General features: G+C 38.3%; 1 protein-coding gene, 1 long non-coding RNA gene and 1 pseudogene across 4 annotated transcripts; 2 read left to right on the top strand and 1 right to left on the bottom strand.

Annotated features, from left to right (window-relative positions):
- Positions 1-26091: 26091 nt before the first annotated feature.
- On the bottom strand, positions 26092-100490 carry FAR1 (fatty acyl-CoA reductase 1). Of its 3 annotated transcripts, none has more exons than XM_060104261.1 (13): positions 100342-100433; positions 98531-98627; positions 65867-66062; positions 55473-55648; positions 48425-48604; positions 45313-45490; positions 43987-44031; positions 43745-43863; positions 42749-42816; positions 41081-41252; positions 33867-33996; positions 31358-31485; positions 26092-29001 (listed from the first exon to the last, which is right to left on the bottom strand). In XM_060104261.1, the coding sequence occupies exons 3-13, from the start codon at positions 66053-66055 to the stop codon at positions 28839-28841; spliced, it is 1548 nt and encodes a 515-aa protein (XP_059960244.1). In that variant the 5' UTR covers positions 66056-66062; positions 98531-98627; positions 100342-100433; the 3' UTR covers positions 26092-28838. The 3 variants fall into 3 exon arrangements, with proteins under 3 accessions (XP_059960244.1, XP_059960243.1, XP_059960245.1); XM_060104260.1 differs by lacking the exon at positions 100342-100433 and adding an exon at positions 100001-100109; XM_060104262.1 differs by lacking the exon at positions 98531-98627 and having other exon boundaries at positions 100342-100490.
- LOC132494195 (small ribosomal subunit protein eS24-like) lies at positions 82608-89155 on the top strand (annotated as a pseudogene).
- A 364-nt stretch (positions 100491-100854) lies between the features above and the next one.
- LOC132493806 (uncharacterized) lies at positions 100855-105386 on the top strand. The gene is made up of 3 exons (XR_009533022.1): positions 100855-101172; positions 103456-103574; positions 105262-105386. It is a non-coding gene; the product is annotated as an uncharacterized LOC132493806 (long non-coding RNA).
- The last annotated feature ends 38793 nt before the right edge of the window (positions 105387-144179 follow it).

The raw sequence follows: 144179 nt of genomic DNA, 5'->3' as shown, positions 1-144179 counted from the left end.
GGAGAAGTGGGGGTGGGAGGGACATTCCAGGCAGAGGCTCAGGCAAGTGCAAAGAGCACCTGGTGCATTTGGAAAAGGGGGAAGGCATTTGGAAATGAATGGTAAAGGGGTGGGTGCAACGGACATTTAGTGAGTGGAGGCCAGTGAAGTCAAATGTCCTGAACCATGCAGGACAGTCCTGTATTATGAAGACATGTCCCGCCTGAAATGGCAGTAGCAGCCCCACTGAGAAACTGAGAGTCTGGGTGGGGAAGGACAGCTTGAGTGTGAGATGTAAGTGAAAAGATAAATTAGGGCCAAATCGTAAACGGCCTCATGGCTACATGATGGGCTTTGGGCCCTCCTGCAGGTGACACAGAGCCACTGAATTCCTTCTCGTCTGCAGGGAACGGCTCCCACCATTTCTAAAAGCCAGCAGGCATCCCTGCAGGCCTCTGTGGGGAGGTGCTGTGATGGATGTGCTCACAAGGTGCCCAGGTATGCTCCCTAGGCTCCTCCCCTCCCCCACGGCTCTTGCTCAGATTCCCAGTCGTCCTGTCCCTGGCCCCAGAATGATGCCATCCTCCCTTTGAAACTCCAGACTAAGTGTGGATATAAACAGGCAATTAAAAAACATTTGCCAAATTGAATTCACTTCCAAGACCTGGTGCACCAGCTCAGTGAAAGTAAACCCTTGTTCCATGTTGCTCGTGTATATTTCCATTGGCTAAAGTGACACCACTGGATTGTCAGCATGTTTGCTCTTAGCCTGTACAAGGGCTTTCATCCCAGGAGGAGGCCAAAAAACTTGCTCTGCCAGCTTGCCTGTAATGATGATAAGAGCTAGCATGTATTAAGCAAGCTACTCTGAGTCAGGCGTTGTCCCAGTACGTTACATGAAATGATCACAGTTCATCGTCGCAGTGACTCATTTTGCACTCAGGTTAGAAAACTGAGGCTAGGAGAAGTAAATGAGTTGCCTAAGGTGCCCAAGTGGAGAACCAGGCCTTGAACCCAGATCTTTCTGACTCTAAAGGCCTTTGCCCTTTCCCCTACACCGGCCTGGTCCTCTCAGTCACAAGGAAATGGTAGTTTCTTGAAAGGGAGGAAAGGGCCCAAAGCCAGGTAACCCCCAGGCAGTGAAGACAGGCATGCTCTTTCAGCCGCCTGGCAGGACAGGTCTGCAGAGGACTACAGTGGGTTCCATGCACGATGGTGCGAGGGCTCCATGCCCACTACTCTCCGGGCCCTCGCTCAGCTCACAATAGGGCCAGGAGAGCTGCAGAGTGGACGCAGGAAGGGGAGTAGAACTTGGGCGGGGTGTTCTCTTCCAGGGCTACCCAAAGTTGCCTCAGCCAATTCCTCGCTTTCGGCTGGCGCCTTGGCTGCACAGGGATGTACTGATCTAGCCACCTTTACATGGGGAAGAGGAGCCAGACCCTGTGGAGGCAGCACCTCATGGAAGCACTCCCCTCTCCCCAGGGCACCATAAAGGCCCACAGCTCACAGTCCCCAGAGCCAATGCACAAGCCAGATCCACCACTGGGTGTTTTTCTTTGCATCCTCCTGGGTGAGGGTCAAGTCTCTCACTGTCAGAGGGCTATTATCCTGCCTGAAGGAACAAGAGAAAATTGCTATTGGGACTGGCCTGGGCAGGGCTGCTATGGCCTCCTTAAATCCCTTGGATTTGGGGCAAGGAATCAATAGAATAGTCTTTTCATCCATCCGTCCATCCAATCATCCATTCATTTATCATCTGCTATGTCCAAGCACTGTGCTTAGCCTCAGGGAGTGAAAAAGGAATAAGAATACTCCAATCCTTAGATTTTGGGGGTCCAGTATGGGGAGACTGAAAATATAAACTCAATGTCCCCAGTCCTCAGCAGCTTATGAATACAGATGGGGGCTCATGCATTCAAATAACTCACTCAGAGACTTTAATTCCCTACAAAGAGTCCCTCAAATATTTCTTGAAGTTTCCAAGGAGTGTTTGACCTATAATCATGAATCAACCCATCAGTTTAACCAACACTTAACCCCTACCCTATAGCTTGCCCTGGTTCTCTCTTGTCAATGTCCTGTGTCCTCACAGGTGCACAAGGGAGCCTTTCCACACCCAGAAATGACAGTGCCCTTTCCAGGAAAGCCATGGTTACTCCAACAGAGCCGCCACAAGACCATAAAATCTTCTATGCAAAGCAGAGGAAGGTCTTGCTTACTTTGGGTGGACTTGAGCTCTATTCCCAACCCTTTGTCCGGGAGCCCACGTGGAAGTCACAACCTGTGTAACCATACAAGGTAGGGCTGGGTGCCAAGGATGCTCCCCAAACCTCTAGACCTCAGGGTGCCAGACTGATACTGGTCCATGCTGAGGAGAGAACAGCCTCTCCTTACATTTGCATTGTACTTCGTCACCTGGGGGCCAACTAATGCTGCCAGAGCCCAGAGCTGCACAAGGTTTATGACTCACCCTCACCAGGACTCAAATTTCAAGGGGCTTGGCAGGGAATAAATGCCTCTCTGCACAGCCCCAAATGTCCTCCTATCTCCCATCTTTCTCTCAGTCATCCAATTGTCCAATCTCACACTCAGTACTTCCCCCTAAACTACCCTCATGCATATCAGCTCTTGCCAAAAGAATCCAAGGGCTGTCCAGTCCACCAATTCTGACTCCCATTCTAGGCTCACTTAGAACACTCTTTTGCATAAGTCACTACAGTGCAATCGTGACACAAGCTATCATAGGTGCAAGCTCAGAGAAGGGGCATGTAAATCAGATGTGTGTCTTGGAGAAGGAACATCAGAATTGAGCGTTAAATAAGGAGTAGGGAAAGTGAAAGGGGAAATATAAGGAGAACAGATTCCAGACAGAAAGAACAGCATGAACAAAGTTACAGAGGCATCAGCTTGTTGCTGGAGTGTAAAATGCAAGGCATGGGGGGAGAAGGGAAGCTGGAGGAGTCGACAGGAGCCAGTTCAGAGATGGTTTTATAGACTACAATGAGGAGATTATACTTTAAGAGAGCCATTGAAGGTGTCTAGCAGAGGAGTGAGATGATCAGCTGTGTGCTCTGTGAGATTGTTCTGATTACACAGAATGAGTTTCAGGAGTGTCAGACAGGAGGAGGTGACTCTACTAGGGGGCTATTGGAGTGACTGGAGTAAGAGGAGATAAGGGCCAGAGTAGAGCAGTGGTAATGGAGGAGAGAGAGGAAGAGGGGGAGGAGGAGGGGAGGGGGACTGAGGCAAGTGCACAAGTAGAGGAGCAAGGATGACTCCCAGGTGCTTGGCCTGGGCAACCACATGTACTGAGTGACTAGGACAGATAACACAGGAGACATGACTAAGATAACACAGGAGAAGGGAGAAATGGAAGGTGGGAAGACGACCAGTTCCTTTTTGAAAATGTCTATGTACATCCTCAAGGGGTGACAGGTGGAAATGTGGATCTGAAGCTCAGGAGAGGTATCTGAGCTGAGGATACAGACTTGGAATCACTAGAGGGGAACTCATGCTTGTGGATGGGTCACTGCCAGGGAGCACTTGAAGGAGAGAAGAGTACTGAGGACAGAGCTTGTGTAAAGAGAAGGGGAAAAAAAGGAAAGCAATGTCAATAAAGGAGACTGGGGACACCCAGGATACAGCTGTGTTAGGGAAAGCCAAGGGAGGGGAGAGATCAAGGAGAATGGAGAGGCCAACTGTGCCAACTGGTACAGCAAGGTCAAAGGAGATAAGGACTTGCGGACAAGGATCTGTTGGATGTGACTAGCCTGAGCACAACGTGCTGAAGTGTGGGTGGCAGGGAGGGAGCCAAGATAGAAAAGCAAGAAAGAACTGCTCTTTCAAGATTGGAAGTGACAGGAGAGAAACAAGAAGGCATTCGTGTGAAAAGGAGCCAGTGGAGAGTCTCTGTCTCTTGATGGGGTACATCTGAGCAGGTGGCTAGGGAAGAGGAAAGGAAGCAGGGGGAGCGAGAGGTTAGAAAGAATCATAGAGAGGTTAAGTGTCCTGGAACAGTCAAGGCAGGAAGGGCACCTGATGACAGGGGTGGGCCTGGCCTTGACCAGGTGGAGGGATGCAGCTTCTGAGGCCCAGGGGAGGGCGGCAGTGCTGAGCGGTGAGTCTGTAAGTAGAAGGGTTCAGGCCTGAAGGTCTGTGATTTGGGGGAAAGGAGTCTGGACTGATGTGGGAACTTGCAGAGGGTGAAGAAGAGTACTAAATGACCACAACAGGAAGTGGGCGAAGCCGCCCACCAGGGGTGCTCAGAAGAGTTGTGCTTTGTATTTTCCCCTGCAGCCTAGGTGCAAGAGAATCTGCCCCAGCAGAAAACAACAGCTTGAGCATTCGTACTAATCCTTTCTTTTTTCTTTGGCTTTTCTCCAAAAGGCAAGTATCTTGCAAAACCTTCAGCTGTCTTTTTCTTGCCATAGATGCAGCATGGGCCAGGGCTTTGAGGGAAGGCCTAAATTGCCCAGAAATAATATTACTGCTGAAGTTTCTAAAAGGCCTCCCTCAAGCCTTCAGGTCCGCTCCCTTAGGCCCTGGTCAGGCAACGCCTATTGGAATATTGGCTGCAGGGCTCCAGACCTTCCGAAGGCCATTTTTCCTCACAGCCTGACTGGATCTGCCTGGGTGAGAAGGTGATGTAAGCAGGTATGTTTCGGATATGGGAGCTGTGTCTCTGCAGCAGGCAGAAGAAATATTTCCAGGTTGAAGCATACTGTAGGAGAGTTTTGAGCTTGCTTTAAGCTCCCCAAACAGCAGAGGCCTGAGAAACGATGGCTGCAGCCCTAGGTACACCCAGGGCATCTTCCTCCGCCTGCCCTCTGTTGGCTGAAGTCCTCAGCAGAGGGTCATCATCAGCCAAGTGAGGCTGGTGCCCATTTCAGGGCTGGTCTTCCTGTTTCTCATTCACCGTGACTTTCTCTCTTTGAAGATCAGCCTCCTCCTAGGTCAGCTCTGGGTCAGGGAGAAGGCAGCAGGAGCATGAAGGAGAGAGTAAGGGACCACCAAGTAAGCTCATCTGAGAAAGGACATTTAGAAACAGGACCCTCAACCCCAGAAGGAAGCTGACCTGTCTCCACTGTCTGAATCTGTGCCCCTCCCACCTGTCACAGTCACTACTGGTGCCCCTCACCCCACTCCACTCCTATGTCCACCCAGCCTGTTTCCTCCCCCCTCATTTCTGGATTCACTACACTGTCTTCAGTTCCTCAAAGCTCAGCTGCACCCTGTGCCCAGACACCTCAGGGCTCTGGCCCATCAGGATTGCCACAGAGCCAAGGGCCTATTTCTCCTGTGCCACCCCAGGCACCTCAGCCTGAGGCCTGACCGTTTTATGCCAGCTATTGCCAGCCCAGCCCTGTCATGGCCTCATGGCTGCTACTTTCTCATGTGGGCTGACTTCGTAGTGCCTCCCATTTGCCTTGATACTGGCTTCTGGGCCCAGAAGCAGTGGGACAACTGACTAGCTGAGGCCCTCCTGCTGTGGATCCAATCATCTGCCCAGGTCACACTGAGGGCTGCTGTGCTCTCTGTGATGTCACCCTCATTGACTCTGGGTTCCTTGAGGACAGAGAAGGTGTCATAGCCACAATTACCTTCCCAACACATCTCTAAGAATCTGGCACAGGAAACATTTGTGGGTGGACCCGTGGAAAGACGGACAGATGGTTGGATAAATGGGTCAATGCTTGCTGGACTCCCTGCCATGACTTTACCCCAGTGAGGCGCCATGACAGTCCAGATCTCACTACTTCCTGGTATTTCAAAGGATGAGTCCAGCTGGCTCCAGAATTTCTATTTAGAAGGAGCTTAGGAGTAGCAATCAGGTTGGGAAGATTGGCAAGGGGATTTGTCTTAAAGTTGCATTTCCATGGCAAGCACTTTTTTTGTGTGGTAGACATGGAGGTTTACCACCACAGTCCCCTTCGAGGGAGGACTTGCTGCTCAGCTGCAGGGAGCATGGTCAGCAGACAGCCTTTGATGTCAGCTCCTACAGGGTCTGCCTCTGCCTTTGCCATGTCCAAAATCATGCCCTCACTGGGGCAGCCCCTATCTGGTGACTGAGGGAGGTGGCGTATCTAGGCTTAGCCATTTTGGCTTGATGTAAGACATCTAACAGGCAATGCTGACTCCGGGGCTCCCTGCTGGAGGGCTGAGGCTCTATCAGCATCCAACACAGTTTGATTTCCACCTCTACCAATTTCACAGGTGTTAATCCCTAACAAACAGCTTGATTCCAGAACCCCAACCCAGAGTCTGTTCCCCAAAACCCAAACTGCCACATTTTTTTAAATTTAAAGATAAATACAAATATCAGTATTTTCTAAACTTCTTATATTCAAGCTTTTCATACATTTGAGAAAAATCATCCCTACCGAAGAATACCAAGTGGTGGCTCCAGGGTGTTACTGGAGATGATGGAGAAGCTGAAGGCCCTCCAGTCCTCCCTTTTCACCACACTGACATCTGGTAGAGTTTTCCGGTTTGGAAGCCCTGTGTGTACAGACAAACTTAGCAAGGAGTACGTCAGGGACAGGGAGCTGGGTGCCCCAGGTGGATCTAGGGGGAGAAAGGGAGCTGCAGATTTCTTCCTGGATATCAGGCACCTCCCTAATGAGATGGCCAGAAACAGTAGCAAGATCACCTGCTGCTCTCTCAGGAGGGACTTCCAGAGCCTTGGGGAGCCCAGGATTGAGGGTGGTCTTCCTAGGTGGAGGAAATAGAGAGCAGAGTCTGGAGCTGCTGAGGTGCCTGGAAATTGAGAGGATATCAGAGAGGAGGGATTTGCACAGGGAAGGAGCTCCTGCAATCTGCGTATGAACCCCCTTGGGTCTTTGACCAAATGCTAACCTGTAGATGCACAGAGCAAGATACCACAGGTCTGTCAGAAAGGAATTATCCATTGGGGTCTGTATAAGCTAAATGAGGATCCTAAAGGTTGCACAGTGCTAAGACATTGGTGTTCAAACTAGCCAGAATAAAGTGACACCCCAGGCATTCAGTGGAGAGCTCAGAAGGGCCATATCTTAGAAGTAGGTTTGCTCTAGCCTTAGAATAAGGGCTACTCTAGTCCCACCCTAATAAAGCCTAAAACCAAGTCCCAGTTGGATCAAACTGATGTGCAAATACATTAACTACCTAAAAGAACAAAAAGACAACACTCTTTGAGGGAAGAAAACAAATCCAGACTCTCAGTAAAGTAATATCCACATGGCTCAGCAAGCAATAACAATCATTAGACCTGGAAAGGAGCAAGAAAATGTGACCCATAACCAGGAGTAGCAACAACAAAAACAAAATGGTCCAAAGAAACACACTCTGAGAGGACACTGGAATTAACAGCCAAGGACTTTAAAACAGCTATTATAAATATATTCAAGATTAAAAGAAAAAAGATGGAGGTAAAGGCATCTCAGCAGAGAAATGGAAGCTATTAAAAAAAAAAGAACAGAATGGAAATTCTAAAACTAAAAATTATAATATTTAAAATGAAATTTTGGGATTTCCCTGGCAGTCCAGTGGTTAAGACTCTGCGCTTCCACTGCAGGGAGCGCAGGTTTGATCCATGGTCGGGGAACTAGGATCTCACATGCTGTGCAGCATGGCCAAGGAGAAAAAACAAAAAAGAACAGAACAAAACAAAAATTTACTGGATGGGCTTAACAGCAAGTTGGACACTACAAAACAAAAATCAATATATTTGAAAACAAGTGAATAGAAAATATCCAAACTGAAACACAGAAAGGAAAAGGATTGAAAAACACAGCCTCAGTGACTTATGAGATAATCTCAAGCAGTCTAATATATGTATATATGGAGCCTCAGAGGGAAAGAAAGATCTGCACAGAAAAGATTTTGAAGAAATAATGGCCAAAATTTTTTAAATTTGATAAAAACTGTTAACCCACAGATCCCAGAAGAAGCTCAATAAAACACAAGCAACATAAACATTAAAAAAAAAAAAACTAAACTAAAAATCCATCATAGTCAAATTGTTAAAAGAAAATAAAAATAAAGCACCCAGAGGAAAAAAGGCACATTACATATGGGGGCCAATGATAAGAATAATCACTGACTGCTCATGAGAAGCAATGGAGATCAAAAGACAACAGAATGGAGACCTTCAAGATGGTGGAAGAGTAACACGTGGAGATCACCTGCCTCCCCACAAATACATCAAAAATACATCTATATGTCGAACAACTCCTACAGAACACCTACTGAATGCTGGCAGAAGACCTCAGACTTCCCAAAAGGCAAGAAACTCCCCATGTACCTGGGCAGGGTAAAAGAAAAAAGAAAAAACAGAGAGAAAAGAATAGAGACGGGACCTGCACCAGTGGGAGGGAGCTGTGAAGCATGAAAAGTTTCCACACACTAGAAAGCCCCTTCACTGGTGGAGACGGGGGTGGGGGGGTGAGGGGGAAGCTTTGGAGCCACAGAGGAGAGTGCAGCAACAGGGCTGCAGTGGGCAAAGTGGAGAGATTGCTGCACAGAGGATCGGTGCCGACCAGCACTCACCAGCCCGAGAGGCTTGTCTGCTCACCCACGGGGGGCTGGGAGCTGAGGCTCTGGCTTCGGAGGTCAGATCCCAAGGGAGAGGACTGGGGTTGGCTGCGTTAACACAGCCTGAAGGGGGCTAGTGCACCACAGCCAGCCGGGAGGGAGTCCAGGAAAACGTCTGGACCTGCCTAAGAGGCAAGAGACCATTGTTTCAGGGTGTGCGAGGAGAGGGGATTCAGAGCACTGCCTAAACGAGCTCCAGAGACGGGTGCGAGTCTCGGCTACCAGCACGGACCCCAGAGATGGGCATGAAATGCTAAGGCTGCTGCTGCAGCCACCAAGAAGCCTGTGTGCAAGCACAGGTCACTATCCATACTGCCCCTCCCGGGAGCCTGTGCAGCCCGCCACTGCCAGGGTCCCATGATCCAGGGACAACTTCCCCAGGAGAACACACAGTGCACCTCAGGCTGGTGCAATGTCATGCTGGCCTCTGCCACCACAGGCTCAACCCGCATGCCGTACCCCTCCCTCCCCCTGGCCTGAGTGAAACAGAGCCCCCTAATCAGCTGCTACTTTAACCCCATCCTGTTTGAGCAAAGAACAGACGCCCTCAGGTGACCTACATGCAGAGGCGGGACCAAATCCAAAGCTGAACCCCAGGAGCTGTGCGAACAAAGAAGAGAAAGGGATATCTCTCCCAGCAGCCTCAGGAGCAGCAGATTAAATCTCCACAATGAACTTGATGTACCCTGCATCTGTGGAATACCTGAATAGACAACGAATCATCTCAAACTTAGGCGGTGGACTTTGGGAGCAACGATTATATATATATATATATATTTTTTTTTTTTCCTTTTTCTCCTTTTGTGAGTGTGTATGTGTATGCTTCTGTGTGTGATTTTGTCTGTATAGCTTTGCTTTTACCATTTGTCCTAGCGTTCTGTCTGTCCGTTTTTTGTTTTTGTTTTTTTTTTGTTGTTGTTTTTAGTATAGTTTTTACTGCTTGTTATCACTGGTGGATTTGTTTTTTGGTTTGGTTGCTCTCTTCTTTCTTTCTTTCTTTTTTTCCTATTTTTAATTTTTAATAATTATTTTTTATTTTAACAACTTTTTTTTTCTTTCTTTCTTTTTTTCTCTTTTTTATTCTGAGCCATGTGGATGACAGGGTCTTGGTGCTCTGGCCAGGTGTTAGGTCTGTGCCTCTGAGGTGGGAGAGCTGAGTTCAGGACATTGGTCCACCAGAGACCTCCCAGCTCCACGTAATATCAAACGGTGAAAATCTCCCAGAGATCTCCATCTCAACGCCAAGGCCCAGCTCCACTCAATGACCAGCAAGCTACAGTGCTGGACACCCTATGCCAAACAACTAGCAAGACAGGAACGCTACCCCACCCACTAGCAGAAAAGTGGCTTAAAATCGTACTAAGGTCACAGACACCCCAAAACACACCACTGGACACAGACCTGCCCACCAAAAGACACGACGCAGCCTCATCCACCAGAACACAGGCACTAGTCCCCTCCACCACGAAGCCTACCCAACCCACTGAACCAACCTTAGCTACTGGGGGCAGACACCCAAAACAATAGGAACTACAAACCTGTAGCCTGTGAAAAGGATACACCAAGCACAGTAAGTTACACAAAATGAGAATTCAGAGAAACAGCAGATGAAGCAGCAAGGTAAAACCCCACCAGACCAAACAAATGAAGAGGAAATAGGCAGTCTACCTGAAAAAGAATTCAGAGTAATGATAGTAAAGATGATGCAAAATCTTGGAAATAGAAAGGAGAAAATACAATAAATGATTAATAAGGACCTAGAAGAGCAAACAAATAATGATGAACGACACAACAAATGAAATTAAAAATTCTCTAGAGGGTCTCAATAACAGAATACCTAGGGAGAAGAACGGATAAGTGACCTGGAAGATAAAATAGTGGATATAACTATTGTAGAGCAGAATAAAGAAAAAAGAATGAAAAGAATTGAGGACAGTCTCAGAGACTACTGGGACAACATTAAAAGCACCAACATTCAATTTATAGGGGTCCCAGAAGAAGAGGACAAAAAGAAAGGGACTGAGAAAATATTTGAAGAGATTATAGTTGAAAATTTCCCTAATATGGAAAAGGAAATAGTCAATCAAGGCCAGGAAGCACAGAGAGTCCCATACAGGGTAAATCCAAGGAGAAACACACCAAGACACATATTAATCAAACTATCAAAAATTAAATACAAAGAAAAAATATTAAAAGCAGCAGGGAAAAACAACAAATAACATACAAGGGAATCCCCATAAGGTTAACAGCTGATCTTTCAGTAGAAACTCTGCAAGCCAGAAGGGAGTGGCAGGACATATTTAGAGCGATGAAAGAGAAAAAACTACAGTCAAGATTACTCTACCCAGCAAGGATCTCACTCAGATTCGAGGGAGAAATTAAAACTTTTACAGATAAGCAAAAGCTAAGAGAATTCAGCACCACCAAACCAGCTTTACAACAAATGCTAAAGGAACTTCTCTAGGCAGGAGAGATAAGAGAAGGAAAAGACCTACAATAACAAACCAAAAAAACAATTAACAAAATGGTATAGGAACATACATATCGATAATTACCTTAAATGTAAATGGATTAAATGCTCCAACCGAAAGACACAGACTGGCTGAATGGATACAAAAACAAGACCCGTATATATGCTGTCTACAAGAGACCCACTTCAGACCTAGGGACACATACAGACTGAACGTGAGGGGATGGAAAAAGATATTCCATGCAAATGGAAATCAAAAGAGAGCTGGAGTAGCAATCCTCATATCAGACAAAATAGACTTTAAAATAAAGACTATTACAAGAGACAAAGAAGGACACTACATAATGATCAAGGGATCAATCCAAGAGGAAGGTATAACAATTGTATATATTTATGCACCCAACATAGGAGCACCTCAATAAATAAGGTAAATGCTAACAGCCATAAAAGGAGAAATCAACAGTAACACAATCATAGTAGGGGACTTTAACACCTCACTTTCACCAATGGACAGACCATCCAGAATGAAAATAAATAAGGAAACACAAGCTTTAAATGATACATTAAACAAGAAGGACTTAACTGATATTTATAGGACATTCCATTCAAAAATAACAGAATATACTTTCTTCTCAAGTGCTCATGGAACATTCTCCAGGATAGATCATATCTTGAGTCACAAATCAAGCCTTGGTAAATTTAAGAAAACTGAAATCGTATCAAGTATCTTTTCTGACCACAACACTATGAGGCTAGATATCGATTACAGGAAAAAATCTGTAAAAAATACAAACACATGGAGTCTAAACAATACACCACTAAATAACCAAGAGATCACTGAAGTAATCAAAGAGGAAATTTAAAAATACCTAGAAAAAAATGACAATGAAAACAAGACGACCCAAAACCTATGGGATGCAGCAAAAGCAGTTGTAAGAGGGAAGTTTATAGCAATACAATCCCAGCTTAAGAAACAAGAAACATCTCAAATAAACAACCTAACCTTATACTGAAAGCAATTAGAGAAAGAAGTACAAAAAAACCCTCCAAAGTTAGCAGAAGGAAAGAAATCATAAAGATCTGATCAGAAATAAATGAAAAAGAAATGAAGGAAACAATAGCAAAGATCAATAAAACTAAAAGCTGGTTCTTTGAGAAGATACACAAAATTGATAAACCATTGGCCAGACTCATCAAGAAAAAAAGGGAGAAGACTCACATCAAGAGAATTAGAAATGAAAAAGGAGAAGTAACAACTGACACTGCAGAAATACAAAGGATCATGAGAGATTACTACAAGCAACCCTATGCCAATAAAATGGACAACCTGGAAGAAACAGACAAATTCTTAGAAAAGCACAACCTTCCGAGACTGAACCAGGAAGAAATAGAAAATATAAACAGACCAATCACAAGCACTGAAATTGAAACTGTGATTAAAAATCTTCCAACAAACAAAAGCCCAGGACCAGATGGCTTCACAGGCAAAGCCATCAAACATTTAGAGAAGAGCTAACACCTATCCTTCTCAAATTCTTCCAAAATATAGCAGAGGAAGTAACACTTCCAAACTCATTCTATAAGGCCACCATCACCCTGATTCCAAGACCAGACAAAGATGTCACAAAGAAAGAAAACTACAGGCCAATATCACTGATGAACATAGATGCAAAAATCCTCAACAAAATACTAGCAAACAGAATCCAACAGCACATTAAAAGGATCATACACCATGATCAAGGGGGGTTTATCCCAGGAATGCAAGGATTCTTTAACATACGCAAATCAATCAATGTGATATACCATATTAACAAACTGAAGAATAAAAACAATAAGATCATCTCAATAGATGCAGAAAAAGCTTTCAACAAAATTCAACACCCATTTGTGATAAAACCCCTCCAGAAAGTAGGCATAGAGGGAACTTATCTCAACATAATAAAGGCCATATATGACAAACCCACAGCCAACATCGTCCTCAATGGTGAAAAACTGAAACCATTTCCACTAAGATCAGGAAAAAGACAAGGTTGCCCACTCTCACCACTATTATTCAACATAGTTTTGGAAGTTTTAGCCACAGCAATCAGAGAAGAAAAAGAAATAAAAGGAATCCAAATTGGAAAAGAAGTAGTAAAGCTGTCACTTTTTGCAGATGACATGATACTATACATAGAGAATCCTAAAGATGCCACCAGAAAACTACTAGAGCTAATCAATGAATCTGGTAAAGTAGCAGGATACAAAATTAATGCACAGAAATCTCTTGCATTCCTATACACTAATGATGAAAAATCTGAAAGAGAAATTAAGGAAACACTCCCATTTACCACTGCAACAAAAAGAATAAAATACCTAGGAATAAACATACCTAAGGAGACAAAAGACCTGTATGCAGAAAACTATAAGACACTGATGAAAGAAATTAAAGATGATAGAAACAGATGGAGAGATACAACATGTTCTTGGACTGGAAGTATCAACATTGTGAAAATGACTATACTACCCATAGCAATCTACAGATTCAATGCAATCCCTATCAAACTACCACTGACATTTTTCACAGAACTAGAACAAAAAATTTCACAATTTGTATAGAAACACAAAAGACCCCGAATAGCCAAAGCAATCTTGAGAAAGAAAAACGGAGCTGGAGGAATCAGGCTTCCTGACCTCAGACTATACTACAAACCTACAGTAATCAAGACAGTCTGGTACTGGCACAAAAACAGAAATATAGACCAATGGAACAGCATAGAAAGTCCAGAGAGAAACCCACGCACATATGGTCACATTATTTTTGATAAAGGAGGCAAGAATATACAATGGAAAATAGACAGCCTCTTCAATCAGTGGTGCTGGGGAAACTGGACAGCTACATGTAAAAGAATGAAATTAGAACACTCCCTAACACCATACACAAAAATAAACTAAAAATGGATTAAATACCTAAATGTAAGGCCAGACACTATCAAACTCTTAGAGGAAAACATAAGCAGAACACCTCTATGACATAAATCACAGCAAGATCCTTTTTGATCCATCTCCTAGAGAAAGGGAAATAAAAACAAAAATAAACAAATGGGACCTAATGAAACTTAAAAGCTTTTGCACAGCAAAGGAAACCCTACAGAAGACGAAAAGACAACCCTCAGAGTGGGAGAAAATACTTGCAAATGAAGCAACGGACAAAGGATTAATCTCCAAAATATACAAGCAGCTCAAGCAGCTCAATATCAAAAAAACAAACAACCCAATCCAAAAAAGGGCAGAAGACTTAAATAGACATTTCTCCAAAGAAGATAAACAGATTGCCAACAAACACATGAAAGAATGCTCAACATCATTAATCATTAGAGAAATGCAGATCAAACTGCAATGAGGTATCACCTCACAGCAGTCAGAATGGCCATCATCAAACAATCTACAAACAATAAATGCTGGAGAAGGTGTGGAGAAGAGGGAACCCTCTTGCACTGTTGGTGGGAATGTAAATTGATACAGCCACTATGAAGAACAGTATGGAGGTTCCTTAAAAAACTAAAAATAGAACTACCCTACGACCCAGCAATCCCACTACTGGGCATATACCCTGAGAAAACCACAATTCAAAAAGAGTCATGTACCACAATGTTCATTGCAGTTCTATTTACAATAGCCAGGACATGCAAGCAAACTAAGTGTCCACTGACAGATGAATGGATAAAGAAGAAGTGGCACATATATACAATGGAACAGTACTCAGCCAGAAAAAGAAACGAAATTGAGTTATTTGTAGTGAGGTGGATGGACCTAGAGTCTGTCATACAGAGTGAAGTAAGTCAGAAAGAGAAAAACAAATACCGTAAGCTAACACATATATATGGAATCTAAAAAAAAAAAAAAATGGTTATGAAGAACCTAGGGAGAGGACGGGAATCAAGATGCAGGCCTACTAGAGAATGGACTTGAGGACACAGGGAGGGGGAAGGGTAAGCTGGGACAAAGTGAGAGAGTGGCATGGACTTATATATACTACCAAATGTAAAATAGATAGCTAGTAGGAAGCAGCCGCATAGCACAGGGAGATCAGGTCGGTGCTTTGTGACCACCTAGAGGGGTGGGATAGGCAGGGTGGGAGGGAGACAAAAGAGGGAGGAGATATGGGGATATATGTATATGTATAGCTGATTCACTGTGTTATAAAGCAGAAACTAACACACCACTGTAAAGCAATTATACTCCAATAAAGATGTTAAAAAAAAAGACAACAGAATGATATATGTAAAGTGCTAAAGTCAACCTAGAATTCTTTTTCCAGAGATAATACCCTATAAAATGAAGATGAAATATAGACATTTCCAGACAAAGGCAAAAGAATTCATCACCAGCAGACCTACACTACATGATATGTTAATGCTTTCAGGCCAAAGGGAAATGGCACCAGATGGAAATATGAATCTACATGAAGAAATGAAGAACTCCAGAAATGTTAAATACTTTTTCTTAAAAGTACTTTAGAAAATACAAAGTCTTGTTTTCATTACAAGAAAAACAGCTGACTGTTTAAAGCAAAAGTATTAACAATTTATTACAGCTTATAACATTTGGAAAAGAAAAAAAAAGAAAAAGAAAAATGTTTGGTAACAGTATCATGAAGAATGGGAAGGGGGTAATTGGAAATATACTGTTGTAAGGTTCTTATATGCTAAGTGGTGTAACATTAATTCCAAGTAGACTGTGATAAGTAGAGATATTAGCAAGCCAAACTCAGTAGTGTACACAAAAGACACTATGCCAAAATTAAATTGGGTTTAATCCTAGAAAAGTGAGGTTGTTTTATAATTTAAAGTGGAATAATTCACTCTATGCAAATTAAAGGAGAAAAAATAATCATAATGTTTTTCCTATTCTAGATTGTCCTTTTCCATTCTGACAAGCTAACTGTGCAACTTCTAACCAGGCCACATAGAGATGCTTAAGTTTGACAAAAGATGGCAGATATATTGCACACATGACATGTTTCTGTTTTCTGCACCCATGGCAGACATCACTAAATGATCATGCCTTGCATTCTCTTCTGCTGAGCCTCTCTTGGGTCTCAAACTTTTTCTCAATACAGATATTAGTTATCAACTGACTGGCAATAATACCTAAGATAAAGTCCATTTATGATCCCTGGTTTGGACCAGAAGAATGAGATGTGGAATGGAGTTTTATCAGAACTCTGGGATCACTTAAGAATGATAGGTTAGAAGACTAATATTATTATAAATAATAACAGTAATGATTATGATGACAGTAATAATGAATCAATGCTATCAACTGCCTATCTCCAGATTTCTTATATAAGAAATATTAATAGCAATCTGTTTTTGGGTATTTGCCATTGAAAGCATTCTTGATACAGACTTGATGCCTAAATTGAAATGTGAAAGACGGGTGAGAGCTGACAAAATTTTGCAGGTAGAGGCACGTTGTGATCAAGACAAGACAGAGATTAGAACTTTGGTAGAAGAGCAAGTGGTTGAGGCATGAGGAACAGGAAAGAATGTAGGAGATGAGAATGTTCAGATCGTAATGAGCTTTAGAAATCTGTGTCATGAAGTACAAACTTTATCCTGGGTACAGTGTACAAATGGCAAGTCACTTAGGGGTTTGTTTTTGTTGTTGTTGTTGTTGTTGTTTGCAGTACGCGGGCCTCTCACTGTTGTGGCCTCTCCCGTTGTGGAGCACAGGCTCCGGACGCGCAGGCTCAGCGGCCACGGCTCACGGGCCCAGCTGCTCCGCGGCATGTGGGATCTTCCCGGACTGGGGCACGAACCCGTGTCCCCTGCGTCGGCAGGCAGACTCTCAACCACTGCACCACCAGGGAAGCCCCCCACTTAGAGGTTTTAAGTATGGAAACCAACGTATCAGAATTGTGATTTAGAAAGATCATTCAGTTGTTGAAGAGAGCATGCTTTGGAGAGGAACCAGACTAGAGGCAAGGAAATCAGTTAGGAAAATGTCATCATGATCCAGGTAAGAGAAATGTTGGTCTCCGGACCACAGCGGTAGCAATGAAGATGGAAGGAAGTTAACATATCCCCAATGTTAAGAGAATAGAATGGCAAAGATCTGGTGACTAATGCAAAAATTAGTATAAAGAGAGGGAAGAGCAAAGAATGATTCCCATTTCTAGTTTACCGGGGTGGATGATGGGGTCCATCTGATGGGACAGAGGAGGAGAGTTTGGGGGACAGGGAGAAAAAATATAAGAGATAATTTCCATTTTTGGACAACCTTGAACAGTCTCTTCCAGAGTTGAGTTCATCTTAAGGAACGGATGAAGGGCTCTTTATTGAAGTACTACAACCGTGACTCCACTGACAAACAACAGAACAGTGTGTGTGAGTGTGTGTGTGTGCGTGTGCATGCGCGTGTGCGCATGCCTTTTGGGGAATGGGATGTATAGATGGGGAAGACAAACTAGGTAGAAAGAGTGGGTTTTGTTTTCAGGCAAAGAATTTGCCTTCTAGATGTTGGTGGGTGGACTAAATCTGCGAATTAGCAATCAGTTCCACAGTGATATAATACATATATTATAGCAAGGAAGAGCAAGGATGATTCCCCTGTAATGGTGGTGTGCCCATATCAGGTACTGACAAAGGAAGTAGTAGCCAACTTGAAAAAGTGAGAAAGGCAGGGAACATTTTTTCAGGACCCATCAGTAGGCTTTATTCCACCACAGTTGGGGTCCTGAACTGTGTTAGTGGAAGGTACCAGCATTGCTAAGATGTAGATGAGGAGCTGTATCCAAACCGGACAGGAAACAGATGGCACACTGAGAAAAGTAATAGAGGTCAAGGAAGGGACTACAAAAGTATGAGCAGGGTTAAAGCAACAACGAAGAACGGTGAAGCACAGGGCCTATCAACAGTGGGGAGCTGCAGGCAAGGGGAGGAGATGACGACTGGAACTCTGAGAACTGCGGAGCTGTAGAAGGGAGGCCACCCTGCAGCAGCAATGGCATTTGGTAGAGGAATGCAACCTCTGCCAAACCAGAGCTCGGAGGGAATGACTGAGGAGCAAACAGCCCTGTCCTTTCTCTCCTCTGGTCCTCTACTCCTGCCAGTGCCTCTCACGAGCTGAATCCAACTGGAAGCCAGAAGGCAAGGGAAGCCAAATGTGTCATCCACAGAGGTCAGCTTGATGTGGCAAAGAGCAGCGTGGAGAATAGAGTGGGTCTGCAGGGGCAAAGCAGAACATTCAGCAGAGGAACTTTCTTCTTGAGGGAAAAGGGTGAGGGGGTGCCTCTAAAGTGAGGACTGTGAATCAGAATTAGAAGTTCAAGTGAAATAACCAGCAAGTTCTAACCAAGGAAGAAAGGTAAAAAGTAACTAGACTTATCTTGGAAAAAAAATTGAAGTCCAGGGTGGGGAGGTGGGGGAAGAGGGGAACCTGACAACTGATGTGGAAACACTGTACATTCTCCTTTGAAAATGAGAGTGAGAAAGCTGTACAGAATGCCTGGCAAAGCAAAGAACCAAATCTAGAGCTAAGAATCTGTGATTTAACAGTATACAAATACACGTACCCTGCAATTTCTAGTTGTAAATGAAAACTTCCTGAAGATTTTTGATTCTGAGGAAGAAGCCTTGCTCAAAAACGAAGATTTTAAATGTGTATGTGTGAGGGTGGGATGATTTCCAGAATTTCCTTCTGGATAGTTCAAGGCTTTTCCTAATTACAGGCCACTGATCAGGACTGAGGACTACAGAGCTAATGGAATGCAAAATGCTCCAGCAGCCAAGTTATATAAACAACTAGAAAAAATTGACATTTTGCTGTTCAAGTTTATCTCTTTTAAATAAAAGCAAGAGGAGGGAAACTCCCCAAAGAATTCTTGGAACACAAATGAGGCCCAGGTCATGTGCTATAATCTTTTTACCTCAGCAAGAAGACAAACTATTGGGTTGACTACAGATCATTAGGGCAGATAAAGAGGGCCAGTTGTCTCAACGTGCCCGCGGGTGAAATGACTAAGGGGGACTTATATTCCCGTATAAGGAAATTTTGAAGGATCCTCATTTTACCCAGTGGGCAAGTCCTGTTGATTGCAGAAAAGCCACAGTGGAGAAGGGTGCTCAATTAAAGTGATAATAACATTAACACTGCAAGGTGTAAAGAGAACTGATTTCTTATAGTTTTATTCAAAATGTTCAAAAATTGTATTCCTTAATGATTAAAAAAAGTGGTATCAGGGACTTTCCTGGCGGTCCAGTGGTTGGGACTTCACCATCCAATGCAGGGGGTGCGGGTTTGATCCCTGGTTGGGGACTAGGATCCCACCTGCCTCGGGGCCAAGAAACCAAAAACATAAAAGGGCAATATTGTGTCAAATTCAATAAAGACTTTAAAAAATGAGGACTTCCCTGGTGGCACTGTGGTTAAGAATCCACCTGCCAATGCAGGGGACACAGGTTCGATCCCTGGTCGGGGAAGATCCCACATGCCGTGGGGCAACTAAGCCCATGAGCCACAACTTCTGAGCCCACGTGCCACAACTACTGAATCCGCAACATAGAGCCTGTGCTCCGCAACGAGAAGCCACTGCAATGAGAAGCCCGTGTGCCACAACGAAGAGTAGCCCCCTCTCATCGCAACTAGAGAAAGCCCGTGCACAGCAACGAAGACCCAACGCAGCCAAAAATAAATAAATAAATTTATATTTTAAAAAAAGACTTTAAAAAATGGCCCACATTAAAAAAATCTTTAAAAAAAAGTGATATCAGAACTGGGGAAATCATAGTATAAAATTGGAGAATATAAATTGCATTGCATTAGTATAACTAATTCCATAATTATTCCATAGTTTTATTCCTTAAGCATTTTTGGTGATTTTGAAGAAATAGTTACTCAACACTTACTATGTAACACACACTTTATATTCATTATATCATTTAATCCTTACAACCACGTTCCTGGGCAGGTATTTTATAAAAGTGGAAACTGAGTCTGAGAGGTTAAATGACTCATTCATAGTCACACAGCTGATAAGTGGCAGTTGATTCATGCCTAGTCTTACAGCAAAACTAATGCTTTTTCTACTATACAATTCTGCTTCTCTGTCCTTATGGAAGTTTTGTTGTAATAGTATTTTTTTTAATTTTAGAAGTAACTATGTACTTGTGCTCCAGTTACCATGGAACAGTATGTTAGAAAAGTAGACATGGAGTATTCACTTACAAGAACAATTAGAATATCTGTGAGAATTCCTTTCGACACTAATCTGTAACTGCTTAGTTATTTTTATTTTTATTTTTATTATTATTATTATTAACATGCCTGTGCCACGTGGCTTGTGGGATCTTACTTCCCTGACTAGGGATCGAACCCAGGCCACGGTAGTGAAAGCACTGACCACTGAGCCGCCAGGGAATTCCGCTTAGTTATTTTTTAAAACAGCAAATCCTTCATGTGTGCAGACCTTAGAGGAATTAAGCCTCCTAGAAGGAATATTAGTCCAATTCCCTGCAAGAAGAATATCAGTAATCCTGGAAGACTCACTGCAGCTGGAAAGGGAGTTTTCAAATGGGAACTGCGGAAGACAAGAGCAGAGAGAGAACTGTCAAGAACTATGTGACAAAAGGCAGAGTAGCAATGGGACCAGAGTGGGCAAACAAGCAGTAGTGACTCTCAAACAGATGAGGCTAGGTTTTGGTACATTACCTGGGCTTTGTAAAGAAGTTCCAGAGCTGGAGTTTTAAAATGCCTCAAAGTCAATGTTTTCCCCTTGCATTTTTTCTGTGTTAAGAATAAAAAGGTTTCTTTTCAGACAAAAGGGATTCCTCCTAGGATGCCCAACCTAGGGGATGGTTCTGTGTGTCTTTCTGAGATTATGCTAATACATATGCCTAGTGCCAAGGAGGATCTCGGGATACTCCAGGATCCCAGTACTGACATTTCTTGAAGAATTTGTCCTTATGCTCTGTGATGACCTAGAATTTTATGGTCTGTTAAGCAGTGTATTGATGTATATGGATACAATATGCTTGCAGGTAAAGTGCATCTGACAATTCGAGAAGTAGGAGGGTGCTCATAACATGGTATAAGTTTGAACAATACTGGAATTATACAATGAGGAAATTGAGGGTTGAAGTGATGTCAGAGCAGGGCGGGCATTTCATATAGTGTACTGAACATTACCCCTTGTGTCAAAGGGAAAAAATTCAAAAATTGGCCTAGGCCTGCAAGATCATTCTGGTATACTGGGGAAGAAGGCAGATGATATAGCCAGGTCAAAAATGTGCCATCAGGCCATTCTACTGTTCTGCCAGATGTTACATGCACAGTCGACCCTCCCAGTTGCTTTCGCACCACTGAGCTAAGCAGATTCATAAAGCTTATCCAGAGATTTTCTAATCTAAAGCGCACACCACTAGGAATCACCACACACCAGGAATCTAGTTGCCCTTCAATCTAGACAACTAGATTTCTTTGGCTAAGTGTCTTCATAAAGAAAAACTCTAGAAGTAGTACAGACAGCAGAACTAGTACTTTATGATCCACTAAGAATTCAGAAGATTGTATTTAGCATGACTTTACATTAGTGGATAGCAAAGAGCCAATCAATGCTTATCAAATAAAAGACTTACTAAAGTTTGTCAATTGTGGAGTTTCTAACTTGGAGCATTTGCGTTGTCTTTTGTTAGCATCTCTAGGTGAGGGGAAAAAATGAAATTATTGGTGTCAACTTTTATATTCCTTTTGGCAAATTCTTGATTGTAAAATTTTGTATTATATAGGAAAAGGAAGCTTAACAATTCTGGGGCTGATAGAAGGAAGGACAAACTTCATATTATCAATTAAGCTGAGACATTTATTTATTTATTTTTAATTTTATTATTTTTTTGCGGTGCATGGGCCTCTCACTGCTGTGGCCTCTCCCGTTGCGGAGCACAGGCTCCGGACACGCAGGCTCAGCGGCCATGACTCACGGGCCTAGCCGCTCCGCAGCATGTGGGATCTTCCCGGACCGGGGCACGAACCCGTGTCCCCTGCATCCGCAGGCGGACTCTCAACCACTGCACCCCCAGGGAAGCCCGAGACATTTATTGAGTAACTTCCATGTGCCAGGTTCCTTAAAGAAATAGGCCCTGCCCTATGGGAGAGCTCACAAGTGTATGAAGGAAACAAAGTAAACAGGTATTTTCAATCTAATGGGGTTAGATCCTGTTTTCATATAGCTTAAGGCAAACCCCCTAATCATTTCAGATTTTCTCAAGTAAAACATTCTAAAATTAGCAATACTTTCAACTGCCTGCATGCTTTGGTAATTATGCGAGGTCCCCATGGCACAGGCTCTAGAACCGTTTTAACGACAGAAACACCTTCTCAACCTACGAAGAGCTGAGCACGCTCTGTGACAGCTGACTCTCCATAAACTCACAATTAATTGATATATAAAATGAGCTTTATAATGGGAATTACAATGGGAAAGTAAGCTAGTTGGAGGACTGTGGTAACTTGGCTGCACAGAAAGGACATACACTCATGGTCAGTACCAGATAAAGACCGAGTAAGAAACTAGTAAGCACAGAAATGAATATACTTACCGAGTTTACCAAAAACATAACAAAGACCTGGACAATTTCAAAGGCTATCATAGCATAGTAAGTTGTTGTTCTCTAACCATGAGACAAAAATGCCATCTCAAGATCTGGAGTTAAAAACCCAGAATGAATGGACTTTTTTTTTTTTTTTTTTAAGGCTTTTCTTATTTTTCCAGATTCCACACACCCTCATTTGTTACTGTAAAATAAAAACTTTTGCTTTAGTTTACAAAAAATTCAGGCTCATTGCAGAAAACGTAGAAAATATGAAAGTATAAGGGTCAAAAAGCTAGACCACCCATAATTATCACATAAGGCTAACTTCTTGAACATTTTGGCATTATTCCTGAGGCCAGACCATTTCCTATGTATTACTATGTGTTTTGTGTCATGTTTTATATATTGATTTTTAGTTTCAAGTGGGACCTTCCAGACCTTGTCCCAGGTCCTAGGAATGTACTCTACTTGGACCTTGCTGGTATCTCAGGAAGACTGACTACTCAGACCAGCAGTTCTCCAACTTTAGTGTGCATAACAATCACTTGGAGGCCACGTCAGAACAGGCTGCTGGGCCCCACCCAGTTTCTGATTCAGTAAGCCTGGGTGGGATCTGAAAGTTGCATTTCTATTGAGTTCCCAGGTGATGCAAATGCTGATGGCAGCTGGTCTGGGATCATACGTTGAGAATCACAGAAAACTGAAAACAGAGACCAGCTATTTAAACACTGGTGTGGTTTGTATTCTCAAAAACACTTAGTGTCACTATTTAAGTAGAATTTTTTCCCTTAAGTTGATTTCATTCAGGAAATAAGTGTAATAGGTCAGTTCACTGAAGTCCAAAATCTATTCATATTTAATAGGAATTGGTGTGCTTTGGCTAGGAGGACCTTGAGTGTTTTTGACCACAGCCATTCCACATTCCATAGTGAATTCTGAGCATATAAAGGCCCTCGGTTGGCCCCCAATTGCCTCCCCAGCCTCATCTTCCCTTAAGTCATCCTCCCCTTTGGCATCAAAATATTTCCTCATGGCTCCCCACACTTCCCTTTACACATGTCCTTCTCTGTACCTGGAATGCTTCCCTTTCCCACCATTCTTCCAATCAGACTTAAAACCACAATTCAACTGTTGTATGTCTGTATGAGCTCTTCCCTGAAACACTAAGCAGTAAATCACTCCTTTGTGCTTTTAGTATTTTGTTCTTTTCTTTATATGTTATATTAAAACTATGTTTACTTACCTATGTTAAGTCATACAACCCTAAAGGGTAGGTAGTGTGTCATACTCCGATCTGAACCACTGACAAGTTTAGAGTGTGTTGAGTGATACAGACAAACAGATAATTGCAATATATAAAACATAGTGCCTAACCCAACAGCATGTAAGAGAACCTCTCTAAATGGTCCAGAAGCACGTGTTCCTATTGTGAAAGACAGTACAGTGTGATGGACAAGTGCAGCAGGCTTTTGACCTAGACTTACCTGAGTTCAAACCTTGGCTCTGCCACTAGCAGTGTAACATGGATAAATTACTAATGTTACACACCTTAGTTACCACACCTATAAAACATGGGTAAGAGGTGCCCTTCTCAAAGGGTTGCTGTAAGGCACAAATGGGTTAATACATGTAAAATGCTTAGAGTAGTGCCTGGCACATAGTGAGTGCTCAACAAGTGTTCACTAATGTTATTTCTACAGTGTAAAAGGTGCGAGCTTGTTTTCCTCTCAACAACCAGAAATCAACAACCCAGCTCGGGAAAATGACAAACCTGTGAAAGATGTAACATAAAGCAGAGAAGTAGGTATTATATGTCAAAAAATCAAGTACTGATGAAATAAATATATATTCTCCTGGGATGACTATTTTAAATAAAATCCATTCATCTGTATGTTTAGGTTCAGATGTGTTTGTTAAAAAATAAAACAAAAAAAGCAGCTCTAGTACTAGGGTAGAGTCATATGAGATTATCTTTGTAGTTCAAAGACCATCAAGTATTAGCATTTTTATGTGTTTCAACCTAACACTTTCTAGTTACACTTTGCTCTCAAAAACTGCAGATAAGCTTTCCACAGATATATGTGAGACAGAGAGAAAGAGAATTAGGTTTTCTGTATAACAGCAGAAAATAAAGGAATTCTGCCTCCAAAGCATCTTTGGAGGACACCTAGTTCAACCCCATAGAAAAACAAAGTCAAATGTCTAGGAGAGAATCTCAAAGTAAATATTTTGAAGAGAATAATGAGGTATGCTTATATATTTTAATGAATTCAGAAAAATCTCCACTGCCTCTCATCTTTTTTTAAAATTTCTTGGCTGCGCCACGCAGCATGTGGAATCTTAATTCCCTGACCAGGGATCGAACCCACACCCCCTGCATCCCTGCATTGGAAGTGCGCAGTCTTAACCACTGGATTGCCAGGGAAGTCCCTGCCTCTCTTCATCTTGTATAAAAGTATAGGTACTGTATGTGATCTGTGACAAAGGAAGAGAGGGAGGGAGGGAGGGAGGGAAAGAAAGGGAGAAAGAAAAGAAAGAAAACGACAATTATAGCCTTATTTGCCCACCATAAAGATATTAAACTCATATTTATCACTTTACATTTTTCTATATAAATGTATTTTTATAGCCATCAACTTGCAAAGGAGCACGTCAAACTTAATGTTACTCAAAGTTTTCTTTAATAAAGAAAAATCAAAGGAATAATTTAACAAATATGCTCAAATGACAAAGATGATTTGTTTAGGAATCTTAAGGGTAGCAGAGATGTATGCTAAGAGAGTATCATCATAAAAAAAAGGCATTCATTCATTCTATGACTTGAAAATGTCTCAAGATAAAAATACTAATTCAATAAGAAAATATTTCATATTTCTTTTATCACAGAGACTGTAAATTTAATTAACTCATTTCTCTATCAAGTTATGCAGTATACCTTCCTTTCTCTAGCTTCTCATGCAGAAGATTAGGGAGTTTTTCTCAAAATAGAGCAAGTCAGTGCTAATATTTTCAAGTCACAGCTTGGAGTCAGCCTAGAAGAGCTTGGCTAGGAAGGACATTTATACTCACCTATACCCCAGCCTGATATCAGCTCTCTCCTTTTTTAGTTACCCTCTATTACTAATGAATGATTCCTTATACTTACTCAATAGACAAATTACAACAAATGTATTTATAAATTAATATAATATCATTCAATGTGGAGGAGAGGAGCTGGAGCCTAATGACACCTTGGCACTGTTTTTAGAAAAAACACCTCATTCCAGCTAATAAATAAAAATAATACTTTAACAAAAAGTATTCATCCTGCCCATATGCTTCCCCTAAAATGCTGTGTAAGAGACTTAGAATTCAATAAAATTAGGATATAAAAAGTAATGAGTACACCTTTAAAAAGGTAAGAAGTATAAATGAGAACTGTTTCCTGTAATCCTAACCCACATTACCTCATGAGTAATTTTCAGGACAATTATTGTAAAAATACAATAAATACTATAATGGAAATATAGGGATTCATTTATTACTTTTTGGTTTACAAACAAAGGCACCCAATAATGCTTCTATTTATTTCTTATAAAAGACTATCGATTTACATTTAAAACAAAAAGCAAAAAACCCTGAAACAGTTCCTACAGACAAGCACAAAAAAGGGAGAGAAGATTTTTCCTCCCTGCTTCCAAGCTTTATTACACAGATTCAGAAAATATTTATTTTATACCATCCTTAAGTCAAAGAATGTATTGCCATGCTTCTCTGTGTTGAGTTTTTGAACATATTAATGTTGCCAGGTCAAGTTTAAATATAGTTATAATGACTTCATGACTGACAAATGCATATGTCAGAATTATAACAATCAAGGGTGAATAGGGGGAAAAAAACCCAATGTTTAAAAAGCAGCTTTATCAAATGAGTTAAATGAAATATTAGATTTATTTAACAGGCTATCCTGTTAAAATTTGAGTTTGTGTGTAAAACACAATCAGAAAGAACTAAAAACCATGTCTAGCAAATGACATAAATACAAATGATTTCCAAAATCTTTGTTTGAGTTAAGCTTAAAGTCAAGTTGGTGAGGATTAACAACCTATATACTTTTTATACTAATTTTAGAACTTTAAGTTCCAGAATGACATATTAATTTATTCATTAGCTTTCTTTTGACAAAAGAATTCTAAACACACAAAATTAATGCAGTGGCCTCAGCACCCTCCCAGTTTTCATTCCTTTAAGTTAGATTACAAGAACAATGGCAGAGTTCAGAGACATACACCTTCCATGTACTTCACACACCTGCCGAAGTTGTACCTGATTCTTTTGCAAGACACAAAGACAATTCATCTGATTCTAAGTATATTCAGCAGATGTGTAAAAATCATACAAATGTTAGCAACACATTATGGAAATGTATTTGGAGAGATGGAGTACTCAATGTATAGAGCATCTATAGTTAACTTTGTGGGCCACTTCAAATCAAAGGCATCATCATTTACTCCATTTTTAGACACTGCCATGGTCTCTCACACCTTACACAAGGTATGGTCCTAAACCAGAGACTTTAGTATCATTGTAAAGAATACATATGTATTTATATTTATATACATATTTCTTTTAAAATAATGTTTTAAAAGGTTTACTACAGAAAATCTGGCTTCAACATGGAAGCATTTTCCTTTTCAAGATTATACACCTGCATGGAAGAAGGTGGTTTCCTTTACATTTAGTTTTTTCACAATAACAAAATAAACTTCTTATACATTGCATTTAAATTGATGGAAGAAAATTAAGATGTAAAGTTCTATGTAACTTTTTGTATTGTGAACTGACTTCATTAAACATATTCAAGATACACTGTTAATGATTTAAATATAGTACAACTTGATCAGCTAAATTAGAACATGTTATGCTGATATGTTAAAGCAAATGTGTTATAACAGTAAGGAGAGTTACCTACTATTAAGATTTAAAGGGAATTATAATGTATCATTAAAATATACATCAATTTTCTTGCTATTACTTGTTTCTATAATGAATTCCTTTCTAAAAGCTAAAACCACATGCAGAAAAAAATAAATGATATCTTTAAACTCATTCAACAGTTTGCTACTTTATGTGGTATGTAAATAAAGTTCTTTAATTTTATACACATACATTTTATGTATTATTTTGTTTTTCTGGAAGAAATTCAGCTCTCAAGGTCAACAATTAGTATGTGTTTACACACATGAGAACATTTTCTTAATGCTATGACTACCTGCAAATACATTCTTCCATAGTAATGTACTTTTAGTTTTCATTGGAAAGACGGTATAAGCCTTTTAAAGTCCTATTAATAAAATTTATAAAGGGCAGAGAGCACAAGTATGGTGAATTCCTCCCTGCACCCACACCTGCTTGTCAAAGTCTCAAGTAATCATCCAGCTTCAAAATATGAACAAAATGTCACGGAACGGATTTTCATTTGGTCATAATGTGGTCAAGAAAAATGTATTCCTATTCTTTTTGATACTAACGGTCTCACTGAATTTTCATTTTCCTTCTAAAAACACATAGCATATGTTGACATGGATTCTCAAACTCATTTAAATCCAGTAGGGCCTCTATAATAATATATGGCCTTCTGATTATGAAAGCAGCTGACTGCTTATAGAAAAATGATATGCATCAGACCTCTAATCAGAGAAAGAAAAATGAGAACGTGTCTCTCATGTCTGAGACCACTCAGTAATTTACAGGATGAGGTGAAAATAGTTTGGCTGTAATTTTAACAAAACTAAAACCCACTTGAATTGATGAAAAAAATCAAACACTGAAGAATCAAATATCTACCACTTAGCTAGTATTCCTGTCCAAATAAATGTTTTCCACTGCACTAAATATTATAATTAGAAAATCACTGTATGTTAAGGCATATTTTAATTAATATGTTCCAGAATTGCACAGTTATACTGGTCAGTGTTCCTATTTCCCCACTCCTACCCTCACCCAACCCCTTTTCCCCAGGGATCAAAATGTTAAGTCATGGTTTTGGTGGCTATTATAGATTTGAGTTGGCATACCACAGTGTATTCACTAGGTTTTTATGAGCATACATTAAAATGTTACATAAAATATACCATAATTTACTCCACACTCTGAGTTAAGATGGTTTAATGTCTTGACAAAAGGTGAAATGACTTAAGTACATTTTATATTTTGTGCATTTAGACCACCATATGCATAGATGTTCTAATGCTAAATTCTTGTCTTCAGTATCTCATAGTGCTGGATGCTCGGAAGTAAGACAGAAACTTGTAACACAGACTAACCACGAAGTACCAGATGTTTCTTGCCATTTGTGATCTTGCGATAAAAATGCGCCAAATCAGGATCACGAGGATCGTATTGAAACCGTAACGTATGTTCCTCAACCTGAAAAGCAAATCAAGAAATGTACTGGATACTATTTTCTAGAATAGAATATTGTTGGACAGCAGATAATTCATGCTCAGTTTTAATCTAATCAAAGTTCAAATCCATATTAAGCTGCAACTTATTTAAAAACTAACTAGAAGGGACTTCCCTGGTGGTACAGTGGTTAAGAATCCACCTGCTGACGCAGGGGACATGGGTTTGAGAACTGGTCCGGGAAGATCCCACATGCCGCAGAGCAACTAAGCCCATGTGCCACAACTACTGAGCCTGCGCTCTAGAGCCCGTGAGCCACAACTACTGAGCCTGTGTGCCACAACTACTGAAGCCCGTGTGCCTAGAGCCAGTGTTCCACAGCAAGAGGAGCCACCTCAATGAGAAGCCTGCGCACCGCAATGAAGAGTAGCCCCCGCTCTCCACAACTAGAGAAAGCCCACTCACAGCAACTAAGAACCAACGCAGCCAAAAGTAAATAAATGAATCTATTAAAAAAAAAACAACTAACTAGAAGTCCTTAAATTAGAAAGTTAGCAAACATCAAACAAACCTGACTGTGCACATTCTGGACAAGAGTCCATCAAACAATGCATTACCTCTATTAACAATGAATAATGCAAAGTTTTTTTATAACAGTACATTTGGGATGCAAATTTATTTATTTAACAAGTATTATTTAGCATCCTTCTGTATGCCCTATACTGTGCTAGTCAGCAAGTACATTAGTAGCTAAAATAGACACATCTCTTGCACTTCGGAGCTTCCTATCTAATCTAAAAAGGTAGATTCATCATATACATCATCCTACAGACAAAATAAACATTTTTTGGACATCTTTAGCTGCTTACAAGTTGTCAGACAAGTGAATTTACTCCTTCAGTCACAGGATCAAAAGCCAACTGGACAAGTCCTCATTCATGAATGAAACATGGCACTTACCCTAAATAGGAAGACCCTCCTATTCTCAAAGAGCAACATGCACATTATCTTGCTCATGTTTCAAAACATTTTTGATGTTTTTTAATGGTGTTAGAAAGGAATATAAATCCTTTAGATATGCAACACTGTTACATAAATTCCATTAACTTCAACAGGCAGTGAAAGATATAGGACTACAGTTGATCCTTGAACAACGTGGGGGTTAGGGCATCGACCCTCCAACAATCCAAGTATAACTTCACAGTCAGCCCTTCTTACCCGAGTTTCTGCATCAGTGAATTAAACCTACTCCATATTGTGTAGTAATATAGTATGTATTTATAGAAAAAAATCTACATGTTTCAATAAATGGACCCACGCAGTTCAAACCCATGTTGTTCAAGGGTTAACCATACAACACACGAACAATGGGTGTAGACAAAAGAGCTTTGAATTAGGAGTCAAAGATCAGTATTCTAGTTTGCCCTGCCACTTAATACCATACGACCTTGTCAAACACAACTTTCCTAAGTCTCCATTTCCTCATCTATACAACTAGCTGCCCTATAACTTCTCAAAGAGTTGAAAGGACAAGAATAATAATGTGAAACTTTTGAAAACTGTTATAAAACTTGTATTAAAAAATTACTATGGGGGCTTCCCTGGTGGTGCGGTGGTTGAGAGTCCACCTGCCGATGCAGGGGACACGGGTTCGTGCCCCGGTCCGGGAAGATCCCACATGCTGTGGAGCGGCTGGGCCCGTGAGCCATGGCTGCTGAGCCTGCACGTCCGGAGCCTGTGCTCCACAACGGGAGAGGCCACAACAGTGAGAGGCCCGCATACCGCAAAAAAAAAAAAAAAAAAAAAAAAAAAAAATTACTATGAATAAAAGAGATTACTATTAAAACTAACTGCATCTCTGAATAATGGATTAATAGTAATTTTTCCTTTTCTATTTTCTGAGTTTTTTTAACAATTAGTATGTATTATTTTTATAAGAGACTAAGGGAATAATTACAACTATTTTATAAACAAGGAAAAAAGTTCTATAGTAAATAATGTATTATTATACCTCTTTTCCTCTTCTAAAGATGTATTTAAATAGGGTAAAAGAAACTTTACATTACCCCCTGTTTAAAATATATTTTTATTTTCTCCTAATATCTTTACTTCTTCACTAGCAATAAAGGAAGATAAAAGTGATATTTAAAACTAAATTCCACCTGACTTTATTACTAATGGACAGTATAATCTGATGAAAATAGTACGGTTCAACAATCATAGGCTAAATTAATACTACCATAGTTACAGCCCAAAAGCAACCACTTTCTTAAATATTGATACAATATATTATTAGCAGTATCTCAATTTATCAGCTTAGAAAAAACTGTAATATTTCATAAGGAAGACAAGACGAAATCAAACCCATATAAAAACGTACTTGTTCAGATGTTTTCTAGCTGCAGGGAGGCCAGACATTTCTTCATTCAATACATATTTCTTAGTTCCCATACAGTAGTTCTCTATATATTCTGCCCAATGTAACTGTCGTACATCAATATTAAAAGTCTACATAAACAAAAAAATTATTAGTTACTTTCTTGGATAATTTTTTTCACAACCAGTCAAAAATTCACACTTTTTCTAAAGGCTACTTCGACATGACATGATTACAAAACATTTACTATATTAATTTTTTAAATGTTACTGCTATTCACAAAAAAATTCTTATTCCTATTTCATATTGTCCATTAAACAAAGAAACATTTGAGAAGATAATCTGAAAACATGTCAGCTTTTAAAGAGGAGTACATGAAGAAGCCTGCACCATTAAAAATAAATAAATAAATAAACCAACAAAATCCCATTGTCCAAATAGACCTAAGAATTCCTTTTATACATGTATCAATACACCTGTTTCCAGTTTCCTTCTGTCTACACTACCTCTTCTTTTTGAACATCCTGCATACCACACAGATTAATTTTCCTAGAGAAATAGTACTGACATCAAGAGATAGAATATGTTATGAAAGCTGGCTTAGGAATTTAGATAACTGTAAGTAGGCCATTTGATGAAAAGGGTAGATAAACCTGGAAAAGAAAGCCTTATAAAAATGCTATTTCATGACAAAATAAGAGGGCTATACACTGCTCAGTGCTCCTCCACACACAATCAGGTAATTTTTCTGGCGTAATAAATTATTCACAATTCAATTTACCATCATTTCTGAAAATAGCAAGTTCTAGGCCAAAAATAATAAAGCTACCATAAATAAATCATTAAAGTACCAGTGCACTGAAATGGAGACTTAAGATATGAGATATTATGAGAAGGTCACACATATGTGCAACTGGATTCCCATAGGAAGAGTGAAAAAGAATAGAACAGAAGCAGTATCTGAAAAGACAATGGCTGGAAATTTTCCAAAAATGGTGAGACACCAAGCCAAAGATTCAAAACACACATATACCACATATACACATACATATCTACACATATTAGAGTAAAACTACTGAAAGTCAAAGAAAAAATTTTTTTAAAAACCAGAAAAGGCACTGTGGATTACCTCCAAAGAAACATTAGTCTGACCAACTGACTTCTGAAAAGAAGCAATGGAAGCTGAAAGACTATGAGAAGATGTCTTCCAAGTGCTCAAAGAAAGCTGCTATCGTAGAATTCTATACCAGTATAAATATCTTTGAAAAATAAAATATTCCCAGAAGAATAAAAACTGATACAAACTGACATCAATAGAAGACACACACTAGAAGAAGTATACTAATGGGTACTCTTTAGGCAGAATGAAAATGATTCCAGATTGAAGTCTGGAATCATTAGAGGAGGATGGAGGATGGAGGAAGAAATAAGAGCAGTAAAAGGACAATTATGCCAGTAAATCTATATGAATACTAATTGACTAGACTACAACAGGAACGATTGTGAGGCACATAACATAAATACAGAATTAAAAAACATAACAACATAGCAGATAGGTGTTACCCTTTGCATTATCCAAGAAAAGGTAGAAGTATCAATATTATATTAGACCTTGCTAAATTAAGAAAGGATACTGTAAAGCAGCCGCAAATTAGACTGGCTTTTCAACACCAAGAATATAAGACAAATATAAAAAGAAAGTTGTCTTTAATGTGCTGAAATCATGCAACATAATCACAAACTGAGAATTCACTACCAACATACCTACAACTCAGACATATTCTTGTATTCTGGATATATTTCAAGCAGAAAAAAAATGACCCTAAAGAGAAGATCTGATAGCAAAGACACTAGTAAGTATATAGTTAAATCTAAGTAAAACTGAACAAAATAATCATTTCTAATTATGAGGTTTAAGTAGAGAACTAAAGTAACATATAACCATATAAGTTAATGAGGATGGTAATCAGAGCTAAAACATTTTATGGTCCTAAATATCATTAAGGAAGAGGCTATACAAATTGCTCAATTTAGACTTTGTTATGTATGCATGTCCAAATATCTAAGGTAACCTTAAAAAGAAAATACAGAGTTTAAGTTTCAAACTAACAGAGAGCAAAATGTGGAATGGCAAAAAGTAAAAGAGTATACAAAAGCAATTTCTGAGAGAAGGTTTTCCTTAAAACTTAAAGAAAACAGAGTGTTTTGGGGGAAAATGCATAAAGAAGTCAAAATTCTCTTTGAATCTGACATTAAAGAGAAAAAGAGAATCAACATGTCAATCATGCTTTGAAAATACCTCTGCTACTCTCATACTTACATTAGAAATTCTAGGATAAAGCAACTTTATCACCACCAATTATGACTGAAGCTTTAATGGGAGACTATAAATAGATCAACTTTCTTATTATATAATGGTTGGGGAAAATACTCAATTATTTCTCGGGTTGCTAATTAGCATACTCTAATTAGTATGCTACTTGTTTTCTAATATAAAACAGAAAATACTTGCCTTTTTATCTTCCGGGTTTAGTTGATTCATTAACATATTGACATTGTCAGTATTCCAAACCCAAGAATTACTTGTGAAATATTCAAGAAACACCATAGCTTTGTGAAGACGAGTTATTGTCTTCATCATCCTGTATTATAAGAAAAATTGAGATTCATAATTTGCATAGATAGGGAAAAATCTCATCACCACCCAGGGTACCAGTTCCTATTTTGAGACATTAACAATAAAATTGTAACACGTAATTCAATAAGTGTACCAAACCACCAGGAAATAAGAATATTTCTGCATCTTAGAAGAACATTTTATAAATCCAAAATGCATTTAATACAGCAGCAGTAAGTTTAAGCAGCAGTAATTGAATTTAAGCAGCAGTAAATGAATTTAATACTGCCTAAAGAGAGTTCTGCTGATATATGAAATTTTCAAAGGAAATGCAATACTTCAAGGTCAAATTTTCTACATACAATACTAAGCAAATAAATGGATTCAATTAGTATTCCTTTCCTTTTTGTTCCTTAAGCCACATTTTAGTTCAGCTGCATTTTACTAAGATTATCTGTGAATTCCTAACATACTGTTCCATTATAATCTCAACTCTTCAGCATCATGGAAGCAAAGTATACAGAAATATTCATTTGCCATTTAGTCAACTCTCTATATATATTTTAAATAACTTTCTCTTGAACACTAACGGGTACTGTGATTGTCTGGACGTGCCATGAAATCAATGACTCATGTTGACAGCTTTCTGAAATAGATATTCAAGATATTCACTCATCTTCCCAAGTCCCCAATATCCATCCTTATGGAAATAAGGGAGTTCAATACTTTTTTTGTTTCTTTTTAGAAGGGTGAAGGGCTTTAATCTTTAAATTTGTCATTTTATATATCATGGTTCACTATAAGTCATTGATATCGTAACACTAACCAGAAAAGCAACATCTATACAATAATAATTACCTATGGTAAGTAGAGAAATGGAAGAAAGAACTTTTTGAAACAAAACACACACCAAAAATTCCTAACCTCTGGTAAACAGAAAAATTACGTGTGAAGTAATACTTAAAAAGAATTCTATTTATAGTCCCACAATAAGGATTAGCATTATATGCAGTTTAGAAGTCCCAAAATTAGGGGCTTCAGAAATGGGGGAAATAGGAGAAAATTAGAACATTAGAAATGGGGGGGAAATCAAAACAGTAACATTAGCTAAGAAATTCTGATGACATATACATTTAGAAAGAAACCCTAAATCCAGAATACTGAAAGAAAATGAGGCAACATGGACTATGTAAAGAAAAACTGTAATTCATGCAAGGAAGCAATTCCAAAATAAAACCTCCATTAAACACAAAAAGAATTATTGAGCATCAAAGGCTAAATCTGGATAGGAATAGTTCAAATAGAAAGTACTTGAAGGGAAAAAAAAATAAGACATGCTGCTTTTAGAAAAGAGATTAGGCAATTTTTTTCTAAAAAACAACAAAAAGATTTAACAGATTTGTAATTAATACCCACTATCACAGCCAGTATACTACACTTGAATCACACATATACACATATTTGGTTAATGTGATTTTCCAACATACATCTTACTAAAAAGTTTTTCTTCCTAACTCCTTTTTCACTGACAATTCTCACCTAGTCTTATTTTCAGATTCATTCAAGTGACAGAATTACCCTAAAACCAATCACTGATTCAGCCATAATTACAATAAAAAATTGGAGGGGGAGAAGGAAATTTGAAAGGTCATATATGTGTGAAGTTCACAGAATACTTATCGAGCAATAAAACTCTGGATTGAATACTATGGGGGATAAGAAGAAACTTAAAACTTTGCACCATCAATCTTTGGTTAAACATGCTGTAAGAGCAGATGCCTGGGACTACACTGCCATGTATGTTCTGAGTATTTATTCTTTATCACAGCAACCTGTAAAAAATAATCACAATCTTTTAGAGGCGGGCAAGATCTTAATGGTCATCTAGTCCAGGGTTTCTCAACCTCAGCACTATAGACATCTTAGGGCAGATAATTATTTGTGGTAGGGGGCTGTCCTGTGCACTCTACCCACTAGATGTTAGCAGCACCCATCCCCCAGTTGTGATAACTAAAAACATCTCCAAAAATTGTCCAATGTCCCTTGAGGGAGGCAAAATTGTCCTCCACTGAGAATCACAAAGATAAAAAATATCAGATTCAGAGAAGTTAAGCTGGAGAAAGTTAAGCTAAATAATAAAAAAAAACAAGACAATGGAAATATTTTTTTAAATACCATTTTAAGAGTGATGAAATATCTACTACATTTCAAGAGCTAGAGTAAATAATTTATACTGCTTCTACATGTGATAATATCATGCATCCTAGTCCCCAGTGACTATTAATCAGTAATCCATATGATGTGTATACTTTTTAAATTATGTCAAGATATACAGTAAGTCAGATTTTTATCTAGCTGATACTCAGAATAATGTAAATGAGTAAACTGGACACCACGAATGACATGACTGACATTAGTTTAATGCAGAAGTAGGCATTATATTAAGGCCCCAATATAAGGTATAGAGGCCAGTACCTTGCTCAGTAAATATCTGAACAAATTAAATAATATAAATGATATATTTATATTTGTAAATATGTAATTTATATTACATATAAATTAATATAAATTTACTATATTTATATTTAACATTTATAATATTGCCTAAATAAAAAACCTTTATGTCTCTTGTTGCTTTTACAATATAGGCTCCCAAAGCATTCCTGCTTTGATACTTAGGAAGCCTTGTACAGGACAAACCTCAGGTAAGAAGATTCTTTATTTGATGCTTCCTATTTGTAGCAAATTTTAATTTCCAAAGGTGGCTGTAAATATATCTCCCATCTTACATGTTCACCTATAATATCACCTTAATTATCGCCCCATTAAGAGGTGAAGGTAACTTATACAAAAAGAATGAGGTGGAAGTGACACTGTGTGACTTCCGTGGGGAGGTAAGAAAAAGTGATGTAGCTTTCTGCCTTGCTCACTGGAATACTCACCCTTGAAGCCTTCAGAGGTCATGTATGCTGTCCAACTCCCCCTGAGGCTGCCAGGCTGTGAGGAGGCCCAAATTAGTCCACGTGTACAGACCACATTGAGAGGCTCTGAGACTATATGAAGAGAGAAAGATGCCTGGCCACCCAGCTGCTCTGTACCCTTTCTCTCCTTTACCATTCCTACAGTGTACCTGCTCCAGCCCCTGTGACTGCAACTACTTGAAAGATCCTGAGAAAAAACCACCCCATCAAAGGCTTCTAGAATTTCTGACCCACAGAAATCATGAGCAATAAATGAAATGATTACTGTTTTAAGATACTAAGTTTGATGTCAATTAGATCTCAATTTTTTTAAAAAAGAAAGATACTAAATTTGAAAGATTTGCTATGCAGCACAAATAATGGGAACTGAAAGATTTGTTATGCAGCACAAATAATGGGAACAGATATCATCAGTACTGGGAGTGAGGGACTGCTATAATAAAAATCTAAAACATGCAGTACTGACTTTAGGATTAGGGGGCAGACAGAAACTGGAAAGCCCTTGAAACCACTGCTAAAACCTGGAAGGACCAAGAGTGTTAGTGGAAAAACTAAAAGGGCTCCAAGGAAACTGTTGGTGAGAGTTTCAAGGTAAATGAGGAAAATAATGTTGGAAGTTAAAAGAACAAAACTGTCACCTGTGGTCACATGGAAAATAGAAAATGTTATCTAATAAACTGGATGATCTAGCTAAGATTTCCTCAAAGAGGACAAAGATGATCTTAAAAAATGAACTATCTGTTTGGGTGCAATTTGGAAGGAATGTAAAATTCCAGCCAGGAATTCTTTAAGAAACATCTTCTGGGGATAGATCAAATCCAGAATGTAAATATAAGATTCTTTGTTAGGACCTCAGAAAGATTTAAGGTAGTATACTTCATAGAACCTTTCAGACAAACAAAAGTTTCACTCTAGATGTTAAAGACATGTCTTAGATAAGCTCTATTGTTTAAGAGGCAGGATGTAAGAGTCTAAGGATCTAAGATCCAAGAGTGCTATCCCACAGCAACCTCATAAGGAACCCAAGATAGAGAAGGGTATGTCTCAAAAAGATACGTGGGCTTTGGTCTAATGGAGTGGATTGTTTTAAAATAGATACATGGGAAACCCACACAGTTTTAAAAGGAATCCTATGAGTTTACACTTAAAAGGACAGAGACAGTACCAAATGAAAAGAGGCCTCTGGATCAAGGGCCAGCAAACCAGAGCTTAGGGGCCAAATCCACCTGTTTTTGTAAAAAAAGTCTGATTGGAACACAGTCATGCTTATTCATTTACATATTGCCTAAGGCTGCAGAATTGAGTAGTTACAAGGTGGAAGCTACATTTAACAGCAGAGTTAAGTAGTTACAACAGAATCCATGGCTCACAAAGGCTAAAATATTTACTATATGGCCCTTTACAGAAAGTTTGCCAATCCCTGCCCTGAAGATTCCCAACTTTTTACAGGCAGGAAGTAGGGTAGGAAGGCTATTCAGTTGCAAACACAGGCCATTTTTTTATGGGAATAGAAGGATGACTCAGAGGGGAGAGCCAAAAGCCTCAGAAAACCACCAGGGAGTGGGAATGAGCCCTAACTAAGAAACCATCAAACAGGACCCTGCTGGAATGCAGAACTGTTATGGACCAGTGATTGCTGCGTGCCTCTCTTTTTCTCTCTTTCGAACAAGACTGTCTAAAGTATTTCCTATGCTTGTCTCACTATTATATGTTGGGTGGACGGGCAGCAGGTAACCTGTCACTTTAGTTCACAGGTTTTCAGATTAATACTTGAGGAACTATACCTGAAAAAACACTCCTAAAGAGCTTCATCCACAATTTACCAGATTTCGCTGACCACACTGGCTTCAAGCTGATGTCAGAGAGGTTTTGGGGGGAAAAGGCAAGAGTATTTTCCATGTGGGAGGAATATGAATTGTTTGCACCAGAGGCCTGACTATAGTAGACTGCACTTTCCAAAAATGGCTGCAACAATACCTTTCATCTCACCCGTTCATTTACAAGATGATCTTGACTATTCTCTATATCCCTTCTTCTTCGATCTTGGAGGATCTGTGACTCGCCTGTGACTAAAAGAATGAGGTGGAAGTAGTGCTGCATGATTTCCTTAGGTAGGTCAGAAAATGCACATAGCTTCCACCTTGCCTGCTGAAGCACTTTTCCTTGAAGCCTTCAGTTGCCATGTAAGTAGTCCAATTCCCCTAAGGCTACCACTGGTCCTTGCAAAGAGACTCTATGAAGAGATCCTGACACAATATGAAGAAACAATGATATCAGCTGTTCCACTGCACGCCCCCCTTTCAGCTCCATCTGACCACAATCACATGAAAGACCTCTAAGACAAAGCTGCCCAGTGGATTCCTTCCTGAATTCCAGATCCTGAAAGAAATAAAATGACTACTGCTGTTTTAAGCCACTAAGTTTGAGATGATTTGTTATGTAGCAACATCTACTATAAATTATTTAATAAACTTTGGCTCTTCATTCATTTTTTAAGTTTACTAAGCCCCATTTTCTGTGTAAGGCACTGTGATATATTTAACTTATTTTACTTTTTTGACCTAGTTTTGATTGTTCTGCTCTAATTTGCAACAACTTTATTAATATCAAGACAGCATCACTGCCATCACTCATAAATTTACATCTGCTTTTTAGCCACGAAAGAATGTTGCCAATGACAAATACTGCACTTTGCAGATCATTCTAGGAAAACTTGAAGATAGTTTTAATGTATTTTGGATCTTCTTTCCACTGAGTATTTCTTTACCTATGCTAAAGTTGTTCAATTCAACACCTCTCTTGTATTTCAATATTTAACATACAGGGTTAGAAACATAAGGGACAACTGAATCCACAGAAAATTCCCTACATGTAACTCAGATCCTGATACACTATAACTGGAAGATACCTCACTTTTTTTTGAGCAGTTGATGGAAGTTCTGGCATCAGCATCTTCTTTATACATAAATACTCAAATCCTGAACTCTCTAATCAAAGGCTCCACTATAATGCCAATGTAGTTAAAAAAATAAATATTTTTATAGTACATTTCACTATAATTGTGGTAAAGACAGTAGGATTACTTTATTTAAGTTTGTGGGGTTTCAATAAAAAAGAAAAGAAAGAAAGGCCATAACAACTATAATAGAAAGTTTTCCATTTGTTAACTTTTGTTTTAAATTCTCAACCTTAAAAATTAGTCAAAAACGGTAATTACGATATTATAAGCTGAATAGGAAGCTGAGATAGCTCAAGCAGTTAATTTTCTAGAAGCATCCTAGGTTTTTTCATATAAAACTGCACAATCCACTTAAAGCAAAACATTTAACCCTTAATCCCCTATAAAACTCACCTCCAAGTTTTTAACGGGGAGAGAAGGGCTCAATTTCAGCTTATAATAACAATGACAACCTTGACGCTGGACATTTCCTATATTATGGGATTCTGGAGGATCCATGGCCCAATAAGATGAGATCCACAGTTAGTCTCCCCAAATATCCTTAATTTCTAAGAAATGTCCTAGCATCCTGACTGTGATTGTGATTAATCAGGTTAGTAATTCTAAAGGTAAAGCTCATGCTAGCGACTTTTTGTCTCTCCAGCAAGCTTCCACCACCTTACCAATACATAGTGTATTTACTGCTATTCTTCTTACCACGGTTTCTGACCTGTCAACCTGAGTGCAAGATCGAGCAATAATGCAGGTACTGTATGTCTGACACCCTTCCAATAATGAAGCAATAAGTTGTTGGAATACAACTTAATATTGGGGCGCCTGAATACTTGGTTTAAAGGATTCATCTTGAAGGAATGATTTAGATAATATCCTGTAGGAAAAATAAGCGTCAAAGCATTTTGAATGTTATTTGTTATTCAGAAAAAATACCTGAAGTTAGACCTAGAATTCAGCACATGACAATAATTTATCATTCAAACTTTAGAACAGTGAATTATAATACCACCTTTGCTTTTCTGACAAATTCTTAAATTCAAGAGTCTTCTCATTCACAAAAGGCCATTAAGCCTTATCATAAGCATAAACAAATACAGAGTTAATATGCATTTTAGTGTAAGCATGGGTTGCTTAACAGTCAGAGGAACAGAGAAGACAGAGCTAGTCACCATTACCTTGGGCTTCTTCCAGTCATCCTGAGGTAGATATCATACAGGAATGCTGGGGCCTTATGGCTTACAGCAATCCAGTAATGATATAAAAGGTGATTGGAGGTTAGATTTACATTGGGCCGTCTGAAGGCCTGTTCGAGAGGATTCCTCTTGAAAGTGGAAATTACATGGTATTCTGAGGAAGAAAAGTTGTGTAACAGCTTTGATAATAACCATGTAATGAAGTTTTGAAAAAAAAAAAAACACGTTTTTACAAAGCAAAATATTTTACCAAAGATATAAGAGTTTGCTCATTTAAAAAACAAACTTTTCCATTTTCTATAGTAGCTAAGAGAATATGGGTATTAGACTGCTGAACTCAAATGGTTTTAGAACTGCCACTATTTATGAATTTTAATTAGATGAATGAATTTTTGCTAAAATTCACTCTTAAAAATCCTTTTAGTGCTTTACCTACATCAGTTTACAATGTCACTTTCTATATTTCACCTCTCACGATAGCTTCTTTCTTTCTGTTCCTCTTTCCAGATTCTTATTACTGTACTTACTTAAAAAAGAAAAGGGAAACCACCATCCTTTGCTTGTGAATAATTAAGTTGCTCAAATTAACATATATCAACAAGCTTAAAACAACCCCAAATTAACTTCTGTTGTAATTTATTTAGGTTATGCAATATCAAAATAATCAAATCTATTATGTATGTTAATACTTCAATGGAAATGTATACTGGAATATTCACTAAAATAAAGCTCAACTTGATTTTTGCTAAACTTCATAACACAATGAAAGACTACAAAAAACCTAACTCATTAAAGTGTTTCAAAATTCTTAAAAGAATACAAATAATTATCATAAAATTAAAAGCACCCTAGATTTTTTTTTCCTATATGCTCTAACAGTCAATCTTTCAATTGAAATAAAAATGCCATAAAAAACCCTAGGATGAAAGACAAAGATTTACTTTAAAATCAAATCGCTCCTCAAGGGTAACAAAAATTGTTCAATTAGAGGTAAAATAAGACTTAGTACTAAATCAACACTGTAAATACATTTTACTTTAAATTTGAAAACATACACCAACAACTTAAAAATGATTCAATTCAAGTAGGCCTTTAAGTTATACTATTCCTATTCTAAAACAAGTAACATAGCATACACAGTACCTGCTGTGAATCTGTGAATTTAAACAGATTAATAAATGTAATAGAAAATATTCTGGCAACATGTATTCTACTTGCTAATTCCTTCAGTTATTACTCTTAGGACAACTAGCTATCTCCTACAATATACCAACTCTTGTAGTTGGAAGTGATACTGCCTGTGAACAGGGAACATCAGGATTGAGAGTACCCACGAGGGAGGAAAAAAGCATTATTTCCATACCACGAGTATCTATAGGCGTTGCTGCAAATGGCAGCAGAGAAATAGTAAGGGTCAGACAAGGGTGGGATGAGGAAGGAATATACAGCAGGATATTTTAAAATTTATGAAACATTATTAAGGACCAAAAGGCAGTACTAGTAGATATTCTAACATGGTAATTAAAATAAGAATAAATTGGTAACTGGTGGCTTTAATGCCTCATGGGTTATTCTAACGTACAAACTCAGTGAACACTTTAAGTTCTTTAAAATTTATTCTAACATTCAAAAACACAGGTAAAATCATACCAATTTCACCCCAGTGGAAAGGATTAGTGCTGCCTGTTGTACAATTATACACCATGATGTTTCTTGGTCTGCAAAGACAAAGATCAAAGCAATGAAACATAAAAAGAGGCTAAACTTAACCAATCTAAATCTTACATGATACTTAAGTAGGAAGAAATGAGGATGATGGGTACCTTTTCTACAGTGAATATTTAAAATATTATCTTTAAAGGATTAATTTTTGTGTCTGAACGACTATTTACACTACCCTTTTTCCCTATCCTACTAAAAAATTATTTATAAAAAATAATATAGACTTCATATTTTCTTCTTTGTATTAGCAGGAGTGTCTGTTTTTCATGCGAGGAAAAGGAACAACAAACAACCTCAGCTCTTCCTATCTCCTTCCCATTTTCAGAGGCTCTAGCTGAAAAAATTATGAATTGAGTTCCCTTTCACCAGAAACAATATATTCATATAATCATATCCCTCCTTTTTAAGATATAGAATACTGACTTCAAAAATAAGGGCAGTTTATTATTTAGAAAAAAAGTTATTGAGAAGCTTAGGTGTTCAGGCTTAGGTGTTACCTGTAAATGCTACTAGTCCCTTTTAAAAGGAGGCCCATGAGTTGATTAAAGTGCTTTAGTGTGCATGTTTGATATATGTAAGCCATTCTCTGCCAATTTTAGCTCTTTATATATGCCAAGTTTATACCAAGTTCTAGTCTGGATTAAAAAAAATCATGTTTTCTGTTGTTTTTTTTTTTTTAATTTCTAATGACCTTGTCCATCCTGTGGGTAGTACACAAGAATTTATGTCAATTCTTAATAATTGCTGATGGAACCACTTCATCGCCTATTTAAACCAACTCTTGCAGCTGAAAGTGATAATGCCTATATAATATTGGTATGGGTTAATAAAACTGATAAATATCAGTAATGAGGGATTATTTAACATTAGTATTCCCATCTCAGTTATTATATATTTAACAAGCGACATTGTCATCTCATATACCTATTAACTCCGGAATACCAGGCTGCCGCAAGACTCATGTTGACAACTACATCTACAGGAACAAGATCTGCAAGGGCATTGTTGGAGGCACGCATTGTTCGAAGAATTCCTTTCCCTGCCTTTGTTGAAATTAAAAACAACACCTTAAGATATATAAGCCAAAGCACATATACACAATATACAGATACACAGAAAACAGAAAAAAAGTACAGAATATTCAACAAAACAAAAGGCTTACTTACCGCAATAAAGAGACCACTTGGTCCATTAAAGTTATCAATCCATCCCTAATACCAAAAATTAAAAAAAGGGAGGGAGCTTAGAAATATTATGAAACTAGAGATTTATCATTTGAAATCTATAACTCTACATATATACTTGGTAGTTTTCTTCTAAAAACTAAAGAACAGACTAGATTCAGGCCAGAATATTTCTCCCCATCTTAAATAGAAGCAGTCTTCCTCTGAGATTGCAAATGACTAAGTAAAATCGTTTTCAAAGGGCTACCTACTCTTCCATTAACTCTCTGCAAAGAGAATTTTTAAAAAAGGAGTTTATATCTGTCAAATATTTTAGCTAAATGATGACTGTTTAAGTTTGATTTTGTGCTATTTACTAAGGCAGTAGCCTGAGATTGAGGGAAATGGTAAATCCTCCTCAAAATTACTGAATAAAACAGAAGAAAACAGAATAATGCCAAAGCAACAGAAGAGATACTATCATTTACTACCATTACAGAGACCTAAGTTTTTCCTAAATCAATTTATCTCTTATGTTTTCTCTTATTTCAGGGATTCACAAATACCATAATGCCTTGCTTTCTACAGCAGATCACAGAAATCTCTTATCTTCCTTAGCTTGTAATCTATACAGGGAGGAGTCAACCTCTTGGAAGGCCCGCCTCTTTTTGGTACTAAAAAGCGAATGAGGGCCTCCCTGGTGGCGCAAGTGGTTGAGAGTCCGCCTGCCGATGCAGGGGATACGGGTTCGTGCCCCGGTCTGGGAGGATCCCATATGCCGCGGAGCGGCTGGGCCCGTGAGCCATGGCCGCTGAGCCTGCGCGTCCGGAGCCTGTGCTCCGCAACGGGGGAGGCCACAACAGTGAGAGGCCCGCATACCGCAAAAAAAAAAATAAAAATAAAAAATAAAAAGCGAATGAAATAAAATAAGATCTGAATATTCTCATCTCTATTTCCTTCACCTCCGCAAGGGAAACTAATCTGCAAATAATTTTAAAAGCCAACAAATGTTGACGTGTCAGAGTCCAATCCCTCATCAATCATGAAGAAAACTCATGGTTTCCTTTGACTCCAGACAACACCATAGCCTTCGATTTAATTTTCAATTAACATTTTAAAAATTGATCTGCGTATCTATACATACAGCATTACATTAGAAATAAAAGTACCAATAAGAGTGTCTCTTTCTACAAATGGAAACAACTTTGCCATAGTAAGCCATGTTCAGTAAACAAAACCTGCTCATAAAAAATTGCCAAATCTTTTTGTACAGAATTATGCCTTAAAATTCCCAATTCCAATTATTTACAAAGATTTCTAACAACTTACTGGAAAAGGTTCTTTCCAACTGGCACCAACAATTGATGGCCTTACAATTGCCACATTTAGCTTTGCTCCTTCTTGTTGTACAACATATTCTGCCAATGCTTTTGTGTATATGTATGTATTAGGTCTGTCTCCTATCAATTTTGGCGTGATATCATTTACTAGGCCGTCATCCATCCACCTGGTAAACAAAGAAATTGCATGCAAAAATATTTTCGGATGTTTTACTATAAAATGAAAAACCACTTGGCATATTTCAAACATATCTGTTGCTCTGACTCAAGTGATTTGACAACAACTTATACTAAAAAAATGGAAATTAGCTTTACTTTCATTAAATATCAACCAGAACTCCGTATCTCTTATATCCAGTTTCTATATCCACAAAGGTCTGAAAACCAAGAGTTCTTTCATAAATCATATGGTAGGTAGCAAAAGTGAATCAGAACTGATTTATGGTCTTTTTTTTTAAAAAAAACATCATTTAGTTGTAAGTATTCATATACTTCATATGTGTTTGATGAGGGGTGCTACCCCGAATCCAGTTGAAGTTATTTCATATTACACAATACATAGATTATATTTCCTTTCTAAAGTCTAAATAAATTCTAAAATACATCTGGTCCCAAGGGTTTCAGATTAGGAATTATAGATTTGTATATAATCACCATAACAGCATAACATGTAAATTATATACCTTTCAAATGAACATATATTTACAATCAACACAAAAGATCTAGTAATCTAAATATTTAAGGTGAAGCACTAAAAATTGTTATGCTCTCATTAGCAACACTAACAAATACTGGGGTAAATGATAAAAATAAATTGAACCACGCTATAAAAATTCAATTAGCAACCTACTATGAAGTCACAAAATTCCTCCAATTCTCTCAGTGTCTCTGAAGAAAAGTTCTACTATGATAATCTGTAAGAGGAGGGTGATACGCTAGGTGATCTCTATAGTCTTTTCCAGTCTAAATTTCTAATTCCAATACATTATGTACTTGTTTTCAGATAGTTTTTCTTCCTGTCTATAATACAATGCATACTTGTATGCATACTAAGTATTCTATCAGTGCACAAATGATACCCATACTAACTGATAAGGATGCATAAAATGGAGACTATCAAGATAAACTTTCTTCTGTATGTGGAAGTACTTTTTGCATGTAGAAGGAAAAGAACACTAACAAAATTAAAGGGAGGTTGCTACTCAACTTAGGAAAAATTCCATAGTTCGAGATGAACTTTGAAAAATGGAAGAGAGAGTTGCTATATTAAAAAAAAAACAAGGGCTTCCCTGGTGGCGCAGTGGTTGAGAGTCCGCCTGCCAATGCAGGGGACATGGGTTCGTGCCCCGGTCCAGGAAGATCCCACATGCCGTGGAGCAGCTGGGCCCGTGAGCCGTGGCCGCTGAGCCTGCGTGTCCGGAGCTTGTGCTCCGCAACGGGAGAGGCCACAACAGTGAGAGGCCCGAGTACCGCAAAAAAAAAAAACCCCAAAACAAAACAAAACTGGCTAAACCAAGGAAAGACTTTTAGAGTCAGTAAGCCTCATCACTGGAGTGAGTTTACAGAGCCAATCTATGAGTTATCCTAAAATTATCTGTTGGCCAGTTGGTCAGATTTCTTTGTAAGCAAAGAAAGGAAATAATAGAATTAGAAGGTTATAGGCTCTTTCTCAGCAACTTCGATGTATGGATATACAAACTGCTAATAAGAGAAAAAGTAAAAAGATTTATTAACTTCCACACCCAGCTTTTCCCAGAGATATTAAACACTTCTGCCTACTGACCTGAGGAAAATGAGGTAGACATTTGGGACCATCTAAGAAACGAATTAGAAAACAGAAACCAGGGAATTACCATAAGAATGTCTCAGTAAGCTCCCATACTTATTAGTTTTCTTACAAATCTGTCAACTTCCTCATATTTCCAGGAAAGCCTTAAAGAAATGGACTTATGTGTTTATTTTAGAAGAAAACTTGGAGAAGGAGCTACCAACATTCTGTAGCACCCTTGGGAAGAAAAGAATTCGACTGAGAAAACAGGGGATGGTAACTGAAGAGCTGAACGTGAATAGGATTCCTTGGAAGAAAAGAGACCAAAGAGCAAACAGAATAAAGGAGGATAAAGCCCACAGGAATATTATATGACGATTAACAAATATGTGAAGCTATGGATACTGGAATTTTCTATAATTATTGTCTATAAAAGAAAAGACCCTCTATTTATTCTTGCTCTGATACTGTTTGTTTCACTCAATGAGAAAGTAAAGGCTGAAGCAAATGAAATCCTGGCCATGCCTATTTGTATCCATCAAATGCAAACATTTCTCAAGTAATAATTGATGACAGGATCCTAGTCCTCAGAAAGATGACAAACAACACTAGGAGTATCAATTAAAGGACCATGACTCCTCCGATTCCCTAATAATTCAAGGCCCCTCTGTAGATATACAGTTGACACTTGAAAAACATGGGGTCGGGGCATTGACCCCTGCGCAGTCAAAAATCCACATATAACTCTACAGTCAGCCCTCTGTATCGTGGTTCTGCATCAAAAGATTCAACCAACTGCAGATTGTGTAGTGCTAGAGTACTTATTTATTGAAAAAAATCTGCATATAAGTGAACCCACATAGTTCAAACCCGTGTTGTTCAAGGGTCAACTGTACTCCATTGGGCAAAATAAAAGGATAATCTTTTAATAAATTAGACCTTGCTATTGAATAGGCAGTCATTAGTCTCCATGGATATCAGGCACTTCTTAGAGGCTAAGATTGATTCCTCGGAAAAACAGAGACTCTAATACCATGGATGAGTTGTTCAGAGGCTTTCCTCCAACCATCACACCTGGTCAAAAGTGAAAGCTCTACACTGACTTTACACATTGACTTTACGGAGAGTCATTTAAGTACAAATCTATACAATAAAAAGAACATAGTAGATATACAATAATTTGTTGAATAAGGAAGAGATAAATGTATACATAAGTGTGGGTGGAGATTTAGAGAGAGAAACTGAAACAGACCAAGAGATACATGTAAATAGATAAACTCGGATCCGAAGTTTGAGGTCAAAGCAAATGTATATAAATTTCAAACAAACGTACTCTAAAGAATCAATCAGCTTCTTGGGATCCACAGGGGGTGGATAGACTACTTCATCAATATGCTTTCGATTGCAGTAGGCATATGCCGTTGATACATGCATGAACACTTCCAGATTCTTCATCTGTTGTGCAAGCAGAATAAGCTGTCGTGTAGCAATCACATTTAACTGAACAGCATCTCTGTAAAAGAAAAAGTGACAATAAAAAATTGGGAAGCTGTGTCATTTTTTCACCTGTTAAAAAAAACTTATTTCCATTTTAGAGCATCAGAGACAGAAAGGGACAAAGAGGTTTTTGTTTCTTTATAACTGATCCCTTAGCTCAGATTTTGTGTGTTATTTCAACATGAAGTACAACCATTCTATCAGTTGTGTTTAAATTTTTTCTGATTATAAAATAAACTTCATATTAGGATTGTAAAAATAAAAGCACAAATTAAAAATTTTAAATTACCCAGAAGTAGACACAGATCATTTCAGTCTTTGGCTTTTATGCATACATTTTTGAAGTCATTTTAGACTTCTTTTGCCTCTTAATTTTTGAAAGCATACTGTTTTATGAATGGCTATACCACCCGAAGAAGTAAGAATCATTAAGTAATTTTAAAATGCTATGGTAGAGTCATCAATAAGGGTAAAACAGTCAAAGAAAACTCAAAAACATTAAATTATATTAACATATAATCAAGTAAAAGTATGCTGACTTCTCTCTTTGTAGCAATTAACCCAAACACCTTTTTGAGACTACCTTACAAAATTCAAAGGAGTGTTATAATACATTTGTTACAAGAGGCAAATGCAAGACCCCAAGATGATCTATATATTCCCTTCTTGAAATTTATTTGAGGTAATTAATTTCACAAATGCAAAAGTATATATGCCGAAAAATAATCGATGAAGCATCATCTAGTAATAGCAAAAGCCTAGAGAGCCCAAATATTCACTATGAAATGGTATAATAAAGTAGGTATCTCATCACAATGAAAGAATACAGCCATTAAAATAATTGACAACTATAAAAACATGGAAAATCTGTGTGAATAATATTTTTTAAATATATAGATTATGAAATGAAACAGGATTAAAAACAAGACTCTGGAATAAGACCTGGGTTCAAACCCTGGTTTAGCCTGCCTATCAGCTAGGATTAGGTGACCTTGTAAAGTCATTCAAGCACTCAGGCCTCAATTTCTTCTTCTGTAAAGGAGAATACGTAATGGAGACTAACTACTAAGATTTGTATAAAGTTAAATTAAAAAAAACAGCTTGCAAGTATTCAGCATTATTCTTAATATAGTCCCAAAATAGGCATTCAATAAATATTACTTAAGGGGTGGATAGTTTTTGCTTTCTATTATACTTTTGTTTATAACTTACTTGAAGGAAAAAAAGTTGAAATACCCAAAACCAGTAATACTGTGAAAAAACTGGCAAAGTAATACACTGTTGGTGACACTATAAACTGATACAACTGATCTGAAAGAGACTAGGTCAAAGTACCAGGAATTACAGAAATGACAGAGTTATTAATCTAGTTAACCCACTGAAATTAACTGAGAGGAAAAACTTGTTCTAACCGTAATTTTTCAAACAGAAAGAAATTAAGATTCCCTAAATTTGTTTTTTGGGTTTTTTGGTTGTGTTTTTGCTTTTGTTTTTTAATTGAAGTATACTTGATTTACAACGTTGTGTTAGCTTCTGGTGTACAGCAAAGTGATTCAGTTATACATATATATTCTTCTTCATATTCTTTTCCATTATGGTTTATTACAGGATATTAAATATAGTTCCCGGTGTATACATTAGGACCTTGTTGTTTATCCATTCTATCTGTAATAATTTGCATCTTCTAGTCCCTAACTCCCAATCCAACCCTCCCCCGCCCCTACCCCTTGGCAACCACAAGTCTGTTCTCTACGTCTGTGAGTCAGTTTGTTTTGTAGATAAGTTCATTTGTGTCATATTTTAGATTCTGCATATAAGTGATATCATATGGTATTTGTCTTTCTCTTTCTGACTTACTTCATGTAATATGATAATCTCTAGGTCCATCCATGTAGTTGCAAATGGTGTTATTTCATTCTTTTTCATGGTTGAGTAATATCTGTGTGTGTGTGTGTGTATGCATGCACACGCACACACACACACACACACCACCACCACATCTTCTCTATCCATTCATCTGTTGATGGACAGTTAGGTTGTTTCCATGTCTTGGCTATTGTAAATAGTGCTGCTGTGAACACAGGGTTGCACATATCTTTTTGAATTATAGTTTTGTCCAGATATATGTGCCCAGGAGTGGGATTGCTGGACCATATGGCAACTCTATTTTTAGTTTTTGAGGAACCTGCATACTGTTCTCCATAGAAATTGGCTGCACCAATTTACATTCCCACCAACAGTGTAGGAGGGTTCCCTTTTCTCCACACCCTCAGAAAAATTCCCTATATTTGCTATACTAAGTGAACATGACATAAATTACAGTATAGTAACATGATGAAATATCATCACATCATGAAAATTATAACTATGAAAAAGTTAGAAATATGGCAATTGTTTCAATAAGTAAAATTACAAATTCTATGTTTACGTTTTATGGAAAACATATTTTCAAAGACAGACCACAAGAAAATTTTTTTTTAATAAAAATAGTTTTGAGTACTTTCCGAAATTCTTACATTTTCAGTATTTAAGAAGAAAAAAATCCAACTGTTCTTTTAAAAGGCCAGGATATGTCACAGATAGAATCTGGTCTACTTGACTGTAAAGTAGTTCTTTGATGCGTATCACATTTGCAAAACAGTGGGAATGGGGAGGGTACTGTTTTGGAAAAGGTATACAGAGAATATCCTGTTACAGGTTTCTGAGGACAGAACAACAAGTTCTGGGTCACTAGGAATAAGAAATAATTCATGAGAGGAAAAACTCTTGGGACTTATTTTTTCTTTTAATTTAATATTACCTGAGAACCTATGAAAACATACTAAAAGGAAAAAACATTTTTAATGGACTAATTGGGTTGGGATCTTAAAAACATGAGTATATCTTTTTCCTTCCTTATCTCAACTGAGGGAGGAAAATCTATTTAAATAGATATCCAGCAAAAAAGACGCTTCACAGAGAGGATACTGTCCACTAGACTATAAGGCAATGTGCTATTTTCTTTTGCATTTGCAAAACAATAGTGGTAGGGAGAGCGATGTTTTGGGAACAGAACACAAAGGATATTTTGTTACAGGTTCCTGAGGATGGTGACAGAATTTCTGGGTCACTGAAAATAAGGAATAACTTGAGAGAGGAAGCACTCCTGAGCTTTGCCTACTCACCTCTTCCCATCCATCCACACCTGACAGCGCAAACCTGAAGGCATTTTGTGCCCATGTAATTAACTCTTAGTATCTCTGCCAGGCTAGTATCCTCACTGTTTTTTTACCATCCAATTTGTACACCTTGAACTTTAGGCTGAGACCCTGACATGTTAGATCTGAAAGCATTTAGTAGTACCAAACAAACATAAAGTTCTCACTATGTTTTGGTTATGGGGATTCATAAACTCATCTTATATAACACTGGCTTTTGTGGGGGAGAGCAAAAATGAACAAATCTTTGTAATTATGGTCCATCACTAATGTAGACATAGAAACCACTTTAATAAAGGAAAAAGCTCAACTTGAACTGCCGATAAATTTTCTTATTCACCTGTCTTCTATTGACATATTGGGCTGTTCAAAATCTATGCTGATAACACTTCTAAGACCTTAAACCAGAGATCATGCTTTGCTTGACAGACACCTGTGAGCTTATTAAAAATGCAGATTGCTGGACCTCATCTTCAGACACTTTTTAATGTGTCTTAAATCACATCTTTTTTTTTTTTTTTTTTTTTGGCGGTATGCGGGCCTCTCATTGTTGTGGCCTCTCCCGTTGCGGAGCACAGGCTCTGGACACGCAGGCTCCACGGCATGTGGGATCTTCCCAGACCGGGGCATGAACCCGTGTCCCCTGCATCAGCAGGCGGACTCTCAACCACTGCGCCAGCACGGAAGCCCTTAAATCACATCTTATATAAGCTCCCCAGGCCATTCTGATCTCTCCCTCATCACTCCCTTCCCCACCTCTGAGAAAATACTACCTACATGAGATCTCATCACTATACTGCTGCTGATTTTTTTTTAACTTAATGAAGATATAGAAACAGATGTCTATTAAGGGGACAATTAATCAATCAGGGTAGGGGATCCAGTCATTTGTAATTTAAATCACACCCTAGGCCCTTATTAAAAATGAGGATTCCTGGGTATTATCTCAAAACTAGAGGGTCTGAATTTGGCAAATACAGTCCAAGACTATGCATTTTTAACACATTTTCCAGTAATCCTTAAGATTCATAATACACTCTAAAGTTTGAGAATCCATGCCCTTAGGCTCAACAGTTTCTTGATCTTTTCTAAATCATCTATCTTTACTTCCACTCCTTTCTGAACACCTACTCTCATATTCATACCCTGGGCCCTCTCACCCAAAATTGCTCTAGCTTTAAAATCTCATACTATGAATTTTCCCCAGACCACACTATCTGTCCTCCCATTTCTGCCCGTAAGCCTCTTTTCTATCCTCATCATGGTCTTTAGTCTCTTGATACTTCTTTACTCTCAAGTCCAATGGCCCTGTTCTACCTTCACTTTCCTTACTAAGAGATACCATACCTATGGTCAACTATTTAAGTAACTCCCTTTATTATCCTCAATATCACTCTCTCCTCATCTTTTGTCAGTATTTCTTTATAATTCCTAATCCTGATATCCATTTTTTCCCACTTCAAGATTTATAGACCACAATATCTGAAAATAAATGAGCTCTGTCACCTCTCAACTCTCACAGCACTTTAATGTATGCTCTTCAGTAACTCCACATTTTCTATCCTATTTTATGGTTATTTAAGTATATTCCATTTCCTCTAATAGACAATATGGACTTTGCAAATAGGATCTGTGTACAATTTATTTTGATTTCTCCCAAAATACAGAGTATAATGTTGGGAGTAAAATCTGGATTTTCTTGTCCCGGCAGTAAAGGCTCTGAACCATTTTTTATTTGTGGGCTAACTTAAAAAGTGGTTATAAAGAATAATTGTTTTGTAAGTAGTTATTATATGTCAACTTACAGTATTTTAGAATGTATCACCACTTAGACATCAATATCCATTAAAACTGCTCCACAGAAAACAATAATTTCAACTAAAGACTAGGATTAGGTCAGTAAATATGCATGCCCTGACAAGGAAGAGAAGAACAATAAATTTTCTTGTTCACCTGTCTACCTCCTTCCACTATGGTATCTCTAGTGAAAGAAGAAAGAATAATAATAAAAAGATTTCCCTTTTGTTAATGGTAACCTTGCTTACCCTGAGGGGAAGAGAAAGAGGAGAGAACATTCCCCAAAAGTATTACACTTTGGTCCTCCTCATAAGGTTACTTGGATGAGTTTCACCCTAATGAATGCTGCCTGTTTGCAAAACAATTTCCCCTTCAAAAGCATCTGATTTTCCCTTTGAGGACTATACCATAATTATCAGGTATCTATATACCTTTTTCCTTGAAAACAGTTTCATAAGGCTATGTGAACTCTTTCTTTTGGTTATGAAAAAAATGAAAGCTAGAACTACCGGGAAAAATACCAGTTAGATGGACTATTTCATATTAAAAACCTACCTATAATCGCACTATCCAAATATAATAACTGGCCAATATTAAAAGATATGTATATAAATACACATCTATGTACACACATATTTTATGAAAATGAGATTATACTATAGTTCTAATAAGATTCTTTTGTCACTTTTGAATCCTGAACACATAACTGCTGCATAAAAAGAACTAAAATGTAAATAAATTATTACCACCAGATAATAAAGGATAAAGTCAAGATTAGAACTAAGGTATGTAATTCCAAAGCTCACGCCCTCTCCATTATACAGTGCTGCCTCAGCTTCCTCAAGCATAAAATGGATTTGACCATTACATTACATTGGGTAACATTAAGCATGGAATGAAATAATGAGCGAGAAAACACCCTGAAACTATAAAGCATTGTTAGAGGAATCTAAGGGACTATTACAGTGTCCGTACCTGCAATATAGGCAAAACTCACTGTAATGCTTTGGCACTGAACTGTCATGTTATACACTGTCGATTAAGGTTTATACTTCTATACTTAGACAATATGGGGGATAATCTCAAAACCCTTTATAATCATAATTGAACTTAAAAACATTTTAAGGAGGCCTTCAAGCAATTATGAAACCTAAAGAAGTGTGCACCATTTTAACTGATATAAGACCATACAATTAGATTAACATTATAAAACTGTATACAAAATCAAAAAATGCTCTGAATTAAGCACCATCATTTGAAATGTGTATTTGTTAGATTTTTAAAAACATAGTGACCATTTAAAATGTTATTTTTTTCTTGAAATAGGGCATTTTGAAGGAAGTCCAAACCGTTTCTAAAGTAAACCTATATCCAATGTACCCTGCCCTTAACACTGATACCAAAGTTTTAAAACAAAAACAGGGTATGACTTCAATGTATAAGCCATTTCATCTTACTCTGCAAAACCTGAGCCTAACTTTTTAAAATTTTCAGATGAATATGTGTGAAGTAGACAAAGCTGCTGGGGTATACACTTCTGAAAGAATGGAGGGCAGAGGAAATAAACACTATTAGTTGTTAAGACTAATACTCCTACCCAAGGTAAACTTCTCTTTCTTCTACTCCACACTTCCCATTTCTTGCCTCCTCCCTGCCCCATATATAAATTCATGGCAACTTCTAATAAACATATACTAGCTATCCGATGTTTTTAAACTGTTAAGAAGAGAAAGAAAATTCTTTTAATACTCTGTAGGACACGGAATGCTACAATTAACAGAGAGCAAACATTTTCAAAACACTTTCAAATGACTTGACTAAAAAGTAGAATTCAAATTAGATCTTTTAACTGTGCTGTAGTTCAAATATCATATAAATACCTTTACTTACCTCAAATTTTCATTAAACCTTACTGTAGCTGCACAGTGGAATATAATATTGGTAGACTCTATGATGATCTCTTTATCTTCTTCACTAAGAGCCAGTTTAGGTTGGGTGAGTTCACTGTTGACTGCTATAATTTTCTCCCTAAAATCTGGATTTTCATCTCTCAATCTGTCAAAAAGCTATCAAAGGGGAAAAACATTTTAGGGCAGTATTTTTCAACTTTCTAAAACCCATCATCGCCACCTTTTCCTCCCCCAAGGATCACTATTTTTTAAATTTCAACTACGTGAATCCTAAGGTTGCTTAAATTGCTATCATTCTGCATGAAAAACACTCTATGGGGTCCACACTATTATCCCCATTTTATAGATGAGGAATCTGAGACACAGAGAGGTTAAGTAACTTGCCAAAGGACACAGGGCTGGCAGCTTGCAGAGTTAAATTTTAACTGTCCATGCCTTTGTTGATTAGATTATATTATCTCTCAGAATAGACATAAGCAGCACAGACATCAGAACAATGTTTAAAATGATCATTCAGGGACTTCCTGGTGGCGCAGCGGTTAAGAATCTGCCTGCCAATGCAGGGCACACAGGTTCGATCCCTGGTCTGGGAAGATCCCACATACTGCGGAGCAACTAAGCCTGTGCATCACAACCACTGAGCCTGCACTCTAGAGCCCGCGAGCCACAACTACTGAAGCCTGCGCACCTAGAGCCCATGCTCTGCAACAAGAAAAGCCACCGCAATGAGAAGCCCGTGCACCTCAATGAAGAGTAGCCCCCGCTCTCCACAACTAGAGAAAGCCTGCATGCAGCAACGAACACCCAACTCAGACAAAAATAAATAAATTACATTTTAAAATAAATAAATAAAAATAAAATGATCATTCAGATTTCTAAAATCCAAACCTTAATTTATCACTTCATTTTATTTTGGTTTTAGTCTCTTTTAGTAGATTAAAATACCATTAATTATACTCTACCTAAAATCTTAGAAAAATTTTAAAGGGAAAAACAAAGTAAGTATGTTAAAGGAAAAAAAGTTGGTAAGCAAATGTGAATATGAAGTTGGATAAACTTGAGATATACATATAGGATTCTAACTTGAAAATAGAAAATTCAGTATTCCTTAAGTATACTCAAAGGAATAAATTTAACTAGAGAATCAGATCCCAAAATGGTTACAGTATAAAGGTACATTCAATTGTGAGTCAAATTTAATTTTTTATCCCAGATTTTATAGAGGAACACTGATGTCACCTCTGGATCACTGTTCTATTACACCCTGACTCTCCACTCCATTGAAAGTCCGTATTTGTAGCTTAAGCAGAGATTCTGAAATCTGGGGGAAAAAGTCTATAAAACATATATGGTACTCGCTTTCACCTTCCCAGGTGACTTTTAGTAAGTAACAGTCTTCCCCTCAACCACTGCTAGCTAGTGACTTCAACATTATTGTTTTCTTATATTAATTAATAAAATATTTACTAATCATTTCAGATGAACTAAGTACCTTCTAGACACTGAGAAAACAAGAATTATGACCTTTGCCTCAGGCTATTTAGAGTCTAATAGGAAAAATTAGACAAGTAAACAGACAGTTAAAATATAATGTTATAAATAATAAAATAGGGATAATATAAGTGTTATGAGACTGTACAGGAGCAACATCTAGCCCTGCTAGTTGGGAAGGACCTGAGATTATAAAGTAGAAGAATAGTGTTTCAGGTAGAGAAAGTAGCATGTACAACCACCTAGAAGTAACAGAGCATTAATGTTTGGGAAATTTAAAAAACTCAGTAAGACTTGGCCAATGACTGGACGAGGGATAAGGAATATAAACTCCACGTCGACAGGGACTAGGTCTATTTTGCTCAGAACAAAGGCCCTAGATAACAGAGTGCCTGGCAAGACAGTGACATGATAAACATTTGTTAAATGAATAAATTCATTAGGTGGAAAACACTGGAAGAGAAAGAAGTACACCTATGGAGATATGAGTTCAGTTTTGTGAATGTTGAGTATAAAGTGCCAATGAGAACACCCCAGAAGACTGGTCTAGTAGAGATAACTGGCTCTGTGGGTCCTGAGTTCAGGGAAGAAAGAGCCAGACTACTGATATAGATTTTATTAACCACACAGGTAGCCCTGGGAGAATATCACCCAGGTAGCAACAGTGATGAGCACCCAAGGTCCAGACTATATGAAGCTTTTTCCAAACCTAATTTAAAATACAACCTTTCACCTCACACAAAACACAAGGTGCTGAGTAATTACCTAACTGGACCTAATAAGAAGAGATCAAGGCCTAGGACAGAATTCTGAAGAATATTTAAGGGGCTAGCAGAGAAAAAGGAGCCTGAGGAATGACCAGAAAAGTACTTTTAACACACTGAATTCAGACTTTTTCATTCTTCCAGACTGCCAATGACCTTTAATTCCCCTTCATATCAGATATCTCCACCACTACCACCGATACATGATCACGCTGCTTCACAAGTTACATCTCAAATGTGATGCTCTTCCCTTCTTTAGCTACCATCTCTTTATTCAATACCATCTTTTCCAAAGTTTTTAAGCCACTGGTACCCCAATTAGTTCCTACTTTACTAAGTCTACTAATGCCCTCTTTAATGTATTTTATTCCCTTTCCAGAATTTATTTCATGGTCAACTATCTGCACTCCTTGCCAGCAATGAGGTTTACCTTCCCAGAGACATTCCTGTAAATCAGTGGTTCTCAAGTTGGGGTAATTTTAGCCCCCAGGGAACATTTGGTGATGTCTGAAGACATTTTTCTTTGTCAGAACTGGGATGGTGAGGAGAGGGAGCTGCTGGCATTTAGTGGGTAGAGGCCAGGAATGCTGACCACCCTACAATGCATAGGACAGCTCCCCATAACAAAGAATTATCTGGCCCAAAATGTGAATAGTACTGAAGTGGAGAAATTCTGCTATAAGACAATGTCCCACTATAGTATATGCTCTATGCCTATGCTCTTTTATTCCCGTTTCAAAATCATAGAATGCTCTACCTAAAAGATTCTTAACAACTTTAAGTGTACATATTCACTGCTACTTGATATAAAAAGAACTCATTTTATTGATTCACCAGAAATGCTATACATAAGTGGGAATGAATGGCCCTAGGAGTAAGTGGTGGGATGTGCCGGGGGGAATTAAAAGCATAAGATAAAATGACAAAATTTTAGAGTATTTTAGTCAAATATTTATTTAGACAAATACTTGGGGACAAGGCATTTTTATATTGAAAATAATGGCCATATGTTTAGACTAAACTATAAAAGTTCAATGAAATTTCAGGCTTTCAATAGAAGATAATCATTTTCTTTACAAATCAGACTTACTGGTGAGGAAAAATTTTAGAAGCATTACCCTGGAGACCCCAGAGAAGATGCCCAACTCTTTCACATTTTACTTAGGTCCTCAGTTCCAACCAAGACATCAGCTTCAATAATTGCTCCTATCCAATCCTCTTAACACCTCTACACTCTCTCTTCCTTCCCTCCTCCCTCTTAAAAACTCTCTAGACTGCAGGCTCCATTAAGGCAGGGACTCTTATTTATTCCTGAATTCAACCCCTTACATCAAGTCAAGTGCCCAGCACTGAGTAGGCACAATAAATGTTTTCTGAAAAATAAAAAATGAATAAGAATAAATAACCTCTCACTAGGGGGAAGGAGGGTGTTGGGAATTACAATATACCAATTACAAGTGGTTCATGATAAAATGCCAAGATGAGTAAACAAAGGGCAGAGATGGCAGCAAAACACACATGCAGGCATCATTACTTAAAATAGGCCTTGTGGTCTGATAGCCCCCTTGATGACTCCCTTCTCACAGGTTTTCAGGGAAGCAAAGAATTCCAAAAGGATTTGGCAAAAAATCAGAAAGAGGAAAAAGAAGAGAGACTAACATACACTGTCAGAGTAGTTAAGAAGTTTAGGGATAACTTCTAAATTTTGGAGAAAGGATTTTACATCCTACAGTTAAATAAAAATAAAAGCAACATGTTAAGTATCTGCTGCATGATGTCAAAGAAAAGCTACTGTGACATGACAATTAGTTCTAATCCAAAGAACTATCACAAAGGTATACGAAGTTCATTCAAAGTAAAAAGTCTGGTTAGTTGTTATGTAAGGATTTGCTAATTTTTTTGTTTTTTCCAACAGGACTATAAGAATTTAGATAGACAAATGAGCATCATTCTCTTCCAAAAAAAAAAATAATAATGCTATCATTGACATTTCTTTGGAGGGATATGCCTATAGAGTCAGAGCCCTTGCAAAACTGAGCTCACAGCTTTCTAATCACTTTTGTTTCTGACTCCAATTTTATTCTCTGAATCTTTACTGCCAAGCTTGGGTTCAAATTAATTTTGGATGTCTGCAAAAGTCAACTCTCTCCTTAAAGCATGAACATTTGCCCCTATTCAGTATATCCATTAGAATGTGCCAGTAGGCTGTCCCCACATGGTCTAAGCAACACTGTACACTCTGAATCAGCACCAGTTCTCAAAGTGTGGAAGATCCTAGGAGTCCCTGAGACTCCTACTTAGGGAGTTCACAAAGTCAAAACCATTTTCATAATAAAAGTAAAACATTATTTGCATTTTTCACTTTCATTCTCTCACAAGTATAGAGAGGAATTTTCCAAAACTACATGTGTAATGACATCATCACTCTCGATGGCTCATGGAATGTATGCTTGTATGTATATTCTTTTACTTTAAAAATTTCTCAATTTTAAATGAGACCTAATGAAACTTAAAAGCTTTTGCACAGCAAAGGAAACCATAAACAAGACAAAAAGACAACCCTCAGAATGGGAGAAAATATTTGGAAATGAAGCAACTGACAAAGGATTAATCTCCAAAATTTACAAGCAGCTCATGCAACTCAATATCAAAAAAAAAAAACACAACCCAATCCAAAAATGGGCAGAAGACCTAAACAGACATTTCTCCAAAGAAGATACACAGATTGCCAACAAACACATGAAAGGATGCTTAACATCACTAATCATTAGAGAAATGCAAATCAAAAGTACAATGAGGTATCACCTCACACCAGTCAGAATGGCCATCATCAAAAAATCTACAAACAATAAATGCTGGAGGGTGTGGAGAAAAGGGAACCCTCTTGCACTGTTGGTGGGAATGTAAATTGATACAGCCACTATGGAGAACAGTATGGAGGTTCCTTAAAAAACTAAAAATAGAACTACCATATGGCCTAGCAATCCCACTACTGGGCATATACCCTGAGAAAACCATAATTCAAAAAGGGGCATGTACCACAATGTTCACTGCAGTTCTATTTACAATAGCCAGGACATGGAAGGAACCAAGGTGTCCATCGACAGATGAATGGATAAAGAATTGGCACATATATACAATGGAATATTACTCAGCCATAAAAAGAAACAAAACTGAGTTATTTGTAGTGAGGTGGATGGACCTAGAGACTGTCATACAGAGTGAAGGAAGTCAGAAAGAGAAAAATAAATACTGTATGCTAACACATATATATGGAATCTAAAGAAAAAAAATGGTTCTGAAGAACCTAGGGGCAGGACAGGAATAAAGACTCAGATGTAGAGAATGGACTTGAGCACAAAGGGAGGGGGAAGGGTAAGCTGGGACGAAGTGAGCGAGTGGCATGGACTTACATATACTAACAAAGGTAAAATAGATAACTAGTGGGAAGCAGCCCATAGCACAGGGAAATCAGCTCGGTGCTTTGTGACCACCTAGAGGGGTGGGATAGGGAGGGTGGTAGGGAGATGCAAGAGGGAGGAGATACGGGGATATATGTATATGTATAGCTAATTCACTTTGTTATAAAGCATTAACTAACACACCATCGTAAAGCAATTATACTCCAATAAAGATGCTAAAAAAAAGAAAAAAAAGAAAAGAGGAAACTAGAAAAGGAATACAGCATAAAGCTTACTTTGATAAATCTATACACAGAAAAAGATGGGTGAAGAGCTGAACTGGGGAAGCATAGATCATACCTACAGTGTGAATACCTGACTGTTTGGAAAATTGTTCTTGTTAAATAACTCTCAGCACTCGATGAATGATCTAGCAATCCAGTATAAAATAATATTAATATTAATATTGCACTACAATTATCATAAGTACTAAATCACTATCATTGTTATTACTGCTTCTATCATGTTTTGAGTTTTTACTATGGCCCAGGCTTTGTGCAAAATGTTTTAAATAGTAGTATCTTATTTGAATCAATCATTCAACATGTATTTAACACGTGGTCTGTGTAAGGTATTGTTTAAGTCTCAAAACTTTATAAAGAGGTGTTACGGACTGAAAAAAAAAATTCTCAATTTTAATCTCTACTACGATAAACATCAATAAGATATTTGAAATAAAACCTCACAAAAACAAAATCTCTTTGAAGTCCTCAATAATTTTTAAGAGTGTAAAGGGGTCCAGAGATCAAAAGTTTGAGAATCACTGCCTTAAATAAACAGAATCTTTCAACCTATTTGGATGATATGAAAAAATATAGCCATAAAGTAATAATATCAGTCTGCAATACACTGCAGTCAATATACATTATCAAATAATTTGCTCAAGAGTTTTAATTAAAAGTCACTTGGAAAAAAGCTATAAATTATATCATGTTTTTTAAAAAGTCCTTATACTAGGCTACCAAATAGTTTTAGTTTTAAATGATATTGAATACAGCTTAGTTGATCTTCCCAGTTCTCAGGAAAAACTGAAAATGACCTTTTGTCAAATGACCTACCTACCACACTTTAAGATGGCGAATTCTTCAAGCATAGTTATTATGTAGCTAGATTTTACGGTAGTAAATACTGAAATATTAACTCACATCTTTTTTTTATTGTCTCTAAAGAATTTAGAAACAATAATGAAAATGACTAAAACTTGTCTTTTTTTTTTTTTTTTTTTTTTTGTGGCCATGCCACATGGCATCTGGGATCTTAGTTCCCCGACTAGGGATCGAACCCATGCCCCCTCCAGTGGAAGCAAAGAGTCTTAACCAATGGATCGCCAGGGAAGTCCCTTGTCTTTTTTTTTAATTGAGATAACTAACACTGGTTTATAACATCATATAAGTTCCACGATTAGGACATTATATTTTGACTCCTATATACACTATAGCACGCTCACCAACAAAAGTTTAGTTTCCATCTGTCACCATACAGTTGACCCCCTTTACCCATTTCACCCTACCCCCAACCCCTTCCTCTCTGGTAATCACTACTCTGTTCTCTGTTTTCACGTTTAACCCACATCTTACTTTTAAAAATAAGTACATAGAAAGTTCATGTGATAATTCCTTAATCTAAGAGTTTAAAGTTAATACTAGCTACATTTTTCTCATGTGTAAGTATAAATATTTGTTTGAAGCCCTCTTCCTCAAGTCAAACAAGCAAAAATTTAAAAGAATAATTAACAATTTCAATTGTATTTTAAAAGGCAAAAACCTCACTTGGGGAGAGGAAGAGTGTTAGGAGGAATACTCCAGCACTTAGTATTTAGTTTACATGCCTTATACAGAGTCCAGTAAAGCAAACACCACAGCTTGCTCTGACACTCTTCCAACCTGCCAAGCAGTTCTCAGAGCCTTTGCCCGTGCTGTTCCCTCTACCTTTAACACTCTTCCTCCACGTACCACATGGATTCTCCCTCACTTCATCATTCAGGTCTCTGACCAAACGTCACCTCAGAGAGAACTTTTTCTGACCATCGTATCTAAAGCAGCACCTCCATCACTTTCAATCCCCCTTTTCTGCTTTACTTTTTAACAGCACGTGCCACTATTCAACATGTTATATAGTTGTTAACTTGTCTCCCTAACTAGAATGTAAATTCCAAATGCTGGGATTTTGTTTGCTTCACTGCCGTATCTCTAGTAACCTGAACAGCTTCTAGTATATAGCAGGACTCACATCTTTGTGGAAGGGAGGGCAAATGGGAAGAACACAAGTGCACGAGAGTTTGGGGCAATGGGAAGAACGTTACTAGAGTATAACTACCCTTGTGAGCTATACTGTCACTGAGTAGCCCTCAAAGAAGTAGATTTGTTTTAAAAAGTAATTCAGAGAAAAGAAGTTTTTCTAGTTGAAGTAAAGATTATTTAAAGTTTTCATGTGGGGACAAACTCAATAAACAGTGGGACAAAAGTAAATATTATTTTTATTCTTTAATGCCCTATTAATAGTTTCAAACAATTTATTTTTAAAAGTAAAAACAAATATTAATTTACACCTCACTGTTAAAACCCTGTGGGTCTAGGATTACCTCTTAATGGGGAGGAGGGGGAAAACAAACAAGAAAAATGTGGATGCTTCACAAAAGAGAGTTTATCTTTCTGAACCAAAATTATATTTGAATGGAAATCATTCTCAAACAATGTAACATCTTAGTAAAGAAAACATTCTAAATATAGTTTAACCTTTTCTTAATTTATCCTAAGTCACTGTAGTGAATATTGGTGATTGTATTTTATTATAACGCGTAATGTTAAGAAAATTAAAAGTTATATTTAAACCCTCCCACACTTCTGTACAGGTCTTATTGTGTACCTTCTCTTTTTCTCTTAATTGTTTTTCTGTTATCATACTTTATCACTCCTAGGAGATAAGCTTCCCACTACTGCCCTAACGCATAAACTGACTCTTATTCCTTCTGATGTTAACCTCTGTTATTCGCTGCCCTTCACGCACTTCTCTTGCTTTTGTCATCTTCTCTTTTAATTTTTGTAAACTTGGGCACCAAGCTTTTTGCCATTGACTTTGGGAAATTAAGCTATTTTTACTTAGTGTGTACCAGCTACAATATTTACAACTAGTAAGGTATCCAACTCTCAAGATTACTTTTTCCATTTTATCACAAAGCGTTCCATCATCTCTGCCTTACTTTCTTATCTATTGGGGAAGTAATGCTATAAAGTAGAAAGGAATTTGTAATCAAGTCATCTGCGTTATATCCGACATCTATTAGCTACACAACTTCAGATAAAATAACCACCTCTGAGACTCACTGTCCATATTTGTAAAATGGGGTATATCAACATCTGTCCCTACCAGAGCATAAGCTCTGGGTTCAATCGTCAGAGTCCACAGACATTGGCTCTAACACTAACTATATGACCTTGTAGAATGGGAATAAGACCAGTACTTACCTTGAAGAGTTCCTGTGATAATTAAATACATACAAGGTGCTTTGCACACAGTGCCTGGCACAACTTAAGCACTCAATAAATGTCAGCCACTATTAACTATGGATTTCTACTGAAAGATCAAAACAGGCTGGAATACAAATCATGTCTAATAAATTATTTATTAACTCTAGAGAATTGTTAACCTATAATTAATCAACATATCTTTTGATACTTTTCAGCAATTCTTTCACTGCTCAGAGTAACTCAGAGGTTTCTAGTTTTGGTCTTTTTTGTTTTTTTATACATAAGTCACAGCTGCCCTAGGTTAAAAGGTACCAGATACCTACCTAATACTAAAAAATTACATAGCTACTATACCAAACTTACTAACAATGAATGTCAGATAAATTCTAAAGCTTACGACTGTGAAATAATTTTACTCCAGCTCATTTCCATTTTTTCTTAGCCATATTTTACTAAAGGTTCAAATGTATGACACACTCTTGTATTCTATATAACCCCTCTGTCACCATGTTATTATTTGTCAAATGGGAATATGTGATTTTGCTACTTCCTAATACTTTTGTGGGGAGCAATTAGTGCTTACAAATTTTTTTTTTTTTTGCGTTACGCGGGCCTCTCACTGTTGTGGCCTCTCCCGTTGTGGCGCACAGGCTCCGGACGCGTAGGCTCCGGACACGCAGGCTCAGTGGTTGTGGCTCACGGGCCCAGCCGCTCCGCGGCATGTGGGATCTTCCCGGACTGGGGCACGAACCCGTGTCCCCTGCATCGGCAAGGCAGACTCTCAACCACTGCGCCACCAGGGAAGCCCGCTTACAAATTTTTAACTGTTATCAAAGCACTGTGTCTCACAGCATAGTAGGAGTTAGAAACTAACCCATTATTATTATTCTGAAACTATTTAAACATCTAGTAATTACAAATAACCTGCCTCAAATATTCTAAAAACACATTAAAGCTTTACCATAAGATAATTTAGAACTTGTTATATAATTTTGTTCATCATAGAAGAAAGCTTTTTTCTCCTACTGATCACAAGTCATATTCAGTTTACTGCCATTCTTATAGGATTTTTTTTTTACCAATTTTTTTCAGGATAGTTTAGAAATATTCTAAGCTGATTATGATTACAATAATTACATGCACAAACACACACTTTTTTCTCTCTTCCAAATGATCATTTTCCATACTTACCTTGCCACTAATGACTTCTTCTACTCGCTCCTGGGATGTCTGTCCAGCTTTCTGCCTCACCAAAACATACACTGAATTCACCTTAGGACAAGACCTCAGCAACTTTTCCAGAAGTACCTTCCCTAGGAAACCAGTAGCTCCAGTGAGGAGGACATTCTTGCCTTCATAGTATTCTGGGATTGAAACCATTCTGATCCTAAAGAAAATATGACAAATAAGCATCACTTCAAAGATTTATGTTCATTGTTACATACCGAAAATCTCTTGGTATTCAAATAAGTATTTTAAAGGACAGGCAAAAATCAAAGTTCAATGTTAACACAAAAGGGGACATTAACGTTTGGCTCATTGTAGTAAGGTGGAAAGTACAATGAACTGCAACACTGGCTTCTAATCCCTGTTTTTACCTGGACCACCTCGGACAAGTCACTCACCTACTCTGGGCCTGGGTTTCTTTAGTACAGTTTGTACCAAGTGACCTCTAAAAATTCCTTCAGCAATAAGAATCCAAATCTTCACTTAAACCTCAGTTAAACCCCAAACATGAATAAGTGGTGTTTCTCTGTCTCCAAAAGTATTTATAACACCAAATAGAGGTCAGCAGCAAGACTCAATTGCCTAGCTTGTATAACATGGTGAGGTGTCATATTCACCTATCATCACCAGTTGAAACAAGAGGTAACACCAAGTCCTTTCTTTTACATGTCTGTAGTGACAATATATTCAAAAGGTACGTAAATCTCCCTTTTAAAAAAGTCATAGCAAGAAATATATAGACTGACTTATCCTCCCTACCCAAGTTCCACTGAAACAGCAGAAAAGAGAGTATACTAATAGAATGAACACACAAAAGAACCATGATGAGTAGAAAAAACAAGATGCAGAAGGACTCATGCAGTATGTCACTATTCAAGGCTCAAACACATTCAAAATGATGCTATTTATTGTTTAGAAATGCATACACATGATAATATTAATAAATGCATTAGAGTATAATACAATCAGAGAAGAGAATAAGAAGCTTCAATTGTATTTATGTTTTGTTTAAGCTAAGGAGAAGATACCTGTATTTGATATCTAAATTTTTCATAATAATAAAAAGTTAAATTCGTAACAATCTGAAAACCCATTAACAAGCAAAAAGAAAAGAAGGAAGGAAGGTAGGAACGAAGGCAAGAAAAAAATAATTTCCACAAGAAATAGATGAGACTAAATTGATAGAGAAGCCATAGCATAAGAAATACCAACCTAAGCAAAACAAACATAGGAAAGCACCATAAGGAGGCAAGAGCTGTCCCAACCCCCTAAATAGAAAACACCAAGTTCAGGATCAAGAAGCTGAATAAAAGCGTAGGGAAATTAAGGTAACTAAGGGTTGCTCACAGAACAGCAGAGCCACTCCTGACAGTCTTACTTCCTGTATAAACTTTGGCCCCCAGGCTTAGTATCCAGATCTGCTGAGAACATCCAGCATGGGTGCTAAGGACAAAAGAGAAGTAGGGCTGAGTTTGAGGTTACTCTGTACATCCACAAATGGAGGTGGGGCACTGGGAGAAAGGAAACAAAAACAACCAAAAGAAAAAAAGTCTTCAGAGCACTTGTGCCCCAGAAATATTTTAGGTCCTCAGATTATCTGGCTGCTGCTGGCCCTTAAAACAAACTCATACAGAGCTCTCAGTAATTCCACTTGGAGAAAAGATCTCTTGGAAAAACCAGGCTTCAGAAAACTGAGAGGAAGGCAGTATCAGCTACCAAAACCAATCATACTAGTCCTTCAAAAATATGGATAACTAAGGATCATCAGATATTTAAGAAATATCTACAAAATTAAGAAGGACCAAAATGAAAAGCAACAGAACCAATCACGAAGAAAACTAAGGTAATCAAAAATTTACAGGAAATTTAAATTCTAATAAATACCCTCCAAGTCATTCACAAGAATATTGCATCCAACGAGTAAACTACTACGAAAAAGGAACAGAGAATAAGAAACCATTGGAGACGGAGCTCTGCCCACCACAGCAACAGCCAGCTCTACCCACCATCAGTCCCTCCTATCAGGTAACTTGCACAAGTCTCTTAGATAGCTTCATCCACCAGAGGGCAGACAGCAGAAGCAAGAAGAACTACAATCCTGCAGCCTGTGGAACAAAAACCACATTCACAGAAAGATAGACAAGATGAAAAGGCAGAGGGCTAATGTACCAGATGAAGGAACAAGATAAAACCCCAGAAAAACAACTAAATGAAGTGGAGATAGGCAACCTTCCAGAAAAAGAATTCAGAAAAATGACAGTGAAGATGATCCAGGACCTCGCAAAAAGAATGGAGGCAAAGATCAAGAAGATGCAAGAAATGTTTAACAAAGACCTAGAAGAATTAAAGAACAAACAAACAGAGATGAACAACACAATAACTCAAATGAAAAACACACTAGAAGGAATCAATAGCAGAATAACTGAGGCAGAAGAACGGATGAGTGACCTGGAAGACAGAATGGTGGAATTCACTGCTGCAGAACAGAATAAAGAGGAAAGAATGAAAAGAAATGAAGACAGCCTAAGAGACCTCTGGGACATTAAACACAACAACGTTTGCATTATAGGGGTCCCAGAAGGAGAAGAGAGAGAAAGGACCTGAGAAAACATTTGAAGAGATTACAGGCGAAAACTTCCCTAACATGGTAAAGGAAATAGCCACAAATGTCCAGGAAGCACAGATAGTCCCATACAGGATAAACCCAAGGAGAAACACACTGAGACACACAGTAATCAAACTGGCAAAAATTAAAGACAAAAGAAAATTATTGAAAGCAGCAAGGGAAAAACAACAAATAACATACAAGGGAACTCCCATAAGGTTAACAGCTGATCTCTCAGCAGAAACTCTACAAGCCAGAAGGGAGTGGCATGGCATATACAAAGTAACGAAAGGGAAGAACCTACAACCAAGATTACTCTACCCGGCAGGGATCTCATTCAGATTCGATGGAGAAATCAAAAGCTTTACAGACAAGCAAAAGCTAAGAGAATTCAGCACCACCAAACCAGCTCTACAACAAATGCTAAAGGAACTTCTCTAAGTGGGAAACACAAGAGAAGAAAAGGACCTACAAAAACAAACCCAAAACAATTAAGAAAATGGTAATAGGAATGTATCTATTGATAATTACCTTAAATGTGAAAGGATTAAATGCTCCAACAAAACACACAGGCTTGCTGAATGGATACAAAAACAAGACCCATATGTATGCTGTCTCTAAGACACCAACTTCAGACCTAGGGACACATACAGACTGAAAGTGAGGGGATGGAAAAAGATATTCCATGCATATGGAAATCAAAAGAAAGCTGGAGTGGCAAAACTCATATCAGAAAAAATAGACTTTAAAATAAAGAATGTTACAAGACACAAGGAAGGACACTACATAAGGATCAAGGGATCAATCCAAGAAGACATAACAATTATAAATATATATGCACCCAACATAGGAGCACCTCAATACATAAGGCAACTGCTAACAGCTATAAAAGAATAAATCGGGGCTTCCTTGGTGGCACAGTGGTTGAGAGTCCGCCTGCCGATGCAGGGGACACGGGTTCGTGCCCCAGTCCAGGAAGATCCCGCATGCCGTGGAGCGGCTGGGCCCGTGAGCCATGGCCACTTAGCCTGCGCGCCTGGAGCCTGTGCTCCGCAATGGGAGAGGCCACAACAGTGAGAGGCACATGTACCGCAAAAAAAAAAAAAAAAAAAAAAGAATAAATCGACAGTAACACAGTAATAGTGGGGGACTTTAACACCTCACAGACATCAATGGACAGATCATCCAAACAGAAATTAATAAGGGAACACAACCTTTAAATGATACAGTAGACCAGATAGAATTAACTGATATCTATAGGACATTCCATCCAAAAACAGCAGATTACACTTTCTTCTCAAGTGCGCACAGAACATTCTCCAGGATAGATCACGTCTTGAGTCACAAATCAAGCCTCAGTAAATTTAAGAAAATTCAAATCATATCAAGCATCTTTTCTGACGACAACGCTACGGGATTAGAAAGCAATTACAGGGGAAAAAACGTAAAAAACACAAACACATGGATTGATTTGCGTATACTGAAGAATCCTTGAATCCCTGGGATAAATCTTGATCATGGTGTATGATCCTCTTAATAGGTTGTTGCATTCTGTTTGCTAGTATTCTGTTGAGGACTTTTGCATCTATATTCATCAGTGATATTGGTCTGTAATTTTCTTTTTTTGTAGTATCTTTGTCTGGTTTTGGTATCAGGGTGATGGTGGCCTCATAGAATGAGTTTGGGCATGTTCCTTCCTCTGCAATTTTTTGGAAGAGTTTGACAAGGATGGGTGGTAGCTCTTCTCTAAATGTTTGACAGAATTCCCCTTGAAGCCATCTGGTCCTGGACTTTTGTTTGTTGGAAGATTTTTAATCAGTTTCAATTTCAGTGCTTGTGATTGGTCTGTTCATATTTTGACAAAACAATATGTTACAAAATAACCAAGAGATCACTGAAGAAATCAAAGAGGAAATCAAAAAAATACCTAGAGACAAAAGACAATGAAAACACAATGATCCAAAATCTATGGGATGCAGCAGAAGCAGTTCTAAGAGGGAAGTTTATAGCAATACAAGCCTACCTCAAGAAACAAGAAAAATCTCAAACAACCTAACCATATGCCTAAAGGAACTAGAGAAAGAAGAACAAACAAAACCCAAAGTTAGCAGAAGGAAAGAAATCATAAAGATCGGAGAAGAAGTAAATGAAATAGAAACAAAGAAGACAATAGCAAAGATCAACAAAGCTACAAGCTGGTTCTTTGAGAAGATACACAAAATTGATAACCATTAGCCAGACTCATCAAGAAAAAGGAGAAGACTCAAATCAATAAAATTAGAAATGAAAAACGAGAAGTTACAACAGACACCGCAGAAGTACAAAGCATCCTAAGATACTACTACAAACAACTCTATGCCAATAAAATGGACAACCTGGAAGAAATGGACAAATTCTTAGAAAGCTATAACCTTCCAAGACTGAACCAGGAAGAAATAGAAAACATCAACAGACCAATCACAAGCACTGAAATTGAAACTGTGATTAAAAATCTTCCAACAAACATAAGCCCAGGACCAGATGGCTTCACAGGCAAAGCCATCAAACATTTAGAGAAGAGCTACCACCCATCCTTCTCAAACTCTTTCAAAAAATTGCAGAGGAAGGAACATGCCCAAACTCATTCTATGAGGCCACCATCACCCTGATACCAAAACCAGAGAAAGATACTACAAAAAAAGAAAATTACAGACCAATATCACTGATGAATATAGATGCAAAAATCCTCAACAAAATACTAGCAAACAGAATCCAACAACACATTAAAAGGATCATACACCATGATCAAGTGGGATTTATCCCAGGGATGCAAGGATTCTTCAATATATGAAAATCAATCAATGTGATACACCATATTATCAAATTGAAGAATAAAAACCATATGATCATCTCAATAGATGTAGAAAAAGCTTCTGACAAAAGTCAACATGTATTTATGATAAAAACTCTCCAGCAAGTAGGCATAGAGGGAACCTACCTCAACATAATAAAGGCCATATATGACAAACCCATAGCAAACATCATTCTCAATGGTGGAAAACTGAAAGCATTTCCTCTAAGATCAGGAACAAGACAAGGATGTCCACTCTCACCACTATTATTCAACATAGTCTTGGAAGTCCTAGCCACGGCAATCAGAGAAGAAAAAGAAATAAAAGGAATACAAATTGGAATAGAAGTAAAACTGTCACTGTTTGCAGATGACATGATACTATACACAGAGGATCCTAAAGATGCCACCAGAAACACTATACATACAGAATCCTAAAGATGCCACCAGAAAGCTACTAGAGCTAATCAATGAATTTGGTGAAGTTGCAGGATACAAAATTAATGCATAGAAATCTCTTGCATTCCTATATGCTAATGATGAAAAATCTGAAAGAGAAATTAAGGAAACACTCTCATTTACCATTGCAACAAAAAGAATAAAATACCTAGGAATAAACCTACCTAGGGAGACAGAAGACCCGTATGCAGAAAACAATATGACACTGATGAAAGAAATTAATGATACAAACAGATGGAGAGATATACCATGTTCTTGGATTGGAAGAATCAATATTGTGAAAATGACTATACTACCCAAAGCAATCTACAGATTCAATGCAATCCCTATCAAATTACCAGCGGCATTTCTTACATAACTGGAACAACAAATCTTAAAATTTGTATGGAGACACAAAAGACCCCGAATAGCCAAAGCAATCTTCAGGGAGAAAAATGGAGCTGGAGGAATCAGACTCCCTGACTTCAGACTATACTACAAAGCTACAGTAATCAAGACGATATGATGGTACTGGCACAAAAACAGAAATATAGATCAATGGAACAGGACAGAAAGCCCAAAGATAAACCCACACACCTATGGTCAACTAATCTATGACAAAGGAGGCAAGGATATACAATGGAGAAAAGACAGCCTCTTCAATAAGTGGTGCTGGGAAAACTGGACAGCAACATGTAAAAGAATGAAATTAGAACACTCCCTAACACCATACACAAAACTCAAAATGGATCAGAGACCTAAATGTAAGGCCAGACACTACAAGACTCTTAGAGGAAAATATAGGAAGAACACTCTTGGACATAAATCACAGCAAGACGTTTTTTGATCGACCTCTTAGAGTAATGGAAATAAAAACAAAAATAAACAAATGGGACCTAATGAAATTTAAAAGCTTTTGCAAAGCAAAGGAAACTACAAACAAGATGAAAAGACAACCCTCAGAATGGGAGAAAAATATTTGCAAACAAATCAACGGACAAAGGATTAATCTCCAAAATATATAAACAGCTCATGCAGCTCAATATTAAAAAAACAAACAACCCAATCCAAAAATGGGCAGAAGACCTAAACAGACATTTCTGTAAAGAAGACATACAGATGGCCAAGAAGCACATGAAAAGCGGCTCTACATCACTAATTATTAGAGAAATGCAAATCAAAAGTACAATGAGGGGCCTCCCTGGTGGCGCAAGTGGTTGAGAGTCCGCCTGCCGATGCAGGGGATACGGGTTCGTGCCCCGGTCTGGGAGGATCCCATGTGCCGCGGAGCGGCTGGGCCCGTGAGCCATGGCCGCTGAGCCTGCGCGTCCGGAGCCTGCGCGTCCGGAGCCTGTGCTCCGCGACGGGGGAGGCCACAACAGTGAGAGGCCCGCATACCGCAAAAAAAAAAAAAAAGTACAATGAGGTATCACCTCACGCCAGTTAGAAGGGGCATTATCAGAAAATCTACAAACAACAAATGCTGGAGAGGGTGTGGAGAAAAGGGAACCCTCTTGCACTGTTGGTGGGAATGTAAATTGATACCGCCACTATAGAGAACTGTATGGAGGTTCCTTAAAAAACTAAAAATAGAATTACCATATGACCCAGCAATACCACTACTGGGCATATACTCAGAGAAAACCATAATTCAAAAAGATACATGCACATCAATGTTCATTGCAGCACTATTTACTATAGCCAGGTCATGGAAGCAACCTAAATGCCCATCAACAGACAAGTGGATAAAGAAGATGTGGTACATACATACAATGGAATATCACTCAGCCATAAAAAGGAAAGAAATTGGGTCATCTGTAGAGACATGGATGAATCTAGAGACTGTCATACAGAGCGAAGTAAGTCAGGAAAAGAAAAAAATATCGTATATTAACACATATATGTGGAACCTAGAAAAATGGTACAGATGAACCAGTTTGCAGGTCAGAAATTGAGACACAGATGTAGAGAACAAACATATGGACACCAAGGGAGGAAAACAGCGGGGGGGGGGGGGGTGAGGGGGGGGTGATGAACTGGGAGTTTGGGATTGACATATATACACTAATATGTATAAAACGGATAACTAATAAGAACCTGCTGTATAAAAAAATAAATAAAATTAAAAAATTAAAAAAAATAAAGCACTGGAAATCAGAAATGCAAATGTACATAGAAAATTCAATCAGTACATAAGTAAACTATTAGAATTACCAAGTGAATTTGAGAACTAGATACAAGGGTTATACAGAAAAAAAACAAATGTATTTCTATACACCACCAACGCACAAGAAATAAAGTTAAAAAAAAAACTATACCACTTATAATACCATCCAAAACACCAAAAAATTATGGAAAATATCAAGTATCAATTGATGAGGATGCAGAGAAACTGGAACTCATGCACATTGCTGATGGGAATGAAAAATGATTCAGCTGCTGTGGGAAAGTTTGGCAGTTCCTCAAAAAGTTAAACAAAAAACTATCATATGACCCTGCAATTCTGCTCCTAGGTATACACCCCAAAAGATCTGCAGATAGGTACTCAAAAAGTACATATACATACTTGTTTATAGCAGCAGTGTTTACAACAGCCAAATAGTACAAACAGCCCAAAAGTCCATCAACAAATGAATGGATCAACAAACCATGGTATATATAGTGGAATATTATTCAGTCATAATAAGGAATGAAGTACTGACACGTACTACAATGGGGGATGAACCTCAAAAACATACTAAGTTTAAAAAATCAGATATAGAAGATCACATACTATAGGATTTCATTTATATGAAATATCCAGAATAGATAAATCCATAGAGACAATGCAGACTGGTGGTTGGCAGGAGCTGAAGAGTGGAGAGAGTGGGCAGTGGAGGAAAACTGCTTCAGGAGCTTTACTTTGGAGTGAAGGAATTCTGGAACTAGACAGAGGTGGCAGCTGCAAAACATTGTGAATGTAGCAAATGTCGTTGAATTTTTCACTTTAAAATGATTAATTTTATATTATGTGAATTTCACCTCAACGAATTTTTGGTGGGGGGCTGAGTTGGGTCTTCGTTGCGGTGCACGGGCTTCTCGTTGCGGTGGCTTCTCTTGTTGCAGAGCACAGGCTCTAGGCACATGGGTTTCAGTAGCTGTGGCTCATGGACTCTAGAACACAGGCTCAGTAGTTGTGGTGCACAGGCTTAACTGCTCCGTGGCATGTGGCATCTTCCCAGGTCAGGGCTCGAACCCGTATCCCCTGCATTGGCAGGCAGATTCTTAACCACTGCACCACCAGGGAAGCCCCTGAATTTTTTTTTTTTGAGAACACCAAAAATTAGAAATAAATGTAAAAGATACTAATGGAAAACTACAAAACATTGATAGAAATCAAACAATACTTAAATAAATGGAGAGATGTACTACATTCCTTAGATTCAATACAATCCCAATCAAAATTTAAGCTATTTTTAGACTCTAAAATGTTACAGAAATGCAAAGGGCCAAGAGTAGCCAAGACAAGCATTAAGAACAAGAAAGCTGGAGAACTTATATTACCATGTATCAAGATATATTATAAAGCTATAGAAATGTGGTATTGGGACAAGAAGAGAAGAGTACAATCAATTGGATATCCATATAGCAAAAAAAGAATGTTGACCTCTATACCGCACCACACACAAAATAATTCCAGACAGACTATACACCCAAATGTGAAAGGTAAAATAGTTATGATTCTAGAAGATGACACAGAACATCTCCATGATCATGGGGTAGGCAAATATCTATTAAATAGGACACAAGAAGTGCTAACCAAAAAGGAAAAATATTGATAAACTAGAAGACACTAAAACTGAGTTCATCCCACAACACCATTAACAGAGAGAAAAGGCAAACCAGGTAAAAGATATTTGCAGTAGTATGTATAAATGACAACTGATTACTACCCAGAATATATGAACTACAAATCAATAAGGAGGAGTGAAAAAAACAATAGAAAAATGGGAAAGGCTTGAACAGAAAAGGAAGCATAAGGGAGAGTATCCAAATGGCCAATTAGCACATTTTAAAAAGCGCTGAGGACTTCCCTGGTGGCGTAGTGGTTAAGAATCCACCTGCCAATGCAGGGGACACGGGTTCGATCCCTGGTCTGGGAAGATCCCACATGCCATGGAGCAACTATGCCTATGTGCCACAACTACTGAGCCCACACACCGAGAACCTGTGCTCCACAACAAGAGAAGCCACCGCAATGAGAAGCCCGCGCATACAATGAAGAGTAGCCCCCGCTCCCCGCAACTGGAGAAAGCCTGCGCACAGCAACAAAGACCCAATACAACCAAAAATAAATAAATAAAAATAAAATACAGTTTAAAAAATAAAAAAAGGGCTGAACTTCATTAGTTATCAAACCTCAATGTGATCCTGGTACACTGTCCCCAGAATGGCTAAAATGAAAAAGACAGACAATACATAGTACCGGTAAAGTTTCAGAGAGAGAAAAATGGAACTCTCATCTACTGCTGGAGGAAGTACAGATAGTTATAACACTTAGTAAAAGTGGTACAACCTAATAAAGCTAAACAATCACATATCATATGATGTAGCAGTTCCATTCCTGATTATATACCCAACAGAAATGAGTACATTTGTTCACCAAAAGACTCATAAACAATGTTTATATGTTTGTAGCAGCACTATTCCTACTGACCCAAAATTTTAAAAACCCAATGTCTGGTCAATAGTATATTACATAAATTATAGTATATTCATACAATGGAATATTAAAAAACAATGAGAATGAAGGAATTATCCTATACACCACATGGATGGGGATCACAAAGAGAACACTGAGCCAAAGAGGCCAGACACAAAAGGTGTATACTGTATGATATCATGCATATAAAGTTCAAAAACAGGCAAAAATCATCTACGGTTAAAAGTCAGAACAATGGTTATATTCCAGGGGAGAAAGAGGTAGTGACCAAAAAGGGTGTGAGGGAGGCTTCTGGGATACTGGTTATGTTCTATTTCTTGATCTGGGTGGCTCATTTTTTAAAACTCGTCAAGTTGTACACAGGATTTATGGACTTTCTGAAGGTATGTTACAGGTCAATAAAAAGTTTACTGTAAAAAATAAAAGTAAATATAGGGTGACCATATATGTCCTGGTTTTCCTGGAATAAGCCTGGTTTTACACATTATTCCAGCTTAACTTTGATTAGAGCCCCCTCTTCTCAAAAGTGTTCCAGTTTTCATAGTATGGTTACTCTACTTATAACCTGCTTCAGGTCTAATAAGACTATTTCAAGACTTTGTTGACCCCCAAACCTAATTGAAACTACAGAGCATTAAAGTTAAAATGTTGTCATAGGGGAGAAATGAAGAATAATTCTGCATCAATACACCTAACAAATCTGGTAAGTATTAATGACAATTACATACTAAATATATATTAAACACAGTGTCCTAGACACATGACCTAGAACAAGTTATTTAAATCTCTGAGCTTCATTTTCTTCATATGTAAGAATCTATTCAAGAAATATTTATTAAGCACCTACCAGATACCAGGAACCAGAAAGTTTTCCATAGGTGTACACATGCATTTAAGACAGAAAAAGATACTAAGCAGTTTGCCCTTTAATAATTGAGGATTTAGGGGCCTCCCTGGTGGTGCAGTGGTTGAGAGTCCGCCTGCCAATTCAGGGGACACGGGTTCGTGCCCTGGTCCGGGAAGATCCCACATGCCGCGGAGCGGCTGGGCCCGTAAGCCGTGGCCGCTGAGCCTGCGCGTCCGGAGCCTATGCTCCGCAACGGGAGAGGCCACAACAGTGAGAGGCCCGCATACCGCAAAAAAAATAAATAAATAAAATAATAATAATAATAATAATAATAATAATAATAATAATAATAATAATTGAGGATTTATAGCCTGAATATGTGATTGGCTCAACCCTTCCTCACCTACCGGGACACCCTCCCTATAAAAATCTGTTAAAACAAAACAACAGAAAATTTTTACCGAACTTAATACTCTCTCCTAATAACAGTATAAAGATTATTTGCTAAGAGAGTTGTAGAAGGAAACTACTTCTTACCAGTTTCAGGTAACTAGCTTAAAGCTAATTGCATGTGATTTTATCCTTAAGGTTCTCTTCATGGAAGAAAGAACAGATTCCCACAGCTCCCCAACTTTATCACAGCGCAACCAAAAACTTTATGAGCACCAAGTATTTTTAAACTCTGTCTCCAGGTATTCTTGATTCCCCCACCCACCAATATACTTTACCCTATTAACTTACTGGCAAAGCAAGTACAAATGAGCATTCCTTTTAAGGAAAGTCTAGACTTATCACATCTTCCACATAGTCCTGCTAGTATGGCCAAAAGCTACAGGAAAAGCAGAAGCCAGGAAAGAAATGCTGCCAATCCTTCCAGAGCATGCTGTTTAGATTCCTACTGTGTGATTCTACTTACACAGGAAAATATCTAAAGCTCCTATCAACTGTTAAAAAGTAGCTGCAGCACTGCAATAATGAGAAAAGCAGCAATATTATTCCATGTGCCAGGGCAAAGAAACTGTGAAACATGACTCATATTTATTTTCACTGTTCCTGAGATGCCTTAGGATACACCACCTAGCAGTGGCAGCTGGGTATTTTCTTCAAGAAGTACCTTATCCTATGGTTCAAAAGTTAAAGAGGCAGAAAATCTTTCAGAAGACCAGCAAAATGGTGGGTACCAAATATCACAATTACTTTTGAGGCTTTCTTGCTAAAGTGGGTTTTCCTAGTGGGTTTTTTGTTGTTGTTTTTTTTTGCGGTACGCGGGCCTCTCACCGTTGTGGCCTCTCCCGTTGCGGAGCACAGGCTCCAGAGGCGCAGGCTCAGCGGCCATGGCTCACGGGCCCAGCCGCTCCGCAGCATGTGGGATCTTCCCGGACTGGGGCACGAACCCATGTCCCCTGCATCAGCAGGCAGACTCTCAACCACTGCGCCACCAGGGAAGCCCTCCTAGTGGGTTTTATATTATGCACATAAACTTACATTAAGAGAACATATTACAAAGCTACTTAAACTAAGACACCTACACTTGCTAGTGGCTGAGGTCCAGGATCCGCCACTTTGAAGCCATGAGATCCTAAGATAACACTACTATTCTTAATCTGTTTCCTTATCTATAAAAGGAGAACATGCAGGCTCATGGGCCAAAAGAGCCTGGAACGGATGCAAATGGAGAAACCACAGATAATTCTAAGATAGCACTCACCCAATCAATATAAACTGCACCCTTGTAACATAATTGTAGTCTCTTAATAGATGTCCTAAAATTAATGGAAAGCCAATCATGTTATCTCATTATTTTCAGAAACCTAGTTAAGATAAATAATTAGAGACAAATTCCTTCTCTCATTTTCAACTTTTTAAAAAAGAGTTCTTTATACTGTGTATAAAGTGGATGACTGGTGAGAGTCTGCTGGGTGGTACAGGGAGCTCTACTCGGTGTTCTGTGGTGACCTAGATGGGAGGAAAATCCAAAAAAGAGGGGATATGTGTAAAAAGCTAAAAATATAAACTTAAATTTTTAAAAAAGGGTTCTTTAAATAGACAAAGCAATCAAAGTGAGAGATTGGGGTATTACAGTAACATGAAAACCACAAAAATCTGCCAAAAAAAAAAAAAAAAGCAGCTCTTTAGTGCCAAGAAATGGGAATTCCTTTGCCTATATTAGCGCTAAAAACAACTCAAATTAATTAAAACTTTTAATATACTGTCAAGTAGTTGTTTCAGAAACTTGCTAAGCAGACAGACAAATGTGAACAAGTACATGGAGATAAGGATATGGTGAGAGGAACGAGGTGGGTCCAAGGGCTTGAAGCAAAGTTTTACAGAAGACTCATCAGTGATGAGAAAAATAAATAATAAAAGGAAGACAGGAAAAGGAAAGATTAAGCACAAAAAACTATATCTCTCATGCTTTCTGATACAATTTCCTACAAGTCTTCTTAATAATTTTTCTTGCCTAAGGTCACTCAGCACCTGTATATAGACAGAGGCAAATTTAAACCAGTATCTTCTAACTAAATTCCACATTTATAGAGAGTATAAAAAGTTTCCACTTGTCCTACAGTGAGGTAAAAGCATCAACTCATGGGTAAGGAGTGAGTGCACAGCACTGGAAGAGAAGTTCAGGAAAGTGAAGAGGCTGGAATAGATGGTCTTCCTTTCCATTTCTAAAGTTGTATGATTCACTGTAAGAGGAAATGGACAGTATCTTTACTACAGGGTCTTCTTGGCATATAACAGACAAGAATCTGATCCACAGAAAATTTTAGCAGATGAAATAAGGCAAATTCTGGCTGAAAAATCCTTAAAACTCCACATCATTTCACAGTAAAAGTTGATGGGCCCATTCAGCAACACAGTTTAGAAATAATATTAACTGGTTCAGGTAGACTCTTAAACAATTAAAGCTCAAAAGCAATTAGACTTTTGAGCTTTAATTGTTTTTTGCTTCAGTATTTCCCTGAAGGCCATTTCCAGAGGCACCCAACAAAGAGAATGAGAAAGGAAAAGGTCTGTTGTCCAACTTAGAACTCGACCCACAAGACCACCGAAGCGGACTTAATTATCACCACTATCAGTTTGAATAAAAAGACATCATTCTCAAGTTAAGAAATAAACACTTATCGAAGGTTAGTGGATTTATTTCCAACTCTACTCTACCCGACCCACTGAAAGACCTTTCCTAAACAGAACTATTTATTGGAAGACTAGAAACAAAAAACTCAGGGCAGTAGAGGTAATAAGATAAAGACAAGAAGCTCTGAGAGCTTCTTAAGGTCTTGCTTAAGATTAATAACAAAATTCAAACATGTTTCTATAAATATCTATACCAATATATGCAAATATCTATACCAATATATATACTATGTATCACACTTACCTACCTTTGAAAAACAGTGAGTTCTGTGTGAGGGAGTATGGGATCAGAATTTGCACCCCAAAGCTTATCACTAATAGTACATGGATTACTTTGAGCTGAAGGAACTGAGATTCAACAGACGCAGAAAGAATTCTTCTCAGAGCTTCCCTCATCTGATTAAAAGCAGAAACTTTCAAGAAATGAGGGCAGCCATAATGAGGACTCTCTGGGTGAGTTTAATGGCCATGAAGAAGATGGAATGTTAGCAACCGATACCTTCTATTAGTTTTCCCACATATTTACCTTCCCACAATTTATTGCCCCTAGAAGCCCAAACTCCTTTTCCTTTGTCTAGTCACTTCTCCATAATTTATAACCCTTTGTTAATATGGTATATAAACTCTCAAGTCTAACCATCTTTTTTTGGGTTTTCACTTTTCTGTGAAGCCTTTATGCACATTTTAAAAATATACGTATGCCTTTTCTATTAATGTCTTTTGTCAGTTTAATTTGCAGGCATCAGTCCTAGAACATAAAAGGATAGAAGAAAAGTCTTCCTCCCTTACATAAGCTATTAAGAAATTAAGTCTCTAGTGAAGCCATTTTCAGTACTCTATTGAATCTGGCCCTGTTATAAACTGCTTCCTGATAAATAAGGTAGGCCCCCTTTGTGGAAACAAGTCTTCCAAATAACCCAATGCCATGATGTAGTGGGGACCTTTGGGCTCTGAGTCTAGCAGGGCTGGGCTGGAATCCAGGCTCATCCATTTATCTTGGGGGTGAGCTTACTTATCTGTTTGTTTCTGTAGTTTCCTCATCTCTAAAACATATAGACAGCATATACACCCCCACCCCTTCACTTCATAGCATTTGTATAAGGATTAAGGCTGGGCACGTAATTACATTTCCTTATTCATCTTCCCCCTACTTCTTTGGCAGTGATTTCTCTCTGGTCCCTCAGCAGTCAGTCTGATCTGTAATATTTCAGTCTAAAAAATTTTAATTATCTTTTTTTATGGAAATAATCATTTACTTATGAGTGTAATTTTTAGACTAGGAAAAAATTTTTATTACCAAAGTAAAACTAATAGCTACTTTATCTCTGGACTGTATACTGTTACAGTCACATGCACATATACCCATTTTTTAATTCTGGGAAGGAAATTAATGATTTTAGGAGAAGTAGGTTTAAACCAAACCTCTGAGGACTAAAAAAGGAAAGAGGTGGTTCAACTTATACTGATATGAAACACAGCATTCATGATTAACTTTAAAAGCCAAGATGTAATATTCTGTATGATATACCACCTTTTATGGAAAAGGAATGAAAAAACGAATGCATATGTTTATAAATACACAGATTTTTCTGGCAAAAAAGCCAAAAAACTGGTAATAATGGTTGCCTCTGGGAGGGAGACCTGGGTAACTAGGGAAGAGAAATGACGGGCATTTGCTTTTCACTATATATCCTTTTGCACAATTTAAAATTATGTACAAAGTGCATATGTTATATATTTTTAACTACTGGTGCAGAAAGAAACATACAGGTAGAGCCAGTAAATAGAAAAATCAGAAGGTACCAAAAAAATATTTGAAAGCATATATTTTCCCATCAATTGGCCAGTCTATACTATCTTTTGTCCTCTAACAATTTACAAACTCACTTTCATCTATGAGAAAAAAAGTATGAAAAATCTTTTCTAAAGTGAAAAATAAAAGACGAGCATTGTGTTAAGAAAAAAAAGTGTAATATCTTTCTTCTGCTAATCTTTATTACTTGAGTTTTTATTTCATTTCTTTATTAGATGGCAAACCTACTAGATTAAAAACCAGATGATGTTTTAACTATGAAACTTTTAACAAGACTTTAGCAGGCTGGATTTCCTAAATGTAATGTGAGAAATTCTTCCCCCGTCTGGATGATGATGATCTTTTGGATCAGATACCACTCTCTCCCATCTCCTGAGAGGACCCCTACGCTCACCATGTTCACCAAGGAGTCAAGTACACAGAATTACCAAACACAGTTCTGCAGTGAAGTTCTGCAGTGAGACTGGCTCTACCTATATGTTTCTTTCTGCACCAGTATTTATTGAACACACAGTAAAAACTGACAAAAGGTAATTGTAAGAACTCTTAGTTCCTTGTTTTAGCTGCTATAAATTTATTTAGGGAAACTAAGCACTGAATATGAAAATCTCTAGACAATGTCTAAACATTCATTCCAGCTTCCTATAAATTTCCACCTACAGCTACACCTTAAAGTAGGATCTACTTAGTTGTCTTCCTCTTAAAAAGTGGCTCCTCTGTGCCTCTAGCATGTAAACAAACCCAAAGTAAATAACCTACCGATGGAGACAGTGGGGAGAGCAAAGAGACAAAGAATAAGGTATTTCATCTATCTTTTTATTGGGAGTCACTGATTGACTCCCAATCAGGGGCAGTTCTGTGTTTAACACAGACACATCCAATGCTGTTTTGTCTCATAATCCTACTACACCTCTAAGCTGGAGGACCACTTGGCAGGAGTACTGGAGGAAATTCAAGCAGCAGTAGATAGAATGCTGAGCTAAATGGTCTTTTAATATCCCTTAGATTCCATGGCTGAAAAGTTTAAAAAATAAATAAATAAAAGAATTTCAAGTATCCTTAAAAGAGGGGGAATTAATTCCAAAATATTCTAAACGAAGAGTTGGCAAAGGTTTCTGTAAAGGGTCAAGTAGTAAATATTTTCAGCTTGTGGGTCATACAATCTTAGTAGCAACTACTCCATTCTGCCATTTGGGACACAAAATCAGCCATGAACAGTAAGTAAACAAATGGGCATGGCTCTGTTTCAATAAAACTTTATTCACAAAGACAGGAAAACAGTTTGCAGGTCACAGTTTGCCAACCCCTGTTCTAAATAAAGATTCTGAATATTCCACATTCAGAAAAATGAACTACTAAGAAAGGCAGCAATGGGAAACCAGCACAGTCTAAGTATCCATTGCCTATGATTTCACTATTCCTAGAGTTACTATGCATGTCACTCTAAAATGGACAGTAAATAATTGATATAATATTTTCAAAAAAAAACAATAAATGAATGACAGGCTTCAGAAACAAAGATATTCCAGAGACTAAACACAACACAAAGACATGACCTATAGCCTTTTTCAAGGTGTACTTAAAAATATGTATTTCTAAAAGGAGAGCCCATTAAGATAAGATGTTCAGGGGTGAAGCTTGGGCGATATTATTTTGGAGAAAAGGCTACAAGTGAAGAAGAGCACAGAATATAATCCTGTCGCAGACTCAGAAACCCTAGACCGCTACCATGTTCAAAAAAAATCTTGATATAATAATAAAAAAATAACACAGAATTTAAAGAGGTCAAGAGTTAACCCAACACTGTTGCAAGATACAAAGCTTTGTTTATATACTGTGTACAGGTCTAAAACTACATAGATTAGTCTTTTCTATGTAAAAGTATAACATTACTTATAATTTTATGTAGCCAAAGGTTATACGTGGCTAAGGGAACGGGAATGGAAGCAGAAAAGAGACTATGCACATGGTAAATATCACAGAATTATGAAAATTCCCCAAAAAGCTGCACTGAGCTACAATGACCATGAGGGGATTCCATATACATACTTCTGCTTCCTCATTATTTTTTCTTTTCATTTGCTTTTCCACTAAAAGGGAAATAGAAATTAGGTATCTGTAACTGATGGGAATTAATAACTCTCTAATCCAGAAGTTCATCAACAGGCTTGGGGGGTGGCAGGGAAATCCAAGAACATGTTAAAGTTTCATGCAAAATATTGTTTTGAGTGTGTTTATGTGTGTGTGTACAAGTGTGCACTCCCGTGCATATATCTGTACATTTTTCTAGGGGAAAAAAATCCACTGCTCTTATCAGATTCTCAAAAGGGTCAATGAGCATAAACAGTAAAAAACTACTATCAAATTTTATGTGTAGTATGTGTGTATGCTAGAGAGAAAGGGGACCTAAACTGCAGAGAATAGAGCTTCATGGTCACTGATTAAAAACCCCATTCATACCTAATCTGGAGTAAAAATGTGTAAATGGTTAAAACATAATTGTATCAATCTCTCTTGAAGCCTGTTATGGATTGAACTGTGTTCCCCCTAAAAAGATATGTTGAAATCCTAATCCCTAGGACTTCAGAATGTGACCTTATTTGGAAACGGGGTTGTTGAAGGTGTAATTAGTTAAGGTAAATGATATAACACTGGAGCAGAATAGGTCTCTAATCCAACATCACTGGTGTCCTTATAAGAGGAGAGGCATGTAAAGACAGAGATACACAGGGAGAACTCCACCTGACAACAAAAGCAGAGACTGGAATTACACAGCTACAAGCCAAGGAATATCAAAATTGCTAAGAAAAAACTAGGAAGAGGCAAGGAAGAATTCCCTTACAGGTTTCGGACAGAGCATGGATTTTGGACTTCTAACCTCCAGAACCGTGAGACAATAAATATATGTTGTTTTAAGCCACCCAGTTTGTAGTACTTTGTTACAGCAGCCCTAGGAAACTAAGAGAAGGCCAAATACCATAGTAACTAAAATTAAGGTACAGAGCAAAAGGCCTTCTAAAGATGATCATATGCTCTCATGACATAATAAACATACCATGGACACTTTCCAACAAACATGACAGTTTCAATTACCAAAATACATTCTACTAAATAGTTAAGGATGGAATGGCTTTTCCAAATGGGTACAGGAAAGAATGATGGAAAAAAGTTTTATATATCAAAGGTAAAGACCAAAATAAAGTTAATGTTCAGATCCCAGAACAAACCATTGGGGTATATCACTGACTGTACATCTGTACACTGTATTTAAATCTCAGTATATAGTAGCAGATTCAGGGAAAGTAGTGTTCTGATGATCTATTGCTATGTAACAAAATCACTCTAAAACAACATCTTAAAACAACAATAATCATTTTTATTCTCTCTCATAGTTTCTGAGAGTTAGGAATTTGGGAAGGGCTCGAATAAGCAGTTTTAGCTGAACAGTTCTGGCTCCCATCTTAGAGTCTCTTCACGTGGTCTGTCCACATGAGGCAGTCTGGGTTTCCTTATAGCATGGCAATCTCAGGCTATACTGATGAAAAGCTGTTGAAGACTTCAAGACCAGTATTTTGGTGAGCTGGATAGAAGCTCACCTTTTCTGACCTCACCTTATTGCTCACAAGTGATTCACAAGAACACCCAAATTCAAGGGAAGGGAACATAACTCCACCTCAGGATGAGAGAATGGTCAAGGTCACAAGAACATGTGAGAAGGGACACATTGTTACAACTACTTTTAGAAAATACAATCTGTCACAAAGAATATGGTAAAGTAACTGCTCATTACTCCTGAGATGGTCAACCATTTGAAACTGTCCCATAGGTTAACAGAAACTGATGACTAAAAGAAATTCTTGAGCTTGTCTTACAGAACAGCAGCTAAGGGGAACAGCTTATTTAAAAAAAACCCTGCTTGTAATATGCTTTCACTGATCAAGCTCATCTTAATTATTTCTTTTGGCTCCTTAACCACCACCCTTAGATAACACCTCTGTCGTATGGGTCCCTACAGTATTGGGGGCTTATGCTGTTTTCCAGAAACTTGGAGTCAGCTCTTATCCAGTTCAAGTTGGCTAAGATTTTTGGTTGGGACCACTGACCCTAAAACTGGGCCTGCAAAGGTGTCCAATAAATGACCTTTTGACGTCACAGGACTCAAAACTCCACCCTCAGATCATGCTAAGTGCCTCCGTTTTTGAACATGCATCTCAAGAAGAAGCATGTAACTCAGATATGCCTGCAAAGAACACCAATTACCTCACCTTTTCCCTACCTCCAATCACCTTTCCCCATGCCTAATACCACCCTTCTTCTTTATCCCATAAATATTTCAAACCCCTTGCCTTCAGGGAGGCAGATCTGAGATCTGCTCTCCTGTCTCCTGACTTGGCTGTCTCCTGAATAAACCCCTTCTCTGCTGCAGACCTCAGTGTCTCAGCGTTTGGCTTGCTGCACATCAGGCAAACAAACCTGGTTCAGTAACACATTTAATCCATGTTCAAGTTACCCAAAATGCCTTTAAAAAAATATGGCCCCATGGGCCTCATACTTTTAAGTGCAGATGATCCTTGAACAACACAGGTTTAAACTACATGGGTGCACTTATGCACAGATTTTTTCAACAAATGCAGATTACAGCATTATACAACCTGCAGTTGGTTGAACCTGAGGAGGCAGAACCACAGATACAGAGAGCCAACTGTAAAATTACACACAGATTTTTCTGACTTCTCGGAAGACTGGCACCCATAACCTCCACTGCTGCTCCAGGGTCAACTGATTTTGCCTACCAAATAATCTCATTCACTGAATAAAAATTTCACTTTCCCATATCCACTTAATTGTGAACTTCTAACCAGTAGATTTCTACTTGGAGTTGACATACTTGTAGCCAAAAACAAGCCAACTCACTTTAGTTAGACTATTAAGAGGCCTCATATTATAGGTAAGCATATATTTTCTTTTAAAATTTTTGATAGACTCTCATCTGGAGGCATATCGGGAACCACTGGTGTAGCGTCTTTTTACTATATTTTAATAACTCTAGAATATTTAGTGTTTTGATTAAGACTCAACGTAAAAGAAAACCTCTGCAAGTGAGCTGTAAACAACAAAAGAAGGACTAAAAAATGCAAACTCAAAATGTACAAGTTGATAAGAATAGTGGGTTCCTTTTTCTTTTCAAAAATTAAGGCTTACAAAGCATTTTTCAACAAACAAAAGAATAACTCTAGCATCTTGGTTTTCAATAAAAGATGCTAGTGTCCAACCCTGTTGTAAGCATCCATTGAAGTGAATATAATGGCCACTCTGTTTGCCTACACAGACATTGACATGCCAATATTTAACTCTCTATATCCAACCTTCCCCAATGTCTATGACACATCTTGGTAAGGAATCTCAGTAGGTTCATTGGTTCTTAGGGCACTACACAACTATTTTGTATACTGATGTTACTCCGTAAGCATGGCACTTTGGCAAGTTAAAATGCCTCTAAAACCTCATTATCCTGGAAAATATTAGACGTTAAGAAAAATCACACTCAGAATTCCTCTGAGTGATGTAAAAATCAAACACAAAAACATCCTTAAAAGTCAAGTTCTACTTCATCAGAGAGGAAATGTCAATTCTACAGCATTAAAATTATTTGCTGACAAGAAAACTTAAATTTTTTAGCAATACCCATTTTCCTTTGTTTCTGTCCTCGAGGCCTGTACCAGTAGGGTAACTTCTCTACTGTAAAGCCTACAGAAGAAGGGCTGTGCTCTTGTTAACACAGTTTGGTAATAAACAGTTCCACAGCTTGCAAAAACATGTATCCAATTCCATTCTGGGAGAAAACAATCTTAAAAAAGTAACCTCCAAAAGTCATACATGATTTTCTTTAGATCAACTATTGTGCTACAGACTCCTTACCTTAATAAAAATGTTTTCATGTTAAATATTGTAATTTTTATCCTAACACTTTCAGACTCAAAAAAGTGAAATACAATATACAAAGGCATACTAGTATTTCAAGTGTATCAGCAAAGATAAGGCTTCTTAAACTTCTCCAACACAACACAGAAATCGAAATATCCCATTCTGCTTAAAAACTCATTAAAGTTGTGCATCTGATTCCATAATATACCTAAGAATTAATATAGGGCTTCCCTGGTGGCGCAGTGGTTGAGAGTCCGCCTGCCGATGCAGGGAACACGGGTTCGTGCCCCGGTCTGGGAGGATCCCACATGCCACGGAGCAGCTGGGCCCGTGAGCCATGGCCGCTGAGCCGGCGTGTCCGGAGCCTGTGCTCCGCAACGGGAGAGGCCACAACAGTGAGAGGCCCGTGTACCACACACACAAAAAAAGAATTAATATAAAAATATTTCACTCTTTTCCTCTCTGGCTGCTTGAAGATCAGCAACCATCATAAATGACACAGTAGCTCTCCAGACCAGGAAGTTCATGACCAACCACTACTTTAGCAGAAACAATTGGTCATCGACATCCTTCACCCTGGGAAGGCAAAAGTAGCTAAGAGAGATATTCAGGAAAAACTAGCCAACATGAATAATAAGACCACACCAGATGTCATCTTTGGATTTGGATTCAGAATCCATTTTGGCGGTGGCAAGACAACTGGCTTTGGCAGGATTTACGATTCCTTGGACTACAGAAAGAAAAATGAACCCTAACATAGACGTGTAAGACATGGCCTGCAAAAGAAAAAGACCTCAAGGAAACAGCAAAAGCAATGAAGAACAGAATGAAGAAAGTCAAGAGGACTGCAAAGGCCAATGTTGGTGCTGGGAAAAAGTGAGCTGGAGATTGGACAACAGAAGGAGTAAAGACTCTGAAGTGACTGTATCTGTGGTGACTGTGTAGATTTTTCATGAGATGATTAATAAACTAAGAACTTTCACATGAAAATATATACACGTTTCAAATTACTCGGCAGAACTGATTTTAACATGAAAATGTTCCATGTATACCGTGAACATTACATGTAGACATACACATACAAGTTTACCCAAAAAATTGACTCAGGCAGATTACTAATCATGTATCTTGTGTGGTCTGATTTAAAACTACCAAAGCCTACTCATGAAGAATAGTAACTTTAAGAACAAGTTGTTAGAATCAGTATTTCACTAGTTACAGGAAGTAGACTTTGTTTGAAAGCTGTTTATACTCAGTCTGATTATTATAGCAAATAACCTGCAACTCTTAACTACGGAAAAGTGCTTTGAAGCTCCTGCTGTATGCTGTATTTCCTCTCTGCTTCTCTTGTGTCACTTTCTTATGAAGCCTTCTGAATCTGTTCCCAAGGCTGAACCTAAAAACAGGCTCTAGTCCACCAAGGCAGCATTTTCCAAATTGTGGTAAATGGGGCTGGGAAGCTGTACACTTTATCCCCAACCAGGAGAGCTACAAAGTGTATTAGCATATCAAAGACCTACAAAATGTACTTAAGTAAAGAAACTCCTAGACCTCTTTTTTTTTAATTTAATTTTATTTATTTATTTTATACAGCAGGTTCTTATTAGTTATCCATGTTATACATATTAGTGTATACATGTCAATCCCAATCGCCCAATTCATCACCCCCCCACCCCCCGCTGCCTTCCCCCCTTGGTGTCCATATGTTTGTTCTCTACATCTGTGTCTCAATTTCTACCCTGCAAACCGGTTCATCTGACCTCTTAAGGCTGGCCTTTCACCAATTTCCCAACACCGCTAGGGAAACAATGCTCCTGAAAAGCTCATTATTACCACATCAGCCTTCGAAGGTAATGACTATACAAACATGGACCAAACCTCCCACGGTCTACAAATGATTTAGAAAGCATGACCTTCCATTGATCCACAAGGTTACTTATGAATACACTATAAAGCCAGTTTTTAAGAGTTGCAAATATGAGTATGTTATTAGAATGTATTGAAAACTTCAGTTTGTTTACAATTAATAACTCTGCTTGCTGCAACTCACAATGCTGCAAAGCTTCTACCAAATATGCGCACTCAAAACCTGTAATTCTGTAATTTTCAATCAGTCAGTGAAACTGGTCATGGTTTTCAATTATCATTATTCTTACTTCTAATTAAGTTGAGCTTCATTATTATCATTTTAGTTGTTCTATTAAACCAGCAGAATGTGTTATGTAATTCTATTACTAGAATTTGAGACCTACAGTTTTCTAACTAGTCTAGACTTTAAGACAAGTATATTTTTTGTGATTCAAATAGGAACCATCCATTTCCCTAACTGCTGAAGAAAGTCCCTCTCCCCCCCAAAATGCTTATACCTTGACAATTTATTTGTTATTATTCCACTAGAAAGTGGGAATTACTGAGCTAAAGAATGACCCAGCTAAAGGGCCGGGATTAAAAGAGCTGGAGGGTCACTGTTCTAAAGGTCTTTACCCCAGCTATAAGGGCAGGTCTTCTCCTTGGTCACCAGGTCCACACCAACCAAATGTGGCATGAGGACATGGAATCAGAGCCCTTCGTGGAAGTAAAAGAAACTTCTCTGAACTTGAATGTCAACGATCCCTCCAGTCTCTAGTTTTGAGTAGGAAGCTTCCAGCAATCTCTTTAAACAACTGAATCCCATAACAAAGCCTCTTCTCAAAAATCTTCCTGGTCTAGCTTTAAAACCTTGCCAGGTTCTTATGTAAAGCTTGCAACAAACAAAATGCTGTCAAGCACAGAAAGGTATAGAAAACAAGAGGGAAGTGTTTGATGACTTTGTGGATTCTTAGAATCTCTTTCCAGCTCTGAAACTGACTTAACGCATCTAAGAAGCCCAGCGAATTCTTAGGCAATTTATCAATTGAGAATCAAAGTCACAATGCTAAAAAACTCTGTCAAGATATTTCCTTCTCCATAAACTGAGATCCAGAACGAAAAGACAGCCAAGATAAATAAGAGCAACAGACTACGCTGTTGGGACTGCCACTAACCACGTGACCTTGGGCAAGTCAATTAATTGCTCTGATCAGTCATAAAATTCACTGAAGGGGAGGCTAAATCACTGATGGATAAATCCTCTTCTAGCTCTCAAAGTCTATGTATTACTGTATATTAGAATAAGTTATTTCCTAGTAATACATTAGATACTCAGAAAATTATTAACTCCAATGGGTCACAAGGTTATCACTTTAAAGCCATACACCTAATATTCACTGATCTTCAAACAACCTATGATCTGCTCTGCAGTCAAAGGTCCCATTTATCAGCTAACTGATCTGTTCCTATCTCCTAAGGATTCTGCTTATGCTAATAACCATTATTATGATTATATTTTAGGTACAATCCACAAATTTTTAAAACCCCATACTTACCTCACACCGGTCAGAATGGCCAACATCAAAAAAAAAAAAAATCTACAAACAATAAATGTTGAAGAGGGTGTGGAGAAAAGGGAACCCTCTTGCACTGTTGGTGGGAATGTAAATTGATACAGCCACTATGAAGAACAGTATGGAGGTTCCTTAAAAAACTAAAAATAGAACTACCACATGACCCAGCAATCCAACTACTGGGCATATACCCAGAGAAAACCATAATTCAAAGAGTCATGTACCACAATGTTCACTGCAGCACTATTTACAATAGCCAGGACATGGAAGCAACCTAAGTGTCTACTGACAGATGAATGGATAAAGAAGATGTGGCACATATATACAATGGGATATTACTCAGCGATAAAAAGCAACGAAATTGAGTTATTTGTAGTGAGGTAGATAGACCTAGAGTCTGTCATACAGAATGAAGTAAGTCAAAAAGAGAGAAACAAATACCGAATGCTAACACATATATATGGAATCTTAAAAAAAAAAAAAATGGTTCTGATGAACCCAGGGGCAGGACAGGAATAAAGACGCAAATGTAGAGAATGGACTTGAGGACACGAGGAGGGGGAAGGGTAAGCTGGGACAAAGTGAGAGAGTAGCACTGGCATATATACACTACCAAATGTAGAATAGATAGCTAGTGGGAAGCAGGTGCATCGCAAGGGGAGATCAGCTCAGTGCTTTGTGACCACCTACAGGGGTGGGATAGGGAGTGTGGAAGGCAGACGCAAGAGGGAGGGGATATGGGGATATATGTACATATATGTATACATATAGCTGATTCATTTTGTTATAAAGCAGAAACTAACACACCATTGTAAAGCAATTATACTCCAATAAAGATGTTAAAAAAAAAACAACCCATACTTCTAAGAAATATATTTAGGCCCATCCTTCAAACTAGATGGACAATAAACACTTATGATCTCAAGGTTCTACTGAGAATCAATCCTCTGTCAGACCAATACATGTTTCTAAGCCTCTGTGTATCATATCTAGGAGTTGTTTTAACACAAATGTGAACCTCAAAATACTTTAACAGATCCTTTCCTCCACAGATCTTAACTAATTAAGGGCAAGAGAGGTCAAAGAAGTTTTTTCCTTTACCTCTGAAAAGGTGGTATTTATGTATTTATTCATCCTTAAATCATATTCTACTTCATCTTAATTCAGGATGGATAGCAGCCATTATATAAAGTTCCATACACTTATTCCCAAATCTTTGGTAAAATCATTCCTACATATTCAAACTGGCTACAGCTTGTTTTCCCCCAAGAATCCAATTAAGAATTGGTCTTTTAAAAAGTTAGGCATTTGCATAATGAATTTTATAATTTCACTCAATAATGAAAAACACTTGTTTGACTCAAAATTCCTGCAATGACCATTGCTAAGAATGCAGGTGTCGAAGGATCACTGATAGTTGAGAAAATTTTGCAAAGTTCTTCAGAAGTTGGTTATGACACTATGCTTGGAGATTTTGTGAATATGGTGGAAAAAGGAATCACTGATCCAACTAAGGTTGTAGGAAGTGCATTACTGGATGCTGCTGGAGTGGCCTCTCTGTTAACTACAGCAGAAGTCGTAGTCACAGAAATTCCTAAAGAAGAGAAGGATCCTGGAATGGGCGGAATGGGTGGGATGGGAGGTGGGATGCGAGGTGGGATGGGAGGTGGCATGTCCTAATTCCTAGAATAGTGCTTTACCATCATTAATGAGCTGTGAAAGGAAGCTCAAGGCAGCGTTCCTCACCAATAACTTTAATGAGAGGTCAGCTGAAGGAGTTGACTGAAGAAAAGGCTGGCTGATGTTTAAGAAAATCACTATAACCATCAGTTACTGGTTTCAGTTGACAACATAGAATGGTTTACTGCTGTCATTGTCCATGCCTACAGATAATTTACTTTGTATTTTTGAATAAAGACATTTGCACATTCCTGGTAAATGAGTGTAAGAGCCATGTACCAATGTACTGCTTTCAATTTAAATCACTGAGGCATTTTTACTACTATTCTGTTAAAATCAGGATTTTAGTGATTGCCATCAACAGATGAGAAGTTAAGAAGCAGCCTTTCTGTGGAGAGTAAGAATAATTGTGTACAGAGTAGGGCAATATCCAATTATGTGACAACCTTTGTGTAATAAAAATTGTTTAAAGTTAAAAAAAACAAAAACACTTGTTTGTAAAAGGTGAAGAGCACAAAGAAATAAATATAAGTTGAATTTTAGCAGTATGCTATCTGCCTATACATTAAAGAATGGATTATTAAACCAGAATCTGTAAACCTTCAAAGATATCTGAATGGGTTTTGAAAGTATTATTAGCCTCCTGAAATTATTAGAAAAACTAATTGTATATGTATATTTTTTCTGAGGAGAAGAGATAGCACAAAGCTTTGAGATGCTCAAAGGAGTTTATGACCTTTGACTAAGACTCTGCATTATGGGATATATTTTAAGATTTTAATTCTCAGTTAATGGCTCAAAGTTTTTAGGTCAATACTCCAAAATAATAAGATATAGTGGTAAGAATTCCTTACATTCACGAAGGATTTCTCATGTGGCTGCCATGCCAACATTTTTGGCAAAAATTCCATAAAGGACAAGAATGATCTAGACTAGATATCTCAAAGTAATCTTAAAACTGTCAAACAGTTAAAACTTAAACACACGCACACATACATACACACACTCCACCAATGTCATTTCCCATTTAGAATCTCTAATACTGGCATATGATCTTACATTGCTACATTCTGTTTTATATATGTATATTCAGTCTCTCCAACTACTTATCCCTGTCCTACAGTAGATTATTAAATCTAATTTCTCTTGCTCAGAACAGTATAATATACAAGTCTCAAATATATTTATATGAAGAAATTTCCACTTCACTTAGATTAGCATGTCTATTGTTGCACTTATCATGCTGTATGGTAATAACGGGTAAAAATGTCTAGGGACTTGTTTCAAAATTAAAAAGGGGGAGGGGAGTGGGTGGAGATACAGATGAAACAAGATTGACCACAAGTTGAAAAATGTTAAAGCTGGTGATATGCATATTATTGTATTTTTATGTTTGCAATTTTCCATAATACAAAGTTTAAAGACATTGGCCTCGCCTATTAGAACAGAGAGCTTCTTAAAGACAGGTGCAGGAGCTTTCCTCTTTGTACATCTGCCCAGTAGAGAGCAGATAGTTACTCTGCTAAACACATTTCATTCTTTATGTGAAAGGCAGCAGTACTATCCTTCAATGAAACTTCAACAACTCTTTGATGGTATTTTATTTAAACAATTATTTTTTTAACCCAGATAAAACATATTCATTCATTCACTACTTACTGGTTACCTACTTTTCTCAGATATCCTGTCTTGATAAATGGAGGATATAAAAAGTAATTCATACTCTCTAATAAATTAAGAATCTGACAATACCCTCAAGGATCCATGGAAAAAAGGGCAGGGAGGGAAGACAGGGAGATGAAGAGAAAGAAAAAATAGTAAAAAGCAACAAACACAGTATTTTAAGAAAGGGCTCTAAGGCATCCACATTTTTAATTAGAAAGAAGGCATACAGTTTCTTTAAGCTGGACAGGTCTAAAAGTTGCCCTCCCCACTCTATTCTACAGATGAGGAAACTAAAGCTCAGAGAGGGGAAGTGACTTGCCTCAAGTTACACATCAAGTTGCTAACAAAACCAAAATTAAAGTTCAGATCTGCTCATTCACAGCGCAATGTGAATTTTCTACATAAAAAATTTTCTCCTACACCATAATATTCACTACCTAAAGAGAATGCCTATTTTATTATTAATAAACACTTCAATTTTGTATTCTACCATACTAAAAAAAAAAAGCAATACACTAAGTAAAGGGAGGAGGCTGGGAAGAAAATGCAAACAAACTGCTAAGACAGTTATACATGAATACTATATGCACATACCACACTTCCTTAATTCTGAGACACATTTGACTTTAAGACAAAGTATCCATTTTGTAAACATTTTTAAAAAAATATAGACACTGTAAAATCTTCATTTCAAAAAATATTAAAATGTGAAAACACACACCTCTAAAGCAATAAAATATAACACACCCTATAAGACACAAAAATCACTATCATTTAAGACCCCGTGTCACGGGCACAAACACACAGAGCAAGAGTCCCATCTTCTAAAGTAACGAATAGTTACTAAATACCTAAGGCTATGTGGCATTTTTTTCAGTTGTATGTATTAATCAACAAGCCCTTCTTGCCATACATCTCATATGCATGAGCTCTGGAGTCAGAGAAAGCAAATTGGAATCTCCAGCTCTGCCACTTAGCTCTCTGGCCTTTGGAAAGTTACTAATTTCTCTAAATCTCATTCTCTTCATAAAATAAGATAACCACCTTAGAGAATTGCCTGAGAATTAAATGCAATAATTTATTTAAGGAACACAGTACAGTGCCTAGATGAAATACTAAGTTTCCTTCCACAATTCCTATGGACCAAATGAAATTAAAACTAAAAACTACGTCCCATTCTTGACTTACAAGATTGGAATAAATCTGTACTAACCCTAGGGCAAATACTACTAATTTGCTTTGGAATAATTATTTGATAAGAAAAGCTTATTTTCTTGAAATTTATCTCTTTTCTTCTTCAAATTGGGAACAGAAAACAATGACGACTTTTTTTTTTTTTTTTTTTTTTTTGTGGTACGCGAGCCTCTCACTGTTGTGGCCTCTCCCGTTGCGGAGCACAGGCTCCGGACGCGCAGGCTCAGCGGCCATGGCTCGTGGGCCCAGCAGCTCCGCGGCATGTGGGATCCCCCCGGACCGGGGCACGAACCCGTGTCCCCTGCATCAGCAGGCGGACTCTCAACCACTGCGCCACCAGGGAAGCTCCAACAATGACGATTTTTAAGTGTTTAAGTTAAATTTGTTATACGTAAGCTCAGCACTTTCATGTTGCCTTACTGAACTGAGACTCTAAGCCCAGTACAAACCCACTGAAGAGAGGAACTACAAGCCTACGTGTGGGAGGAGAGAAGGGTATAAGGCCAAAAAGACACAGTTAAAATGACTCAATGTACGACTGGTTTGGGTTTTTTTTAACCTTAAATTCATTTATTAAACAATGTTCAGAAAAGCCAAGACCATATCTCCATGATTCAGGGTGCTTTAGTAACCTGATCCCTCAGATTAAGCAAATGTAGTTTCAGGTTGTTTCCAACAATAACAAGTCATTGCCAAGACGGGACTGTGCCTAGCGAAGTGGCTCATATGCGGTAGACACTGAAATAAGACCATCTTCTCTCCTACCCCAAACATAGTACAGACTAGACCATCCACATATTCTCTCACTATTAGTTCATTTTAGTTGAATGATTTTTCCCCACTAATGATAAAAATAACAATGCTTTTTTTTAACCTTGGAAAAATACAAAAAGTACCAGCATTTTTAAACTACCCATGATCTTATCAGCCAATAACTAAAATATTACAAAAGGACATACCAACATCTTTCCTATGAATTTGACCATAATTGTGATCATACCAAACTTTAAATTTGCATAGAGCACTTGCCACTAAACACAATTAACTACCAGCCTGTATGTTAGTATCTTTATTTTGGCTTTCTTGAGACCAAATTCACACGATGTTTTTCCTTACTCAACTCAATGGTTTCTTCTCAATCTTTGCTCTTCTGAGTCTCTCAGCTACATATTTTGCTGATGATCACTTCCTCTTTCTTAAAACTCTATCCTAAGTTTCCCTAAACAGTATATTCCTCAGTGTCTACAAAAGTCTCTCCAACTAATCTTTTTCTATTTCTTCACTGGCTCTCTTCTGTCAACTCCTGACAATCTATAAAACATGGCTCAGTTTTGACCTTGAATTTGCTTGTCAACCTTGAATCCCTAGCACTTAATAACACAATGCCTGGCATGAAGCAGATGCTCAATTCACGTTTACTTACTGACTTTGCCAACCCTGACCTGCCACCTACTAGTTGTGTTACCTTGGTTAAATTGAATCTTTCCGAACCTCAGTTCACTCATTTATAAAGTAGGGATAATCAAAGGAAGATGATGCTTGGAAAGCTCAAAACAGTTTCTGGCACAAAGTAGCACCCAATAAATTTTGCTATTATTATCAACATAATCTAGTACAGGAATCAAAAATATTTATTATTATATATGGTTGAACACCAAATCTACCTCTCAACAACCCAATTTACTTTCACCATATTCCTCTTATCATAACTATCAAAAAACATTTTTGTACTCTTCACTACTTATCTCCAATCCATCATCAACTATTCTAATTTTTCTCTCCTAGCCACCATACAAAACCATCATTTATCAACTAAGCTATAACAACAGACTTAGTTGATTTCTACACCTTTACATCTTCATTCATGGGCTTCCCTGGTGGCACAGTGGTTAAGAATCCACCTGCCAACGCAGGGGACACATGTTCGAAACCTGCCGGGAAGATCCCACATGCTGCGGAGCAACTAAGCCCGTGTGCCTCAAGCAACTACTGAGCCTGCACTCTAGAGCCCGCGTGCCACAACTACTGAAGCCTGCACACCTATAACCGGTGCTCCACAACAAGAGAAGCCACCGCAATGAGAAGCCCATGCATCACAAAGAAGAGTAGCCCCAGCGTACCGCAACTAGAGAGAGCCTGCGCGCAGCAACGAAGACCCAACTCAGCCAAAACTAAATAAATAAAATAAATAAATTTATTTAAAAAAAATCTTCATTCAAATCTTCAATCCTCCTTAAAAACCATTTTTAATTTGTCACTCTTGTCCACAGTTGCTTATAACATGTCCATACTACTGAAATGCCATCCTCTTATCTTGCAATAACCCATGTCCCAACTCCTAGTTCAAAAGATGGCTCAACACTCACCTCTTCCAGGAAACTTTCCCTGATTAACTCCACACCACTCAGATTACTTCTGCTCCGAGTCGCCTCAGCACCTCAGCACTTAAGGTACTCTGTTATACTAAGAGTAAAATGTGATCAGTGAATAGCATTACCAAGAAATTACTTCCACAAAACTATTTCTACATCCTAAAGAATGGTCCATTACCTATAATGCTTTGTTGATTTGGTTAATTAGGAAACATCCTATTTGACAAATGCCCTCTTTGGGTTTTGTCCTTAACACTATACTACTTCATGTTGGTAAAGAAGCACTTAACTCTTCACAATCCTTTTGTCCTATCCTCAGGCAGAAATTATACCTCAGTTGTATCACCTCCTCCTCTTTAAATCCAATGGAAATGTAGTAATGGACCATTTTCTTTTCTGCTAACTTTTCTCTGCCCCCAACCTCTGCCCATACCCCGCAAATAAAACCTCCAAAGCTTTAAACAGAAAGGTAGTAGCAGTGATACCATGTTTTTCTTTTCTGTAAGTGAAAAGAACTTGGAACCTATTTAGCTACAAAACTCTTCCCAAGGCTGAAAAATTTCCCAACAAGCGTGATGCATAATCAAATTCTACATCAAAATGCTTGATTCTTATAGAGTAACAGAATTGTACTTATGTTCACTCTTACTTGTGTTACTGTAAGAGATCTTGCATCATTTTTATGACACATGACTGTTGAGAAACTCCCCTGTATTGCAGTTTTTGGAAAGTAACCTGTGATGTTGTCTTTAAACTAACACATTCTACTTTTTTTTGATATAAGAATTAAGCGATTCCTCACTGCGATCCAATCAAAAGCAAACAATATTTGTGCCATGGCTTGTGAGAAGATGAGTTCGTGTGCTGCTGAGGCAAAACAATGAGATGAACTGTCACACGGGTGGGAGAAGGGTTGGGGAGGACGGAGGAAGGTTGGGGAGGGAGGACAATCAACCTCAGCAGTGAGAGTTAACAAGTCTGAGAGTTTGGCCATCGACGAGTAGTGAATGAACCTATGGACCTGGTCCTACCTGACAAAACCGACAGTTATTCTTGCTGACTTACTCATAAAAGATCCACACCCTTCAGTTACCATACTTAAACCTACCTCGTTTGCTCCTTGTATACTTTCTCCTAACTGGCCACCTAACGCCTTCTAGTCAAACAGTCTCCATCCACACCTCACCTAAAACCTCTGCCTCTCAGTCACCTTCCGGCTTTAGTAAGTGCCTCTTACTCCAGATTCACGTGTCCCAAGCCTGTCCTCCCTTCACTCCCAGCTGATTTCCCCCCAGTCTCAATCAATGCCTACTTCCAAGAGGCCAACCACACGCCCCGGCTCCGCACCTTCTCCCCGGGCACCCTTTTCTGAGCATCACCCTATTCCCATCACTTTCTTCGTCCCCAAACCCAGAATCCTGCTATCACAGGCCTCCTTTCACTGCCACCCTCAGGCGCACAAACCTGCTCCTCCGTTAACTACCCCGCCCCATCTTCGCCACCTCTACGCGGTCTCTCCGCCCCAGGCGGCGGCCCCAGGATCCGCGTCTGCAAACCAGGCCCCTCCCTATGGCACCGCTCTCAGACCCGGCTCTCCAGAGGGCGGTGGCCCCGCCAAGCCTCGCAGAGACCATCCGGGCAGAAGCGGGCGCCCCCCGCTCTACGCAGCCGTGGGCGGGGACGGGGCAGCGGGTGTAGCCCCCGCCTCGGCCAGGCCTGCCTCCCCGGCTCCCAGAGCCGCGGCCCCGGCCAGGCGAGGAGGGACCCGCAGCCCGCCTCTCCCGCCCGGCGTCCCCGCCTCTCACCTAGACGCAGAGGCTCGGGCCTCGCTTTCCTCCTGGCAGTCCAGAGAGTGCTCTGTCGCCGTCGCCGTCGCGCTCCCTTCACTCGCTCTTCCACCGCCCCCGACCGGCCGCTGAAGAGCGGACGGGTGGTGGCACGCCCATTGGCTGCGGCCCGCGCTCGCGTCAGCCGGCCCCGACCCGGACCTCGGAATGTGACTGGCTGACGCGGCGCCTCTTTTCCACGTCTTGTCCTGATTGGCTCTCTCGCGCCCCCTTACTAGGAGGACCGCTCACCCTCCTCCTGGCTTCGGCCTCCCACCCCCTCAACCCCGTTTCCATCCGGGCGGGAGGAGGACGCGAGCGGGCGCGGGTGGGACACGAACGGCCAATGGGAGGGCGGAGAGAGGGCCGGGAGGTGGGCTCTGCTCCCGGCCAGCTCGCGGGGAAAGTTCATCCAATGGTCGCGCGCCCCACATCCCGAGCTCACGAGCGCCCCCGCGGGTAGCTCGCGTTCCGGCGGGTCGCGTCCAGGGCCACACCCGGGCTGCCCGTCGCTTGGGAGCGGCGCCCACTGGAAATGTGGGGAGGATGCGGCGAGGCGGCCGCGGGTGACCGCTGGCAGCCATTGTGGCGTGCTCCCGCACTGTCTTCGTGAGTCCCGACGCGCCTCTTGGCGGGGCTGGTTTGGGTCGGTGAGAGCGGAGCCGTGGCTCTGTGGTCCCCTGCAGCCTCCGCGGGGTGCCCTATAGAGAGGGAGCCGAGCGTGCGTCTCGTCCAGCCCCGCGGGACTGTGGGTCAAATATTTCCACTTAACACTGCTTCCAGAGTAATTTCATACAAAATTTAAACATGGTGAGAGAAATTAGAATAATGGTTATCTCGCGGGGGGAGGAGGGGAAATGGAAAGGGCACAAGGGAACCTCACGGAAGCTTGGAGCGTTCTGCTTCTTGATCTGGGTGATAGTTACCGAGGTGGTGTCTGCCTAGGTAAAACTTCACCGAGTCGTACGCTTAAGATTAGTTCACTCAACGCACTTTATGTATAATATCTCAATTTTTTACATGGTAAAAGGATTGTGAGAAAAACTCTAATATTACCATAACCTTAGGCTCCATGGGACACCCATGGTATAAACCATCCCACTAGGATTTAGCTATCATTCAAAAACTAGAAACCAGAGGAAGAAAAAAAGGCCTGTGAGAATTTAAAGTGAATGAAAGCTCCTGGCACGGTGAATAACACTCACAGGTTGGTGCTTTAAGGATGAGCTAAGATGGTTCAGAATGATTTTTCTCTGAGGATTTAGAGCTTGTTTTAGTGCCTGACACTGTTACTAGAACTAAAGCACCCATGGTGCTGCACCCAGTTGGAAACTACAAAAGTTTACGGAGCTGCGTACTTTACTTTCATTTGAACACCATGGCTTCTGCCTTGGAGGAGCTCACAGTCCAGCACAAAGTTCAGTCACCCTCTGTATCCGTGGGGAATTGGTTCCAGGACACACTCTCCCCATCCCACCCCACCCCCCGCAAATACCAAAATCCACAGATGTTCATGTTCCTTATGTAAGATGGTGAAGAATCTTTGTTTCTGAACTTGGCATATAAAGTTAGGTAAGATAGTATTTTTCACAGAGCATAGGATATAATAAGGACACAGACATAAACAGATAATTCCACTATAATGCAGGATGAGGGAATACATATAAACAGGATCTTACCCAGCCTAGGGAATTTAGGGGCATCTTCTTAGAACATGCAGAATTAAGTTAACCACTGCTAACATAACCACTGTGCACATCCTCCCACATTCTTTAAATCATCTCTAGTTAACTTATAATACCTAATACAACGCAAATGCTATGTAAGTAGTTGTAAATACAATGTAAATGCTGGGTAAATAGTTGCTGACAAATAGCAAATTCAAACTTTTGCTTTTTGGAACTTTTCTAGAATTTTTTTTCTGAATATTTTCAATCCACAGTTATTTGAATTCACAGATGTGGAACCCACGGATACTGAGACTGTCAATACAGTCATTCCTGGCAGAGGGCACCGAACACAAAACTAATACAGCTGCCTACCCTCAGGGATGAGTCATTTCCCTAGGCTAGGCAAGATGTGTGTGTGTCTAAAACCCAGTCCATTAGCAAAATTATGAAATATCCAGGGTCAGATGAAACACTTCTTAGCTATAGGTCAATAATATTCTTCCCAAAATAGCCACAAGAACTATGGGCCAAATGCTAGCCTGTGAAAGGGCATCAGCAGCAAAACAAGTTAAAGATTACAGGATTCGTGTTTATTAATTCAGTCATTAAGTTGTTCATTTCTGATAAATACCTTTGTTTAAAGTACTTGTCCCTGAATGAGGCACATAAAGTTAGGTAAGACAGTATTTCGAACAGAGCATAGGGTGTAATAGGGAGGCAGACATAAACAGATAATTCCATTATAATGAAGGATGAGAGAATATATATAAAAATGATCTAACCCAGCCTAGGGAATTTAGGGGCATCTTCTTAGAAGACACAGAGCTAAGTTAACCACTGCTAAGGTTTATCACCATACCGTAAGCAATTAGGCACTATTTCTGGAGAGTACTTTCATTACAAATTTTTAAATTTTTGTGCAAATACCTTGATTTTTAAAAAATAGTTATATGTAAATATAACAATATAATGGCTATATATAAATATAAATTAATACTTAGTTCTGAGAAAAACGTGAAGAAATTAAGTAATTGCTTAATGAATACATTATGACTTTCAAAAATAACTTTAGGGTTGCAAGCTTAAGGGCGTTCATTTGATTCAAGTCGATGTGTATGTAACATGTCCCTCCAGCAGAGACCCCCCACAGATGAGCAGCATGCATTCTGGAAGAGGACTTAAAATTAAAACAACGGTTTACTATCCAAGATGGTACAGTCTCATGGGCATGTTGTGTGGCTCGTGTCCCTTGTAGTGCACCACCATTTTTACATGAATTCCAAGTCATTTATCTATAAAAAGTGACTAATAGTCTTCACAAAAGGTAATGAAGGATTTTGCCCAGAGTCAAACACTTAAAATATAGTAATACCAAAAAATAATAGTAATTCATTCAAATGCTTTTCCCATCTCTTTTCAACAGGAGCCCCGAAAATTGGGCTGCCATATATTGGAATCTACTACATTGTAATTTTATTCACGTATGGAACACCTGTATATACTTTTGATTCTTGCTACAGAAACACAGTTCTGTAAATGAAGGTAAATTATACCAAGTCAAAAATGTATTACTATAATTTACAGCCTAAGGATACCATATATTACTGAGAAAATAAATAGGAATAGACACCAAAAACACATATGTTACTCATAAACTAGTTATAGCTATTTGTGCATTCCCTCAGACTTCCATAACTTCTTTAAAAACAGAAGTCAAGTAAGGTCAAGCATTCATTTTTTAATGCAAACAGTACCTCTTCCTGCTCTGAGGAAATACTTTTCTCATGGCATGTATCATTTTCTAACTCATATGATATATTCTTCTGTCAATGTCTCATTAAACATAGTTGTGTTGAGGTTCTTCACTCCATCTTTATAACAGCCCTATGCAAATGCTCATCTATTCATCTGAATTTTGTAGAAGAGAAAATTGAGGCTCAATGAGACAAGTAATTTGCGCAAAGTCACACAGCTGTTAGGTGGCAGAAGTGGAATTGAAATCTAGGTCTATTTGATGGCAAATTCCATAATCTTTTTACTATGCCACATTTGCCTCCACCAAAACAAGATCTGGTCATTTTGCCTTCTCCTCCATACATCTTTGTGTTCCCCACAATGAGTAGCACAGAATCTTACGTATGCCTCTCATGGAACTCATGGTGTTAATAATTATTTTCACCATGCTTTATCTTTACAGATTTCATGACAAAGGAGAGTGTGAACTATTTAAAAGTAACTACTTCTTTTGACAAAACTAAAGGGAACACAACTTTGTAGTTGCAGTTAAGAACCCATTACAGCTATCTAGAATGCATCAGAGATGCTCACTTTCATAGCATAGACTGAGCACAGCATAGAAAGAGTTTCAGGCAGCTTTTCTCAAGAGAACCAAATTTCTAGTGAGTACAGTTACTCTCTGCAATGCATTTGGTGATCCCTATCTTGTTCGGTATTCAATTATGACACCCAGAATTGGTCTGCTTTAAACATATTTTTAAAGCTTGTTATTAAAAAGCAAACAAAAAAATTCTACCGAGTTTCTAACATTTCTGCTAATACATCAATTGTCAGTCTGAACGAGTACACACAGGTTTCTGTGGCTTCATTTCCTCATCTCTAAAAGGAGGGTGAAACTTAATGCCCAGTATCTGTTCTGCGTGTTTTAGAGATCTGTGAAATAAGTTTGGTTTTCACCTGGAGGCGAATCATCTGACCCTCAGTTATTCAACAGCTTTAATCTACGTGGAACAAAAATGGAGCTGCTATGTTCTTGGCTCTTCTAAAATATTCCTTGTGTCCTGACCACTGACTTTCTGGTTCTTGAAGAGTGGCAGAATATGCCACCCCAAAATATGCCACTTTAGCATAAGGATTATTTTGAGCTAAAGTCACCTAAGAAACAGCAGATGCAAGAAGAGCCTTCTAAGCTCCCCTTTTCTTCCTGAAAACAGGAGATAAAAGCTCCCATGTGAAGGATGCTCTCATACCAGAAGAAAAGAAACATTCTTCAGTGGCAAATCAAAGCCGAGTATCCTGTATACATAGACTTTGTTGAAATAATTCGTATCTTCCTTTAGCCTCCCCATATAATTTACTTTTTCACAATTGCCTTTATTTGTTCAACCTAGTATAAAAGCCTATAGATTTTGCCATTTTTTTGAGTCTTCATTTAACATAAATGTGTATACAATTCTACTGTTAATCTGTTTTATGCCAATTTAATTCTCAGGCCCAGCCAAAAAACCTTAAGAAGATAGAGGTAAAATTTTGCCTCCCCTACAGTTTCTGGTTATGAGGTTGGGATTTCAATGGTTGGGACACTGAGAGATCCTGGGACAGCTGACAAAAAGCCAGCAGAAGGTAAGAATTCTTACACATCAATCCCTTAGATCTCTGCCTGCATGGCCCAACCAAAGCAAGAATAATGAAAGTCTCTCATCTTTTTCCCTTTCTAAATGTAGCTTGGCAGGAGAAAAAGTATGTAAAAATTAGTTCTTTGAGTTGTGACCTTTGTATTTGGTTCTGAGTACCCATTGGTTATAATCCACAGCCTCCTAGTCTTTGTTTCTTTGTCTCTGTCTTTAGTGGTGCTTGTCATAAGGAGCAAAATCATAAAATGAGCTGCTCCATTCATCTTGTTTCACATCTTCAGAGCTTGGCTTTGTGACCAGGGAAAATATTCTCTCTGATCTCCACCAGCTGGACTGGACAGTACAAGTATTGGCCTGACTCAGGTAACCGGCCAAACAGGCTGGAAATCAAGACACAAAATGACAAGCAGCATTCTCTTTGTCCAACCCTGCCACCTCTCAGAGAAGTGTGTCTTAAGAGAGATTCCAGTTTGTCTTGAGAGATTCCAGTCCATAAGGAGCCTTTGTTGTCTTACCTTTGTTGTCTTCATAGTGCTAGGAAGCCCTTATCCTAATGTCACCCACCCGATGCCACAAATTAGCTGGTCTATAGCTGGAGACGTTTCAAGTTCCTGTAGGAAACAAGAGACACCAGTTTCACAAACACTATTCTTACTGCCTGTGACAGTAAAGCTCTTTGCATTCTTAGGCTAACTCTGGGAGTGAACTTTCTGGATTTTGGGAGGGCTGCATCTTTTGTACTCTCTTTGGGGATGCCTCTCATGTCTGTGGCTAAGCCATAAAAGGCTTATTGGTTTTGAGTCATAATTAAAATAGGTATACTCTTGAATATTTGGACTTCTGTATCTAAAAGGATTTTTTAGAGAGCTCTCACCCTATACAATTATCCTATTGTTACCTATGGGAAAGTCAAATTGAAAGGAAAAAATTAATAAGACGAAGATAACTCTTGTATAAGTTAGTAAATTTTCTGTTTCTATATTTATACCTAACTCATGGCTAAGGTTTAAAATGAAAACTATAAGATCTCTTTTTGTATATGTCTCTATATGTCTATGTATATATGTAATATTTTTCTACCTCTGGATGATACTGCCAAAATTACTCTGTAAAAGAGTTCTATTTAATTGGTTTAAAAAAATAAATGCTTATATAAAGTATTCCTGAAACTCTCAGAAATATAGAAACTAACCCAAATGTTTCTCAGGTTCACAGGATCTGGGATAAAAGCTTGTTTAAGTCATGTCTTCAGAGTTGTCAACAATAAATATAATGAAGACATAGCACTTATTCTATTTGGGTTTACTAGTCAAATGAATTTATGTTATCTCTACTAGATGTTTAAGGTTGTAAAATTTTAAACTCAATTTAAAATCAGGATGTATAGTAAAAATAAATTGCTTGATGCATGTCAAACACAGCAGTACATTAAAAAAGTTGGAGAGGGCTTCCCTGGTGGCTCAGTGGTTGAGAGTCCGCCTGCCGATGCAGGGGACACGGATTCATGCCCCAGTCCAGGAGGATCCCACATGCCGCGGAGCGGCTGGGCCCGTGAGCCATGGCCGCTGAGCCTGTGCGTCCGGAGCCTGTGCTCCGCAACGGGAGAGGCCACAACAGTGAGAGGCCAGTGTACAGCAAAAAATAAAATTAAATTAAATTTAAAAAAAAAATAATAATTTTTTTCCTAAAGTAAAATGACTAAATGTTCCAGAATGAGAAAGAGAAAATGAATAGGACAAAATCAAAATGGATATAGAAAATTACAGAAGGTTTGTAGAACAGAAATTTTTTGTGGCAAGGTCAAAGCTGGCTAAAGTTAAATGCATTTACTTATAAGACTTCTTTAAATGAGCGCAATAATGTACTGATACAAATCTAGAGTTTAATTTTCTCTGTTAACATGACAAAGTTTATTAGATTGTCTGCTTTTTTTTTTAACTTTTTTTTTTTTGTACAGTTTTTTGGGGTTTTTTTTTTTTTTGCGGTACGTGGGCCTCTCACTGTTGTGGCCTCTCCCGTTGCGGAGCACAGGCTCCAGACGCGCAGGCTCAGCGGCCATGGCTCACGGGCCCAGCCACTCCGCGGCATGTGGGATCTTCCCAGACTGGGGCACGAACCCGTGTCCCCCGCATCGTCAGGTGGACTCTCAACCACTGCGCCACCAGGGAAGCCCTGTATGGGCATATGTTACTAATATTTCAAAAATTTTACAAAGTTCCTAGAAATTTGTCAGTACCCTTATTATCTGTATAAGCAATCATAAACCCAATTATTATTTTGAAACATTGCATGTCACAGAAATAACCAAATGTCCCTTATAATTGCATCATTTCTTTAAAGAGTGAACTCTCAACAGATCTTTTTTTTTTTTTTTTGCGATACGCAGGTCTCTCACTGTTGTGGCCTCTTCTGTTGCGGAGCACAGGCTCCAGACGCGCAGGCTCAGTGGCCATGGCTCACGGGCCCAGCCGCTCCGCGACATGTGGGATCTGCCCAGACCGGGGCATGAACCCGTGTCCTCTGCATCGGCAGGCGGACTCTCAACCACTGCGCCACCAGGGAAGCCTTTGAAAGACTTTTAAAGGTTCAATCTAAGATTCCTTATTAAAAGTTCTAACAAAGCAGACTTATAAAGAACCTATATGATAAATCATTCTTGCTGCACTTATGTAAATAATCATGCCAAGTTTAACAAGACTAAACGTACTTTACAAACAAAAGTCTTACTGTAATTATATTTAATAAAAATGGGGTTGACTCTAGAGAGAAAATTATGTTACAGTGAAAAACTATAACTCACTCTTGTGATTACTAGATTTTAGCTGTGTTCACTGTCTTTGAGGTTTTGTTATCTACTTATAAACTGGTCTGGATCCTGCATTCTTTTAATTTCCTAAAATATATGGCTACAACTCTCCAAGTTATCATTTCCAATTTTTCTCCCACTCTTCTGACTTGAAATCACTAAGAACTAAAACTGCCCTTTTCCCCAAGCCCTACAAGCTAAAGCTAGATGACTTGATATAAACTTCAGAAAAACCACCACAATAAAACATATATAAACAACCTTCATGCCTGCTGCTGTGTGGACCACTCAGAAAATTCACCAGAACACCCAATGCCATAACCAGAGACATTCAAACTTCAAACCAGGAAATTTGTCAAATTACAAACTGCTATCCTCATTCCACCATCTAAAGATGCTTCTAAGCTTAAATCTAGAAATCTTATTACCTGTTGTCCTCTTGACTCAGAAACTAGATTTCCAACTATTAATATTGTTTTTCTTTTGTTTCCATTAAAAAATATCCCTCACTTGGGCTTCCCTGGTGGCGCAGTGGTTGAGAGTCCGCCTGCCGATGCAGGGGACATGGGTTCGTGCCCCGGTCCGGGAAGATCCCACATGCCGCAGAGCGGCTGGGCCTGTGAGCCATGGCCGCTGAGCCTGCACGTCGGGAGCCTGTGCTCCACAACCGGAGAGGCCACAACAGTGAGAGGCCCGCGTACCGCAACACAAAACAAAACAAAAAATACCCCTCACTAAATGCCTGATTGTTCACATCATATAGAGATCTAACTTAGATGAGCTACTGCTCTCACCTGCACCACTGCCTCCTGAACTAAGACACAACTGTTCAAATAAACTGACCTATTCTCAAGACTAATTCGAGGAGAAACAGAATAACCTGCCAGCTCAGATTCTGCACTATGAATCTTTGGGGTGAAGTTTCAGAGGGGAGCAATAAAAAGTGGCAGAATATACCACCCCAAAATATGCTGCTGTGACATAAGGATTATTTTGAACTAAAGGCACTTGAAAGAATAGCAGATGCCAAAACAACGGCCTTCTAATCTCCCCATTTCTTCCTGAAAACAGGAGATAAAATCTCCCACGTGAAAGATACCCTCCCTATACCAGAAGAAAGAAACATTCTTCAATGGGGAATCAAAGCTGAAAGAATCCTGTATAAACAGAACTGTTAATTCTTATCTTCCTTTAACCTCCCATATAATTTAGTTACTTTCCCACAATTTCCTCTCTTTGTTCAACCTAATGTAAAAGCCTGTAGGTTTTGCCATTTCTTTGCGTCTTCATTTTCTTATCAGAGCCCCCCGTTTCGCATAAAACGTATAAATTTATATACATTTCTCCTGTCTTATGTCAGTTTAATTCTCAGGCCCAGCTGAAAACCCCTAAGGAGGTAGAGGTCAAATTTTGCCTTCCCTACATTCTCAAGTGTCTCCTCCAGACCCTGTTTATTGCTAACAGCATTCTGGTGTTACCTGACTCACAGGTATTGGGAGGAACAGGAACAGTATTTGTAACATTTCTTTAAATACCATCTGCTGTCTTTTTTCCAAGTGTCACTGTGGAAAGAAGTAACCATCTTGCTGGCCAGTTTCTTCCCACAACTGATTTGGTGGTCATTTGCCCTTCTTTTGTGGGTGGCATTGTCATTGTTTGGAGCTCACTTTGGGGGCAGTAGTAACTCAGTAGGACCCTGAGACCTGGAGATTATTCTTTTTTTCTTTTTCTTTCTTTTTTAGGGATTTACTCTCTTTGCACATGAGTCAGAACCGAGCTGCTTCAGATGCCCAGAAGTGGGAATCACTCGTTCATTATCTGTGTTAGAACATCACAGCGTGTCTAAGGTGTAAGCCACAGACTGACTCCCCTATGTCCTGCTCTCTGGGTGGTGCTTTTTGAGAACTGTGCCTAAAGTCTCTGAGATCAGTATCAGCTCACCCTTGAGCTTCTAGAGAAAGGCCTCTTCCCATAAACAGTTAAAACAAAGGACCTGAACTGGGAGAACCTCAGACAGCAAACCACACCTATGTGTAAAAAAAAAAAACTATCAGGGTATACACACATGTATGACTCTTAAGGAAATAAAACTTATATTTAACTCAGTTCCTAATCACTTATTCTGCAGATCAGAGAACAGTGCGCAGATTAGGTTCTCCATAAAAAAGCCATTTAACCACTCTGTTATGATATTTATTAGAGCAGCCAATTGTAGGTTTTTTCTAATAAATTAGTCAGTGGTTGGCTTGAGAAGAATAGAGCAGTGATTAAGAGTCCTGACTCTGGCACTGAACACCTGGGTGTAGAATCGAAGCACTACCACTTACTATGTGTGTGACCCTGGGCAAGTTACTTACCCTCTGTGCCTCAGTTCCCTGGGGCTAAAATGGAAATGACAGTAATAGCACTTACCTCATAGGGGTGCTGTCACACTGAATGAGTTAATATTTTTAAGCTTTTTATCACAGTTTCTGGCACATGGTAAGCCCTATCTAAACTCTTACCTTTACGACTGTTAAATCCTAAGGGGGAAAAAATAGAATGAAAGACTTCTCAGAACCAATAATAATGTCTTCTGTTTTTAAAGGTATACTAATATGCCAAAGGTTTATAGATATTATTTCCGCACCCCACAACAGGTAGCTATTGTCTCCATTTTACAGGGAAGAAGTGGAAGACTGGGAAATTTAATTTCATTGCCTAAGAGCACATAGCTGAGTAGTGGAGCTGGGAATTCTGACCAGGTGTGCCGAATTCCAAAGCCTGTGCCCTTCCACTGTGCAACATTGTCTCCTAAAATTTATCTGATCAGTCATTGTTTTCATGACTCAACTCTAAATGCTCTGCATTTATTTATATCCACACTATTTCAGAACTTGTCTAAGACTCACTTTGCCCATCCCCTCTGTCTTTCACAAGTAGGAAAACTGAGTTCTTAACAAACAAGTGGCTTTCCCAAGACTAATTACTTAATGACTGTTAAGTAGCCATTGAATACCAACTAAGCATTTGCTTAGTAGGGAAAAGGTAGGGAAAGGAATGAAGTTACGTATATTGCTTACCACAGTGCCTTTCACATGCAATCAGCAATAGCTGTTTTTATCATTGTTCATTTATTCATTAATTCATTTAGCAAGCACTTGTTAGGCATTTCTGACAAGTCGAACACCTGGAAATACAAAAATTAACAAGATATGATTCCTTTTGAACGTCATACTAGTCTTTCAGTACAGGAGCCATTAACCACATGTGGCTGTTGAGCACCTGAAATGTGGCCGGTCCGGAGTGGAATATGTTATAAGTATAAAAAACATGCAGAATTTTGAAGACTTAGTACCAAAAAATAAAATACCTCGTTAATAAATGTTACATTTGCTACATGTTGAAATGATATTTGGGATGTATCAGGTTAAATTAAAATATTTAAATTCTTTTAATCTGTTTCTCTTTACGTTTTTTAATGTGGCTACTAGAAAAGTTACATGTGGCTTGTATTATATTTCTATTAGACAGCATTGGTCAAGATAGCAAAAAAGATGAACACAACAGAATGTAAGTCCAATGAGAAGAGTCACTAGAACGTCTGTGGGAGCACAGAGGAGAAACTGCCCAGGAGTCAAGAAAGTCTTCACAGAGGAGGTAATATTTGACTTGAATTCTGAAGGATAAGTAAGAATATTGTCAGGTGAGTATTTTCCAGGCAGAAGATGAGCATGTAGAATGTCACATAAACATGAGAGAATAACCCACACATTTTCAATTTGGGGATGGAAGAATGAGAAAGGAAGAGAGGAGATTTAGATGGCCATAACTTGGGCAATGGTAATGGGAATCCATAAGACAGGGCCACAAAAGATATCTCAGAAATAGAACTGACAGGACCTGGTAATTCATGTCAGGGAAGCAACAAAAAGAGAGGGATCAAGAGAGATGCCCAGTTGTATTTGTACATGGCTATGTAGTGACATCTCCTTCTGTTCATTCACAAAATATTTATTGAAGGCTTACTTATGTGCCAAGTAGTAGGTAGTGGTGCTTAATGGGCTCCTGGGACAATGTCTTAACGTTATGTGATTATAGGGATCAGAAAAGAAAGTATTAAATCCACATTTAATTACTGGCCCACTAACGAAACTTTTATTTCTGTGGAATAATCTTATTTTCAGGGACATTAAATGGTCAAAGGTCTTGTGCTAAGGTGAGAGTGGCAGTTCCTCCTCTAATGAGATAGAGCAGGAATCTGATCTCTGAGGGGAGAGATCAATCGACAGACTGGCAGGTATGAAGTCTGATAATATAAAGTTTAAGAGAGGATGTGAAGAAACAGGAACTCCTTCATAAACTGCTTGCAGATTAGTACGTTGCATTTAGAAAAGCAATTTGGCAGTTTGCAGTAAAACTGAAAATGTACATTTTGTAGAACTTGGCCATTGGATTTCTCTACCACCCCAGGCATGTGTGGGAAGAAAATGTGAGAACTTCTATTGATGTGTTTTTAAAATATGTATATATACAGAAATGAAAAAGAAATTGAGCTTTACTAAAATTTATTATAAGGATTGAAGCTTGTGCCTTTATTCAATCTGTATGTCAGATATCATATGGATGCTGACAACTCCTAAATTTAAACATCCAGGCTTATCCTGTCCCCTGAACTTTGCCTACTAAGAATCTTCACTTGGAAATATGTGAGTACGTTGCAAAGGTGGAGAGACTAGGCAGTTAATTGATCATTCATTGATAAAACAAATGAATCAAGAGATAGTGGTATATGCTTATTCTTTAGGTTTATCAAGATAAATGACAGAATTCCATCTTGAGGTGCTAGAAGCAAATCTTTCTTCAGTACCATTCCCTGGAGGTGCTGTTCTCTTCCCTCTGACAATGAGAGTGGGCCTTCTGCGTTACTGGCACTGGTGCAAGAACAGCATGACAATGGAGTAGGGTGTGGTATGGTTGAGGAGCAGGGAGAATAAGGGCTGACCAAAGGCTGAAACATGAGGCAAGAAATTAGTGTACAAAGAGCCTAAAGAAAGTTCTATGGAAAAGGGGGAGGCATTATGTCAGGGAGTGGGAGAATTAGGGTCTGAAGCTGTATTGGGATGGAGTTTACCCTTTCTCACTCCTTCTCCTTCTCATAAAATCTCAACTTGGGAAGTTCCCAGTCCAGTCAGCCTTTCTTGACCATGAGGGTAGTATAAAAGTTAGGAAGGAGGTGATGCAGAAGGACGTGGTGTTGACTAATACCGTGGCAACAGCAGGTTGGGCTTGTCTTCCCCTTCCTTGCTTGCTTTCCCCTTCACCTCACCTACTGTGAGCACAGTATGGAACGGGGGACCAGAATGAAGAGGAAACTGAGTCAAGGCCCTGGGACCCTGGCAAGGATCAGCTCCCAGAGAGAAGAATGAGGGAGGTTAACTGCTCATCCACAGTGTAAAGGGAAGGAAATTTCCCACTCTTTACGCAATCCTGTGAGAGAAATATACAGAAGTCAGGCATTTCAAGGTCCAGGCTTGTCTGTAGTAATAAGACAAAAATTCTCTCAGTCAAAAATCACCCCATCCATTTCTCAAAGTTAAGTGTGTATTTACTGTAGGAAACATACCCACACAAAATTATATGTAATCAAGTTTGAATAATGAAAAGGAAACAAATATTCGGCAATTTTACTTTTCATTGCGGGTTACACAAGAAGATGCTCTGCATGCCTCTGCTTGATTCACTAACACATTTCTGTTTTTAGTATAAGGTTTGGTGAACTTTGAGTGGAAAGAAAAGCTCTCAGTTACAATAGTTACTAAAAATTATTGACAACCAGGTTAGAGTCATGTGGGCCAGAAGAACTTGATGTTCAAGGCAAAGTTTTAGAATGGATAAAAAAGCGAGAAAGAGGAATGACTTCTCACTTGAAATACAAATGACATGAGTACTTCTCTCTTCATCTCTGAAAAGGAAAGTGGCAATTCAGGTTACATAGGCCTTCAAACATAGAATGATAAGGAAAAGCACAAGTAATGTACACAGAGATTAAAGAAAAATTAGTTATACAGGAGGGAGAGAATCAAGTTCTTTTCTTTCAGCACAGTAAAAACCTGGTAGAGGCTGTATTCTAAAGTCATTGTTTATTGGTGTTGTGCTTTAATTTTTCTAGGATACAGCCACAACATTTACTTAGTAAAAATATCAAGGGAGCTGAGGGAATCTCACTTTTTAAACTGGTATTCATGTTATTCAAGAAAGTAAAAGGGATGCCAAGATATCAGAAATACCTTGTATATAGCTGGTATGGTGTTCCTGGAGGTATCACTGGGAGAGCTGACTATTGGGAGGCCTAGTGGGCTGGAACAACAACGTGGATAGAGGGGTGCTGGGAGTGGGGGTGGGGAGGAATTGGGGAGGGAACCCACCAGACTGTAAGGTCTGAATTTGAGGCTTGCTAGTCCAGAAAATAGACTTTGGACCCTAGAATGAACAGGTTCTCAGTGAGAGATTCATAACAGAATTTTCTGAGTTGGTGCAATTAGCTTGAATGCTGGATGATTGATTTATAATAAGGGGATATGTCTTTCTAGTGACATTATGCTCCTGTGCCCTCTTCACTGCATTCCTTTCCCAGGCCCACAGTTCCTTGTAGGCTGAATCAACATTCTGAAAGTTGTTGGATAAGCAGGGAATTCCAGTCAAAGCATATAGTTAGACCTGAGGCATATTTCAGCCAGCTCAGGCCTGGGGAAGTATTCTTGACCCACAGAAGAACGTTTTTCTTATACTAGGCACTCTGTCAGAATTTGCTTTTCAGAACCACCCTATACTTTTGGAATAATTTTAGATTTACTAAAAAGTTGCAAAGGTAGTATCAAGAGTTCCCTTGTACCCTTCACCCAGCTTCCCCTACTGTTAACATCTTAACACAAACACGGTACAGTTGTCAAAACTAAGAAATTAACATAGTTATAATACCATTAACCTTGCACTTTATTTGTATTTTACCAGTTTTTCCCCTAGTGTCCTTTTTCTATTTGAGGAACCTACCTGGTATCCCATACTGCGTTTAATCATCACCGTTCCTTAATCCCCTCCAATCTTTGACAGTTTCTCAGTCTCTTTGTTCTTTATGACTTTGACAGCTTTGATGAGAGCTGGTCAGATACTTTGAGAATGTCCTTCAGTTTGGGTTTTTCTCATGATTATATGAGAGTTATGAGTTTTGGGGGAAATTACCACAAAGGTGAAGTGCCTTCTCCGCACATCATATATCAGGAGGTATATGATATCAAAATGATTTATTACTGATGATGTTAACCTTATTCATTTGGTTAAGGTAGTACCTGCCAGTTTTCTCCACTGAAAGTTACTATTTTTCTTTCCCATACTTTCTTTGGAAGCAAGTCACTAAATCCAGCCCACACTCAAGGAGATACTTCCTGGAGGAGGAAGTATCTACAAATATTGTTTTGAATTCTTCTGTAAGAAAAATTTGTTCTTTCTTCAGCACTTACCTATCTACTTATTTATTCAATTGTTTATATCAGTATAGGTTCATGGATATTTTATTCTTTGGGTCATAATAGAGTACTGTCATTATTTTGTTGCTCAGATAGTTCCAGCTTTGGCCAAATTTTTCTAGCTTTGAGAGCTATTTCAGGTTACCTCCAGTATCCTTTTATTGGAGAATTATACTTAGAAACCAAGGTTTGGGTCCTGGGTGTGCTCATTGCTACTGAGTTGCCACTGTTTCTCAGCCCACTCAGTGAACAAAGCTAGCAAATGTGTGTGTGTGTGTGTGTGTGTGTGTATGTATGTGTGTACATGTAGATACTATCCCATGTAAACACACATATATATATTTCTGTATCTGTCTGCATGTATCTTAAAATAAACATGAGTTCATACATCCCCAACTCTAATACAGCACTATAGGATTAACTCTAGCCTCTTTCTCTGTAATTAATTTTTTGACTATTATCTAACAGTTGGAAATCTGCCTCCTATTATCTACAACTTATTTAATTCTTCTATCCTAGTATATATATAAAGCAGTTTCAGAAATGCTAACTCATGTCACTAGTTTTGTCTTTAGCCTTAAAGTATCCAGTCAAAACATGGTTTTCCAAAGTTACTTAAGTTAGCTCCTGTTTTCCTCACTTCCTTCAGTCAAGTTTTATTATACATTTGTAATACAATTATGTTCATTAGTCATTGTCTGCATTCCATCCTGGGATCCCTGGGCATCCTGGTTAATATTTGTGAAATTTGCATGCAGAAATTCACTATTTGTGATGCATAATTCTATGGGTTGTGACAAAACATAAGTCATCTGTCTAAAACTACAGTATCATATAGAGTATTTCCATCACCCTATAAATTCCCCTGTGCAGCCCATTTGTAGTCTGAACTGCTTTAAAATACTAGTTTTTCCTATTAATTGATTTATTCACTTTAACTATGTAGCTGTTCTCAGGGCCTAGGAGACATTTTGCTGGCTTCTTATATGTGTTGAGTTGATAGGTTTAGGATTCAAAGAGCAGCATTCTTTCTCATTTCTAAAATTTCAGAAGGCTCCTCACTGCTGCTCACTCCACTGCCAGGAATTAACTAAATAGCTCACCCATAAAATTATAATGACCCAAAAATTGCTTCTGAAAGACTCATTTGGGTCTGAACTATGGGACCATTCCATCCCCCCACTTTGCAGTATCATATCAGAGTAAGATATAGAAAACTTTGTTGGAAAGCAAAGATTTATATTTAATCTATTATTTGCAGTTGGTGAGGACTTTGTATTTGTGTAATGAGTAACTCCCAGGGCAGTTGGTAAGGGTGCTGCTTGTTCAGACATGAGAACCCAGCCTTCAAATGTCAAAAATGGTCCATTCAGTTTAGATGTCTGGCTATAGTGGCTTCTTGACCTTTCTTGGCCAGTCTCATACCCTTCTAGTGTCTTCTGAGAATATGGTGAAAACTATGGACTTATCACCCAGAAAAATGAACACACATCAACTCAAAATGCTATATATAATTAGAATGTTTCATGGACCTCCTCCCCCCACCTGAAGATGGGAGACCCTCTAGAGGTCCATGGATTCCAGATTAAGAATCTTTATCTAAATACTAGTAAGGCAAATTGTTGAATACAAGGGATTTGTTGTTAATTAATGAGTGTATTCTACTATAGAGTTAAATGTACATGTGTACATTGTGATGGTTAATTTTATCTGTCAACTTGATTAGATTATATGCTCAGTTGTTTGGTCAAACAACAGACTAGATGTTCTGTAAGGGTTTTTTTTTTTTTTTTAACATGTGATTAACATTTAAATCAATGCAATTTGAATAATATGATGGGGCCTCATTCAATCAGTTCAAGGCCTTAAGAGCAAAGACTGAGGTTTCCTGAAAAAGGAATTCTCACAACTGCAACATAGAAGACTTACCTGAGTTTGTAGCCTGCTGTCCTACAGAATTCTCAATACTGCAACATCAACCTGAATTGCCAGGCTGCTAGCTAGCCCTACAGATTTCAAACTTGCCAGCCCTCCCAATTGTATGAGACAATTCCTTAAAACACACACACACACACCACCCCACATATATAAAATCTCCTATTGAATCTGTTTCTCTGGAGAACCTTAAATAATACATTCATCAAACTGTAAGAAATACACAGTGAATTCCCATAGAAATGTCCAGTTTTCTTACTATGAAAAATGATGAAACCTCTTAATTAGTGTTTAGCTAGGTATTGCCTCTGTTTTGATCCAGTTTTGATTCCTCTTGTCTTTTCATTGTCCAAGTCCTGTAGATGATCTTTGCTTTGTCTCATGCTGTTCTTATTGTACGTCAGCCTGTACTTGGATGCTCTAATGCTGCTGTAACAAATTATCCCAAACTTAGTGGCCTAAAACAACTTAAATTTATTATCTTACGGTTCTGGAGATCAAGTCTCAAATGGGTGTCAGCAGGGCTACATTCCTTCTGGAGGCTCCAACAGAGAATCCATTTCCTTTCCTTTTCTAGTTTGGGGAGGCCATCTGCATTCCTTGGCTATGGCATCACTTCAACTCTGCTTCTGTTGTCACATTTCTTATTCTGACTCTGACCCTCCTGCCTCCCTTTTGTAAGAACTTTTGTGATTACACTGGGCCTCAGAGGATAATCAAAAAATATTTGATTTTTTGATTATTTCATGACAATTTTTTTATTATTTCATGACAATTTATTCATATCTTAACCCCTTTTGCATGTAACATTTACAGATTCCAGGGATTAGGATATGGGTATCTTTGAGGACTTGTTATTCTATCTACCACAGATGTCCTTTTTTCTAATTTATTCTCTGTTTTACTTGACCTTTACTTTTGTTCATAAAGTTATTTACAAAGTTCACATTAAGGACTGTTTTGATTAGTTTATTTTCATAGGTTTATTCTTCTTATACTCTGCAGAAGTATTTTTCGCTTGTTAAACCCCAATTACTTTTCTCTTTTTCTGACTGCATGATTTTGAAGCATTTCTCTCTATATATCTAGGACCTCTACATTCTCTCTGAGTTCTATTTTGTCCTTTGTATGGCAAAGGAAGGACAATTTAACAACCCTTTTGGTGAGAAAAATAAATTATTCATTAGTATTCTAGCTGCAAATGGGTTTCCTTCCACTAAACAATGGTGTATAGGTAGGTAGTGCATATACTCCACTACTATTCTCCTCCTATATCCTTGCCAATATTGGTTTTGGTTTGATTTTGGTTTGAAGTTGTAACAACCAACACTGTTCACAGATATTGCCAAATGTCCCCTGGAGGTCAAAATCACCCTCAGTTGAGAATCACTGTCTTAGACCAATCATGACAATCCAGTTCTCCTTTTTCAGTGACTTATTTATGGAAGGGCATATGATCAAATTCTGGAAAAAAGAAAGGAGAAGTCCATTTAGGGGTTGGGGTGGAAGGGAGAGAGGTTCTTAGGAAAAGTTTCTTTTCTGAAAAAAAGAGAGATAAAAAAATGATAAAGCCCTTTTAACCCATCCCCTTCCTTGCTGCCTGGGATGCTGGTGTGTATAAACTTGAATCTTGGAGCTGTGGCAGCCATCCTGTGATTTTGAGGTATGGCAGAACAGAAAAATGGGAAGAGATTATATCCTCAAGGACATAGTTAAACTGCAGAAATAACCTTGGAGCTGACTACCTCTAGATACTAGACATGTAAGATAACAGAAAGTATTTATTGTTTAAAACATTGTTAGTTAGAGCTTCTGTTATTTGCAGGCAAAAGCGTCCTAACTGATAGGATTAAAACATGACAGAAATAAGGATATGCATTAAACATTCTCTGCCCCTGCAAAATACCCAAATGGTGAAAGTTTAGATGAGTGTGGGATGTTAAAGAAGAAATATCTGGAACTATTTAAATACTTTGTGGAATAAAAATGTTCATAAGTACACCTAAGGAAAATTTAATAAGAATTTCCATTCAATAAAGAAGAGCTCAAATACCAGATAAAATGAGGCCAGGAGATGGAAAGGGAAATTGCAGAGTTGCAAAACCAATTCAAGGACCAAAATAACACTAACTTTCCCTAACAAATTATATGAAATAGGAAGAAATAGAATGGACACAACTGAAAAAAGATTTCTAACACAAAAGAAAGCCTGGTTAATCACTTAGAAGAGAAGAAAACAAAGGTGAAAGCAATTAGAAGTTAGTCATTGCAGAGGACAAACATTATCCAACATAAGACTAATTATTATCCCTAAAAGAGTGAGCTTAAAAAATGCAGAGTGGATATATGTATATGTATAACTGATTCACTTTGCTGTATAGCAGAAAGTAACACAACATTGTAAATAAATGATACTCCAATAAAAAATTTTTTTAAAAAGGTCTAAATAGAGGTGACAAAAAAATGCAGCAAGAAAGAGTATTAAAAGAAACTGAAACTGTAAATTAAAGGGCTGATTTTGATCATTCCAGAATGATCTACCTGAGATGAAACATGTCAAATTAAGTTGAATTTCAAGGATTAAAGAATGTTCTTCAAGCGTCAACCCAGAAAAAGAAGGTCATCTATAAGAGGGGGCAAAGGGATTATCCTTTGACTCTTCCACAACAGTATTCATGCCAGAAAATAATAGAACAATCTCTAATAAGTTAAAATGTAAGACAAGAATACTACACATGTAAGGAAGCATATTAACATCCCTAAGCAGAAAGGAACTCAGGAATCACATTGCCCAGGAGTCCTAGCACAAAACTACTTTTAAAAAAAATCCATATATCCATGAGATTTAAGTATACAGAAGGTAATGTAAGAGGATTGGTGGTAAACAATGAATACATTTAAATATGGAGTTAAATAACTGCAATATAGAGCATGGTCTGAAATGGTGTTCACCGAATATTTCTGATGATTATTTCTGGAGGATAGTATTTTTATTTCTTTTTACTTTCTTATTAATATGTTGCTGTGCTGCTTGAATGCTTTTCAAAGAGTATGCTTTATTTGCCTTTTCACTAACACAGTAGTCATTGGTTTAAAAATAAATTTGTGATATAGATTAAGTAAATTATCTCTAGGAATTTTAGGAGGGGGTAAACTTAATCTGGGACAAAACTTGTTGGCTTGATTTTTGTCTTTTAAATATTTAGTACCTTGTTTGTAATAGTCTATCTTGGTATGTAATATTTTGTATTCTAAGGGTAGAATTATGCAGCACAAAACAGTCTTTCATTTTCTTGGCTTTAGTTGCATTACTAAAGTCCTTTCCAAACTTCAAAAAAATGGAAGAGGAGGGAAAACTTCCTGACTAATTCTGTGAGGCCAATGTTACCCTAATGCCAAAACCAGACAAAGGTGTCACAAGGAAAACGACAAAACCAAACTACAGATCAACATCCCTGTGAATATAGTCACAAAAATCCTCAGCAAAATAATAGCTGCATATTTGTTCATTTGCAGGCCACGTCTAGCAACATATAAAAAAGGATTATATACCATGACCAATTGGGACTTATCCCAAGAATGCAATGTTGGTTTAACATACCAAAATCAAGCAATGTAATACACCACATTAATAAAGTTAAAAAATCATATAATCGCAATATTTCTGATAAAAACATTCAACAAACTAAGAATAGAAGGCAACTTCCTCAATCTGATAAAGGGCATCTATGAAAAAACCACAGCTAACATCATACTTAATGGTGAAAGTTTTAAAGCTTCCCCCTAAGATCCGGAACAAGACAAGGATGTTTGCTCTTGCCGCTTCTATTCAACATTGTGCTGGAGAGTCTAGTCAGTGCAATTAGGCAAAAAGAAAAAAAAAAAAGAAAAGAAGAGAAAAAAAGAAAAGCCCCATTCAGACTGGAAAGGAAGAAGTAAAACTACTTCTACTTGTAGATGACATAATATTGTACATAGGAAATCCCGACTCCATTAAGACCATTAAAACTAAGAAATAAATTTACTCACTGAAGTTGCAAAATAGAAGCTTAATATACAAATATCATTTGTACCTAGGTACACCAGCAAACAGCAGTAAGAAAATAAGATTGAGAAAACAATTCCATTTTCAATAGCATCAAACAAATAAAATATTTAGAAATAATTTTTTTTAATTATTAAAAATTTTGAAAAAAATTAAAGAGGACCTAAATAAATGTGAAGACATGGTCACAGATTGGAAAAATTAATATTGTTAAGATGGCAATATACCCCAAGTTGATCTACAGATCCAGTGCAATCACTATCAAAATACCAACAGCTTTTCTTTTTTTTTTTTGCGGTATGTGGGCCTCTCACTGTTGTGGCCTCTCCCGTTGTGGAGCACAGGCTCCGGACGCGCAGGCTCAATGGCCATGGCTCACGGGCCCAGCCGCTCCATGGCATGTGGGATCTTCTCGGACTGGGGCACGAACCCTTGTGCCCTGCATCGGCAGGCGGACTCTCAACCACTGTGCCACCAGGGAAGCCCCCAGCTTTTCTTTTGATCCTAAAATTCACATAGAATAGCAAGGGATTTGGAATAGTGAAAGTAATCTTGAAAAAGATCAAAGTTGGAGGACACACAATTCTTAATTTCAAAACTTATTACAAAACTACAATCATCAAGGCATTGTGGTACTGGCATAAAGATAGCAATATAGATTAATGGAATCAAGTTGACAGTCCAGAAATAAACCCTTATGTTTACAGTCATTTGATTTCAACAAGGATACCAAAACAACTCAATGGAGAAAAGAATAATCTTTTCAATAAATGACACGGGGACAGCAAGATATCCATATGCAAAAGAGTGAATTTGTACCCCCTACCTCACACCATATAAAAAAATTAACTCAAAATGAATCAAAGAACTAAATGTAAAAATTTAAACTATAAAACTCTTAGAAGAAAGCATGAGTATAAGGTTTTGTAACCTTGGATTAACCATTGATTTCTTAAATATGCCACCAAATATGGGAATGCAAATTGATACAGCCACTATGGAGAACAGTATGGAGGTTCCTTAAAAAACTAAAAATAGAACTACCATATGACCCAGCAATCCCACAACTGGGCATATACCCTGAGAAAACCATAATTGAAAAAGAGTCATGTACCACAATGTTCATTGCAGCTCTATTTACAATAGCCAGGACATGGAAGTAACCTAAGTGTCCATTGACAGATGAATGGATGAAGAAGATGTGGCACATATATACAATGGAATATTACTCAGCCATAGAAAGGAACGAAACTGAGTTATTTGTAGTGAGGTGGATGGACGTAGAGTCTGTCATATAGAGTGAAGTAAGTCAGAAAGAGAAAAACAAATACCGTATGCTAACACATATATATGGAATCTAAGAAAAAAAAAAGGTCATGAAGAACCTAGGAGTAAGATGGGAATAAAGACAGAGACCTACTAGAGAATGGACTTGAGGATATGGGGAGGGGGAAGGGTAAGCTGTGACAAAGTGAGAGAGTGACATGGACATATATACACTACCAAATGTAAAATAGATAGCTAGTGGGGGGCGGCTGCATAGCACAGGGAGATCAGCTCGGTGCTTTGTGACCACCTAGAGGGGTGGGATAGGGAGGGTGGGAGGGAGGGAGACGCAACAGGGAAGAGATATGGTAACATATGTATATGTATAACTGATTCACTTTGTTATAAAGCAGAAACACACCATTGTAAAGCAATTATACTCCAAAAAAGATGTAAAAAAAAAAGAAGAAGATGTGGCACATATATACAATGGAATATTACTCAGCCATAAAAAGAAACGAAATTGAGTTATTTGCAGTGAGGTGGATGGACCTAGAGACTGTCAGTGAAGTAAGTCAGAAAGAGGAAAACAGATACTGTATGCTAACACACATATATGGAATCTAAAAAAAAAAAATGTTTCTGAAGAACCTAGGGGCAGGACAGGAATAAAGACGCAGAGGTAGAGAATGGACTTGAGGACACAGGGAGGGGGAAGGGTAAACTGGGACGAAGTGAGAGAGTGGCATGGACATATATACACTACCAAACGTAAAATAGATGTCTAGTGGGAAGCAGCCACATAGCACAGGGAGATCAACTCAGTGCTTTGTGTCCACCTAGAGGGGTGGGATAGGGAGGGTCGGAGGGAGACGCAAGAGGAAGGAGATAGGGGGATATATGTTTATGTATAGCTGATTCACTTTGTTATACAGCAGAAGCTGGCACACCATTGTAAAGCAATTATACTCCAAAAAAGATGTTAAAAAAAATGCCACCAAATAAAAATTAGATTGGACTTCATCAAAATTAAAAATGTTTGTGCTTCAATGTCAAAAAAGTGAAATAACTAACCACAGAATGGGAGAAAATATTTGCAAATTGTGTATCAGATAAGAAACTAGTATCCAGAATACATAAAGGGCACTTTCAACTAAACGGTAAAAAGACAATCCAGCTAAAATATGGGCAAAGGATTTGAATAGATATTTCTCCAGGGAAGTTACATAAATAGCCAATAAGCGCATGAAAAGATGTTTGGCATCATCAGCCATTAGGGAAATGCAAATGGAAACCATGATGAGATACCATTTCACACCCCCTAGAATGGTTAAAATAAAAATGAGGGCCAAGTGTTGTTGAGGATCTGGGATAGAACCTTATAGCTTGCAGATGGTGTTTGTCAGTTTCTCAAAATGTTATACATAGAATTAACACATGACCCAGTAATTACACTCCTAAGTGTATACCCAATAGAATTGAAAACACACATGGACACAAAAAATTGTACATGATGTTCATAACTGCATTATTTACAATAGCTATAAAGTAGAAACAACCCAAATATCTATCATTATGAGTGGATAAATAAATTGTGATGTATCCATACAATGGCATGTTGTTTAGCCATAAAAAGAAATAAAGTACTAATACATGTTACAACATGGATGAGTCTTGAAACATTATGCTAAATGAAAGAAACCAGACACACAATGCCACATATTATATGATTCTGTTTATATGAAATATCCAGAATAGGCAAATTCATAGAGACAGAAAATAGACTAGTAGGGACTTCCCTGGTGGCGCAGTGGTTAAGAATCCACCTGCCAATGCAGGGAACACAGGTTCGATCCCTGGTCTGGGAAGATCCCACATGCCGTGGAGCAACTAAGCCCGTGTGCCACAGCTACTGAGCCTGCGCTCTAGAGCCCGTGAGACACAACTACTGAGCCTGCGTGCCACAACTTCTGAAGCCCACGCACCTAGAGCCTGTGCTCTGCAACAAAGACAAGCCACCGCAATGAGAATCCTGCGCACTGCAACAAAGAATAGCCTCTGCTATCAGCAACTAGAGAAAGACCACGCACAGCAACGAAGACCCAACGCTGCCAAAAATAAATAAATAAATACATTAATACATTTATTAAAAGAAAAGAAAATAGACTAGTAGTTGTCAGGGGTTGAGGGGAGGTGAAAATGGGGAGTAACTGATGAAAATGTTCTGGTATTATTATATAGTAGTGATAGTTGCACAAGTTTGTGAATATACAGCAACCACTGAGTCACATTCCTTAAAAGGGTGAATTTTATGGCATGTGAATTATAGCTCAATTAAAAAAAAAGAATGAGAGAGTGTAAGGGCCCATGTATTGCCCGTTTGGGCTGATCTCTGAGCCGAACCATGCTAAACATTAACTGAGAAAGGAAATACTATTATGTTATGACCCCTTTCCCTTCCCACATGGAAAATGTCCCAAGAAAAAGCTGACAAGTCAAGAGAATCCAGCAGAGCCAAACAGTCTCTGAAGAAGCAAGTTGGGATCTTTTTCTGAGAGATTTTTAAAAATTTCTGTAGGAGACAGACCAAAAACAAGCAGAAGAGCACCCTTTTCCTCACAATCTGCCTCAGCTGTCTCTATTGCAAGGGACTGAGAATCATTCAAGTAACAATTATGGGATAGCTTGGGGTAATGGTACTCACAGGAATCAAAAGACAGGAATCAGAATCATGTGGGAAGGCCTATGGCAACACAGGAAAGGACAGAAAGCCATGTTGCTGGGCAGTGGACAGTTCTTGGTTCGGCTTCCCTATATTCATCTTTTCCTGTTCTTAGCCCCCCAATTTCCTTTTCCCCTATTGCCTCTTCCACTTTGATTAATTTGGAGCTATTATTTGAGATTTGGCTTGTAAACCAAGCTAGGAGGGCAGGCCCATGACCCAAGCTAGGGCATTGTATATTCCCTCCATGGAATTTGAATCTCTAGCACAGGGACAAAGAGACTGAAGCTATCAATGATCAAATTTCCCTTCTGTCTGTATAGCAGCATCTTGACCAGACCATTCCTGCCACCGAGACAGCTATTGTCTCTAGGGCTGTCTTGCTTCACACCAGTCCTCAAGTCTGACTCTCCCACCTCCTGTCAATTTGATTATACCCCTAATGCCCTTTTAAAAAAAATAATGTATCTATTTATTTGGCTGCACTGGGTCTTAGTTGCAGCCCGCGGGATCTTTTAGTTGCGGCATGCATGTGGGATCTAGTTCCCCGACCAGGGATAGAATTCAGGCCCATGCATTAGGAGAGCAGAGTCTTAACGACTGGACCACCAGGGAAGTCCCCCCCGCCCAATGCCTTTTGAATAAATTCCCTTCTGCTTAAGTTAGTCAGAGCCATTTTCTGCAGCTAGCCACAGAGAGCTTCACTCATGAATGGCTGGAACCATGGTAGAGCTGGGTCCCATCGGACTGGGTGGTCATGCACAATCTAAAACAGCTCTTGGGTCCTCAGCAGTAAAAACTGAAGTACTATCTCTCTAGTGCACCATGATCAGCTATTCTTTGTCCGCTATTCTCTGCATCTGTTTCTTTCCCTACTACAAATTCATCCTCACCCTTTATCTTTTCTCCAGCTCACAGTTCTGTATGCTCAAACTTTCAATTAGTCTCTTCCACACATTTATGACCCCTGCAGGGGAGGGAAAACCATTCCTCTACCCTCTTAGGTTCTGTGGCCAGACCTGAGAATTAAACTGACATAAGAGAGATTAACAGGAGAATTATATACAAATTTTATTGAATATTGTTATGTGCACTTGGAGCCTTTATAGGAAAACTGAAGACCCGAAGAAGCAATTAGGACCAAGAGCTTATATACCCTTTTTTTCTTTTTTTAATCAAAAAGACAATAAATCTGTGGAGAAAAGACAAGACAGAGGAAAAGAGTTTAACCTTCTAGGAGTGGTAAATTGTGAGGAAGTGACTAGGAAATATTAGGGGAAAGTAATGAAAGATAAGGGTTGTTTTTAGTAGGTTGGTTTGTACAGATGAATTTTGGCATTGACTCCCAGTCTCTGGTGATAAGAATGTTCTTCTCTTCCTGATACGTGGAGGACACTTTTCTTATGGGAAATTTTATGATCTGCTTTTAGGTAGAAAGGAGAAGTTCAGAGAGCCCTTCCTGCACCTGCTGTTTCTCAAATGCCTTCCACTCAAAATAATCAATGTGTCAAAGCTGCGTATTTCGATTCACGTTTGGCATGTTCTGCTCCCCTCAGGGATCAGGCTTCTGAGCCTCTGCTTTCATCCTTAACTTACTGAAACTTTCAGGATTCAGCAATTAAACTTCTGTGAGTGAGACTCTGCCACAGTTCATTCCCCAATAATCAGAGTGCCACACAGGGCCAGGACTAGGGTGAAGCAAGCAAGGCCCCCAGAGAACAGAATTTCAGAAGACATGCACTCTGTGATGCCAACCACGCACTTGTACAACCCCAAGAGGGAACGCCTCCTGACATGTTGCCCCCTGGCGGTCTTGCTGGCCTCACCCTAGTGCTGGCCCTGGACTGCCTCAGCACAGTGTTTGGAGGGCCAGCCTAATGCTTGCTAGAGTGCCCTTGAGTCAATTTCCCCTACCTAAAGTATATTCCTCAAATCCCCAAGGTTCTGGGAGGGGGCCTTTGCTTTTATCTTTCCCACAGAGTCCTCATATTATGCTCCAGAATTCACCTTGTCCCAGGGTGATTGAAGGTGGAAGCACACATTCTCTTCACCCCCCCATTCTCAGAGCGATCCTCCCTTACCTTAGGCTCTCATCATAAGATTCCTCTGAAAATAATGAGCCGTCCATTTTCCAAAATGTGAACAACTCAATCTTTTATAATATCACATGTAGGCTTACAACCAAGCAGTAAACCTCGTTTTGGATATTTGTGGCTTGTCTTCAGTTCTAATTTCCTACTTCTAGTTACTTGGACAAAATCACGTCCCTTCCTTCAAAACAGCGATTTTTAGGTGTAGGCTATTCTATTTCCAGATTAAGAAAAAATGTTTTAATATCATTTTCAGGGATGTGGTTCTGCTAAAAAAAAAAAATTACCCCTTTAAATAGGACTCTCAATTTTTCAACATAAACCATCTATATTTGTATATTTTTACAGAATTCCCCAAGGAAAGTTGATAGATACTTGACTCATATTCATGTAACTAAAAAGTCATGGAAAAATAATACTTTCCAGAGTATGGGGAGGGTCTGCTCCTAAAAGTAATCTGTTTTTCCATCCTGCGTGGCAGAAGGTGCTTGCAGCATATAAAATGAAAATGTTCTTGCGTCTACACTTTTTGTAAGGTTCAGTCTTTAGTAAGCAAACTCCTTCCTCAGTTAAGGCAAAGAATTTCACGTCATTCCACCGTACAGGATGTGGGCCAGCCTATGTATTGGTGGTTCTTCAGTCAGGTGCCTATGTATCGGTGGTTCTTCAGTTAGGTGCCTACCTGGCCTCAATCAGCTGTGGCCATGTGGTATGGGGTGAGGTAGTCACATAATATAAAACAGGGTTACTTGGTCAGCATGGGCCATACATGGTCTGGGGTAGAAGCAACGTATTTACGTCATTAACACAGGCCAAAAGTGATTCTAATTTGAGAATCCCTAGGAAATGCATCTTTGAAAACAAAAGGTATCTAGTGATAAATTCCCCATAAAGGAGAAGGAGCAGGGACTATCTGTGATTGGGATTTGATCTCCTCTACTCCCAGCCCAACTTGGTGTACGTGGGGCTGATCCATATAAATAGGCAAAGTTTCAGAGAACAGGTTGAGAGAATGGAACATTTTGTTTACGACAAAGACTTCCAAAGGGCACAGTGTATTGGGAAAGTTGCAGAGGAATATGATACTGTGTCAGACACTAGCTAGGGGATGCTCAGAGCCATATAATTTAGTATGTCCCATCTTTCAAAAAATGCTTCTTGGGCTTCCCTGGTGGCGCAGTGGTTGGGAGTTCGCCTGCCGATGCAGGGGACACGGGTTCGTGCCCCGGTCTGGGAAGATCCCACATGCCGCGGAGCGGTTGGGCCCGTGAGCCATGGCCGCTGGGCCTGCGCCTCCGGAGCCTGTGCTCCGCAACGGGAGAGGCCACAGCGGTGAGAGGCCCGCGTACCGCAAAAAAAAAAAAAAAAAAAAAAAAAATGCTTCTTGACCACACTTCCCCTTGCAAAAGCTTCTTTATTTCTCAATTCCACCTTATTGCAAAACTCCTCAAGAGAGTTGTCTATTATCTCTATTTTATTTCCTATCCTCATATTCCCTCTTATATTCACTCCATTCAAGCTTTATAACTTTGGCAGAGTAATCAATCTTCATGTTTCCAGGTCAAATGATTATTTTTCAGCTTCATCTTGTTAACCGCCAGCAGTGTTTGACACAGTTGATCATTTCCTCTTTCTTGAAATATTTCTTCACTTGGCTTTAAGGGCATCATATGTCTTTCATTTTCCTTCTACCTCCTAGACCATTCGTTCAGAGCCTCCATTGTTGATTTCTCCTCCTCAGCATTTACTGGAGTCTACCAAGGCTTAATGCCCAGCTCTCTTCTTTATCCACCTTCCCTCCCTAGATTATCTCATCCAGTATCATTACTTTAAGTGGCATCTATATGCTGATGACTCCCCCAAATTCTTACCTCTAGTCCTGACCTTTACCCCACTCCCAAGTCAATAACTTTTACAACTACTTCTTGGTGTCTCCACTTGGAGAGTGTAAAAGTTTACATGTCCAACACTGTCTTTCTTCCCCCAAACCTGCTCTTCGTATAGTTTTTCTTATTTTAATAAGTGGCAACTCCATTCTATCCATTGCTCAGACAAAAAATGATCCTGGATTCCTCTAACACCTCACGTCCACTCCCTCTGGAAATCCTACTTCTTCTACCTTTAAAATATAACTTGAATCTAGCCATTTATCACCACCACTTATGCTACCCTGTTTCAAGCCACCATAGCTCTCATCTGGATTAATAGCCTCCTCACTTATCTTCCTGTGTTTCTATCCCCACCTTCCCACATAGTCTATTGTTAAGACAGCAGCCATAATGATCCTTTTAATACATAATTCAGATCATGTTACTCTTGCACAACCCTTCCACCCCACCCCAACCCCTGCATTTCCAATCAGTGGGAGGATACATTTTTAGTACTTGGCATTGAGTATATTTGGATAGTCCTTTGGCTAAATATTTTTATTGAAGCATAATTGATTTAAAATATCATATTAGTTTCAGGTGTATCACATAGTGACTCAATATTTTTAAAGATTAAATAGATTTTATAAATTTAAAGTTATAAAATGTTGCCTATATTCTTGTGCTGTACAATGTATCTTTGCAGTGTACTTATTTTATACATAGTAGTTTGTACCTCTTAATCCCCTACCCCTATCTTGCTCCTCCCCACTGGTAACCACAGTTTGTTTTCTATATCTGTGAGTCTGTTTCTGTTTTGTTATGTTCATTTGTTTCTTTTATTTTTTAGATACCACATATGTGGTAACATACAGTATTTGTCTTTCTCCATCTGACTTATTTCACTAAGCAATAATACCCTCCAGGTCCATTCGTTTGTTGCAAGTGGCAAAATTTCATTCTTTTTATATGGCTAATTAATATTGTATTGCATATATACCACATCTTCTTTATCCATTCATCTGTTGATGGACACTTAAGTTGCTTCCATATCTTGGCTATTGTAAATAATGCTGCTATGAACATCAAAGTGCATGGATCTTTTCAAATTAGTGTTTTCATTTTTTTCTGTATATATACCCAGGAGTGGAATTGCTGGATCATATGGTAACTCTATTTTTGTGTTTTGAGGAACTTCCATACTGTTTTCCACAGTGCACACCAATTTACCTTCCCACCAACAGTGTACTAGGGTACACGTTTCCCCACATGTGTTATTTGTAGGCTTTTTGATGATAGCCATTCTGACAGGTGTGAGGTCATATCTCATTCCTTTGGCTAAAATTTAAAGTAAGAAATCTGTATTAGTTTCCTATTTCTGCGTTAAAAATTACCACAAATTTAGTGGCTTAAAACAACACAAATTTATTCTCTTACAGTTCTGGAGGTCAGAAGACTAAAATCAAGATATCAGCAGGGCTGTATTCATTCTGGAGGCTTCAGGACAGGATGTATCTTTGCCTTTTTTTAGCCTCTAGAGGCTGCCTGCATTCCTTTCCTCAGGTCCCATTTCTTGCCTCATGGCTCATTCCTTGCAGCACTCCAACTTCTTGCTTCCACTTTCAGATCTCCTAGTACTACTTACTCTGATTGCCTGCCTCCTCCTTATAAGGACCCTTGTGATTACTTCAGACCCACTCCGATAATACAGGATAATTTCCCCATTTAAAAATCCTTAATCACATCTGCAAAGCTACTTTTGCTATATATGATAATACTCAGTGGTTCTTGGGGGACCACTATTCAGCCTACCACAATCTCTTTCTCACATTGTTCACAAAAATAAATTCTGATGAATTTCAGGCCCATGTGTTTTTTATTTTTATTTTCAAAAAATTTTTATTTATTTATTTATTTATTTGGTTGCGCCAGGTCTTGTTTGGTGCTAGGGATCTTCATTGCCACGTGCGGGATCTTTGTTGCGGCATGCGGGATCTTTAGTTGCAGTATGAAAACTCTTAGTTGTGGCATGTGGGGTCTAGTTCCCTGACCAGGGCTGGAACCTGGGCCCCCTGCACCGGGAGTGTGGAGTCTTAGCCACTGGACCACCAGGGAAGTCCCTCAGACCCATGTGTTGTTTAAAAAACATATCTTTCAAAGAATAAAAGAAACGTTAAGGGAATAGATTTATTATCCTAGATGTAGAAAGTCATTAAATGAGTTTCAGAAAGCTAAATCAGAGTGACAACGTGAAATATTTAATTTTTTTATTATTTTTATTTTTAATTTTTAAAATTTTGACCACCTGCACAGCTTGCGGGTTCTCACTCACCTGACCAGGGATTGAGGCTGGGCCACAGCAGTGAAAGCACCAAATCCTAACCACTAGACCACCAGGGAGCTCCCCCATCAGTGAAAATTTTAAAGTAGAGAGGGAAATCCAGAGTTCTTCCCCTCCATAAAAGCAGTAAATAAACTGGAAAAAAAAAAACCAAAACTGTCAAAACCAACTTTATCGGAACCTCTAGAAAGTAATAAAAAGTTTGCAACCAGGCAAATGCTTAATCACCAAAAAAACCAAACAAAACAGGTGAATCTTGGTAAGACAGCTTTGTGGAATTTTGATTTTCACTCCTTATCCTCCATCCCTCACTCCCTGGTTCATTCAGCAGTAGCTTTCAAGACATCTTGCATTATAGGTTAAGTTACAAGTGCCAGAGAGAGCAGGACAGACCTTACTCTCAAAGAATTGTGGTAGTTTTTTTGTTTACTTGTCTGGTGGTTCCCTGAAAGACCAGATCAAAGGGCTTGACTTTATTTCACCTAACTTGGATCTCTCCCGATGCTAAGGCAGTTACCTGGAGGTATTTGTCAAAAACATTTAAAGGCAAATGTATTATCTGCTGCTGCCTGGGGCAAAAAAAATAACAGTTGGAACAAGCAATAGAAAAGCTTGGGAGGGGAAATCCTGGGAAATGAGATGCTTTGGGGAATAAGGCTTTTGAAAAGTTCCCAAGACTCTGGAAGGGCATTGCATGCCCCGGGCTGGTGTGTGTTCAGAAAATACTGGAGAAGACCCTGGGCTCTCATCTCTAGCTGGCCTTAAGTCTCTGCTCAAGCAGGAAGTGAAGGCTAAGGCAGAGTTGCTAACATCTGGATAAGTGTTGAATGTGTGTCACAACATGCACATGGAGACCCGTAACAAACTGGGAGGTTTTCTGTTGTTGTTGTTTTCCACACATTAAAGGAAATCTGTCAAATCATTAGCTGATCACTGAGATAATTGAACAGAGACTTCAGTGGCCCACATGACCAAAAATAAAGTGTTTACAAAATTAATTCAGAAAACTCAATAAAGAAACAAAGAACAACTACAACAAGCAGGAACAGCAAACCTTGGGGAGGAAAGAATATAATTTCTGTAGATGCTGCATTATAATATTCAAAAGGTACTTGTACAAAGAAGTAAAGGAAACCAGGAGAACAAAGTCTCATCAAATAGAGAATATCAATAAATAAATAGAGATTATTTAAAAATGAACCAAATAGAAATTCTGGAGTTGAAAAATGTATAACTGAAATTAAAAATTCACTTGAGGGGTTCAACAGCAGATTTAGACACGCAAAAGAAAGAGTCAGTGAAATTAAAGATAGGTCAATTGAGATTATCTGATCTGAGGAGCACAAAGAAAAATGAATGAAAAAAAATGAAGAGTCTCAGAAATTTGTGAGACACCACCAAACATACCAATGTACACGTAATTGGAGTCCCAGAAGGAGAGAAGAGAAAGGGACAGAAAGAATGTTTGAAGAAATAATAGCTGAAAACCTCCTAGATTTGATAAAAGATGTGAATGGTCATATTCAAAAAGCTCAGTGAACTTCAAGTAGGACAAAATCAAGGAGATACACACCAAGATACATTATAATCAAACTGTCAAAAATCAAAGACAAAGAGAATCATGAAATCAGCAAGAGAGCAATGACTTGTCAAGTACAAGGGATCATCAATAAGATTAACAGCTGATTTCTCATCAGAAACCACAGAGGCCAGAGGTATGAGACAACATATTCAAAATGCTAAAAGAAAACAAAACCCTGTCAACCAAGAATTATATATCCAGCAAAATGTTCTTGCAGAAATGAAAGAGGTATACTTATTGCATCATTTTTCACAATAGCCAATATGTGGAAGCAACCTAAATGCCCATCAGTGGATTAAAGGATAAAGAAAATATTGAACATACATATAACAGAATATTATTCAGTCTTAAAAAAGGAGGAAATCCTGTCATATACTACAGCAAGGATGAACTTTGAAGACAGTATGCTAAGTAAAATAATCCAATCACAAAAAGACAAACACTCATGATTCCATTTATATGAAATATCTAGAGTAATCAAACTCATAGAAATGAAAGAATAGTAGTTTCCAGGGGCTGGGGTGAGGAGGAGATGGGAGTTGTTGTTCAATTAATATAGAGTTTCAGTTATGCAAGATGAAAAAGTTCTAGAGAACTGTTGTACAACTATGTGCATATAGTTAACAATACTGTAACATATACTTAAAAGTTGTTAAGATGGTAAATTTATGTCATGTGTTGTTTTTTATTTTTTACCACACACAAGAAAAGCCTAACAAAAAAGGAAGAAACCAAGACTTTCCCAGATAAATAAAAACTGAGAAATTGTTTCTGGTAAACATTCCCCTACAAGAAATGAAAAAAGGAGCCCTTTAATCTGAAATAAAAAGACACTAGATGGTAAATTCAAATCCACATGAAGAAATATCCACTAATAAATGTAACCACATAGCTAAATATAAAAGTTAGACTTAATGTATTTTTGGTTATAACTTCTCTTTTTAGTCTATTCAATTTTTAAAAATCTACATAAAACAATAATTATAAATCTATGTTGGGCACATATTGTGTAAAAATGTAATTTGAGACAATAACAGCATAGGGAATGGAGGAGCTATATAGGAACAACGTTTTTATATATTATTGAAACTAAGTTGGTATTAACTTGAATTATCTTGTTGTAAATTAAGATGTTAATTGTAAGCCCATGGGAAACCATTAAGAAAATAACTAGAAAATACATAGTAAAGGAATTGAAAAGGAAAAAATGGTATACTAGAAAACTATTATTTTATTAATTTCTATCCACTTAACACAAAAGAAGGCAGTAATAGGGTAACTACGGAACAAAAAAGATATGAGACGTATGTAAAACAAATAGACAAACCACAAAAGTAAATCCTTTTCTATCAGTTATTACATGAAATATAAATGGGTTAAACTCTCAAATTTAAAGCAGAGATTGGCAGAATGGATAAAAATTTGATCAAACTATATGCTATCTACAAGAGACTCACTTTAGATCCAGGACACAAATAGACTGAGAATGAAAGAATGGAAAAAGATATTTCAGTAACCAAAAAAGAACAAACAGTAAGCAAAAGAGAACTGGAGTGGCTATTCTAATATCAGACAAAATAGACTTTAAGACAAAAATTGTTACACAAGATAAAGAGGGACATTACCTAATAATGAAAGAGTCAATTCATCAAGAAGATACAACAATTGCAAACATACATGCAACTAACAACAGAGACCTAAAATATATTAAGCAAAAACTGACAGAGTTGAAGGAAGAAATAGACATTTCAACAACAGTAATTGGAGACTTCAACACCTCACTTTCAATAATCAATAGAACAGGGCTTCCCTGGTGGCGCAGTGGTTGAGAATCTGCCTGCTAATGCAGGGGACACGGGTTCGAGCCCTGGTCTGGGAAGATCCCACATGCCGCGGCGCAACTAGGCCCGTGAGCCACAACTACTGAGCCTGCGCGTCTGGAGCCTGTGCTCCACAACAAGAGAGGCCGCGATAGTGAGAGGCCCGCGCACCGTGATGAAGAGTGGCCCCCACTAGCCACAACTAGAGAAAGCCCTCGCACAGAAGCGAAGACCCAACACAGCCAAAATTAAATAAACAAATAAATGAATAAATTAAAAAAAAAAAAAGCTAAGCATTTAAAAAAAATAATAATAATCAATAGAACAACTAGACAAAAGATAAACAAGGAAATATAAAACTTGAATGACTATAAATCAACTAGACCTAACAGACATGTGTAGAGTACTTCAGCCAAAAACAGCAGGACTCACATTATTCCCAACTGTACATGGAACATTCTTCAGCACAGGACATGTTGGGTCATGAAACAAATCTCAATAAACTTTAAAATATTAAATGTTATAAAGTATCTTCTCTGACAACAATGGAATGAAATAAGAAATCAGTAAAAGAAGAAAATCTTGAGATTCACAAATATGTGGAAATTAAACTACACAGTCTTAAACAACCAATGGGTCAAAGAAGAAATCAAAAAGGAAATTAGAAAATACTTTGAGATGAATGAAAACAAAAACACAACATACCAAAACTTATGAGATGCAGCGAAAGCAGTGCTCAGGGGGAAATTTATAGATGTAAACATCTACATTTTTCAAAAAAGAAGAAAGATCTCAAATCCACAACCTAGCATTCCACCTTAAGGAACTAGAAAAAAAAGAGCAAACTAACCACAAAGCAACTAGAAGAAAGGAAACAATAAAGATTAGAGCAGAGATAAACAAAATAGAGAATAGTAAAACAATAGAAACAATCAGTGAAAGGTTGGTCCTTTGAAGAGATCAACAAAATTAAACTTTTAGCTAGACTAACCCAGCAAAACAGAGAGAAGACTCAAATTAATAAAATCAAGAATGAAAATGGAGACATTACTTTCAATCTTGCATAAATAGAAAGTTTATAAGAGAATGCTTTGAAAAATGTGCACCAAAAAATTGGATAAACTGGATAAAATAGACACATTCCTCAAAACACACAAAAACTAAAACTGACTAAAGAATAAATAGAATAGAATAGAATAGGTTTATTCAATAAAATTTGAATAAACCTGTAACAAGTAAAAAGATTGATTCAGTTATCTGAAAACTTCCAACTAATAAAAGCCCAGGATCAGATGGCTTCACTAGTGAATTTTATCAAACATTTAAAGAAGAATTAACACCAGTCCTCAAGCTCTTCCCAAAAAAATGGAAGAGGAGATAACACTACCTAACTCATTGTGTGAGGCCAGTATTGCTTTGATACCAAAGCCAGACAAAGAAATCACAATAAAAGAAAATACAGACAAATATCCTTTATGAATAAAGATGTAGGGGCTTCCCTGGTGGTGCAGTGGTTGAGAGTTTGCCTGCTGATGCAGGGGACACAGGTTCGAGCCCTGGTCTGGGAGGATCCCACATGCCACAGAGCAACTGGGCCCATGAGCCACAACTACTGAGCCTGCATGTCTGGAGCCATGCTCCGCAACGAGAGGCCACAACTGAGAGGCCTGCACACTGCAATGAAGAGTGGCCCCCGCTCACTGCAACTGGAGAAAGCCCTCGCACAGAAATGAAGACCCAGCACAGACAAAAATAAATAAATAAATTAATTAATTTAAAAAAAATAAATAAAAGATGTAAAATTCCTCAACAAAATAGTAGCAAATGAAATCCAGCTGCATATTAAAAGGATTATACACCAAGACCAAGTAGGATTTATTCCAGGAATGTAAGGATACGTCAACATGAAAATCAGTCAGTGTAATACACCATATTATGAAAATGAAGAGGGGAAAGTCACATAATCAACTTGACAGATGCAGAAAAAGCATTTGACAAACTTCAGTACCCTTTCATGGAAAAAAACAAAAAAACCTGTATAAGCCAGGAAGAGACGGAATACTCCCCAACCTAATAAAGGGCATCAATGAAAAAACTCACAGCTAACATCATGCTTGAAGCTTTCTCCCTAAAATCAGGAACAAGACAAGGATATCTGCTTTCACACTTCTTTCCACTACCTAGCACTGGAAGTTCTAGTCAGGGCAATTACGCAAGAAAAAGAAATAAAAGTCATCCAAATTGGAAAAGAAGAAGTAAATCTATTTCTATTCACAGATGACATAATTTTAAATATTGAAAACCATAAAGAATCTATTCAAAAACTATTAGAGCTAATAAGTGAATTCAGCAAAGTTACAGGATACAAGATCACTTACAAAAATCAGTTGTATTTCTATACTCTTCAATGAATGACCTGAAAATGAAATTAAGAACACAGTTCTATTTACAGCATCATCGAAAATAATAAAATACTTAATAAATTTAACTGAGGAGGTACAAGACTCATATACTGGAAACTGTAAAACTGCTGACAGAAATTAAAGAAAACCTGAATAAAAAGACATTCTGTGTTCATTGATTGGAAGACAATATTGTTAAGATGACAATATTCCCTAAATTTACAGATTCAGTGCAATCCCTATCAAAATTTCAATTGCCTGTTTTCCAGAAATGTATAAGTTTATCCTAAAATCCATATGAAATAGCAAGGGACCTATAATAGTCAAAACAATCTTAAAAAGAACAAAGTTAGAGGACTCACAATTCTAACCTTCAAAACTTACTACAAAGCCACAGTAATCAAAACAGTGCAGTATTGGTATAAATATAGACATATAGATCAATGAAATAGAATTTTGAGTCCAGAAAGAAACCCTCACATTTATGGTCAACTGATGTTCAACAAGGGTGCCAACACTATTCAGTGGGACAAGAATAGTCTTTTCAACAAGTGGTGCTGGGACAACTGGATATCCATATGCATAAGAATGAATTGGACCCTTACCTCACACCATACACAAAAATTAACTCAAAATGGATCAAGATTTAATGTAAGAGATAATATAAAACTCTTAGAGGAAAACATAGGAGCAAATTTCCGTTTCTTGGATTTGGCAGTGAAATCTTAGATAGGATATTAAAAACATAAGCAAAGAATATATAAGAAATAGAAAAAAATTAGTTAGACTTCATTAAAAAACATAAAAAACTCCTGTGCACTGAAGGACACTATCAAGAAAGTTAAAAGAGAACCCACAGAATGGGAGAAAATATTTGCAACTCAAATATCTGATAAGGATCTAGTATTCAGAATATATTTTAAAAAACCTCTTACAACTCATCAACAAAAAGACAAACAACTCAATTAAAAAATAGGCAAAAAACAAAAGGAATAAAACACCTAGGAATAAACCTACATACAGAGACAAAAGACTTGTATGCAGAAAACTATAAGACACTGATGAAAGAAATTAGAGATGATACAACCAGATGGAGAGATATACCATGTTCTTGGATTGGAAGAATCAACATTGTGAAAATGACTATACTACCCAAAGCAATCTACAGATTCAATGCAATCCTTATCGAACTACCGATGGCATTTTTCACAGAACTAGAACAAAAAATTTCACAATGTGTATGGAAACACAAAAGGCCCCGAATAGCCAAAGCAATCTTGAGAAAGAAAAACGGAGCTGGAGGAATCAGGTTCCCTGACTCCAGACTATACTACAAAGCTACAGTAATCAAGACAGTATGGTACAGGCACAAAAACAGAAATATAGATCAATGAAACAGGATAGAAAGTCCAGAGAAAAACCCACGCACATATGGTCACCTTATCTTTGATAAAGTAGGCAAGAATATACAATGGAAGGCTTCCCTGGTGGTGCAGTGGTTGAGAGTCTGCCTGCCGATGCAGGGAACATGGGTTTGTGCCCCGGTCTGGGAAGATCCCACATACCGCAGAGCGGCTAGGCCCGTGAGCCATGACCGCTGAGCCTGCGCGTCTAGAGCCTGTGCTCCACAACAGGAGAGGCCACAACAGTAAGAGGCCCGCGTACTGCAAAAAAAAAAAAAAAAAGAATATACAATGGAGAAAAGACAGCCTCTTCAATAAGTGGTGCTGGGAAAATTGGACAGCTACATGAAAAAGAATGAAATTAGAACACTCCCTAACACCATACACAAAAATAAACTCAAAATGGATTAAAGACCTAAATGTAAGACCAAACACTATAAAACTCTTAGAGGAAAACAGGCAGAACACTCTATGACATAAATCCCAGCAAGATCCTTTTTGACCCACCTCCTAGAGAAAGGGAAATAAAAACAAAAGTAAACAAATGGGACCTAATGAAACTTAAAGGCTCTTGCACATCAAAGGAAACCATAAACAAGACAAAAAGACAAACCTCAGAATGGGAGAAAATATCTGCAAAGGAAGCAACTGACAAAGGATTAATCTCCAAAATATACATGCAGCTCAATATCAAAAAAACAAACAACCCAATCCAAAAATGGGCAGAAGACGTAAATAGACATCTCTTCAAAGAAGATATACAGATTGCCAACAAACACATGAAAGGATGCTCAACATCAGTAATCATTAGAGAAATACAAATCAAAGCTACAATGAGGTATCACCTCACACTTTATTTGTAAATAAAGTGAAAAGACCACCCAGAGAAAGGAAGAAAATATTTGCAAATTATATATCTGATAAGGATCTATTTTTAAGATATATAGGAACTCTTACAGCTCAACCATAAAAAGGCAACTCAATTTTTTAAATGGACAAAAATTTGAGTAGACACTGCTCTAAAGATACGTACATTGTTAATAGGCACATGAAAAGATGCTCAATGTCATTAGTCATTAGGGAAATGCAGATCAAAGCCAAAATGAGATGCTACTTCATACCCACTGAGATAGCTATAATCAAAAAGGCAGACATTAATAAGTTTTGGTGAAGATGTGGAGAAATTGGAACACTCATACATTGCTGGTGGGAATACAAAATGGTGCAGCCACTTTGGAAAATAGTTTGGAAGTTCCACAGAGGTTAAACATAGAGTTATTCTGTGATCTAACTAGTACATGAGATTCATAAAAGCATTTTAAAATATTTATTCATTTATTTATTTATTTGGCTGGGCAGGGTTTTAGTTGCAGCACGCAGGATCTTCGTTGAAGCATGAGGGATCTTTAGTTGCAGCATGCAAACTCTTAGTTGTGGCAGGCATGCAGGATCTAGTTCCCCAACCAGGGATTGAACCTGGGCACCCTGCGTTGGGAGTGTGGGGTCTTACCCACTGGACCACCAGGGAAGTCCCATAAAAGCATTGTAAATTATAGCTAAAATGTAGAAACAGCTCAAGTGTCCATGCATGGATAAACAAAATGTGGTATATGTGTACAATGGAATGTTATTCAGGCATGAAAGAGGAATGGAGTACTGATACTTGCTACAACATAGGTGAACCTTGAAACTGTTATGCTAAGTGAAAGAAGCCAGTCACAAAAGGCCACATATTGTATGATTTCAGAGTAGCCAAATCTATACAGGCAGAATTAGTAGATAAATGGTGGCCAGAATATGGAGGAGAGGAAGGAATGGGAAGTGACTGCTAACTGATACAGAGTTTCTTTTAGGAGTGGTGAAAGTGTTCTGGAATAGATAGTGGTGAACACACCTTGTGAATATACTAAAAACCACTGAATTGTATACTTTAATTTAAAACAGTGAATTTTATGTTATGAATTATATCCCAGTAAAAATAAATTAAGAGTTATCTGGCCTAAAATGTCAGTAGTACTGAGATTAAGAATCACAGTAATCTATATAGATGCTAAATTTAGTCACATGGCCACAGATAGCTACAAGGCAGGCTAGGAAACACAGCCTTTAGCTAGGCAGTCATGCACTCAGTTAAAAATTTTACAATTCTAAATCAAGGTTTGACAAAGTATAGCTGGGGGCCAAATCTTTCCATTGCCTGTTTTTGTAAATAAAGATTTATTTGAACATAGTCATGAACATTTATTTATATTATATGGCCCTCAAGGCCAAAAATATTTACTGTCTGGTCCTTAACAGAAAAGAATTTTTGACCTTGCTGTAGAAGATAGTTGACTATTGGGACCAGGTAAAAATCTCTGCCATATTGTCCCAGAAAGAGCCTGAGTTCCACATGATACATTTTTTTAGTGGTACAGCTCTTTCAGTTCACACATACAAAACAATTTTTCACATAACAACCCACAGTACCAAGGTGGGAGGGTAGAAATCATTTCTGCAACTATAGTGTTTTCCTATGGCCTCAGCCATCAGTGTAAAAGCTGACACACTGATCCATACAACTTTTAACTTCATGAAGAGTATATTTTTAGGGTCAGTGTTCTTCTGTCCTTTAACTAGGTTTTTGCCAGACTCTCTCTGATCCATCAGACCTCTTTCAATATCTTTGTTTCTTTATTGAATTGTGGATATAATTAGATATGTGTGGGAAGAGAAGAAGTATCCTAATTCATCTGGCCATACCCTTAAAAATGAATCTGAGGGGTGACATTAGTCACTAACAGAATCTGAACTCCAAAGCTTTCATTTCAATTAATATGTCCCGTTACATTTTTGAAATGTGAACAACTTTGTTTTTATTTTTTTACTAAGTTATTAATCCATTAACAAAGAAATATGTTTTGAGCACCTATGTTCCTGGCACTAGATACAGAAGTGAACAAATGAAATCTCTTTTCTCATTGCACTTATGTTCTAGTGTCAGATAGGTATTGGGGAAGGGAGCAGAAAATTAATGAATAAACAAAAAGACAAAATTGAATGAGGGGTAAGAGAGTCAAGAGGGTGAGAGGTTATTTAGATAAGGTAGACAGGGAAGGTCATTCTGAGTTGGTGATAATTAAATAAAGACTGGGCTGAAGTGAGGCAGCAGGTCATGTGACTCATCTGGGAACATTTCTATTGGAGAGAACAGCAGGCACAAATGCCCTGAGTTGGAAACTAGCTTCATGTATTTGAAGAACAGCAGGACCAGTGTAGCTGGAGTGTAGTGAGCAGGGAAAGAGCAGGAGGAACCAAGGAGACACAATCAAAACCAGATTATGTAAGACTTTGTAGGCCAAGGCAAGGGCTTGGGATTTTACTCTAAGGGTGATGGAACGTGATTTGAAATTTGATATAAAGACAGTGAAATGATCTGATTTATGTTATAAAATACTTTGGCCACCCCCAAAGCAATGAACAGAATGGCAATAAGTACACATCTATCAATAATTACTTCAAATATAAATGGACTAAATGCTCCAATAAAACGGCATATAGTGACTGAAAGGATATAAAAACAAGACCCATATATATGGCGCCTACAAGAGACTCATTTCAGATTTAAAGACACACACAGACCAAAAGTGTTGGAATGGAAAAAAGTATTCCATGCAAATGGAAAGTAAGAGAAAGCCAGGGCAGCAATACTTATATCAGACAAAATAGACTGTAAAACAAAAAGATAAAGAAGGACATTATATAATGATCAAGGGACCAATCCAAGAAGAAGATATAACAAATGCACTGAACATAGGAGCACATAAATATATAAAGCAGATACTAACAGACATAAAGGGAGAAATTGATAGTAACACAATAATAGTAGGGGACTTTAGCACCCCACTTACATCATTAGCCAGTTTCTCCAGACATAAAATTAATAAGGAAACACTGGCCTTAAACAACACATTAAATCAAATGGATTTAATAGATATAGATAAAGAACTTCTATGCAAAAGCAGCAGAGTACACTTTCTTTTTAAGGGCACATGGAACATTCTCCAGGATAGATCACATGCTAAGCCACAAAACAAGCCTCAGTAAATTTAAGAAAATGGAAACCATATCAAGCATCTTTTCTAATCACAACACTATGAGACTAGAAATTAACTACAAGAAAAAAAACTGCAATGGAAGGAGATAAAGATGGCAGAGTAGGGGGATGCAGAACTCACCTCCCCCCCAACCCATGAACACATCAAAAATACATCTACAGGGCTTCCCTGGTGGCACAGTGGTTGAGAGTCCGCCTGCTGATGCAGGGGACACGGGTTCGTGCCCTGGTCCGGGAAGATCCCACATGCCGCAGAGTGGCTAGGCCGCTGAGCCTGCGCATCTGGAGCCTGTGCTCCGCAATGGGAGAGGCCACAACAGCGAGAGGCCCGTGTACCACAAAAAAAAAAAAAAAATACATCTACATGTTGAACAATTCTCACTGAAAACTAACTGAAGACTGGCAGAGAGACTCCTGTACAACCAAGGCTGTAAGAAAGATCCACATGGAATCGGGTAGGAAGAGAAGAGAAGTGATCAGGGACCTGTGCCCCTGGGAGGGGACTCAGAAGAGGAGGGAGATTACATAGGGGAGATGCTCCCTGGGAAGTTTGAACCACATATTGGGTGCCCCAGCCCTGAGGTCCGGCACTGGGAAGATGAGTTCCCTAGGCTGGTTGAAGGGCCAGCAAGACTAACAGGAGGCTTGTAGGAAGCCTAGACTCCACTCATGAGGAGCATTTGCACAGTTGCTCACTCCCAAAACAGCGTGGAGGGGATGAATTGAAACTGCATGTGTTGCTGGCCAGTTTCCTGGACCACCCAGGTGTGCACCCCAGCCTGAGCCAAGTCACTACTCTAGCCCCACTTGCTTCATGATGCAGCTCCATACTGAGATGCAGGCTGCTAAGCCAAGGAGAGAGCTTGGCTGTGAGGCACAAAGGTGGCTCAGACCT

This window comes from Mesoplodon densirostris, chromosome 7 (genome assembly GCF_025265405.1).
Source record: "Mesoplodon densirostris isolate mMesDen1 chromosome 7, mMesDen1 primary haplotype, whole genome shotgun sequence".
NCBI classification, from domain to species: domain Eukaryota; kingdom Metazoa; phylum Chordata; class Mammalia; order Artiodactyla; family Ziphiidae; genus Mesoplodon; species Mesoplodon densirostris.
Note: the sequence above shows the minus strand (reverse complement) of the source record. Positions and strands in the feature narration are given on the sequence as shown.

Excerpts from the sequence above, each read along its gene's own strand:
- FAR1 (XM_060104262.1), bottom strand. The coding sequence starts at position 66,055 with ATGGTTTCAATCCCAGAATACTATGAAGGCAAGAATGTCCTCCTCACT. Across the intron at positions 43,864-43,986 it reads CAAGTGGTCTCTTTATTGCG|GCAGGGAAAGGAATTCTTCG; the intron begins GTAAGTAAGCCT and ends ATTTCAACAAAG. Across the intron at positions 33,997-41,080 it reads ATGACTGGAAGAAGCCCAAG|GATGATGAAGACAATAACTC; the intron begins GTAATGGTGACT and ends CTTATAATACAG.